Source organism: Mustela erminea, chromosome 7 (assembly GCF_009829155.1).
Source record: "Mustela erminea isolate mMusErm1 chromosome 7, mMusErm1.Pri, whole genome shotgun sequence".
Lineage (NCBI taxonomy): Eukaryota > Metazoa > Chordata > Mammalia > Carnivora > Mustelidae > Mustela > Mustela erminea.
The window spans coordinates 126,613,139-126,735,034 of NC_045620.1; the positions used below are offsets into that span (position 1 = coordinate 126,613,139).

At 54.5% G+C, this 121,896-nt stretch overlaps 2 protein-coding genes and 2 long non-coding RNA genes across 10 annotated transcripts; 3 read left to right on the forward strand and 1 right to left on the reverse strand.

Annotated features, from left to right (window-relative positions):
- The first annotated feature begins 6,325 nt into the window (after positions 1-6,325).
- SDC1 (syndecan 1) lies at positions 6,326-30,170 on the forward strand. Its single transcript, XM_032353221.1, has 5 exons — positions 6,326-6,720; positions 25,493-25,574; positions 26,488-26,960; positions 27,762-27,888; positions 28,026-30,170. The coding sequence occupies exons 1-5, from the start codon at positions 6,655-6,657 to the stop codon at positions 28,193-28,195; spliced, it is 918 nt and encodes a 305-aa protein (XP_032209112.1). The 5' UTR covers positions 6,326-6,654; the 3' UTR covers positions 28,196-30,170.
- A 6,702-nt stretch (positions 30,171-36,872) lies between these two features.
- Positions 36,873-43,952, reverse strand: LOC116596136. 4 transcript variants are annotated; one of them, XM_032353223.1, is made up of 4 exons: positions 42,738-43,952; positions 39,245-39,320; positions 39,003-39,101; positions 36,873-38,240 (listed from the first exon to the last, which is right to left on the reverse strand). In XM_032353223.1, the coding sequence occupies exons 1-4, from the start codon at positions 43,017-43,019 to the stop codon at positions 37,912-37,914; spliced, it is 786 nt and encodes a 261-aa protein (XP_032209114.1). In that variant the 5' UTR covers positions 43,020-43,952; the 3' UTR covers positions 36,873-37,911. The 4 variants fall into 4 exon arrangements, 2 of the variants coding, with proteins under 2 accessions (XP_032209114.1, XP_032209115.1); XM_032353224.1 differs by having other exon boundaries at positions 36,873-38,366; XR_004288012.1 differs by having other exon boundaries at positions 36,873-38,236; positions 39,003-39,320.
- LOC116596137 lies at positions 39,432-71,299 on the forward strand. Of its 4 annotated transcripts, none has more exons than XR_004288014.1 (5): positions 39,432-39,732; positions 66,182-66,303; positions 68,149-68,318; positions 68,824-68,922; positions 70,682-71,299. It is a non-coding gene; the product is annotated as an uncharacterized LOC116596137 (long non-coding RNA). The 4 variants fall into 4 exon arrangements; XR_004288015.1 differs by having other exon boundaries at positions 68,840-68,922; XR_004288013.1 differs by having other exon boundaries at positions 68,149-68,922.
- Positions 71,300-94,675: 23,376 nt separating this feature from the next.
- On the forward strand, positions 94,676-121,586 carry LOC116596138. Its single transcript, XR_004288017.1, has 3 exons — positions 94,676-94,740; positions 102,196-102,311; positions 121,519-121,586. It is a non-coding gene; the product is annotated as an uncharacterized LOC116596138 (long non-coding RNA).
- The last annotated feature ends 310 nt before the right edge of the window (positions 121,587-121,896 follow it).

Here is a 121,896-nt window from a genome sequence, read left to right on the forward strand (position 1 = left end):
CACGCGCCCGGGCTCCACGCTTGTACCCGCAGCCACAAGCCTTCTGCTGCCTGCCTGCCTGCCTTCCCCTTCAGAGCCCACCTGAGAGTCTCCCCGGGGGCCTTAGAATGCCTCACTTCTCTGCTAGCTCAGTTTACCAGGCCTGCCCCCAAGAGCTAAGTGCTGTGTGTGTGATCTCTCCTGTAACTGTCACAACAATCCGAGTTCGGGAGGCTTCAGCACATTGGTCCAGGTCACAGGGGAGAGGGCTGCGAAGCTGAGGCTCTACCTACCTCTCCCAGACCCCCGTCCTGTCCTCAGCATCACTGACATGCAGGCCTGCTGTGCCCAGGCTAAGCCCTTGACAGTGCTTATCTCATTTAGTCCTACTCCTCTGTGTAGGTACTGGTAGTTCCCCAGTTCTTAGAGGAGCAAATCAAAACACAGAGAGGCTAACTTACTGGCTCAAGGTCACACAGCTGAGGCCCAAGCTAAGAACGTGCTGGAGGAAATTGCATCTTGCTGCTAGCTGAGACGGCAGGGGTGTGTGAGACAGACACGGTGTGCCACTTCCCCACCCTGAGAACATCAGCCCCTGAGCCTCTTGCCAACAGTGGTCTGAGTCAGGGAAAACCCAGCGGCGTCTCAGATGCCCGGTCCCTGGGAAGTAGGGACAGGCTGCCATGGGCCAGAGACAAGCAGCCCCACCCCAGGAAGTAGCTCCAGATGAATCAGTCTGACGGCACCTGGCAGGGTGAGGCTGGCGTTGGCTCACCTGCCTGCCTGCCAAAGAGCTTCCTGTCCAAGCTTCCCACAAAGGCTGCTCCCGAGGTGGAGCTGGGCAGCCCTGCAGCTCTGGACACGTTTTATCAAATGAACGAACAACAGTTCATCTTCCTCCAAAAACAAAAAACAGAACCAAAAAATGCTCAGAGACAAGAGAGTCCTCAGGTCTCCTTAGGGTGGCGGGATAGGCAGCATCAGGTGATAAACACAATCCCCCCCCAGGGGAAGGCTTCAGGGAAGTAACTCTGATTTGGATGTGTGGATGGCAACAGAGAAGCAGCATGTGCAGTTCAGTGCACTTTCAGTGCCCCAGGCACTGGCAGCTTCAAACATCCCTGAGCCCAGGAGTGCAAACAGACCCATGTAAGTTACACAGCTCTGGCTCTCCACGAAAACAAACATGCAACAACCCCCCCCCCCCCCCCCCCCCGCCACGCCTTTCATTCTTCACGGATCCCCCTGGACTCCAGCAGAGCCACCTGCAGACCAGGATGAAGACCTCCTGTGGAGCCCCCGGTAGCATGTCTGCCACCCTGTGAGAGTGGCCCCAGCCATGTGAGCAGAGCAGAGGGACTGCATGGAAACACCCCATCCCTCCAACTTCCTTCTTGTCAAGATTTCTTTTGGGGAAAGAGGTTGTTAGGGGATGTGAATCAAATCCAGAATTTAATACAGTCCAGGACTGGGGAGCTAGTGGGGTCACCCCACCACCACCCTGGGGACTTATCAGCAGCACCTTCAGAAACATCCTTCTCCCACCTCCCCACACGCAACTGTCCTCCCCACACTCTTCTGGGGCAGGTGCAGAAGGCCAGGTTGACCAGTGTATTGTCAGGGTTAGAGTCCCTGGCGAGGGTAGAAAATCCGGATAACCATGTCTGAAGAAACGCAGAAGTCGATCCCTCCATCATGCACACAGCTGCGTGGGCAGTCCCAGGCTGGTGTGCTGCTTCGTTGCCTGGGGACCCAAGCTCCTTCTACCTGGTCCTCTGCCATGCGCGGTCTCTGTTCTCAAGTTTACTTCATGTCCAAGATGACTGCTCCAGCTGCATCCATCATATCTGCATCCCAGCCAGGAGGAAGGAAACACAGGGAAGAACCTGTTCTTCCCTTTGACACTTCCTCAGTGTATGGACACCATCTCTGCTCCTGTCCCACTGGCAAAATCCTCATGGTGCCAAAGATAGTCTTTATTTCTAATGGCCAAGAGGCCTGTTAAAATGTAGGGGTGCTGGGGCGCCTGGGTGGCTCAGTGGGGTAAGCCTCTGCCTTCAGCTCAGGTCATGATCTGAGGGTCCTGGGATCGAGACCCTCATCAGCTCTTTGCTCAGTGGGGACCCTGCCCCCTGCCTGCCTCTCTGCCAACTTGTGATCTCTGTTAAATAAATAAAATATTTTTTAAAAATGTAGGAGTGATTTTACTGAAAAAAAAGAAAGAAAAAAACAAATATGGGGAGCAACCAGGAGTGTCTGCCCAAGCAGCCATCAATAAAAGGCTTCAGTAAAACATTTCATAATAATAAGTGTCGGTCAAAATCAAATGACAATGAGATATTTTACTTGCATCAGACTGACAAAATATAAAATGTCCAATAAATGCCAAGTTATATAGAGGATGTGGAAAAACGGGAGCTCTCATAACTGCTGCTCAGTATAAATTGCTATGGACCCTTTTGGAGAATAATTTGGGCAAATTAGAGCAATTCCTAAAAAGCTGAATACAGTTGTATCTAAAACCCAGCTGTATCTACCTTTAGAGAAAGTCTCCCATGCACTCCTGGAGAAAGGTGCAAGAACTGACGGCAACATTGTATATAATACTGAAGAGCTGGAAACAACCAGATGTCCTTGGGTAAACAAACTGTGATATATGCATCCGATAAATACTAACACAGCAAAGAAGGCAAGCAACCCAGAGGCGCAGGGATTAACATGGGTAATCTCAAAAAGTAAATTGGGATGACTCAGTGGAATCGATAATGTTTCATTTCACACGAAAATAATAAAAAGAAAAGAAAAAAAGACTATGTTAAGATTTGATAAACTGAGTAGTCATTGCATAAGTTTTTATAATGTTATTATTTTGGGAGGTAGGTATTGCAAGTGAGGCGGAGTTTTTTTGCGTTCTTTTTATTGTAAAATATATGTAATGTAAATTTTACCATTTAAAAAAATATTTTATTTATTTGACAGAGACGGGGGCAGGGGGCAGCAGCACAATTGGGGGAGCGGCAGGCAGAGGGAGAAGCAAACTTCTTGCTGAGCAGGGAGCCTGACGCAGGACTCCACCCCAGGACCCTGGGATCATGACCCGAGCTGAAGGCACACACTTAATGGACTGAACCACCCAGCTCTCTCTCTATATAGATTGATATATCTGAAATTTAAAAACTGAATAATACTATAGACTTAAAAATTCTCCTACCCTGTCGCCATCCCATATTCCTCCCCTAGAAGAAACATTTTTCCATACATACATAGTCACTGTACATTACACAGGTTTTTTTGTTTTAAAAAAAAATTGTGGCCCTACCATATAAAGATCACTCCTTTACTTACTTTTTTCACCTAAAAATAAGCTTTGAAAAATTTTGCATGTCAGGACTTAAACACCTGCTTTATTTTCAAGACTGTTGTACAGGGATGCCTGGGTGGCTCAGTCCGGTCAGCCTGTGCACTGGGCTCAGGTCCTGATCCCGGAGTCCGCTTCTCCCTCTGCCCCTCCTCCTGCTTGTGCTCTCTCTCTCTCACTCTCTCCCTCTCTCTCAAATAAATAAATAAAATATTTTTTTAAAAAATAAAAAGTGTTGTATAGTTTTCCACAGGGTGGGAATACTCACATTTATGTCACCTTTCTTTCTTCTTTCTTTCTTTCTTTCTTTCTTTCAGATTTTATTTATTTGACAGGCAGAGATCATAAGTAGGCAGAGAGGCAGCCAGGGAGAGAAAGGAGGAAGCAGGCTCCCTGCTGAGCAGAGAGCCCGATGCGGGGCTCAATCCCAGGACCCTGAGATCATGACCCAAGCCGAAGGCAGAGGCTTTAACCCACTGAGCCACCCAGGCGCCCCTATATCACTTTTCTTTTACTGATGATTAAGACATGCCCGTTGGACCCTGGGGAAAACTCTTGGGGAGAGTAAGCTCACCGAGGCAGAGCTCCCGAGTGGAGAACTAAGAGCATTTTAAGTGTTGATAGATGCCGACTTGCTTGAGGACACCTGTGCCAGTTCAGGTGCCTACTCAGCAAAGGGCAGCCCTGCACCCAGGGTCCCACAGACACCACGCCCCACCTCTTGTGGTCTGGCCCCTCCCCACCGGCCGCCCCCTGGGGCAGCCGTGTGCATTGCCCCACAATGACACCCCGGGAAGAATGAGAGGAATGAGGTGCGGGAGACACTGGCCCTGCCTTCCTGGAACTTTCTTTCTCTTAGTGGGAAAGGGAAGAAACATTTAAGGCAGTTAGGGATTCACCAGCGATGCTACGGAACGTATTTCATAACCCATGTTAGGAACCCAGATCAGGATGAGGACCCTGCCTTGGCTCCTCCAGGCAGGAGGCTAGAGGCCCCGAGCCCAGTCAGATATTAACTCTTTAGTTGCTAGATTTACGAAGGTCTTGGAGGGTGTGGGGGTGGGTCCCAAGGTAGGGACCTGATGAGCACAGCGGGGGCGGATGGCTGTATCTGTGCATATGGGCTCATGTCAGCTGCTTTCAAAGAAAAGGCTAGTTTGTTGACATCGGGCTGGAGAAGAAGCAAGCAGGCCAGGGTGCAGCTGGGCCAAGAGCGAGCCCGGACCCTCTACTTCCCTTCTTTCCATCCATGCCCCATTGTGGCTTCTCTCTTGGGTCCCTCAGTCTGCCCAGAGAAATCCACCTTGATCTGGGGCAAATGTACTGTCAGAAAGAAACACTAAACTGGTGGTTTTTGAAAAGACTTCATCAACCTCCCACCCCTCCTTCTCTATTTTATGCAGAGGGAAAAGGGAGATTCCAAACTGACCTATTTTTTCCTCCACATTGGGTTAAAAGAACTAGAGAACTAACTTCAGACCATGGAGCCAGCTCCCAGGAGACACACAGTCTTTCTACTGAAAGGGCTTTTTAACCCACCGGGACTCCCAGAGCTCCCAGAGAGACCCTGCCTGTGTCATGCTATTGGGTGACCCGTGATACCAAGGCACTCAGGGACCACACATTAGGTCCCCCAAACCCTGATGAACATCTATCATCCCCATGGCAGACCTGGGGGATCAGACCCCAAAATGGGGAGTTGCCAGGATCACCCAAGGTCTGTCCCTCCAGAGCAGGGACAAAAATAGGGCTGAGTGCTGTTCGGAGGGCATCTATCTTTGAGTGCTCTGGTTGGGGAGTGCGGCTGCATGGGTCTGGACGGGCCTGCTGAGAGGGAGGAGAACCCAGCGGCCCACAGCAGATTGTCTCAGCCTACCTGTATAAGCAAGACTCAGGAATGTTTAAATGGTTTAAAGAGAAATACTGGGGACTGCTGAGAGGCCAAGACACTTCAGAAGACCTTGTTGGTTCCCAGTTCAGGCCAACGGAGGCCAGCCCTGCCAGCTGCGGGGAGAAGATGGGTGAGGACACGCCATCTTTGATCTGCTGGTCCAGGTACGAAGGTCATTTGGCACCATGTCCACCGCCTACTAGATGCCATGCAGGGCCGGCAGGTTCTTCCCCTTTTCTCTCAAGGCCCGTTGCACTACACCCACAGGCCTTCCATAACCTTTTTGCACAGAGGTTCCTGAAGGGTGTTGGACACACTGAGAGGGGCAGGGCCTCTCCCGGAATCACAAAGGATCACAACTCAAGCGGTTCTCCTCAGATCTGCAGGCCAGAGGAGGCCCGACCTGGGAAGAAAGCCCTTCAGTTTTCCATTTAGACTCAGAGCCTAAAGAGAGAAGGTAGTCTTCTACAGAAAGACACAGAAAACGTTTTTTTTTCTTCCCTTTTACAGCCAGTCCTGAGCATGTCCTGCTGTTCAAAGTAAGGCCCCAAGTTTTCAGCACTTTCTGGAGTGCTGGCAGAAGGCGAGGGCATGTGGAAACCTGTCCTTGGGGAAGTGGGGACGCTGGGACCCCTTCCGAAGCCGGACCAGAGGATGGGGGAGGGCTCCATCGGTTTAAGGCCCCTTCACCCCGAGGCGCCGCACAGCCCGAAAATGTTCCCGCCGTCGGGATCTGGGCAGTCTAACGCACCTGGAGAACGCTCGGTGCCCACGCCCAGAGGGCGCTGCAGACTGGCGCTCACGGTCGGAGACCGACGCCCGCCTCTCCCGCCCGTCTCCCGGACAGCGCCCCACTACACTGGGTTGGGGCGGAAGGGGGTGCGCCCCGGGCCCCGCCACCCCGGAGCAGCACAGCTGAAACGCCGGGCACAACAGCCTGTGGGGGACCACAGCTCCGCGGGAAGGCAAGGTTCTCCTGTATCGCGCAGCCAGAGGGGGCGGGGCCGGGGGCGGAGCCAGGGCACAGGGGGTGGGGCGTTGCGAGGAGGCCGGGCCGTGTGGCTCAGGGGGCGGGGCCCTAGGGGGTGGGGACTGGGGCTGGCCGGGAGACCTGGCGAGCTGGGGGTGGGGGGCTAGTTTTTGCAACGGCTAAGGGCCTGTGGGTTTATTATAAGGCGGAGCTCGGCGGGAGAGGTGCGGGCGGGAGGCGAGCGGAGTCGTGCGAAGAGGAATCCAGCGGCAGAGAGCGGACTGTAGCCGGCGGGTCCCGCAGTCCTCGCCGTAGACAGCTGTGCGCGGGGCAGCGCCCGAGGGTGCAGAGCGCAACGACCCGGCGGAGCCGGCCAGGAGCCCCGAGCAGTCCGTGCCGCGCGGCGCCGCCCCGATCCCCGCAGCCTGCCGCGCTCCCGCCGCCGGTCCGGGCAGCATGAGGCGCGCGGCGCTCTGGCTCTGGCTGTGCGCGCTGGCGCTGCGCCTGCAGCCGGTTCTCCCGGTGAGTGCGGCCCGGGGCCGGGCGGGGAGCGGCGGGAAGCCGGTGCTTGCAGACCCGCCGATGCCGCCGGCGGCACGTGGAGGGGGAGGGGAAGCGGGGACTTTCCTTCCCGCGCTAGCCGGGCGGGCCGGGGACCGTGACCGCGAAACCGGGGCTTCCGCCTCAATTGCCTCCGCCGTCGGTGGGCGCCGCGCGGGTTCCGCCGCCAAGAGCCGGGGGCTCGGGCGTCCCGCGGAGAGGAGCCTGCGCCGGTGCCCCGCGCTCAATTATGTGACCCCGCTCCACATGCGTCGGAGCCCGCCAGCCTGCGGCGGCGCCGGGGTCGCAGGCTCCCCTCCGCTCCGCCCGCGACCTGAGAAGATGCAGTGACCGCGGCCACGACGCCCCGCCCGCAGAGCCTAATTTAAAGCAGACTCGCGGAGCCCGGGCGCCCAGCCCCTTCGGCGGAGACGAGTTTGGGCGCAGCGGGGCCGGCTCGTTGGCCGAGGAGCCGGGGCCGGGGCTGCGCTGGGGTCGCGGTGGCGGCGGAGGTGGGGCCCTCGGCTTCCAGTCGGCTGCCCTGAGGGAGCGGGGCCGAGCTGGCAGCGGAAGGTTCCGGGAAGTTGGCCCCCGAACACCAGAGCCCCGCAGGAACCCAACTTCGGGGCTGCTGAAGTTGTGCTGCCCGCGGAGGGGCGCGAGCGGGGCCGGGCACGGCCGGCGCGGGCTGCGGCTTCCACGCGAGTGGACCCCGGAATGGCTCTTCCCCTCCCCCGGCCTGGCTTTGTGCTGGAGCCGCGCGGAGGGAAGGCGGGTCCCTTGGCCCGCCCAGTGGAGCCGAGGGGAAAGAGGGACAAATGTGGAGCCCGTGGCTGAGGGAGGAGGCCTTCGGGTAGGACTCCAACGTCCACCTTTGGCGAGGGGGTGGGTCCCCCTTTAAAGAGGGACCTGGCCGACCTAGAGCATCCCGAGGGCCCCCAGAAAGTGATCTCCCGCCCCCGCCGCCGTCCGCTAGCCCGCCTTCCCCAATGGGGGCGCTTTGTTCTCGGCCCCTGTAACCCTTTCCTGGGAACCGCCCCGCCGCGCCGGCCCTGCCGTGGGCCAGGACGCGGGCGGCCGCCAGGTGTCAGCGCTGGCCGCCGGGTGTCCACGTCCACTCCCAGCCCCCACGCCCGCTGCGGGGGTCCCGGGGCCCTCCCCGCGGGCTGGCTCGGCCATCCCCCGGGATGGAGAGGGGAGGTGCGGACGGAGCGGGGGGCTCTTCCCCTTCCGGAAGTGGCGGTCTCTCGCCACATCTGGACCGCTCGACTTCCCTAGCTCTTGGTTAGGGAGGCACGTGGGCAGAGAAGGATCGCGGCCGGGTTGGGGGTGGGGTGGAGGGAGGTGCCGGGTCTTCCCCTGGTAATGTGGCATCTGCGCAAGTCTCGGCAACGCCGACCGTCTGGAAGCGGGTCCCTCTACAATGATAGAAACTACCAGCTCCTGAGAGCTGGCGGGTGTTTTACAGGGTCTGGCTCAGGTGAGGTGTTTCCCAGGCTCATCTGGGAAGGCTCATCTGCTTTCCAGGCGATTGTTGTTTCTGGAAGTATTTTGAAGAGTAGGTAGGGTCCCCGATGCTTTTGGAATTGCTGATGAGTTGGAGGTGGGGGGCCGAGGGTGCCAAATCTGAGGGAGCCATGGGGGACTCATGGGATTTCTGAACTCCGTCTCCGGTGCCTTCCTGGCTTTCAGGTCCAGGAAGTTGGCATCTGGCTTCTTCTCTCTTCAGGACTGCAGTTTCTGTGGGATTCAGTTGGTGCCTTGAATCCTAGTTAATATTTGGGAGAAGAGAGTGGAGGTGTGTGGCTTACTCCCGTGGCCCCTCTGGCCTTACCTGGCTGCTGCACTCTCTCCAGGTCCAAGATGGGGCCTCAGCAAAGATTGCTGAGGTGGGGTTCTCCACCTATTTCCAGCAGAATCGGGGGGAGTGTGGGTGGTGGTTCTTTTGCCCCCCTTGATTGGGGCTGGCATTCTCCTGAGCTGGGATCCCAGGGTGTCTGTTGACATGGGGGAAGGCATGGGATCTGAGGCTCTCTGTGGAGCATGTTTCCCAGTCTCCTGTGCACTGGGTAAGGGCAGATGCTGCAGTAGGGGGCATTATGTCTTGCCTGGAAACTTTGACCCAATACAGAGGGAGACACAGGACTGGGAGGCAGTTGTGTCTCAAGGGGGAAAGGATGAAAGGAGGGAGTCTCCTTAGAATGTGGTGGTGGGAGGGCTTCCTGGAGCCGGTGGCTGAGTGGAGCCTGAAAGCACTAAGCTTTGGAGTCAGACCTTGGCTTGGAGTTCAGGTTTTCTTTTTTCTTTTATAAAGTGTAGCGTGTTTTCTCTTGCCCAGCCCTGCTTTTTCCTTTTATAATGGATGTCCATGTTGAGTTAAAAGTGGGGACATAGAGTGGCATAAAGATCCACCCCTACCCCCTTCCTAAAAGAAGTAAGGCAGTGGGGTTTGCCTAAAATAGGAGGCGGGGTCGACAGGTTGCAGACATCTGGTCTACTCCCAAGGTTCACTTTGGTCCCAGTGGGAAAGCAGGTCAGAGCCCCCCTGGGGACCAGTGAGGTAGGGTATGATCCTGGGCACCTGACTTTGAATGGGCAAAGGAAGGCTGCTAGGGCAGAAGGTTGCTTGAAACCACTCCCAAGAGACAAGAACAGGTTTGCCTAAAAAGGCTTCGGAGTGTGTGTTTCCCGTGGTCTTTTGTTTCTTCCATGCCAGGAAAGTTGCTTGTTCTGGAATAGTTACTTGTTGTTTTTCTCTCCTTCCCTTTTCTCTTTCTTGAAAGGCATAAAATCCCTTTTTGCCCTAATTATGGGGGCCAGTAGAGACATTTCCCAAAGGCCTGGCAGAGTGGGTGGGGGGTGGGGGAGGCCTTAGCTGCCTCCTCCTGGGCTCGGAGCCTTCTAGAGGTGATGTCACTCCTGGCTTCAGCTCTTCCAGGAGGGTGGAGCTGGTTTTCATCTCTACCTGTGGCTCATGGTGGGTTCCAATAAAACCTCATTAACCGAGGCTGGTGGGAGACGGATGAGAGAGAGGCCTGGAAAGAATTAGAAAGAAGTGAAAAGCTTGAATTTTGTAGTATTTTTTTTTTTTTTATAGAGGACTGTTTCCTATTGCCAAATTTTGGATCCTGAAATCCCTTGGGAATGAGGTATCCTTGGTATCCAGGTTTCCTTAGTGAGCTAAGAATTCACATTAGCCTCAGAAGTATTCTTACTTTGGGCAGGACTGTCTGCAGTGTATTTTCCTTCCTTTAGTAACAGAAGGATACAAAGCATAATCTAATCCAGGGAGTCAGGGGTCCTCATTTGTCACCGTGTTATGTGAGGCATTTAATCTCCTGGGTTGTTGAGCTCCCAAGACTACTTGGCCTCCTGTGCCGGGTGCCCCCGGTTGGTGCCTTTTGAATTCTGGCTTGTTCTTCTTCCTCCGTCTCTGATAGCAGCCTGAGGTGACAGTCATGGTCGTGCAAGTGCAGTCAGCAGCCTTTCTGTTCGTTTCTAACTTGCACTTTTCTCCAGCAGTGCTAAGACACTAATCAGAGTCGGGAGAACCATTTCTCAGAAGACCAGATTTCCGTGCTGAGAGTTTCGATTGTGAGCCACGTTCGTGATCCGTGACACGTGCACTTTGTGCCTTCACGGGCCCAGCTGGGACCTCTGCAGTACCCCCTGACGGTACCTAGAATAACAAAGGCTGTCAAGGGTGAACAGGTGTGGATGACCACTGGAAGGAGGCCCCTGGTGACCCCCATGTTTTGAGTTCCCCCATCTGGCTTGAGTTGTAAGCGACTCTCTAGTCACAGAGGTAGCCTGGACCAGGCGAGGCTAACTCCTTGTAACTCGTAATCGGAAGGGCCCTTGTTCTCAGCATGGGTCCTGTCTCTTCACCATGTTTTAATTGGATCGAAGGACATTTTCTTAGTGCCGGTACTGCCAGGCAGGCCACAAACAGCTTTGGATTAAGTAGAGCCCCAGGACCGAGTCTCAACCCTGCCACCGATTCACCGTGTAATCTTGGGTGAGTCACTTCACTTCCAAGTCTTGGTGTCCTCTGAAAAGCGGACATCATGCCTGTTCTCCCTGTCCTCTTTCTGTCATTTGCGTGTTCATTTCATAATGAGCACTTGAAAGTGTTTGGAAGTGAAAGTGCCAGAGGAGAAGGGAGCTGTGGATAGAATTACGGGGCCCTTTGATTGAATGCCTGCTGTCAAGCGCTCACTGCTTCCCTTACATTCTTTGTGTGTGTGTGTGTGTGTGTGTGTGTGTGTGTGTGTTTGTTTTAATTTTTAAATTTTTAAAAAAATTTTTATAGCCATATAATATATTTTTATCCCCAGGGGTACAGGTCTGTGAATCGCCAGGTTTACACAATTCACAGCACTCTCCATAGCACATACCCTCCCCAATGTCCATAACCCCACCCTCCTTCTCCCAACCCCCCTCCCCCCAACCCCCCTCCCCCCAGCAACCCTCAGTTGGTTTTGTGAGATTAAGAGTCACTTACGGTTTGTCACCTTATATTCTTACTTCATTTTTTCCCCAAACCTTTACAAGATATGTCATTGTCCTCATTTTGTGGGTGAGGCCTCTAGAAGTGAGCCCCTCCAAGGGACTGGTGTAGAAGAAGCAGGATTTGTACAGATGTTGGGCCATATGTGTATGGCACGAATGAGTTGCTGGACTCTGACGTCTCCCCAGTAAAGCCCAGTAGAGGAGGCTGCCTGACACTTGCAAGGCCCTATGGGTGATTGCTCTTCTGTCCCAGAGAACTGTGCACGGACATGCTTTGAATGGAGAGGGCATTGGGCTGGGCAGAGCTGTCCTGAACAGTGCCTTTAGGTGAACCCTGACCATTGGCAATGTCCTGGGCTTGGGTTGGGTTCAGCTCACGGCTTAGGGACAGGCAAGAGTTGCTCCCAGGAGCCTCAGTCAGAAAACAGTGGGACCCGGGAGAGCAGGGTAGGATGTGCTCCCAGGTCTGATGCCCATGGAGGGACCATATGTCCTTGGCTTGGTGCAGAGTGGCCTGATGGGGCGACTGTCCCCATGTTTGGATGGTGCCCGTGTGTTTGTCCCCAGGGCACCAGCCGGTCTCCATGGACTTTTATCTTAGGCACCGGGGAAATGTTTTTGGAATTAGTGGACCCATTTTTAAGCTTGGGAGGCAGGCACCATGGTACCAGCCAGGTGACCAGACACCCAGGACTCCTGGCTCCTGGGTTGGGCTCCCCTGCTGGCCCCCTCTAGCTCCCGCTCTGGCTGCAGGAGCAGCCCTGTGAAGAAATGGTCATTCAGTGCTTTCTAGTCCTGGAACCTTGCTAGTTTTAGGGAACAAACGATTTCCCGATTTCTTCCTTCTTTTCAACAACCAGTCTTGGAGTCGTGGGTTGAAAGCTACCCCCCACCCCCACCCCCCACCCTGAGGGCCTGCCTGAGTGTGTCTAGAGAGAAGGAGTGGGATTAAGGGAGTCTGTGGAAAGAAGGCTTTTGGCGCCAGGTCCCTGCGCCCTGGAACAGACTCAGCACGGTGTCATTTCCCTCTCAGCTGTTCCAGCAGACGTGGGGCTTTAGATGGGAGTGTGCCTTCTGGAACCTCCCTCTGAGCGGGCTGGGGAGTGCCGAGGGAGGGCAGGCAGTATCCCTCAACACAAGGAGGCCCATTTGAGGCCACAAAGGCAAGACCGTGTGCCCCACGGTCACCTCAGCAACTGTGACTTCAAGATATGGGCAGCATCCACACAGCCGCTGGGACGGCGAGTTCTGTCTGCGTGATGGCACGGCTTTGTCCTGGCCTCACGAAGCTTACGCTGGGTGGGGAGTAGGCTCTAGAAGTTCTCCGGTATTTCTGGGCCTGAGACGGGGGCATCTGGTCAGCTCAGTGCTCTGGGGCCCAGAGGAGTGAGCCGGTGATGGGGGGTGACCTGAGGGAAGGTTGGCTAAGCTTCCTCTGGAAAGTGTCCTGCTTCCTGTCCTGCTGTGCAGGTCTGGGGAGCCAGGGTGTCTGGAGGGGCGCAAGCTCGGGGAGGCAGGCTTATGGGGGAGGGGAGTGCAGTGGGCAACCTTGGGGCTTGGGACCACAGGCCAGGAGAGGGGAAGGCTGGTGGCTGGACCTGCTCCCCGACGCAGTCATCTGCCCACGAGTGTTTCCTTGACTTGTAAAGTTGGAAGCTTCCCGATGCACCCCCTTCTGGTCTCTTTGGGGGTCTCTCTCCTCCTGGCCTCTGTTTATGGCTCTAAGGGCTGCGTGGTCCTATGCGGAGGCTGCTTCTCCTCTGGCCTTTGGTGCTGGGAAAACTCCGTGACTCCCCCGCCCCCACCAGAGGCTGCGCGCGTGCATGCGTGTGTACGTGTACACACGGGGGTGGGGTACTGGACACGCAGCGTGGGTTGAAGCCAAACCTAAGCTTTGCTTGGGGCATCCTGACTCTGTTTCCCCAATGGGCCTTTGTACTGAGTAGGCCGCAGTCTGTTTCGGGGGGAACCTGGTTCCCACCCGTCTACAGCTTCCTCTCCAGAAGCTAGCAAGTGGTCTTCCTCTCTCTCCCCTTTTCTGGTGGGCTTTTCCCTCTTTAGCTACAACTCTTGATGCTCCTCTGTCACTGGCGTTATAAGTCTTTGGAAGTTCTTCCTAGAGAAAAGTGCAGCCAGGACACTTGTCCTTCCTAGTCCTGGTTTAGCCTTTGACTGGCCTGCGCAGGTCTTTCCGTCTCCGTGCCTCAGTTCTCCCATCTGCTCAAGGGGTTTCCTTCCCTGTCTTTAGCTCTGATGGTCACGTGGTTGCAGAGAGACCTTGTCCTGGGGACGGTGAAGGTGGCAGTGGGGAACTTGGCAGGGGTTTAAGGTCCTCTGCTCTTACTCTTCTGGGTCTTGAAGGGACTCTTGAAGGGACACTCACTGCCTGAGAGGTCCTCTGTGGAGGGCCGGGCAGGCTGCTTGGAGGAGGTAGACTTAGAGCTCAGAATGGGAACCAGAGGTGGACGGGGGACCCTGGGCAAGGTCAGACTTGGTGATGTTCTGTGCACACACCCAGGCATCCTGGCCCTGCGCCCCAGGTCCGTTCATCAGCAAGAGCGGAAGCCCCGTCGGGCAGGTTGGGGCAGTGGGGCAGGCGGGCGTGTTTATCGCTCCATTTGTCAGCTGAGTCATGGTGCCAGGCCCACAGATCCTCCCCTGACACTCACCCAACCAGTTTTGACCATGAGCCCACGATGTGCCAGATGGGATGGGGAACAGCCCAGTGTGGCTGACTAAGGCTCTGCTTGCCTGACTTCAACCCTGGCCCTCCTCTTTGCTGCGGAGTGACTTTGTGCAACGGCCTGTCTTGGCCTCAGTGAGCCCATCTGTGAAATGGAAGGAGGGGGCAAAGAAGCCGGTGACCATCATGCATTGGGGTGTTCATGATGTCCTGCTGGGTCACGGGACTGGGGGCGGGGCCTACCTCTGTTCCCGCTGCCTCGGTCCCTGAGGGTCCTGAGCCCTTCCTGGCTTGACCAGATCTAAAGCCCAGAGCCTGGGCACTTGCCATGTACGCAGCCCCATGTAGGTGGGGAGCGCTCTACAGCCAATCGGGGGGCCCACGCAAGAGAGGGTGGCCATGACGGACCAGACAGGAGGCTTGATCTGTGCAGATGGGCCAGAGGGGCCGTGACAGTAAAGGTCCTTCACTGGGACAGGGTTCCTCCCAGAATCCCTCAGCGGTACCTAGTCAGGAGCTCAGACCGCAGCTTGCAGGTCATTTTCTGGCCATGCGAAGTAAGAGCGGAGGTGGTGCCCCGCTGAGGGCAGTGGCGGTGGCCGAGGCTGCCAGTCCTGCTCCGGGACCATTCACGGGCACCGCGATCTCCAGCGGGGGTAAGAGTCCTGTCCCATCGCAACCACGTTGAATTCGTCTTTCCCACTTAGGGCTGCCCAGCACTTTCTGTGGCCACACCCGCTGTCCTTGGTGGCCCTCTGGCCCTGGGTGGGTGCAAGGTGTGGAGGTAAGGAGGGGCCTTCTGCAGGCCGGGGTGTGCTCATCCGCTCCAGACCCAGCAAGTAATGATCGCGGGCCGTCCTGGGGGACAAGGACTGCTGTTCCCGTGCCCCTTGCCCTACAGTGGCCGCTGATGTTCGGGGCCTCGCCAGCCTGCTTGGGGCCTGGACTGTGTCGGCAGCACCGGCTCTTCTCTCCGTGGCTTGTCAGCGTCCCTGCTGCCCAGGGGACTGTCCCAGGCCTTGGAGTCCCATCTCTGGCGAGTGTCCTTGACGGATGTGTGATCAGGTTTGGGCTCGCAGGGCCCCAGGCTGCAGGTGTTTTGGGAGGCCTCTGAGACTGGCAGAGGCTGACGTCACTCCACCTTCTCCCAGAGGGAACTGCAGGGGTGCGGCCCTGCTGTCTGTGGGGACCGCACCTGCTCCAGGGTGCCTTGTGGGGACTGTCAGGGCAGTGAGACCTCCAGGCTGGCCAGGGCCTGCGGGCTGTGGGCTGGGCTAGGAGAATGGGCCACCTATTCGGGGGAGCTCATCAGACTCTGCCCCCCCCCCGCTCCCCGCAGGCATGTGGGGGTAGGGGTGGGGGAGGTCTGGGGGAGGAGCATAGTTGCTGTGTTTTCCTGGGGTCATCCTGGATGTTGTAAGGTCCTGGGAAGGCCCTGAGGTCTGGGTCCTCATCCTGGGAATTGTGTGAGGAGCAGAGAACCTGTGACCTTAACACCCCCCCCCCCCCCCTGCTGAACAGGGCCATCCTTCGACCTAGGGGCTGGGCGTCCAAGGGACATCCTGGTCCACCTTTCCCCCAGGATGACAGCAGCAGCCTGAGCCTGATTGTTTGGGTCTGTCTACGTTTGGGGTGGGTTCTGGAGTCCTGATGCTCTGAAGGAGTCCTGATGCTCTGAAGGCTGGGCAGGCCAGGTGGGGTCTAGAGCTGGTGGGCATAGGTGAGCATCCCTGGGGACTGGACCAGGGAGAGGCGACCTGTGGAGGCTGGGACGAGCACTGGACATGGAGTTACCAGGTTCCGTCATTACCAGGCTCCCTGGGTACCTCCGGCCTGTTTCTTCACCTGCCCCTAAGCCTCAGTTAACACTTCTGTAAATTGGGGGTTTTCATCTGCCTCAGAGGGCTTGGGACAAGGTCCCAGGAAGTAATATATGTGGCATGAGTGAGAGCCCCTTCCTTGCCTGGGCTCAGAGGAGCAAGTCTAGCGGGGTTTGGGGGTGCCGTGCCCTGTGGAGACCCCCTGCTGGCTGTCTGACCTGTCCCGGCGTGCTGTCCCTTCATGTCAGTGGCTGTCAGGTTTTACTCCCGTGTGCTGATACTGTAGGGTCTGAAAACAGGGCTTTTGCCCCTTCTTGGAAACTGGATCCTTCCCTGGCAGGCCAGACTCTGCTCACCTGGGCCCGAGTCTCTGCCAAAGGCAGGCCCCTGACCCCAAGGAGGTGTGGGCTGGGCCGGTGGGTAGTGCGAGGAGGCCGGACACCAGGGCACCGGGGTAGGGGCGCAGGCCAGCTGAGCAGGGACCCCCAGACTGTGGGGGGACAGTGGCTTGTCCCTAGATCTGCAGACTTAAGGTCGCCCAGGAGAGGGAGCTGGGCTAGGCTGGGCCGCAGTATATGGGGGAAGGAGGGCCCCACTCCTACGGTCCTGCCTTCTGCACTTTCCCCTTTGCCAGCTCCCATGGAAATGATGGCTTCTTCTTCCTGAGGGCGGGGGAGCCACGTGGTCCTCACTGAAGGGTGTCTCACAGCATGCGTGCCGGCCGCCTGCCCGCAAACCCTCCCCCTGGCCCTTCGCTGGCTGTGTGCCCTGGGACTAAACGACTTGTCCCCTTTGCCTCCGTTTCTTTATCTGGAGGATGACTATGGTACTAGAATCTAAGGTTATTATGAAGATTAATTAATTCAGCTAAAGTGCTTAGATCAGTGCCAGGCACAGGGTACACAATAAATATTAGCTGTTATAACTGTTCTTTCCCCCTAAGGCCTAGTTCAGGTATTTCTGTTTGTCGAGTAACCCCCAGCCCAGGTTAAAGCCCAAGATTCTTACTGCCACCCCTGACTGTCCTTGAGCCCTGGGGATGGTGTTAGGGCTACTCCCCCTCCTGGGTGCCTCCTGGGTGCCTCCTAGGTGCCTCCGAGGTCCTAAGACTGGGGCTGCGTCCAGTCTCCCTTCAGATGCCTTAGGACCTACTGTGCGCCGGTGCTGCTAGTGCCTGGGAGGGCAGGGCTGGGCGTTTGAGGCTCGGTGGGCCTTCCAGCCATCAAGAAGCCCCTGGCGGATGGTATGCTGATGTCAGGGGACCCAGGTTACTCTGCTTCTGTGGAGGCGGGAGCCCACCAGTCACCTGGGGAGCAAGCTCAACCTATTCAGACCTGGTCTTCATGGAAGATTCTCTCACATCTTGCTTATGCCCAAACTCCCAGTTCCACTCTGCTACGGTACCCCCGTGGGACTCCTTCGAGGACGCTCTACTCTTCCTCTGTCTTTGTCTGGGCTTCTAGCAGCCTCAGTGCCTAATCAGTCTGAATTGTACTTTATTCCAGAGGTAGGTTCCCAGGCTAGCCCATTCTTCTGCTTGTGGGAGGAGAAGCCATGTCTGTAGCTCAAAGTGGGAACAAAGAGAATTTAGTCTTTCTTAGGTGTGGGGTTGGCTGGCAACCATATTCTGACACAGGTTAAAAAATTTGTTCTTGGCATCTCCCAGCCTCTCTTTTGTAACCTTTCCCATCCTCCATAGCTCCTACCCACCCACAGTGCCTCACTTCCAGAAGGAGCACATACCTCTTATAGAGCTGCTTTATACTCTAGTGTGAATGACTAGCACGGGCTAGCCTTCCCAGAGGCATTTTAATGGGGATACTCTGCAACAGCAGGGACACCAATGGGGTAAATGGGTGAAGAAGAGCTCCCCTTCCCTGCATACACAGCTGGAGCCCTGACTGGTTGCAGGTGTGTCCAAAGCTACAAGTTTCTGCCTCTGTGAAACTTGAGGATACTTTATTTAGAGCAGGGGGGGGGGGTTGTCTCTAGAGGCCGGTGTGCCAGAGGTGTCAGGCCCCCAAGCCTGGTGGAATCTGGGGGTTAATCAGCTAGAGAGGAGTGCAGGGGGTCCCTGTGAGGGCTGGTGGGGAACCCTACACCGAGCTTTTGGTTTTAGCTGTCTTGTTTGGATAGCCAGGGCTGGGGAGGGACAAGGCTCTGGAGGCCTTAGCTGCTCCCTCTGTCCTCATGGATTGCCAGTTGCCATCTCAGAGTCCCCTTGATTTGGGACATCCTGCCTGGTCCATAACCCTCCTCAGGAAACTGAGAGCAATGACCCCGAGTCCCTGTGACCAAGCGCCCTTATCCCCACTAGCCGCAGTGGGTCCTCTGCCCCCTAAGCACCGTGTTTGCGGTACACCCCTCGGTGGGCAGTCTGCTGCGGCTGCTGCACCTGCCTGCCCCTTGAGGGCGGGTCTCAACCTCCCAGCCGTAGACTGGGAACTCGGAGCCCCCTTGTCGTCACTCGTTGGACAGATGGGGAACTGGAAACAGTGTGTTTTCCAAGGTCATCCAGTAAGTTGGGAACAGAGCCCAGGCTATAACCAGGTTTTCCTGGTGTCGGGTTTGGTCACTTTCCCCTGGCCGTCCCTTGTCTGGCTCCCAGGGCAGCCCTGGCCACAAAGGCTGGCAGGGCCAGGCTGGGCAGCCTTGCTCAACGCCCAGCCTGGGGCGCTCGCGGGCGGGGTTGAGGGGGGCAGGAAGCTGAGGGACTGGTCTTCCAGCTCCGCGGCCCCACACCCAGCCCTCAGCTGGGCCTGTTCTGAGGCGAGTCCCAGCACGTGGGCTGTGAGGCGGGCTCCAGCTCTGGGGAGGGGTGGGTCTGGGGGTGCCGGTGGCAGCTCTCACCTGGCTTGGGCATCGGGCCTGGGGCTGGCTGCCAGGATCCTCCCTCCCTCCATGCAGCCTTGTTTTCTCTGGGTACTTGACATAGGCAGAATGCGCCAGGGCAAAGGGCTCTGCGACCTTGACCTCAGGTTTCCATCTGGAAAGCCCAGCATTAGTGTTGTGGGAAATGCTACCACAGGGCTGGCCGGGGAGGAGGGGGTTGTTTCCAAGGCCGGTATGGACAATGCCCTGCCTCGGAACCCCCCACGTGGTGAGGCCTGTGTCTGAGTGGCAGGCTGGGGACAGGTCAGGTGGGTTGTGTGTGTGAATGGGGGGAAGGGTACACGCGTGGGAGGTCCCCTGAAAGGCGCTCCTCCTGGTAGAAGTGCCGATGGGGGCTGGGGCCTGGGTGCCCTTGTGGCTGCTCAGGCTGAGGGCAGAGTAAGTCCCCTGTCACCCAGCTGCTGCTGCCTGGGCCCCTGCCGCCCTAGGCCAGGCCCGTCATGCCCTCTGCAAGTCCCGGCTTGACCTGGTTCTGGTAGAAAGACACTGAGCTGATAAATCAGGGTGCCTGTCAGGCCGGAAATGCTGGGGAGGCTCTGAGGCTCTGGGGGGGCCCCCACCTCCTGGGAGTGTCTTCAGTGGCGGCAGGTTTCAGGGTCTTGAGGCCAAAGCTGGGAGACTGGTGCCTCTCACTCTCCTAAGTACGTCTCCCGGGCAGCTCCCGAGGTAGGAAAGGAGCCTCTGGAGAGAAAGTGATTTATGTGCCACCACTGGGATAGCCAGGGGCAAGAGGGAGCCCGGTGTCTTCCCTGGGCCCTGACCTGTTGTCCTGCCCCTCCTACAAACCCTGGTGTGGCAGTCTGGGGCCACTGTGTCACCCGCTGACAAGGAGCTGGGACCCTTGCTCCCATGTCCCAGCCTCGCCTGTCCGAGCCCTAAGGGAGCTTGGGGGACTCTAGCCTGGCCCCTTCTGTTGTCTGGAGAGAGGCAGAGAGCTGCCCAGGTCACCCAGCAGGGGACCAGTAGGGCTAGATGCGCCCCGGGGCAGCCACCCTGGTCAGGCTCCCTACCCCCACAACCCTGGCTCTGGTGATTTCCCTGCGACCCCGGATCCAAGGTGCTTTGGGTGTGACCTGCCTGGCTCTTTGGGTCCGTGCTCAGGCCATGTTGCCCAGGTGCTAAGGGAGGGGGTACAGATGGTGTCCCGGACGAGGAAAGTAGGGCCCCAGGGTGTTGGGTGAGCCATAGGAGTGGGGCTGCGTGTTCCACAACATTCTCTCTCCCCCCCACCGTCTCTCGCCCCATCCTCCCCCCCAACCCCGGGAAAGCAGGTGCCCCTGAAAGATTGCAGGGGGGCTCAGCGGCCCCTGCTCCCCGCCCCGGTGGGACCGCCCCGAGAAACCCCGCTCCTCCTGCCAGGTCAGTGCCGAGGCCTGAGATCCCACGGAGAGCCGGCAGCCCCAGGCCGGCAGGGCGGGCTGGAGGGAGGCTCCGCTGTGTCCCCTGCAGCTCGTGCTGTGAGCAGCCAGAGGGCCCAGGCCTCCGAAGCTCAGGGTTTCCTCAACTCCTCGGTGAGGCTCTTTCACAGACCAGGCCGGCACTACGGTGCACTGTTTGTAGAGAGTGGCGGCATCAGAAATACAGAGATTGTTCCAGAGTCATCTTGGATCCCTTTGCCGCTAGGGCTTGTTTATGGGTCCCTGTTGCCGTTTGGGACCTCCTTCTTGAACATGACCAGAGTGAGGGTCTTGGGACCTTCTAGGGGTTTGCCTTTCCCGGCGCCCAGGCCCTGGGCAACTCCAGGCTAGAAGTTTTCCCGTTCAGATGAGTGTTCTGCAAGAATAGGCTGCATCCCTACTCGAGTGGGGACTTTGTTCGCTGTCAGAGTCCTGGGCCTTTGCCCTAGACCCACTGAGTCAGCTTCAGGGATGGCGCTCAGAGGATTTCATCTGGTGATTCTCGGGATCCTGAGAAAGAGAACCCTGGGCTCCGCCAAAGGCGATGGTTTGGATGTCCCCTTGGGTCAGTTCTGCATCTTGATGCATAGGTGGGGGTTGAAGGCTGGGGTTCTTTAGCTCTGAGATCTCGGGACCCAAGAGTTAGGAACTGTGGGGGTGTGGGGGGGTGGGAATCTTAGTTCCATAGATCTGACCAGGAAACTGAGGGAGTAACAATTCCTAAAGAAAATATGAATCTCTTAATCCTCCCAAGAGTGTCTGCTGCCCCGTGGAATCTCAGTGGGTGGGAACAGTGGGTGTTTGTCCTGGCAGGTCTGTGGGGCCCGTGTTGCATTTGGCCCCACAGCTGGGCTCCTGGAGCAAGTTGGGGGCCCCTCCAGTCAATAGTCCCAGAGCCAGCACCAAGGCTGGCTGCCTAGGAAGCGCTGCCGCCAGCCCCTTTAGCTCTGAAGGAGACCAGGACGGCTGTGGACTCCGTGACTTGGTCCTACCACAGCAGCCCGGGCTTCATCGTCCCACTGGGACAAATAACGGTTAGCGGATACCTGAGCCTCCTTCCCTGCGGCCGTGTATGCCTGCCACACTCCTGAGGTTCCCATGTCGCCGAGCTTAGTGACTTGGGCTGAGTGTTGTCTCCAGGTCTGCCTGGGGGGTTTCAAGGCCTAGCTTCAGTGTCCCCTGGAGGGTCACCCTCTGTGCCCCAGCCACTTGTTTGGAAGCCCGAAGTGGGGCTCCTGGCTGTGTGCCTTGGGAGCTTGCCAGGACCAGACCATGTCTTTTCTCTCCAAAGCCCCTGGATGGTGATCCCCTGAGTGTTGGTGTCACGGGCCCTGTTTAATATCCATCTGTGACCTCCTTACACGATACTGTACTTTTAGCCACGTGTTGGTTGAAGAGCAGCAGCTCAGTGATGCTTTCTAAAGGCTTCGTGCTTTCTCCATCACTAAGTCAGGCAGCCGGTGACACACGGTTAGTGTGCTGCCCCACGGCCGCACTCTCGGCCTGCCAGGATGGAGGTTGCACAGGTTGCTGTCTATGGCCAGTGCGGGGTGAGAGCGGGCTGGGCTTGGCTTGAGGCTCTGCCTTCTTGAGGCTCTTCTGCTGGCCTCCGCCCACAGACCCTCCGATCTATTCTCGGGAATGGCAGGCAGCAGCCCGATGCAGACTCCCAGCCCTTGGCAGCTGTGACTCGTGGGCTGGCACCTTGGTCCCCTTGGCTGCTGGGGTAGGGGTCAGGCATTGTTACTCTGTGACACTCTCATCCTGTAGCTCCGGCGGTGTGGTGGTGGGGAGCTGTGTTGACGGGATTGACATCTTCATGTATGTGTTGCATAAATGTAGATGGGCTCCTTAAACCGGATGGGCCTGCCAGGGGGTCTTTTGAGGGCTGGAGGGGGAGGGACAGAGCTGGGTAGGTGAGGGGAGCACGTGCAGCCACAGCCCATGGCCTCGGGCAAGTCCCTGCCCTTGTCTGTTTCAGTTCCTTATCTGTGCAAGATGCTAATCTCAGGCCTGCCTGCCTCAAATAGAAGGGTAAAGGTGGAAAGGGGTAGAAAGTGTTTCTAGTGTGCGAGAATGCCTCAGTTTCTCATACCATCTCTTTTATGCTGTGCTGGAGCCCTGACCCTGGGTCGCCGCTCTCAGTCCTTCCGCGCAGCTCGGGTGTGGCCAGCAGCTCTGAGATGGAGATGGGCTAAGCTCCTTTCCTGCTCCCTGTCCCATGTGTGTCTCCGTGTGTCTGCCCCATGACCTGTGCCCTCCACTGCAGCCAAACCTGGCTTTGGCCTCTTGGGCCGGTGGGCTTAAAGGTCTGGAGCAGATTGGCCCTTCCTCTGGGCAAACTGAATGTGCAGATGTTTAGATCTTCCTACAAGGATTTTGGTGTGTTAGAGGAAAAGCTGAGCTGCTTAGGATTCTGCAGAGGTTAAAGAGCCCCATTCAAGGTGTGAGCTGGCCTGCCTTAACTTTCCCAGGCTACTTGAGGTGGGTTCCAAGCTGGGCTATTCACCTGTCCCCCAGCAGCCCTGACCACGTGGTGGTCTCTGAGGGGCCCTAAGCAGAGGTTAGGAGAGGTTGTGGAGAGCCCCCCAGGAGGCCTTGGGGGCAGCTGGCCACAGACTCTTAGCACAGCTGCCTAAGTGAAACTGGAAGTCTCACCCAAAAATGCCAGTCATCTGGCACCTAGTGATCCAAGTTCAAACTCAGCAGTTTCTGCTCATTTCCTCCCCAGGGAGTGGAGGCCCTCACTAAGGTTCACTAAGGGGATCAGGAGGTCACTGCCGCCCTTCCCCTGCTGGAGACCAGGCCCTGAGAGGGGAGGGGCTGCCCCCCGAGGTCAGGGAGCTGGTTTCAGCAGAGAAAGCGTTTGCTTAAGAGCTTGTTGTGTAAACAAGATCGCACAGGGATAAGCTGAGCCGAGTTGAGGGAACAAATTGTTTTTAGGGACTGGGCAGATTCACAGTCTTATCTGGTGGTGAAAGAGGCCCTGTGCTTGGGAAACGGGCTAACCTGTTGGGGCTTCTCTGGGTAGGTGAGAGGTTGGGCCTCCTCAGCGTCTGCCTGCCCTCACTTGGGCCCGAGACTCCGGCTTCTGCTAGAAGATTTGGCCCTAGTTTCATTGCGGCGCGGCTGCTCTGGCTGGCACCCTGACCCACCCCCGAATGCTTGTGTCTCCCCCTGCACCCACGCCAGCTGCCCTGTGGGTGGCAGTCTGCTGTGGGCCTGGGGTGGAGGCGTGCTGGGGTGGGGGAACCTGCTCGATGCCTGCCTGGGGAGCAGTATTCTTTGCTCCCTTCGGGTGCAGGTATAGACCTGGCGGAGGTGAGCTCCGGGGAGACAGGCCCCATGTGGGAAGCACCACCTGGGGACAGCCTAGGCAGGAAGTGGCCTGAGGGGCGGGTAGAGGACAGGGACCAAGCCAGTTGGTGTAGGTGGGCCACGAGGGCCCAGATGGGCTCTTCTCGGGCCAGAGCCTTTTTCTGGGGGGGTGGGAGGAGAGGTGGAATTTGGGTTTTGTACTTTCAGAGGAAGCTCAGTGATATTTCTAGCCTGGTGGTTTCTACACGTGTCTGAAGTGTCCCTCTGACCCAAGGGTCTGATGGGGAGCCTCCACCTGGCCCAGCGGTGCCCCAGGCGGCCTCAGGGAGGCCAAAGGTCTTATCTGTCTCTTCTTGCTCTGCTCCACTCAAGAGCGAAACCCCATGGCCTGTGGCGGGGACCCAGGGAGGCCTCCGGGGCTGAGGAGGCCTCATTCCCTGGAGCCCAGCCTTGGGTCTCCTGTGACCTGGCTCTGTCCTGCCTCTCTTCTGACACCCCACCACCTCCATCCCAGCTCTCCCCCAGAAGGCTCCAGAATCCTTTTATCCATGCTAAGCAGCTCTCACTCCCCGAGTTAGAGCAGCGGCTGCTGTCGGTGCATAACCTCAGTGAGTTTCTGTAGCAGTCCTGGAATGTAGATATTACTACTGTCCCCATTTTACAGATGGAGAAACTGAGGCCCTAAGAGGTTTAGTGATGTCCCCAGGGCCACTCATCTAGTAAGTGGCTAAGGTCAGGGAGTAGCCTACCCCATGTGCTCTGAACTGTACTGCTCTGCCTATTTTTTTTTTTTTTTTTTTTTTAAAGATTTTATTTATTTATTTAGTTGACAGAGAGATAGATCACAAGTAGGCAGAGAGGCAGGCAGAGAGAGAGGAAGGGAAGCAGGCTCCCTGTTGAGCGGAGAGCCCCATGTGGGGCTCGATCCCAGGACCCTGAGATCATGACCTGAGCCGAAGGCAGAGGCTTTAACCCACTGAGCCACCGAGGCGCCCCATGCTCTGCCTCTTTATTCATGTTTTGGTGGGGCCCCTGACATCGGGGCCCTCTAGAGATGGAGATGTCCCGAACTCCTCTGGGTCAAAGGCTTGTTGCTGAACAGGACACTCATAGCTATCCTTCCTGCCACCTGGCTGTTGGGTCTCCCTTCTCCGACTGACGTTCTGGAACTAGTGTTGGGGAGCCCTCCACACCCCCACATCGCCGGGCTCCAGGCTTGTCTGCAGCCTGCTGGGCTGTCTGTGGTGTGTCTTGCCTCCTCCTGGCCTGCTCACTAGTCCTGCAGCGGCAGCCCCTGCCTCGAGAGTCACCCTCTGGCCCCCGCAGCCGCTTTGAGCTGCCCTGGGCAGGCAGTGTCCTGGGATTGCTGTTTGCACACAGGGTCCCTACCAGGCCCATAGCCCGTGTGTCGGTGCCTCCTGAGTGCCGGGCCTCTTCTAGATCAGTCTCATCTGTCCCTAGCCTAATGGGCACCCTGTCTTTGCTTCCCCAAGGGGGCGTGGACCCAGTCCTTCCCGTTGGTGAGAAGACAGGCTGTGTGGGAGGAAGCACGGCCAGGCCTGGGGCTGTCTTGTGTGGCTATGTCCCATACCCATCCCTGATCTTTTCCCCTGTGAGACCCTTGATGTCCATACCCTGGTGCCCAGCATGCCTCTCTGGAATCAGGTTACTGGGGGATTATTCCTGGGGCTCTAGAAAACCCCAGTCTTGGACCCTGAAGCTCCCTGGCCAATGGCCCCATTTTCAGTGTAGGCTGAGCTGATGGGGTCCATTGGGGCCACAGTCTCTCTTCCCAGCAATGATACCTTCTGTGACTTTTCTAAGAGGTCCAGGACCCCCTTACCAGCTGAGTTTCTTGGGGCAAGGCCTGCCCCCTCTGGTGTGTGTTTGTACCCCCAGCACCTGGTGCAGGGCTGGGTCATCATAGCATTCGGGGGGGTGTGGGGGACAAGAGGGCTGCCCCGAGCTGAGGGTCCTGGTACCACATACGAAGGCTTCTTTCCTGTGTTGTGTGTGTGTATGTGTATGTGTGTGTGGGTGTGGTACAGGAGTTCAGCTGTCTAGAACAGGGACCTCAGAGCAGCAGGGCCTTGGCCAAGCTTCCACTCATACCCTTTTATATCCTTTTCCAGCAAACTGTGGCCATAAACGTGCCCCCTGAAGATCAGGACGGCTCTGGGGATGACTCTGACAACTTCTCTGGCTCTGGTGCAGGTGAGCTGACACGAGGGACCCCCAAGGTGGCCATCAAGCAGCAGGGTCTGGGGGGTGATGTTAGGGAAGAGAATGAGGTCCATGCTGCAAGGAGAAGGCATGTGTGGGTTGGCGGGGAGTGAGTATTAGGGTTCTAGAAAGACCCGGGGGCTGTCCGCTGCAGACAGACTTGGGCTCATAGTGTCCTAACTCTCTGGGCAACCTTTGGAAAGGGGGACTTCTCCAGGCCTCTCTTTCTTCATCTGTAAAATGGGAATATATCTTGACTTCATAAGATTATTGGGGGCTGTAAGGTAACACAGAGCCTGGTGGGCTGTAGATCCTCCATGAATGTCCCCTTATCTTCTCCTATTTCTCCTTTTTCTGGGGGAGTGAAGTCCTTGAGTGGGAGGTGACCAGGGAAGCCTCCCAGAGGAGGTGCTCTTGAGCAGGATTTTGGAAGAGGGTTGAGGCCATCTGTGGGGAAAGTGGCCGAAGTAAGGGCCTGAGAGCTGGAAGTGGGACACAGGCCTCTGTTCTTGGTGGGGATGTGCTAGGCCTTTCTGGGGAGAGGGCAGGTGAACAGGGAGGGGGCCAGGGAGGTGTGTGTGCAGGGGACAAGGCAGTCAGGCTCCTGAGAATGCCTCCACCCAGGTAGCAGGCTTCTGTGGCTGCAGGAAAGCTTCCTTCCCAGATGGCCTGGTGTGTCGTGCCTCGAGACACCACGCTGTCCCCAGGCACGTGCAGCAGAAAAGGGCAGCTTTCCTCTTCCATTTTCCAAAGCAGAGTTTCTCCCCTGGGGAAACCGCTTCTCAGGGAGGGGTTTGCTCTGCCGGCCGGGGAGTCTTGGGGCGGCCCTTCCTCCCTGCAGGAGCTTGGCCGGTCTGATGTCCTGGGCCTTGCCTGCTCCAACAAGCTGCTTCTGGGCCTCCAGGTGCTCTGCCAGATACCACCTTGTCGCAGCAGAGCCCGTCCACGTGGAAGGACGTGGGGCTCCTGACAGCCGTGCCCACGGCTCCAGAGCCCACTGGTGCAGATAACCCCACCGTCTCCACCTCCGTCCTGCCCACGGGAGAGGCGCCCGAGGAGAGGGAGGCCGTGCTCCTGGCCAAGGTGGAGCCTGGCTTTGCCGACCGGGAGGAGGAGACCACGCACCCACCCGGTGAGACCACGCTGCACCCGACCACTCACCGGGCCTCGACCGTGAGAGCCACCACGGCCGCGGGGCCCGCCACCTCCCATCCGCACAGGGACATGCAGCCTGAGCACCATGAGCCCTCGGCGGGACCCAGACAGCTCGACCCTCACACTCCCCATGTGGAGGACAAAGGTCCTTCTGCCACCGAGAGGGCCGCGGAGGATGGAGTGTCCACTCAGCTCCCAGTAGGCGAGGGCTCTGGGGAGCAGGTGAGTGCCCCCCGCCGTAGTCCTCTGTTTCCACAGTGCATGGTGCCGACGGACTCTGGCTCAGTCATCGGGCGCCCCTCGCACCCTGTGTCCTGTAAGCATGTCCCATCCCCCGCCATGAACAGAAGGTCACAAGGTCCTACTTTCCCCCTGCCTCCAGGGCCAGGCCCAGGGCAGGGCAGACTAAATAGGAGACCAGAGAAAGGAGTCCTTCAAGATTGCCTGTGAGAAGTCTTCCCAAACTTAAGCAAGAGAGTATAAAAATTCTACTCGATCTGACTGTCTGTCTTGCAGTCATGGTAACTTTACACTTGACATTAAAATGACGGTATTTCTTTTCTTTTTAAAGATTTTTATTTGTTTATCAGAGAGAGGGACAGAGAGAGAGGGTACGCCCGTGCATGTGCACACACGTTGGGGGCAGGGGCAGAGAGAGGGAGAAGCAGACCCAGCGCTGAGCAGAAAGCCCGATGCGGGGCTCCATCCAAAGACCCCGAGATCGTGACCTGAGCCAAAGGTGGACACTTAACTGACTGAACCACCCAGGGGTCGCCCTGTCTATTTTCATATAAATACATGTGCCTTGTCTCACTTGCTGTGATGTCTCTGCCACAGTCCAGCCGGGTGTGGTATGATAGGATGAGAAGCTTTGGGGGTCCAGGAGGTCTGGGTTGGGTGCATCTGAGCTGGTGGCAGTGGTGACCAGGGAGGCCTGAGCTGCTTCTGGGTTGGGAAAGAAAACTGGATGCTGCTGCCAGAGGTGGGCCCACCCCAGCCTGAGGTTGTCCCTGCCTCCCGTAGGACTTCACCTTTGACCTGTCCGGGGAGAACGTGGCCGGGACGGCGGTGGAGCCCGACAAGCGGAATCAACCCCCAGTGGACCGTGAGGCCTCACAGGGCCTCCTGGACAGGAAGGAAGTGCTGGGAGGTGCGTTTCTCTCAGGTGGGGGGGTGGGCTCTATTTGTCCCTGGAGCGGGGCTGACCCAGGCCGCCTTGGGGGCCCCTCCTGGTGTGGGGGGCACTGCTGCTTAACCCACGCTGAGCCGGCCTGCCTGCCCTCACAGGGGTCATCGCTGGAGGCCTCGTGGGGCTCGTCTTGGCCGTGTGCCTGGTGGGTTTCATGCTCTACCGGATGAAGAAGAAGGACGAGGGCAGCTACTCCTTGGAGGAGCCCAAACAAGCCAATGGCGGAGCCTACCAGAAGCCCAGCAAGCAGGAGGAGTTCTACGCCTGACGGGGACTGTGCCCCTCCCCCCCCCCGCCACTCGCTAGGCCCCCACTTGCCTCGTCCGTGAAGAACTGCAGGCCCCGCCACCACGCCCCCCTCCCAGCGCCCTGCCCGCGGACGCCCGGGGCACGCTGGGGGCTCTCGACTCTGCTTCTCTGACTTCTGCCTGGAGACTTGGGCGCTGGGGCTTTCTCGCACATGACCTTTCCACCACAGCCAGCACCTGGCATCTCCTCCTCCTGACTCGGTTTCTCCAACCTGGAGCAGCCCCTCCCCAGGTCCATCTCTGGAGGGAAAGGGGACCCTGCCGCTTTGGCCCTGGATGGGTCTGCTGGCCGGCGGCGGGTACATCTGTAGCACTTGCCGGCGAGACCCCTGATCTGGGGGCGTTTCCTCCCCCGAGGGGCGAGGGGTGGGGGAGAGGAGTTTGGAGCTCCGGCAGATTCCCATTGTTTTGTTGGGGGGGCTCTCCTTTAGATACAACTTTGTTTTTGCACATGTTTCCTCTAGTTTCTCTGTTCATAGCCCAGTAGACTTTGTTACTCCTGAGGTAAGTTAAGTAAGTTCATTCAGTTACCCCCGTCTTGCTTCCTCATCTATGGCAAGGAGACAGCATCAGGGTTCAGACTTTTCTGTTTTGTCTTTTTTTTTTTTTTTTTTTTTAACTAGGAGAACCAAATTGGGAAAACAACATAATAGGCCTAGTTTGACGGTTATCTCTGAGTTGTCACTCATGTGTACAACAGGGTATGGAATGTCTGCCCAGTGGCCCTTGGGCTGGGCTGGCTGATCGTGGGGGCCCATGGGCAGACGCCGCTGGAGCAGCCGTGCCCGAGGCCGTGGGGCCGCCGCCGTGGCCAGGCTGCTGTGAAGCAGAGGAGCCAGGGGAGAATGGAATCCTGGCACCTCTGGCTGGGGACCGAGGAGAGAGGACTGTGGGCCGGGAGACGGGGCAGTGGGCCCAGAGAGTCTCCCGCAGACTGAGCCCTGCCTTGGGTGCCCCAGAAAATGTCTCTGGGGGACATCTGCTTCTGGAAGGTGGTGTGAGGGGCCTGGGCACACCTGGCACAGAGCTGTTCCACGCAGGACCAGGTTCCCCTTCAATGTGCTTCTGTGGCCCTGCCCTGGGCTGGAATCAGGAATGTTCCAAAGAGTGATAGTCTTTTGCTTTTGGCAAAACTCTACTTAATCCAATGGGTTTTTTCCCTGTACAGTAGATTTTCCAAATGTAATAAACTTTAATATAAAGTAGTCACGTGAACTCTTCTACCTTTGCTGCTTCTCTCTGTGTTGGTCGTGTGGACGTGACCAGCCTTTTCTTTAAACACAGATGGTACTGAGAAACTTGGCCAAAAACTCTGTGCCTTTGTCTTTCCCGTGAGGAGGGATTCTGGGACCAGAGTCCCTCTGGTTGCTTTGCTTCTCATTTTTTTGTCTTTGCTCAAGTTCTTCTGGAGGTCAGTAAGTCCAGCCAAGGTTATAGAAGGCCTGATGTAAATTTCTGTTGCCAAGCTCGAAGCATGGTCACTTCAACGGCTGGAGAAGCTGTGGCGCCTCCAGCCCAGCCTTCGGCGGAGGCCACTGGCTCCACAGCGCCCCGGAGCCAAGGCCTGCCTCTCAGACACCTTGGAAGGACCTCCTCTCACACCTTCGCCAGGACCCGAGGCCCCCAGCGCAACCCTCTTGGGAGCCCCTGTGCTTGCCTATTTAATTTGACACCGTTCCAGCTGCTCTGTTGGCTGTTCCAGGAGGGGGGCCTTCTGTGACCCAGAGAGGTGCGCCGCCAGGAGAAGGGAACCTGTGCTCCGTACTGGGACTTTCTGTCCGGAGTGTGTGACCGGACACGACTTGGGGGGAGGGGTGTGGGGAGAAGGGTGGGGAAGGGTCTGTTACTGCTCATCTCTGCTCATCCTTGGGATGAGGCCGAGCCTGTGGCTGGGCCCGTTCGTGTAACTATAATAAACAGCACTTGTCATTTTGGGCTGTGGTAGTGGTTGAGTCTCTTCTTGGCCTGGCCGTGCCCTCACCTGTCCTCTTCTTGGAGGGATCCCGGCTCTGGGCCGTGCTGCCGGTTGGTGAGGAACACGGGACCAGTGCCGGGCCCTCTGCAGTAAGGGAGGGCTGTGTCCCTGCTGCCCCGGATCTCGCCTTTGTCATCTCCCCTCCTTCCAGGACTCTTGGTCTTACTGTCTCCTGCCCAACCCGCCCTCTTGCTCTTCTTCTAGATCATTCCCTACCTTGTGGATGTGAGGGCTCTCTACCGACCCGAAGTTTAAAAATGCGCAGTACATTGTGGGAGCCGTGGTGTTGTAAGGGCATCTGGCTGCCCTCCCCTTACTCGGTCCCATCCAAGCTGATGCCCCCCAGCTGTCCCTCTGTGGCAGATCTCTCTGCCTATAGCCCTTGTCATCTGCCCCTCTAGTCCTGGGTGCTGGCGGGCACCCCTGGTGTGTTCTCAGAGCGCAGGGCAGGAGGGACCATTCCCTCCAGGGCCCTGTCATCGGTGGGTGGGTTGGGGAGAGCAGGCTCCGGGCTGCCTTGCAGAGTGAACTGGACTTTCCTTGACAATGCACTTGAAGGGTTTGGAGGCGGAGACAAAACACTTAGCTCACTCGCTGGTTCAGCATCGAAAACCCTGAACGCCCATTGGTCTGGACGTTGAGGGCTCGGTTGCAGAACAGGCAACTTCCTACTCTGACTGAGCTCACTGTGGGCCAGACGCTGCTGGACACTGCCCCCACCCCACCATTATCTCCTATTTCCTCCACTACGGACTTCTAACCCGTCTCAGAGACGGTGCCACTGTTGCTATAACCACTTCACAGACAAAAACTGGCCCAGAGAGGAAGCCGCTTGCCCACAGTCGCGTGCCCGTGGGCAGGGGAGCTGGGTTTTGGAAGCAGGCCGCTTGGCCCCTGAGCCCACCCTGGCCGTGTACCCCCAGAGGGCGGCACTAGGACCCAGGAGGGTTGATGGCCCTTCCACATGGGACCTGCAAAGTTCCAAGACCCAGTGTCCAGGCCACCTGCTCCCTTCCTCTCCAAAGGGCGAAGCTGTGCCACTACCCACAGCTTCTCTTGCTCTGCTAAGTGCCCCTCCTGATCTGAGCCCCCGCTGGAGTTCTGCACCCCCCCCCAACGGGGGGCACTACCCCTACAGGAAGGGGCCATAAAACTGGCTTCACTGAGGAGCCTAGCAGGGAGAAAGCTGCAGTGTGAGGGGTTACACAGCATCTCCACGTGCCTCAGGCCCCCGAACTTCAAGGAATTTCTCTGCCTCCCCCTTCTCAGGCCTCCGCTTGCTGCCCTACTCCCCACGACCTTGACCTGCTTCTCCCCATCTTCTGCTTTCCCGTGACTCTCCCTCCCCACTCCTGGGAATGGAGCAATGGAGCACTCTTTCCTTTTCTCCTCACCTTTTCATCACGTGCCCGTCTGCACCTGGTCACGTGTCCCTGCGTTGTGTGGGGGTGGGGCACTCGTGGAATTTTTTGCCGAGAGTGCTTTCGAGCTTTTTCTAAACTAATGAGCTGTCTTCTCTTATACTGGTGGTGTTGCCTTCTTGGTTTAAGCCAGTTTCTGCTTTAAATGGCACTTTCTGCCTAGTTTGCCTCTCAGGTTTGGTTCCGGCTCCCAGGCTCATCCTGTGCTTTCATTTCCAGAACAAAGATGCACAGCATTGCTCTCAGGGGTGTCACGGTCCAGGGGCGCGGTGTGGGCTGCTGGGGGGGGCACCCAACCCAGCATGGCATCAGGGTCAGGGTAGGTGCCCTGGAACGGGGTCTTGAAGACAGTGGGTTGAGGGGAGGCATTCCAGGCAGAAGGCAAGGCTTTGGCAAAAGTAGGGACTCGGGAGACTCGGGAGAGGTGTGGGGAGAGTCACCTGCAGCTTCTCTGAGCATCTCTGAGGAGCAGCTCTGGGAATTGCACAGGGATGTGGGGCCGAGGCCCAGGCCAGTAGAGAGATGGGGAGGAGGGGCTGACTTTGAAACCTGGTTTGGAGTAGAACTGGCAGAACCTGTGAGGCCTGTCCCCACTTCACTGGGCCTCGCCTTGCCCTCCCCCAGGTGCACTTCTCCAGTGGAGCCCGAGGTTGTCCTCTGGGCTGGCCCAGCATGGGATGGGGGCAGGGTAATGGGCAGCAGAAGGGACAGTAGTCCCACTGGTCTCATGCCCCCTCCTAGGCTAGGCTTGTTGGTAGGGGGACCCCAAGCAGCATCTGGGGGAAAAGCCTTCTTTTAAATGGGTCTGCAGAGGGCTCCCGTGCAGAGAGGAGTGTGGGGCTGTGCTCCCACCTCTGAGGGATCCCTGTCTTCTCTCCCCATCAATCCTACCCCATCCCCCATCTCTCCAGCCTGGAGGGCAAGACAGAGGAGCAAGGCGGGTGGGCTGCCCTGGAAGAGGCAAGTGCTGGTTCCTGGAGTTGCAGGAGCTGGAGGAGAGGGCCCTGAGCCAAGGGACCCTAAAGGGACTTGGGATCCTGCCGACTCTGCCCATGGGCACAGCCCTTACCTGGCTTTCGCGCTTCCTCCCACTCCCGAACACCATTGCACCCTGTCCTGTCACCCAGTGCTGTCTTTGAGCCTTGCCAGCTCTACACCCACTCGCAGAATGTGCGTATGAGTGTGAACACACCCCTAAACGGGGCCCTTGGCTGGGCTATCACCCGCTTCACTTCAAGGCTGGGCTCACAGCTCAAGGGAGGGGCCCCGTGTCCTCTATGGCCCTTCACTTCTGGCACCTCTCCCCGTGTCCCTGAGGTGTTTGCTTCCACAGTGGCTTTCTGCTACCCTGGGTGGCTCTCGAGGGCAGGCGCTTTGCTAAGACCCAGCGTGACGCATGCGCTCGGCGCACATCGAGAGTCTTGGCCTTTGGGATGCTCACTGCCGCCTGGTGCTGCTGTCTTGCTCTGAAAGTTGGGCGCCACCACCCCCCCCCCCCCACAAAGGCTGGCATTAGAGATGGACGATAGTTTGCAGGGGGCGTGGGGAGGAGTGTGTCGATGGATGCGGGCACGCTGGAGCCGTATCTATTGAAGACACACATATGCTTTCCAAATAATCCAAGCGGAATGAGAGCGTGTGTGTGCTGGAATCTTCATTCAGCACAGCCCAGGCCTGGAAACAACCCCCGAACAGGACAATGGGGGAAGCAACAGATTCATTCCTATCACGGAGTGCTACTCAGCAGTCAAAAAGGACACACTACAGTTTCACATACAACAGAGATGAATATCACAGGCAATGTATAAAGCTCCAGGAACCAGACGCCAAAGAGCACCTACCACATGACTCCATTGGGAGAAAGTTCAGGAACAGGCAAAGCTGATCGATTTTTTTTTTTAAGGATTTAATTTATTTATTTGACAGAGAGAGAGATTACAAGTAGGCAGAGAGTGGGGTGGTGGGAAGCAGGTTCCCTGCTGAGCAGAGAGCCCGATGCCGGCTGGATCCCAGAACCCTGAGACCATGACGCCAGTGGAGGGAAGAGGCTTAACCCACTGAGCCACCCAGGCGCCCCAGAGCTGATTGATGTTGACAGAAGCTAGGGGTGCCCCTGCTGGGGCTGTGCAGTTGGCAAGGCGGGGACATGAAGGAACCTTCTCTGGCAGTTTCTTTGGCTTGATGTAGGTGGTGATTACAAGGGTGTCTGCGTCTGCACGGAAACCGTCAGGCTCTACACCAGACCAGTGCACTCTGTATGTTATTCTACAATAAGAGAGTTAAAGCGGGTGGCGGGGGGAGGGGGGAGCTTCTGAGATTCTAATTAGTTCCTTTAAACCCCACTGTAGCTTTTTCAGCAAAAACGAGGGAGGCCCACATGGCCTACGTTTTCTTCAGGATCCCAGAGGATTCTAATTTATGGGCAGAGAGGCCCAGGGCAAAAGCCTTCCCCAGTCCTGAGCGGCACAGAGCAAGTAGGCTGCTACCCGGGGGGTGAGGAGGGACGGGGGTGGGGGGAGCGGGGGGGGGGGGGCGCGACAGGCTGGTGGAGTGACCTGTCCACGCCGGCCTGGAGGGCGGGCACCAGGCACAGAGGGCCGCCCCGAGGACCCTCCCCTCCCCTAGCTGCGGCCAGACCCCACTCCTCCTTGGGTTCCTGGAAGCTGCCCGACCCAGCGGGGTTTCCAGCACTCAGGGCTGGGAGCTAAGCCGCTCCTCCACTCCAGGAAAATATTTGTTCAGGGCCTTGGCACCCGCCGGAGAGGAAATAGAAGCCAGCGTGGAGCGGGCGGGCGGCGCTGCTGCGGGTGGCTCCGTCTGCCCCTGCAGACTGCATCAGGGGACCCCGAGGCCCCGGGACCCCACCCCGCAGCCAGGCCGGCCGGGGGTGGGGGTGGATGAGCCTGGGGGCCGTCAGTGTTGTGTGTTCCTTCCTCTCCAGCGGTCACCTGTCCGATCCGCCCGCAACAGTTCCTGAAGTGTCCTGTGTGCCAGGCACAGTGCTGGGCCCTGGTCGCTGTCGGTGACACGGGCCCTGTCCCCACCTTCCAGGTCAGGGTGAGGAAATGCGGCCAGCAGAAAGGCCTTACCTCCTGATGGGAGCGCTGGGTTGACAGCGCTGAGGCCAGGGTGCTGGGGAGCGGGCCAGGCCAGGCCAGGCAGGGCCACGCTGCCAGTGGGGGAAGGGTGGGCAGGAGCCTGGCGCCAGGCTGGAGGAGGAGGAAGGCTAGAGGAAGAGGCAATCAGAGGGGCCGAGCGTTCCAGGTAGAGGGAACAGCACGGCCAAAGGCCCGGCGTTAAGAGAGAGCAAGGGGCTCTGGGGTGTGGAGAGCAGTTGGGGTTGGCCGTGGCAGGGACCCAGGAGTCGGGAGACTGGAGAGGAAGCAGCCGCTGACGCCGAAGGACCTCCCAGGGCGAGCTCAGGAGCATGGACTTTATCCCCAGGGCAGCGAAAGTTTTTGTTTGTTTTGCAACATTTAAACACATTGATTTTGATTCTTTTTGATATAGAAAAGTACAAAGAAGAAAACCAATTGGCCTCACATCCCACCCCGCAGATACTTCCCGATGACATTTTTAAAAAATCAAAGTGCTCTGTGCCCACGATTAGAAATCCAGGCAGAACAGCAAAGCACCCTAGGAGAAGGGAAAGCCTCCTTCTCCCCACCTGTCTCCCTCGCCAAAGGCAATTTCATTTCACAGGGTTTTTGGTGCGTGCCTCCAGACGTTTTTCCATGCATAGCCTTGTGAGGATAAGCCCACGCTTTCAAGAGTTGCAAGCGACGGAAAGGCTCTCACTGGGGAGATGGGCAGCTCCTTTCCCTGACCAGAGTCATCTGGGCCCTACTTCTTTCTTGTTCACGTCTGGGGAGCATTTTGTTGTCTGGACAGAACATGACCGACTCGACTCTCCCCTCTTGGTGGGCATCTTATTTGCGGGCTCTGCTCTGGCTGACGGAGGGGGAAGCCGCCCCGGCAGGCACCCCCCCCCCACACGGCAGGGGACATAGACCGAGGACACCGTCTCAAGTACACACCATGGGCCTCTTTAGAGCACCGGTTTCTGGATGGAAGGAGGTGTCCCTCACGGTGACCCTCCAAAATGTCACCACTGGGCCACGGCTGTCGCCACACCCAGACGGCATGTGAGAGATGCCGGACACCCCCTCACGGGTCACCACGCACACCCCCTCACGGGTCACCACACACACCAGCCATGGGGCATCTTCCTTTCCCCAGGAGCTGGGGGACGTAGACCGTGTCGCAGGGTGGTTTTGATTTCATTTCTTTAATTCTTTGAATAGGTTTTTGCTGTTCACCTTTCTTTTTTCATAGGGCAACTGCTTCTTCATGTGTTTTGGCCTGTTTTTCTAATGGGCCTTTTGTCTTTTCCTAGTGGATTGGCGTGGGCTCCTGGCGATTTCGAGGAAGCAGCCTGTCAGGTTCTGGGGTCCCTCTGGCTGCAGGAAAAGGGGGATGAGGGTGTGGTCAGCTGGGAGGCCGGCGCAGGGGTCCCTGTGAGAGGTACACGGCCTGGAGTGAGCGGTGCTCTTGGGGAGGGGAGGTGTGAAGACATTCAGACAGGAAGATCCACAGGACGAGCCAGTGGATTGATTTTTTTTTTTTTTTTTTTTTTTGCACAACAATCCAGGGCACTTTGGGGTCAGTAAAAAAAACCCCAACATTGCCAACTGCCCTCCTCCAAAGTTGTGACATAGGTAGGATTCATACCGATAAGCCACCATGTAGGCCTGAGCGCCCTGCCCGCTAGTTTGTGCCCCTCCTTCCCTGACTGTGTGGGCCATGGGAGGGATGGGGTGACAAGGAGAAGGGACGTGTCAAGGATGATTCCCAGGTTCCCACTTCAAATATTGTGGTCCCATAAACCATGGAAATGTCTCGGAAATTCCAGTATTTCAGCACAGTCACCGACTAACCCATCAGTCAGCATGAGGCTGAAGCCATCCAGAGTTCCCTAAGAGGGAAATAGGGGTGCACTGGGCCTCAACACGCATGTTGGGAGGTGTGGGAGGAGACACGAGCTGAGGAGGAGCAGGGGTGGGGAGGTCCCCAAGTGAGTGCAGGCTTCTGGGTGCGGCTCCCTTCTGTGGGCAGAGCAGAGGGCCTGCCCCGCAGGAGGCACATTGGAAATATCCACTAATTCAAATTCGTTGTTACTCAAATTTATGTGGAGGTCAAAATGAATGGAAAGGGACAGAAAAGGAAATGTAATTTTCTTCCTGTTTTTTTTTTTTTTTTAAATTGAGATCTATTTTACATACAGGAAAACCTGTTCTGATTGTCGTACAATTCTTTGACAAACGCGGACTGCCATGTACTGCCCTCCCCAGTACAGCACAGAACAGCTTCAGCACCCTGAAAAATCCCCGGTACCCCTCTGTCGCCCAGACCCTCCTTGGCGCCTGGCCCCTTGGCGACCACTGATCTGTTTTCTGTCCCGGGAATTTTGCCTTTCCCAGATGTCTTAGGAACGGAATCATATAGCATGAAGCTTTTTGAGCCAGCTTCTTTCATTTCGGAGACTGCCTTTGAGCCCCAGCCAAGCTGCTGGTGTATCAGGAGTGCGCTGCTTTTTATTGCTGAGTTGTATTCCGTGGTACGGATATGGTGACTTTACTCAGAATCGCCCCAAACTAGAATGAACCATGCTCTCCAACCGTGAGGATTTCCTTATTTCTAGATTCATACATCAATACTGCCTTTGTCCGAGTTCAAGTCCTGATTTCAGACCAGAAGGCATGGTCCCTGTTGCCAGAAGGAGAGATCAGTGAGAGCCTGCGGAAACTTGCAGGCCCCTGGGGAGGAGAGAGACCTGGGCCAGAGAGCCAGACAGGAGGCCTGCTCCAGGGCTCTTGGAGGAACTGTACCCCCTCCTTTGAGGCAGGCTCACACTGAGCCCATGCAGCACCTCTGGTGAATTAAAAAAGACTGTCCATTTGGGGCTTGGCTCAGCAGATTATAGGAGCAAGAGCCTTTTCCTCCAGGCCCATGAACCTTGAACTTGGAAATCAGGATATTGGCCCCTCCTGGTCCGTTGACCCAGGCTAAGGCTGCACAACCACAGGGGCAAGCCAGATTGGGGCCTCTCACCCTTATAAACAGCAAAATGCTATATTCTGCAGATCCGGGAGGCAAGCAAGCATGAGGGCCTGTGTAAGCCTCAGAGGAAGCCTGCGCGGTGTCCTTGGGCTGCCTCAGGGCCTCCCCCTCACCCGGAATGGGAGGTCTGGACCCCAGAGACCTTGGCAGGGGAACATCTTCAATCCTGGGTCTGTCGAACCCTTCTAGGCCAGACCGGCCAGGACCCACACCAGCTGGCACGCCTGGTGTGAGGGCTTCTCAGGATGGGGACTCCCAGGGCTCCTGTTAACACCCGAAGTGAAGGTGCTGTGGGGGCACAGGAGAGGCGGTCATCCCTCCACAGCTCAGGAAGAAGGCAGAAGAGCGTGGTGGTTGAGGGGAAGACTGGAACCAGAGGCTTGGCCTTAGAATCCTGGTGGTTCCGTCTGCCAGTCACGTGATCTCCTCCATGGGGCGTCCTGAGGACTCCGTGAGGTACTAGGTAAACGGCATTTGGTCTGCTGCTGCCTTGTGGTAAGTAACAGATGCTGTGGTTAAACCCGGGCAGCACCACGGACTAGCAGGGCATCCGGGGCCCCAGCGTGGACATCCCCAGCCAGTGTTCTCTCCCTCTGGACACCGTCTCCCCATCTCCTAGGACATAGACAGGGTGAGATCACCCCTCACACCTTCCAGAACCCTTGCAGAGTAGGGTGACCAGACCTGGTGCTAACCAGGCCCAGGGGCTTTGATGAGGCAGACCCTGGGAGTTACCTTCCTAGGAGGGGGGTGTCCCTGCGGCCTAAGGGTCAGGGGCAGAAGGTCTACACCAGGCCCCAGGGGTCCCCAGTGCAGAAGCTGCCGCGCCCCTGGGGTGGGTCCAGCCGGGCTATTGCCAAACTAGAGCAGAAGCTGAGGCTTTGCTCCAGGCCCACTACTGGCTGGCTGTCCATAGTCTGCAGAAGGAGGAAGAATTTTATCAACTGCTTTTCTCTGTACAATGGGTCCTCAAGGCTATATGAAATGTTTATATACTTTTCTCTCTCTCCTTTTTAAAAAGTATTTTATTTGTTTATTTGACAGAGAGAGCCACAGCAAGAGAGAGGGAACCCAAGCAGGGGGAGCTGGGGAGGGAGAAGCAGGCTTCCTGCTGAGCAGGGAGCCCAATGTGGGGCTCAATCACAGGACCCCAGGATCATGACCTGAGCCGAAGGCAGACACTTAAACACACTGAGCCACACAGGTGCCCCCTTTTTCTCCTTTTAAATTAGGATGTTTTGCCATACGTACCCAATGTGCTACCACTGGAACCCATTAGGGAAGTCTCTTCTGGTGGGACAGACAAGCCGCTGTCAGGCTCCAGAATGCAGACGCCGAGCGTGTGTGTCGCTGTGGGCAAGGTGGGCTGAGCCATCCCGGAGATGTGCCCTGCCCCTGCGGCTCAGTGCAGGCTCTCAGCCCCGCCCCAGCCCCCTCCCGGAGCTGGGCTCCCACCCACGGGGCCAGGCCAGGCACCACCATCAGCCTCTCACGTTCTCCGGACGTCCTGGGACTGGACGCTGGTGCTGGTGTTATCATCATTCCCATTACCCAGGTGGGGACGCAGGTCTGGAAAGAGAGACACGCACAAGGTCCCAGGGCTGGAGTTTCAGGTGCCCCATGCCTCCCCGCCCCCAACCCAACTCAGTTATATGGCCCAAGATAGGGGCAGAAGAGAGGGTGGTGGAGGAGTGGGGAGCCGGCCTGTCTGCCCGCTCTCCGTCCCGGCCCAACAGCCAGCCCTCTTCAGCCCTGTCTTTCCAGCCTTCCTCCCAGCCAGCACCCGCGGACACACCAGGCTTCTCCCAGGATCCGCTCGCCAGCCCTTCCCCTGCAGAGCACAGGCCCAGAGCCTTGGACCTGGTGCTCCGCCCAGGTCTTCGGGAACTAGCCATGGGACTGCGGAGAAGCCCACACAGCCTTGGGTCTCTGTTTTCCTCATCTGAAGCCCAGGAGCACAAGTGCTTACCTTCAGGTTCAGGTAAAACTTTGAGAGAGATTTTTAAGAAATTCCATCTCTGGACAGTAGGATTTGGGGTAACTATTAATAAGAGCTACCACCTATCATGGGCCTAGAAGGTGCCAGGCCCCACACCCACAGGCCCTCAAATGTGTTAGGGACACAGGGTAGCATAGCGGTGGGAGCAGAAGCTTTGGTGTTATACCTCACTTGCTTTGTGACTATAAACTCCTCGGAATCTGTTTTCTCATCTGTGAAATGGGGCTAACAGGTCTGCTGCTGTAGGGCTCTGGGGGGATCACACAGATAATGTGAGTAATGTGAGTGGGTTTTGCTGTGGATACTTTGCAACGACTCCATACACAGTGGATGTTACTCTGACGTTCACAAAAGCCCTGAAAGGCAGGCATAACTACATTTCACAGATGAGGAAATCAAGGCTCCACATCGGGGCTTTGTAGAGCTACGGAGCGTCCACGCTGACCTGCAAATTCAGGTCTTTTTCCCTTGGAAGCCCAGAGCCCTCCCCGTTCCACTGCTGCTTCCAATCTCTCCCATTCTGCTCACAAAGGACCACCTGGGCAGCACTGGGTAGGCGGGGCTCTTCCAGGCCCCGGGCTGCCCCAGCCACCCCCGAGGCTATTCCCAGGCACGGGAAAGGGTGGCCTCCCCAAAATGCCTGGATGCTGGTGCCAAAGTCAATAATGATAGCCCGCCCTGCAGGAAACCATGGTCACCAGGATACAAACAACTGGGAGGGACGGCAGGTCACTTGGGCCCCGGCACCCGCCAGCTCTGTGTCCCTCTGTGCCGGAGGAGGGCAGGCTGGGGCTGGCACCTGGTGACTCTCAGACCCAAGAGTGGGGAGGGCGCCCCTTCCTCCAATATGGGCTGTGTCCCCTGTCCCTCTCCGGCGGCTCTCCTAGAAAGCTGGCCAAGAAGGCGGCAGTGGGCTCAGCTAGGAAGGATCCCAGGGAGGACCTTGGGTCCCCGGGTAGCTCCTCCCATGGAACCCTGGGCCCCAAGCTTGCTACTCCGTGCCTCTCACTGCCTCAGCTCCGTCTTGAGGCCTCCTCTGGATTAGGGGCTGAGACCCAGAGACCCCAGAACATGGCACTGGCCTCTGCAGAGCCATCAGTTCTGTGACAAGGACGGGCATGCTTTATTAAATACTATAGATGTCCAAGGGCAGTTGTTCTAGGGTCACAGAGGAAGGACACTAATCGGGCTTGGGGAGTTAGAGAAGATAGCCTAGAGGAGGGAACATCTGCTTTGGGTATTAACAAAGCAGCTGACCAGGCCACACAGGAGATGGTGTTTCTGGCGAGTGCAGGGCGCACTCGGGGACCTACAGGTGCCCTCCCGCGTCAGTGTCTTCGTGGGATGTGGGAAAGCAGTGAGAGATGAGCCGGAGGGAAACAGGGGCTGGGAGAGGAGGACTTTGCACCCTGGGTCAAGGGGAAAGGGGTAGAGATGACGGTGTACTGAGGTTAACAACTCCTGGCTTGTGTGAGCGCTGATGGGGCACGAGTTCGGCGACCTTATGCTGTTACTTTGAAATCAGCTGGGGTGGGAATATTTACACCAGGGGACCTGGTCAGTGCTACAGACCAGAGCCAGTTGTTAATACACACACACACACACACACACACGGCTGCCTTTGGTGGGTGCAGGGGATAATTAGCTCTGGCTGCTGTGATGTGCAGGACGGATGGGAGGAATGGGCCCGGAGCCTGGAGCTGGGCCCTGGGTGACCCCCCGGGGAGGGTGAGAGGCTGCCCCCAAAGGGCTAGGTGGTGGGAGACGGGCCCTGCTCTGTTGGTGCAGCCTGGGGTGGGGGGCGTGGCGGAGTGGGGAGCTCCTTCAGTCTGCTTCAGCCAGAGCCTGAGAACCCGGAATAAAAGCCTTAATGGGAAACACCTGGGCTCTGCCCGCCCTGCTGAGAGCGGGGGAGGGGGGGTGAGGGACGGAGGCTGAGCCTGGAGGACTGGCTCCCCACCCCTTCCTTCGCTTGCGCTCGCTTGCGTTGGACGGGGGCCCCTGGGCCTGCGCTGGCGAGCTTGGCGAGGTGCGTAAGGAGGCGCGGCAGGGGTCATGGGCACGGGCCCCTGGTGATCGCTTGAGCCAAAGGGCTGGTTGCATGGGTGTCTGTTCTATGGAGGCTTCTAGCGAAGGTCCTATGTGTCAGAGCCACAACCAGCCTAGGTCCTGGCTCTCCCCTGGCTTCCCCCCAGAGGCCTGCCTGGAGGTGGGCGGGGTGGGGGCTCCGCTGGAGAGAGTGCAGGGAGGAAAAGACTGAAATGCGGGGAAAGATGTTCTGGCCCCGAGAGGACGCCACTTTGTTAACTGCGCTCCCACCTGTTATGTGCCTTCCAAACCCTGCTCCTCGCTCAAATTCCCACCCAGGGACTGGTGACTCCCAGCCCAGGTTCAGGGCATCAGGGACAGAGTATCTCTGCGCACTTTAGAAACAGCGCCCCCTCTGGACAGGTCCAGCTCTGTGGGAAGGAGCGGGGGGGGGGGGGGGGGGGGGGCTTTGGTGAGTGGACATGGCCTTGATTGTCCTTAGAAAGGAAGACACTCGCTTCAAGCCTGTCCCAGAGGAGTGGACTTCCCTTACACACACGCAGCTCTGCCTTCTCTGCCCTTCCCCCACCCGTGGGCCACCCCAGCCCTCCCTAAGAATGACCCTGAAAAGGCGGGGAGGGAGCTGCAGGGCGGGGAGGAGGGCCTTGAAGGCAGAAATCCTCACACACTTCAAGGGCTGGGGGAGGTGTAGCCCACTCGAAACCCCACGGCTAACCGCCCACCCGCTAACCCCTGCTGACAGCCCGGCGGGCCGCCTCCAGGAGGGGAAGCTCCACGCTCCTGCTGACAGCCCAGCGGGCCGCCTCCAGGAGGGGAAGCTCCACGCTCCTTCTGGGCACCATGTGGGGAAGGAGGCCCGGCATTTGGAGATGAAAGGCACAGGGCGGCTGCAGGGTTTCCCTCTGGAGCCATGTGGTCCCACCCAGCGCCCACCCTACCTCCAGACCCACGGAGTCAGCCGTGCAGCCATAAACGCTCTTGGGTGGAGGAACTGGCCTTGCCTTGCCAGCCGGGCTGTGAGCAGCGCTGCTATCATCCCAGGCCTTGAACCCCGAACACCCCTGCACATCCTGGCCCTCTTTAGGATGCTGACCCTTCGGGGTGAGTCTGTCCTCTGGGGAAGACGGGGAAGGAGCCCAGAGCTGTGGGCCAGCAGGCTCAGGGACAGGCTCACGATCTTGGGGACATTCCTTCCCTCCTGGGGCCTCAGGTCTCCTCATCTGTGAAACATGGTCAGAGAGTTGGGTCGTGGGCCAGTGACAGGCAGAGCTAGGGTTGGAACCCCACAGCCAGGGCTGCAAGCTTCCTTGCGGCCAGAGGGACAGGCCGTGCTGAGTGGGACACCCCTCGTGGATCCTTTAGGACGTGGCCACCCCTCAGCGCTTCTCCACACAGAGGAATTTCTGGAAATCACAACATGGAGGATTCTTAGGGTTCTTGAGGCCATAGTCTTGAAACTGAGGCTCAGAGGTTCAGAGAGACTGGCTCATCAAAGGGGGAGCCAGTTGCTCCCAGTACAGTGTCTCTCCACTGTTCAGGTGGTCGTCTTGGTCCCCGGCCAGGGACACTGCGTCCATGTGGCACCTGGATTGTGACTGGGGCCTCCTTCCCGCCGGAGGAGACAGTCTCTCTGGAGAAACAGAAGCAGATGCGCCTTCCCGCATGACTGTAGCTGTCACATGAGGCCACCCTTTCCCTTTGTCCCCAGTTACTGACTCACAGAATGGCTGTCAGTTCCTTGAAGAGAAAGGAGCCTTGGCTGGTGACCGGTGCGAAGTTGCTGAGAGTTCCCTGGGCAGGTCGTTTGCTGAGACCAGGCCCCGAGTTTGCGCAGCCTGGAAGGAGCCGGGCTCCTGCCTGCAGAGCCTGGGGCAGGGCTGCCCCCACAGGCAGGAATTCCTGAGGCCGGCAGGTGTGGGGACCGGGGAGAGGGAGGGGGCCAAGGGGCTACCGCTGAGGATTCAGTCCATTGCTGAGTTCCCACGGGCACCTACAGGAAACCCAGCCCTAGGCTCCCCAGTGGAATAGGCCATTAGGGACCCCAAGGTCCTGCTGGGAAGACACCCACCAGACTTGAGCACTTGGCACCATGAGTTGCCTCCAGGCCCTGTAGGAGCAAGGGGAGGAGGGAGAAGCCTGCTGAGGGCTGTGGGTGCCAGGGGTGGGGTGGGGGTGGCTCTCAGGCTGGTCTAGAGGATGGGCAGGATTTCTGACTGGGAGAGGTCTAGAGATAAGAAAAAATAAGGAGCTAAGAAACCATGTCCAGCAGGGGAAGTGGGGCACTCCAGTCTTTCTGGGTGTTGCTGAAGTGGGTGCTGGTTCTCCAAGAATGGTTTCCCTGTAGCAGGCGCCACAGTGGCCAAAGCAGACCACCCCCCCCCCGGCCCCCCAGACATGACGATGCAGGGATGGTGATGACATGAGCTCCCGTGAGTCGGGGTTCAGGAGTGGCCCCTGATTCCCAGCATGCCCTCCTTGTTCAGGGAAGACTTCCTGTAGGGTTCGGGATGAAGGGGTCAGCTCTGTGGGTTCCCCCAGGTGGGGAGCTCAGACACCAGAGTTAGTGTGACCCCTGCCCACTCAACACCACCCCCTCTGGGGAGGCAGTGTCTCTCTGTGGCCTTCTGGATGCTTTTTTTTCCCTGTCCAGGAAAGTCTTCCCTCTTACATGCTGTCTCTCCTCACAGTGCCACCTGTGCCACAGGCAGCCACTTGGGAGAAAGATCCTCGGGAGCTGGGGCCACACAGCCCTGGAGCCAGCCTCCTGCAGACCAAGAGCCCCGGGATGGACCTTGTGGCTTCTCCTCCCTCTCCTTCCTCCTCGTCCCACGTACTTTTTTGGCCTCTGCTTCCCTCCATTACATTCTCAGCAGCTGCCCACTGATTCGAAGACTGCCCACATTCACAGGGCAGGCTTCCAGGAGGAGGTGTCACTGAGCTGGATCCTGGAGTGCTAGGAGGATCCTTCTGTAACTCTAGAACCTTCCAGCAGTTTCTAGGAGCCTTCCAGGACAAGGCTGAGGCTGTGAGTCAAAGCAGCTCTGTCTTCCATTACCCACCCTTACACTGACCCACAGATTCTCCTCAAGCCCCGTGGCAGTGGGGTGCAGGTTTGAGGAGTTCTCAGTCCATGGGACAAAGAATTTTGTCTGCCTCGTGGGATGTGCAGAGCTGGGGCAGCTGACTGGGGACAGAACGGGAGGATTTAGAACCCAGAGTGGGGGGAGAGAGCAGGAATGGGCACAGAGAGAGAGAAGGCGGTGAGACCATCTCTCCTCAGTGTCTCCACCCTCCTGAACGCAGGAGTGTCCGACGCTCTCACACCAGTGTCTTGGGGTGTCTTTGCCAGACTCCCTGTTTTCAGCTTCTTGCTGCAGCTCCTGGCAGTCTTAGTTCAGGGGTCTTGTCCCTGTGCTGTGCTGTGCTGTCGTGGATGCTGTGTGGAGAGCCGGCCCTGCAGCCAGGTGCACAGACAGGAGGGACAGCTAGATACTACCTACTCGTGACAGTTATGCTACCCCTCCCCTCCCCCACCCTGCCACCCAGACTGATGACTTCCTGAAAAGGGGTTCAATGGGGGATTTGTGACATGGAACATTTGATGTGACCTGAGAACTTCCTGTTCAAGTGACCCCTGGGGCTCCTGACCTCTGAACGTGTCCGTGCGGTCAGAAAGTCAGAATGAGGCCGGGGGGGGTGGGGTGGTGTCACAATTTCCTAAACAGAGCTGTTGGCAGGCCCCACTTGCCCTGGGCCCCAGAATCCAGACTCCCCTGCTCTGTAGGCTCATCTGACTTTTTGCCACAGAAGCTGCTTGGTGACCTTGAGGCTCAGGAAACCAACCGGGGAATCCCAACAGGAAGCAGATCTTCCATCTGAAGGTGTTTCCCACACCCACCCCCTCCCCAGAGCACTTAGGAAAATGGATCCTGAACTGAGCCTTGGGAGCTGGTACCGAACCCCGGGCCTTCAAGGCTCCCAAGTGTGAAAGCGACCCAGGCTGCTCCTCAGGGCCCCTCGGATTTCCTGATTGCCCGTGGGTTTCCTGAGAATGCCTGATGAAGCCCTCAGTCCACAGGGACTCCTGTGGCACCACCGCTTACACGGAAGGGACTGGGAGGGATGTTTACCTTCACACCGAGGAGTCCTCGAGAAGCCTTAATCCAGGTGGCTGATTCTTGTCAGAAATGTCCTTGTTCGACACCGTCTTGTGCGACCTGGGATGTGTGTTAAGAAAACGTCTCTGTCCGCTGATTTCTCTGGAGATTTGCGTCCCTTCAATTCTGTGACGCTCGGGCTGTTCTGCAATGGGATCTGGAGGCCCTCGTTTTAATCTGAGCCCGGGAACTGCAGTCTGTGGGGCACCTCTCAGTGTTTCTGGGGAATTTTGTGGTGGGAAACCTGCTTCTTGCATGAAGTCTGAGCCAAAAATGGTTTGGCCAAAACAAAGATGCACGAACTTGTATAACGTCTTTTTTTTTTTTTTTTTTTTTTAATTTATTTGACACACAGAGAGAGAGAGATCACAAGTAGACAGAGAGGCAGGCAGAGAGAGGAGGAAATAGGCTCCCAGGACCCTGGGATCATGGCCTGAGCCGAAGGCAAAGGCTTAACCCACTGAGCCCCCCAGGTGCCCCTGCATAACGTCTTTTTCATTCTGTCCTCCCCCCTGACCCGCTGGACTGAACTATAGGTTAATTGCCTCATGCCCACTAAGGTGTAGGTTCAGTAGCTAAATGGAGCTAAGCCTAGTGGAGCTTCTGGGGAACTCAAGTCCTCCGCTGTCTCCAGCATGTCATAGAACAATCCAGAAAACAGTGCTCAGCCAATTAACACCCTGTGGTCTGAGCAGACCAGGCAGGAGCGTCCGCTGGGTGCCCACCCTAAGGAGGGGTCCCGGGCCTGATGGCAGAGCCAGGAAGCCTCTCTGGGCAAAAAGGCCTTCCTATGTGTTTCAAGGTTTCAGCATCACCTGGTGAGTCAGAAGAAAGGGCTGTTCTACAGGCCCTGTCTTAGCCTCCTCCGGCTGAGGTCCACAGAGCTGTTCCCCTGCGCTCTAGGACCATCCAACTTGACCAACCCCTTGGCCAGACCTGGGTTGCCTAAAGCATGAGCTGTCTGCCTGCTAGGGCTGCCTGGGGAGCGATGGGTCTGAATCAGACCTCGACTAGACACTAATGAATGCCAGACCTGGGGACTGGGGCTTAGGTTGTGGGGGTGGGGGAGCTTGGAGGCAGGCCAGCCTCACGGGAGAAGGAGATGGGGTAATTCGTCGTGGGCACATGGAGAGAAGCATTGGGCAAACTACTGTGCTCTCAAAGGGGGAATCTGAGATGAGACTGCAACTGCCCAGCATTCTGTGGGTGAGAGAGAGCAGAGAAGCCTGAATGCCCATCCCAGGAGAAGGTCAGGCATGGCCTTGGTCAGAATGATGAAGAGGCAAAGCCAGCATATGTTTGATTTGCTGGGAGAAGGAAAACTGAACAGTGACTCAGCTGAGAATTAGTCAATCAAGTGTTTGCGGAAGGACAGCGTAATCAGAAGGCAGTGTGTTGATGAAGGACATGGAACCCTGGAGAGGTCTGAAGGCAGTGCCCTGCCCCTTGCCCCTCACGTGCACCAACACCAGGACCCCCTCTGGAGGAAAGCCTGGATCAGACCTCCTGCCCCCAATAAGTCACAATGAATGGGGGTTAAAAGGAAGATTTAAAACCAAATATATCTGGGGTGCCTAGGTGGCTCAGTCATTAAGTGTCTGCCTTCGGCCAGATCAGGGTCCTGGGAACGAGCCCCGCATTGGGCTCCCTGCTCGGCAGGAAGCCTATTTCCCCCTCTTCCACTTTCCCTGCTTGTGTTCCTTCTCTCGCTGTGTCTCTCTCTGTCAAATAAATAAATAAATAAAATCTTAAAAAAAAAACCCAAACCCAATATATCTCAAATCGAGGTGCCTCCTCGTGTTCAGCATCCTTGGCTGATGGGCGGAAGCATCCCTTGTCAATATCACGGGTTGGGTGGCTCCAGCTTTAATTCACCCATGGCCCCTTGGGGATGCAGTTCTCCTGGGCCTCTCCTGAGAGCCCCAGCATGCCCTGTCACTCCTCCCTGCTAAGTTCATGGATCCGAGACCTTCTTCCTACATCTAAAGGGCCAGCAACCATTTACGCATTGATCCCTCTCCAAGGCTCCCAGGCTAATCCCTACATGGTGGTGGTTAATGGTTGGGTAGAAAATCGGGACTGTAGGAGGGCTGGGGTACACCTGTCATCCAGCCACCTGGGCGTGCTGCGGGCACTACTTCAAACTCATCATTTCCATTGCAAATACCTGCCTCTCTCCCTGGGTATCCTCTCCTCCTGGGTACCTCCTGGGTGTCCTGAGCATCTCCGTCTTCCCAGTCCCAACTCTTCTTCTCCCTTACAGTCCCATTGCTTCACCTTCCTTCATCAAAATGACAGTGGTTTCCTAACTGGTAGCTCTTTCCAGTCTCAGTCTCTTTGAGTCAAGCAGCCAGGTTGCCCTCAAGTTCAGATAAACAGAAAAATTTGCGAACAAGTGAGCAAGGGGCAGGAAGACATTGAGAACTAGTGAGGTCAGCCACGCCTAGTGCTTTGGCTTTCCCTCCCCTGCTTGCAGACACCCTGCAGAGACCTAATGCCAGGAGCTGGGTCTCTGTCTTTCCCCCACCTCCTGCTGGGGCTCCCTGTTGGCTGAGTCTGTCTAGCGGTGGGAGCGTGGAGGAGCGGGCTGACGCTGTCCTCACAGGCTGGTCTCCCCAGCCCAGGGCAGCAGGTGGAGCAGGGGCCTGGAGGGGAAATGGAAGGTGTTCACGCATAGGCTGACCCATTCTTCACGTGGCCACCAGGGAGATGTGTCCCAAACCTGTATCTGAATGAAGTTCCTGCCTAAAATCTTGAAAATAAACAAAATAATGGTATGAATTAATAAGGGCTACTCCTCCAATGCCTCCCCCGCCCCTGCCAGCTGGCCCCGTTCATAGGATTTTCAAGGTCAATGGCATGTTCCATTTTATAGCGGAAGTGACTGAAGCTCAGAGAAGCAAACACTTGGGTCTCCATAGCCAGGGCCTGGAGACGTGAGAACCTGAGCTCACGCTGCTGTGACAATCCCTCCTGTCAGGAGGTGCCCCGGGGGTAGCTCCGGCTCTCCCCGGTCTTGGCCCAGACTCCTTCCCCACTCCCGAGGCTCCCGGGCTCTAGCTGATCTGTGTAACTAGCTCTCTGAGGCCTCCATTTGCTCTCACCTCTGTGAGCGTTTAGGGCAGAGGCTGGCCAACAGAGGGCTCATGGCTCCCCACCGGCCTGTCATTGTACAGCCTGGGAGCTAAAAACACTTTTTACCTTTTAAGCAATCGAAACATTTAAAAGGATCCCATTTTGAGATGTGAAAATCATGCGACATTTCCGTGTCCATAAATAAAGTTTTATTGACACAGGGCCGTGCTCGTTTGTTCACATCCTGTCCGTAGCTGCCTTGGGGCTCCCATGGCAGAACGGAGTCATTGTGACAGAAAAAATAGGGCCTGCGAAGTCTCAAATACTTGCCATCTGGCCCTTTACAAGAGAAGTTTCCCAGTTCCTGCCTCAGGGGGCTGCTTTTTGACACTCGATCAGTCTCTATTGTGCTCCCATGCGTTTCAGTTTTACCTCCAACTTGAAAATTGGTGCTCACTATAGGAGACTCAGACCAGACGGGGGGTTGGGGGGCCGTGGAGCCCTGTCCCCATCCCCTGCCTGGCGTTGCTGGTACGATTTCTTCCGTCCTGGTTGCCCCAGGCTTCTCTGACAGACTCCCATTCATACCTCGGGCCCAGCTCCGCCGCCACCTGGTTTAGGAACCACTGGGCCACCCTTTTCTACGTTGCTTCAGAGGCAGCCTACCTGGCGGCTAAGAGCACAGGTGCCCGGTTGGAATCCTGGCCCTGCCGCTTACCTCCTTGGGCGACTTACTCAATTTCCCTGCTCTTCTCTCATGAGCTACAGTGGGGGCCATACCTTGCTGTGAACCTCATGGGATAAAACCCAGCACCTACGTGGGACCCTCTCAGAACAGGGCCTGGTATCCAGAAGGTGCTGTGTAGAAGGCAGGCAGGGCCTCTTTCGTGGAAATTCTGGCCCGTTCTCTGCCATCTGCTCACGTGGCCTGTCTCCCCCACGAGGTCCTGTGCTCTTGGGGGCAGTGAGCGGCTTCTGTTTTCTTCATGTCAGGAGTGGGTGCCGAGTAAAGAAACAGATTTACTGTAAGGAGGCCGGAGGGAGGGGTCCGGGCAGGGGTCTCACAGGGCCCGGAGAGGATGAGACCCAGGCTCGGGCATGGGATGGCGCTGTGGGGGAATAAACAGGATGCCTCAAAACTTGAGTTCCCAGAGGCTGGGCAGGTGAATCTGGGCCCCAAACAGTCAGTCAGGAGGAGCCCACCTTTGTTTATGGCTGAGAAGTTTGCAGAAAGCCTAGGGTCACGGTGTCCCCAGATTAGTGCCCCCCGTCGCTGGGGACTGTGGGGAGGTGGGGGACAGTCCTCTGAGGGGCACGTGCAGGTCAGCTAAGACACCTCATTGGCCCAGCAGACCCGGCCTTCCTGGAATATTGAAGAAGGGGAGAGGGGCTGGGAAGAGGGTCAGCCCTGTCTGCGGCACCCGCTCCCGCTCCAAGCTTCAGAGACATGAGCTTTTCCTCCCACACCCCATCTCCCACCCACACTGCTCAGCGCTCCCTGGACTTCTGAAACGTCTGAAACGTCTGAAGAGGGCACAGGACTTATGCAGGACAAAGGACATGCGCAGTTCATTCAGCGAAGGGAGAGGCCCAGCCTCCAGGGAGGCGGGCGCCAGGGTGTGGGCCCGGCAGCACATCTGGAGGCAGATTTGGCCCCGTCTGAACGGAGGTTCACTGCCACCACCACTCCAGGAACCAGGGTGCCCCTGTGGAGGGGGCCCCAGGGGTGGCGCGTGGGTGGGCGCACCAGGCTGGGAACATGCATGTGCCTGTGCGTCCCGGTGCAGCCGGGACAGGGGTGGAGGTGCCGAGGAGGGAGCTGTGTGACTCCACTAGCCGAGGGCCTGGAGCGGGGATATGGGGGTCCTCGTGGTGAGCTCCTGCCTCCTCCAGTCCGATCTGCGTATGCTGGTCTGTGGCTGGATGAGAGGGACAGGCTCAGGATTTGACAAACACCTCCAGCAAGGCCAATCCCCCCGAGCCCTGAGACCCGAGTCTGCTCCTGGGACCCACGGGAGCCTCCAGAAGTGGCCCCACAAGCTGGGGACCAGGGGCGCAGAATGTGGTGGTGATCACTGGCAGCCAGGCTGTCCCTTGTCCTTCCCGGGGTGTCTCCCCAGCTTCTTGGAGCCTGCCTGGCCCTGCCCTCCCTGGGTCACCCCTGAGCCCGGCAGGCGGGTGCGGCAGCCGTTGTGCAAGGGCTGAGCTCACCCGCGGAGCCCGTCCCGGCCTGCGCTGGCCTGCTCGCTGCAGTTAATCATTGTTCAAAGGCCCTGGCAGGCGAACAGGCTGCGGAGGAAGACGTGATGGGCAGGGCCACCCCTGCCAGGTCTCAGCAAAGCTCCCCCCGCAGGCCTGGGCTGGAGCTGTTCCCCAGGACCCCACAGTGAATGCCAAAGACCGGCCTGAGACCACCTCCCCTAATTCTCCAGTAGGAACTGAGCAGTTGTGTCTGATCGCAGCAAAGAACGTCCCTTTGTGGATCTCCTCTTTTAGTCAGAGTGGCCTCAGAGCAGTGCGGTTGCTAAGTGCGGAGGGCAGGTACCAACACCAAATGCCTTGGTTCGAACCACAGCGATGCCACTTCCACTTCCCAGCTCTGGGACTTGGGCCAAGCATCACCATCTCTTGGGCTCTGAAAAGTTGGTGGTGGTGTTGATGATGCTGCTTTCCTCAAAGGACTGTTGTGAGGCTTAGGATCTATTTCAAGGGCTTTCTATGCCAGTAACACAGAAAGCCCAGGACCCCAAACCGAGACTAAAACACTCATCACTGGGCATGGCTAATCCCCAAGAGGAAGCCAAGAGGTCACCAGGCGCTGGACTGGACTGTTTGTGCACATTGTGTCATCGTCCCTCAATGCGGGCCCTTGTGAGTTAGGTACAACTGTCCCCATGTCCCGGAGGAGGACAGCCAGGCTTAGGGGAGTGAAGCGACCGCCCCAGGTCACACGGTGTAAGTGACAAAGCCGGGACGCAAGCCCAGGTCCGTCTGCCCCCAGATCCTGAGTTCTCTCCCCTACCCACACTGCCAGGTTTGCAGATCAAAGATGCGAATCCAAACTTGCCAGGCAATTAACTTCTGCCCACACTCATTGACATCCTCTGCGCGTGGGGGCAGGGGTGGGGACGGGGCGAGGGGGTTCAGGACTGAGTTGTCTTGTGGGAAAGATAGAGATCGACAACAGCCAGCCCCGGCCTCTGTCTGCGCTCAGAGAACCTCCGATGGGTGAGGCCAGAGCCAGCGCCATGCACAATCCCTGGAGAATCCCAGTGCAGCTGTGGGCTGGGATCTGGGGGAGCTTGGAACCCCCTGACGGCCAGGGCGTGGGTGGGAGCTGGTGGGAAAAGGGCCTGGAAGCAGCACACTGGTTTGGGTTTGTTGTTGTTGTTACAGTATATGTTTAGTTGTCATGGGTGGGGGAGGGGAGCTATGGGGATGTCAGGAGGCCCAGAACCCCTTCTCCCTCCCACCGGAAGCTTCCCCATGGTGTAACTCTTGGCCATAATGGCCTTGTGCCAGAGATCCCCACTAAACAGAAGAACACACGTCTCCAGGGAGGCTCTCGGCCTCCTGCAAGGACTCTTCTGTCTATTTCAGAGGTGCCCCTTGAGGGAGCTTGCCTTTGGGCCAACAGGAACATTTGGGGGTCTCGTGGGAGCTGGCACAGTACGGGATTAGTGGCTAGAAAAACTCCATGTCAGACGTGTAATCTGAGATCTTGGGAAAGAAAGGGCCATGAGGCTAACTAACACAGCCCAGGGACCTCTGGGTGTGCGTGTGTGTGTGCGTGTGTGTGTGTGTGTGTGCACAAGTGTTGGGGACGGGCTAGGGCAGCAGTGCTTCTCCTCAGAATGGTGGCTTTAGTGGAGTTCATCTCGTGACAGCTCTAGAAAGTTCTCTCTGGATCGTCCCGCCTCCCTCGGTGTACTTTCCCTGAGATGCCCACCCCCTTCCCCACCCAAACACTCCACACTCCCTGCCCTCTCCACTTCTCTCCAGACAAATAGGCTTTCAGAATATGCTCCGATAAGCGCACTTGCTCTGAGCTGTTGAAGGCTGAAAAGAAGGTTTCCTCTGTGGCCCTCCCAGCCGGTCTCACTCTTCACTGCCCATCGCCCTGCCCCTAGATGCATGGTCCTCTCTTATGTCGGGGGCAGGAAGCCCAGCGCTGAGCACCCAGGCCCCCCTGGCTTTCTAGGACACTGAGGCAGCCTGTTCCTGCCTGGTTGCTGCTGGAGGCAGACGAAAGGAAGCGAAAGCCCATCTTGGCCCCCGTGACGAACTCCAGCCCCAGAGGCCAATCTCAGGCCCCAGAGCTGTCCTGAGTGTTTACTGCCCTGCCTTGGAGGCCCTGGGCACAAAGAGACCATTTCTGGCCATGGCTGAGGCCACGGATGTGGGTGTTGGGAGACATGGCTGAGACCCCAGCAGATGGGAAAAGGTGTGGGACATAGCACTGGTGCCAGGAAGGGAAGCGATACTAGGAAGATGCGAGAAGATGCAGAAGGAAAGAAAAGGTCCAGTCTCCTCTGCCATCTGTCCCCTGCCGCCCACCACCAACATTATCGTCCTGACCTCGGTCATCATGGCTGTTCCACGATTCTCAGGTTTTTAAATAAACATTGGTGTCCCCAGGGACTAGGTGGGGGCTCTGAGACTTCAGGTGATGGGATGTTATAATGAAAGCAAATTTCAGACCAGACTCTGCCACCATGGCCTATTTTTAATAGCTAGTAGGCATAAAAACCAGCATCTGAGCCTCTCCACTAAGCCTAGGGCTCCCCCCTTCTTTGTCCTTATGTGTGTCAGCAAGCATTGCATGAAAAGTTCAGTGCCCCAAAGATAAGCCTATGTCCTGTCGGCAGGACCAGCCCACCTTTCAGTCGGATCAGGAGACAGAAGCTTCTGTTGGAGTTGGGGGAGCGGTGTTTGGGGCTCAGAGAGAGACCCCAAACCAAATGGGAACAGACCTAGAGCTCCCGTCCATGGGTGTTGTTCAAGTCAAGACATGGGTGCCTATACCATCTTTCTAGCCAAACACATTTCTTGAATATCACTTCACCCATGACACATTATCTAGAACACCTCTCATGCTAACTAGTGAATTTTAGGGATCAGATTCAGATTACTGTGTTTGAAGCTCTTGCTAGCTGCTCCTATGGTGTGAATTCCTTTCAGTGTTAACTAATCATCCCTAGAGCATAAATTACAATGACTCCTACACAAACATACCATTCCTCCTGTTCATGGATTGGTGCTTTAAAGTAAATTATAGACAGTGTCACTAGCCCAGGTCCCCCAGCCACAGTCAGGACCACTGACACTTCGGGCTGAATAATGCTTTGTTGGGGGAGCTGTGCTGTGCATAGTAGCACAGAGTCCTTGGCCTGTCCCCCCGAGATGCAGTAACACACACCCCCACGTTATGACAACTCAAGATGTTGCTAGATGCTGCCAACTGTTGGGGAAAAAAATCCCTCCTGGTGATTAAGCTAGAGCGACCATATATATTGTCCAGTCTGGGATGCTTTCTTTTTAAAAAAAATTTTTTTTTAGAGTTTTATTTGTTTGTTTTATTTGTTTGAGAGAGACAGAGAGATCGAGAGAGAAAGAGCATGAGTGGGTTGGGTGGGAGCGGCAGAGGGAAAGGGAGAAGCAGATTCCCCGCTAAGCAGGGAGCCTGATGTGGGGCTCAAACTCGGGACCCAGAGACCACAACCTGTGCAAAAAGGCAGATGCTTAACCGACTGAGCCACCCAGGTGCCCCGTTTTTAGATTTTTTTTTTAAAAGATTTTATTTATTTATTTGACAGAGAGAGATCGCAGGTAGGCAGAGAGAGAGAGAGGAGGAAGCAGGCTCCCTGAGGAGCAGAGAGCCAGATGTGGTGCTCGATCCCAGGACCCTGGGATCATGACCTGAGCAGAGGGCAGAGACTTTAACCCACTGAGCCACCCAGGTGCCCCTTTAGATTTTTTATAGTAGACGATTTCAAACGAACTGCTGTAATAGAGTGGTATAACACAGTGGTATAATGAAGCTCCATGTATCCGCAGTAAACCTCGACAATTATGCACTCTGCCAGTCTTGTGTCTTCTCCACTCCTGCCTACTCTCTGCTGCCGCCCCACCCCTCAGCTTATGTGGAAGCAAATGTCAGACAACATTCAGCTATGAATATTGAAATATATATCTCTAAGTGATAAGATCTCTTTTTTAAACCTACCTGCAGTGTTCCTATCATACCTCAACAATTTAAAAAATAATTCCATAATATCATAAACTATCCAGTAAACAAAACCAAGATACTTTTGAGAGAGTAACAGGGAGTTCATGGAGATAGCAGGCATAAATAGGGACTGTCCCGGAAAACCAGGACGGAGCCAGGCACACGGGAACATTCGGTTTCCCTAAATAGAGCACTTCTAATGCACATGTCTAAAAAGTCATTCTCCTGCTCGATAGCCTCCAAAGGCTCCCTGGTGCTGAAGCACAAAGTGCTGACTCAAGCAGACCCCCAGGGCCCCGTGACAGGTGCCCACGTGCTCTGCCTTATCCTCCCAGAGTCCTTCTGTGGCTGCTGCCAAGGTTGTGTCTGCTGAGCAATGCTCCTGGGAATGCCAACCCCTGCTCCCTGCTGCCCAGACGCCTTACTGGCGTATGGGACGGGGGGCTGTGCAGGGAGGCCCTGGGACTGATCAGAGTGTGCTCTTTGCTCCCTTAAATTCTAGCTGTCCCTTCCAGGCACCTGGATTTGAATGTTGGCAGAAGTAGGATGTTTGATGTTTTCTGTTTAAAAAAGTGCTGGGCTAGAGGTTAGAGGTGCCCGAACTGCTTTTTTGACTCTTTCCCCCCTTCTTTCTTTTTAAAAACACAATATCCAGGGTCTGTTTTGCTCTTGTGGGACCAAAATGACTCCCTCCAGATGCCAGGGCCCCTGTCTGTGCTCAGCCATGCCCAGGGAAGGAGCTGTGGCTCCGCTGGGCGGGCAGAGGGAGCTGCTGAGACAGGTGGTGCCATCCCCCCCCCAGTGCAGACGGACAGACAGAAAAGCAGAGTTCAGCTTGCTTGACCAGAGTCAGCCCTGCTGCTTTCTGGGAGGAGCTCCCAGGGAAGGAGTCTTGCCCTCTCTGGCTAGAAGAAGCAGAATCTCTTTCCTCTCTGGCAACCCGAGCTCCCGAGCCAGACTGGCCGGGTGTGACCCCCCCCACCCCCCATCGCCGTGTGCCTCTACCAATCTCCCGAAGGTTGAATTTGGGGGTTTCTGGAAGAATGGAACTCCGAAGAATGACAGCAAGCCATGCTCCTTGAGAGGAAACGAAAGCATGACCAGAAAAGTCTTCCAGATCCTGCAAAGGCTTGATCCTCAGTTCTGGCTCACCCCACGTGCCCAGGCCAGGCCAGAGGCCAGCCCTGCAGGTCCCAGCCACTCGTCACCAAGATGCCTTCAAGATCGGCCTGACCCTGGTGCTTCCCATTCCTTGGCTTCACCCCAATGAGTTGAGTCTCTCTCTGTCTACCTCTCTGTCTCAATCCCCAGCTAGTGCCTGGCCCAGGCCTTGTGTTGACCTGTGGCCCAGGTCCCGTTTGCCTGGTCCTCCTGGTGGGTGCCCTTCCTTTCCTATAGTCCTTTCCTGCAAACATGTCTTTGCTCATTTATTCACGGCACAAAGATTTATTGAGGATTCGCTATGTGCCAGGCCCAGGAGCCGGTGCTGGGACACGGGTAAGCAGTATACACCAACCCACCCCTGGCCCCGTGGGCTCACATTCAGCCACTGAGATGACTTTTCACACAGGCTTTAGGGACTCCTTCTCTTCTCAAAAGCCCTGGGATTCTCATGAACACAATTCCCCTCTTCCCAAGGGACCAGGTTTACAGACCAAAGGACCTGAAAATAGATGTCTGCCCTAGTCGAGCTACAGAAAGTTGTGTTATCCCCTTACCCTGGAGGGTGGGTGTCTCCAGCCCCTATGATGATACAGGAGAGAAACGTGCCCCATGGCTTTTCTCTGAGGAAAAGAGGCCCGTTCAAGGTGACTCATTCTTTCTATTGGTGGGAACAGGATTGTGTGTGCGTGTGTGTGTGTGTGTGTGTGTGTGTGTGTGTGTGTGTGTGTGGCAGTGGGGATTTAGGCTTCCAGGAGCAGTCTGGTGAATTCTATGAGGATTTTATATGACTTCTGAAAGGGTTCTCTGAAGCTTCAGCATGGATTTCATTAAGATCTCGTAAGGATTTTATGTTCATCCACGAGAAGTAGACACGGCTTCCAGAAAGACTCTGAGAGACTTTAACGTGTCAAGTGCCTTCGCCCTGCAGGGTGAGGCTGCTGAGCCGTCCTTTGCTCTCAGCTGTGCCCCACTTGCCGCACACAGATGGGCTTTCACCTCCCCTTCCCCTATAAACTGTAGCATTTTTCTTTTCCGCTGGGTTCCTTCTTTTGCTCTTTACATAACCAATTTAACGAGATGAATTTAAAAAACGAATAAAAGGAAAACCCCAGAGCAAACAGCACATGGGGAGCTTAGCCAAGGACATCTTCTGACATCAAAGGCTCTGAGGCCATTGAGGAGGCTGTGAAGCAAACACACAGTGCTCTCCCCACCCCCACCCACCGCCTCCCTCCTGGGGCCAGCGGGTACCGAAGGCCAGCGGCTTCTGGATGGCAGACAGAACCCAATTGCCTGCAACGCCCGCCAGCTCCCTTTCCTTAAAACTCTCTAGGATGAGGAAGGAAGGTGGGCAGTCCTCCTGCTGGCCCCACCCCAGCTGGGCCACAGTCCCCAGCTGCCGCTCCTTGCAGGTCCCTGTCCCCTGCAAGCCCCATTGTTCACCCCAGGGGATGGGGACAGCTGCAGACAGGCCTCAGGCCAGGTCAGCCCTGGTGCTGGGGCTGAGGCTGGGCAGGAGGAGCAGGAGGAAGGGCCTGGGCCTGGGGGTGGGCCCTGCTCTGCTTCGCTGGTCCTTCAAGGCCTCCTCCGAGACCCACTCCTCCGCCTGTGGCTCAGTTCCAGCGGGCTGAGCGCTGCTTTTCCTTTCATCTGACTTTGTTCCTTCCAGGGCCACTGCTGGAGCAGGGTTTTCTGTGATGATGGAAGTGTTCTCAGCCCGCACTACCCAACCCATCACCCCCGACCAAAGGTGGCTTGTTGAGGGCTGGCAATGTGGCTAGTGTGGAATGGAATGGAATTTTATGTTTTGCTTAATTTTAATTAGTGTAAATACAAATTGTCCAATGTGGCTAGTGGGCAACTGAATGGACAGTGTGACTCTTTTTTTTTTTTTTTTTAAGATTTATTTATTTGAACAAGAGAGAGCATCTACACATGCGCCAGTGGGGGGAGGGGCAGAAGGAGAGAATCCTCAGGCTGACTCCCTGCCAATCCTAGAGTCCCAGTGGGGCTCCATCCTATGACTTGTGAGATCATGACCTGAGCCAAAACCAAGAGTCCCACGCCCCAGTGAACTGAGCCCCCCGGGAGCCCCCTCACATGGACAGTGTTGCTAGAGGGCCGTGCCTTCTTGGGTCCGTTGACATTGTCCTTCTCACAATGTCCCCCACGGGTCTGTGATAGCCCCTTAGCAGGGCCAAGGCTGACTCCCATGCTGCCCTCCTAAGCGTCTCTGGGCTACTGTTGGGCCCGAGGACCAACTACCCCATCTCTGAAACCAGCAATAAAGTCATATTTCAGAGCATGTCCATGCCAGCCTTTGGGGAGATTTCCTACCCTCAGCAGAAGGCCAGCAGGAATCCAGCATCTCCACCCCACTGTGAGGTCACAGGGACCTCATTGAAGCCCTGTAAAATCCCCTGTTAGAGACCTGCAACATTTCTGTAGGAACTTAGCAAGGACCCCACTCGGAATGGAGCATTTTCGTGTATCCCTGGATACTCCACCTGGAACGAGCTGGCTTCTGTCTGTGTGTCTCAGCCCTTGTAGTGGTCATTCAAGGCCAAGTTCAAGGTCACTTTCCCAACTGATTGTGAGGTTTTACTCTCTTGTTCTTTGCAACTTCACTCGCCCGCTGCATATCCCTTTCTTAAAACTTCTGTCGGTGTCCCCGGTGGGATGGAATTTCTCGGCTCCCGCCACCGTGGGGGCACAGACCAGGCCTTCCACCACCCCTGTACACCGTGGCAGGACTTCCGGGCAGCAGCACAGTCACCCTGCCTCCACGGGGTGAGGTGTGCTCAAGAATGAGCTGCCCCTGCTGGGCCCTGCTGCCTTCTCTCCCTGCAGGCCCAGGGGCATCTGTCCCACCTTTGTCACCTTTGTCACCTGCTCCTTCCGCACAGGCGCCGATGCATCCCAAAGCAGCAGAACCCTTGTGGCATCACCTCAGGGCTGGGCCGCCCATGTAGGTCCTCTCTCCTTCAGTCTGCTTCATGCTTTGTCACCTGGGCCTTAAGGTAGTTAACTGCTAGGCTAACTATAACTGGGCTTTCATAAAGTTCTTTATTTCAGGAAAATAAAATGAAACAAAACTCTTTCCAGTTTGTGTCTCTAACCCTTATGTCCACACAGCTTTAAATGTCACACAGCCCCGGGGACCGACAAGGTCACATCCCCCATGGCACTGTGTTCTCTCCGCCCCTTAGCCAAAACCCCCAGGCCCCGGAGCCTTCCCTTTTTTCACAATATCACCTCCCCCAATAAATTAAAGGGGAAAAGAAAACCTTTGGGCAAACCTACTCACTGAAAAGGATACCCATAGGACTGCCAAAGAAACTCACTGTCAGACTTGCCCAGAGAATCTGTTTGGGGGGGCCCTTCCCATTCCACCCTGTATATTTGGGATCCCACCAAGCAGGGATCCCAATGCAGGGCTTGATCCCCGGACCCTGGGATCATGGCCCAAGCCGAAGGCAGATGCCTAACGACTGAGCTAACCAGGTGCTCCTTTTTTCATGTTTTAAATTGAAATAGAGTTGTTTTGCACAATGTGACATTAGTTTCAGGTGTACAACATAGTGATCTGACACGTCTGTGCGGTAAGCAGTGTTCACCACTAGGGTAGCTTCCGTCTGTCACCACGCCGTGCTACAGTAATACCACCGGCTACAGTCCCTGTGCTGTACAGAGTTTCCTCAGTGCTGTCTAGTCTACTAACAAACCCATCAAAGGCATTCCTCATTTCTGCTTGTGTTTTTGATCTTCAGCATTTCTTTTGGTTCTTAGAATTTCCATATCTCTGTACATTGCCCATCTGTTTTTGCCTGGTGTCTACTTTATTCATTAGCGTCGTCAACATCTTAATTATAGTTGTTTTAAATTGCTGTTCGGAGAATTCCAACATTCTAGCGACGTCTGTTCTGATGCTTGCTCTGTCTCTTCAAAGTGTGTTTTGTTTTGTTGCCTTTTAGTATGCCTTGTAACTTTTTCTTGCTAGCTGTACGTGATGTATTAGATAAAAGAAACGGCTTTAAGTAGGTCTCTAGTGATGTGGTTGTGAGGTATGGAGTGACGGGAACGTTCTATGGTCCTGGGATTAAGTCTCGGTCTTTCGGTGAGCCTGTGCTTCTGGGCTGTGAGCTTCACAAGTGTTTCTCCATTTTTCCTCCCCACTTAGGTGGGACAAGATGACTAGACTGGGTTAAGCTGGGTATTTCGCTTCCTCTAGGTCAGTTAGGCTCTGACAAAACCCCAGCAGGTTATGTTCTACTTAACTAGTTTCCCCCAGGGTAGGACTTGTTATGGAGAACTTTCAAAATGGTTCCTTTCCCCTCTCCCTGTGGGAAGCAAGGGGATTTCTCTCTGCTTTTCACTATGGGAACCTGGGAGCCCTTGGAGATGAAACTCACAAAAGTGCCCCTGCCCCCGGGACTGGGTCCCCTGTTGTTCCCCCCTCTCGACCTTGTCTTCACTGAGCCTCCAGCCATCTGCCCATCCCCATTCCGGTTGCCTTGCCCAGCATTGGCTCCGGTGGAGGTCTCTGCCCCCGCCACCTGCAACGCATTCACCCATCACTTTGCTGGCTCTGGGAGCAGCGGTTTGCTCAGTGCCCCACCTTGCTGAACGGTCTAAGAAGAGGTGTTGTGTTCTCAGTTTGTCCAGTTTCTGACTTGCTGTTAGGAATGGCGACTTGTAACTTTGTACATGTTGGACGGGAAAGAGGAAGTGCCCTCACCAGTTTATAGACACACATTTTCATATATGTACATTTCCCCCCCCTGAGAAAATTGTCTGTAGGTTTCATCAGATGCGCCAATAACTCTGAGTCCTGTGTCATCAGGCCAGGTGGTGGGTAGAAGGGAGGCTTGGTTTGGGAGCCATGGCTTAGAGTTCTCACCTGATTCCAAATTACTCTGTGAACTGGAAAAGCCACTTTACTCAAAGCCCCTCTCTAAAACAGGACCATAGCCCCTGTCTTGTGTGGTGAGTTAAAAAACATGTTCACAGTCATGGTCACCCATTTTTTTGACATGCTTCCCATCCAAAGGCGGAATCTAATCATCCTCCCTTCATTACTGGGGGGGATTTGATGACATGCTTGCAATGCAGAGAGGCAGAAATGATACTGTGTATCATTCTAGACTCTAGACTCTAGATTCTAGATTCTAGTTGAGAAAAGGGGATATGGTGTCTGCCTAGCTTTCTCTTGCCTGAGCCCATGTAGAGTCTGGCTACCCGGCAGCTGCTGCGGAGAGAGGTGCGTGTGAGGAGTCCCAGCTGTTCCCGTCCCCAGCTGCCGGCTCTTCCCAGGCCAGAACCAGGCATGTGAGTGGCCTCAGACGATGAGTGGACGCAGTCTTCCAGCTGATGCCAAGTGGAGCACAGATAAGCAGGCAGAATTAGATGATAACCAACACCCTGCCTATCTCCGAGGGACGTTGTAAACACCGCTTAGCACAATCCCTTCCACGTGGTAGGCACTCAATGAAGCTAAATACGGGTGATCTGGAAACCGGGTGGGTGTGAGCCGTTGTTGGTCACGTGACAGGATGATCTGCTTCCTCCTGCTGGGAGTTCGGTTTAGCTAAGTTGCTCTGGGTTTTCTGGAGGCGCAAAGTGTCCATCGCCCCAGCCCAGCCAATCAGCTGGTTCGTTGAAGGGTGGGGGGAGGCATGCATCCCCAGGACAGAATTAGGGCCGTGGGATAAGTGGAGAGGGAGGGTGTTCTCTGTCCTGTTGGCCTGACTCACGACACGCTGCCCAGGAAAGGGTGGGGAGCGTGAGGTGGGCCTGGGAGCAGTGGGCTGAGGCTGGGTTGGGTGATGGGCGTCCCCTCAGAATCCACAGTCTGCCCTTTGGCCCTTTGGGGTCTGTCCCCAGCCCCTGAGGCCGGGGCCTCCCCTCTGTGCCTCCTAGACCCGCTCTGCATTCCATTAGCCTTGCTCCCCTGCAGATCTGTTTGCTGCTTCTAATCCCCACAACCTGGAGGGCACCGTGTTTCATTTACGTTGTAACCGAGAACTGAGTACACAGCTGGCAAGAGTGTGACATCGTCAGAACGTCTCACCACATAGCAGGGTCTAAGGCATGGGCTGGCTATGAAATGAAAAGGCCCCACGAAGAAGGCTCACCGGGCTGGTGGCAGAAGGTCCAGAGCGGGAATCCTCAAGCTGGCCCCGTCCCCCACCTTCCCAGTGGGGAGAGGAGACCCTGAGGGCAGCATTTGACCTCAGGCCAGGTTTGAGGTCCCTGCCTGCTCTGAGCCCTGCATTCCATGATCCGATCCCTTGGCAGTAAACTGCCCAGCACCACGAGTCCTGTAGGACGGGGATCCCGTGGCTGGGCTCCCCACAGGCTCCCCACGCACTGATGGGCCGGTCTTCTGGATCCCTCGCTCAGTCACAACTGTCTCCCCGCCCGTCTCATCCCACACGCCACAGTCTGATATCAGTTCTGACTGCTGTTTCCCCGGAAAGGGTTTTTCCCAGACCCAGAACTCAGAATCCACGTCAAGAGCTCCCCAAGAACAGGCGGAATCGTCTGGGGGCAATGAACCTTAAAGGAAGTGGCCTGGCTGCTCCCTGCCCCTCCGCCAGCCTGCACTTCCTAGTAGACCCAAAGCTCTACAGCGGGAAGGCCTGCCCACCAGGCCTCTGGGCCCTGGGCCCTGGCTGCTCCCTCTGCCTGCCCGCCCTGTGCCTGGATATCTGCCCCGAGCAGATGTGACTTAACCTGCTGCCGGAGAAATAGCTGTGAACATTAACCATCAACAGAAAAGCAGCCCCTCCGGCCCAGGACCGGGCTGTTGGCCGAGCACCCTGCAGCTGGGGCGGTCCCCAAGCCGAGGCGGGGGCTCTCCCATGCGCACAGCTCTCTCCATCCCCCCAGAGCCCCTGACACGAGATGTCCTGGCCTGAGATCATGGAGCTACTCTGACAGAGAAACAGGCCACCCTTGTGCCGTGTGACCCCGCTGTGCCTCAGCGTTGCTCCCAGGCCAGGAGGGCCCGGAAGCCGCACGTTCCAGAGGCAGGGGTGGCATCTTTCTGAGCGCCGGTGCGGGCCGGAGCTGGAGCAGCAGGAGGGCAAGTGGATGGTCTGGAATGAGAGGGAAGCCAGGAGCACGGGGGGCGACGTTCCTCTGGCCGTGGTGTGCCCAGAGATTGTGAGGACACCCTAACCCTAACCCTGGCTCTCAGGAGCACGGACTTGACAGTGCGGATGGTGGGCGCGGTCCCTCGCCTCTGGAGAACAGCTGCTGGGCCGGTGGGGGGCTCTCCTGGGTCCTCTGGTTCTTCCACTCCTGGCCCACCTCCTGCCTGGAGCTACCACACAGTTTCCGGGGGGGGGCGGTGCAGAGTTGGGGGTACCTGATAAGCTGGGCAGGGTTTGCTGGTCACAAGTCCCAGGGCTCCTGTCTGCCCGCTTGCTCTGCTGTGCTGGGGACAGAGGCTCTCAGAGCCTACTGCCCTTAGTTGGAAAGGGGACTCATGCCCCGACTCAGGAGACCAGGAACATGAGCTGGGCAGGCCGGTGGGGCCCCCTGTGTTCCTGTGTCCCCAAGTTGTGGGCTGGATTTTTTTCTTTCTTCCCATGTTGCGCACACTCCCCTTGCTGGGGCTCAACAAACACCTTATCCCTGGCACACACCAAGGCTGGGGTAGTAAATGGGTCATTGAACTCACGGTGAAGACAGAGGCTCTGAGCGTAGTTTCACACCGACTCCCTGTGGTAGGTGGCCTGTCGCGGGAACACGCAGGAACTACTGACCCGGGAGAACCGTAGTGGTGGGATCTGAAGCCAGACTCCCGCTCTCGGGGCATCTTTAAAGTGAGACCAGATGGAGTGCAAGAGCTGGCCACACAAGCCAGCGGTCAGGGGACAAGGGGCCAGTGTCCTGCCACAAGGGAGAAGGGCAAAGAGCCTGAGGGCCACGCCAGGGAACAGAAGAGAGAGGCCCAAAGGGGTGGGGGCTGCGATCTGCAAGAGGAGGTGCTTGAGAAGAAAGGGGTGAGTGGAAAGGGGCCACAGCAAACCCCCTTTTCCAACCAGGCCTCCTTATGGGCTGGTAGACATCACGCAGACATAGGGGTCTACATTTGCTTGAGGGCTCCCTGGAAGGGCCCGATGGACACGATAACGATTAAGACCATTAACAGCTGATGGGGGGGCTGGACCCGGGGAGTTGGTGTGCACGTCACACACACACACACACACACGCGCACACACACACACACCCTGCTGGGGTGACATACGCTGCAGACAGAAGCCCTGAGCAGAGCGGGCAGTCATCGTTGTGTACTGACTATGTCTCCGTGGAGCCACCTAGGAAGAAGAGGAGCTTTCTGCCATGGGGGGCTTCAGTCTGTCTGGGGAGGACACACCCCCACACCCCCACCCACAGGCCAGACACCCCGGGGAGCAGCAGTGCATGAGTAAGCCCGGGGCGGTAGCTGTGTCACCCTTGTCTGTGGTGTGAGTAATGGGGCCGAGCAACGCCGTGGGACCCAGAGAAGGCACTCTGGGCTCAGGAATCTCTCTCTTCTTGGCCTGGCGTGAATCACAGCCACCATTTTCCAGATAAGAGGATGCACAGAATTTCAAGGTCATTCTCCCTAGAGACTGTGATTCTCCTGTCGTCTGGAGGGAATCCCATGGAAATCCATCTTTCCTACAGTCTAAGTGGCAGGCAGCCTCAGTCCCCAGGAGCTCTGGGGGGTTGAAGTGTGTGTGGGGGGTCTGCCGTAGAGTACAGAGGTGCTGAAGGAGAGGGGAGCCGGGAGTCCAGGCCCGTGTACTCACAACACTGTCCTCCGGTCCGGCTGCTGGGGGTAGTTGTGGGAACGACCAACGAGCTGGCCTGTCATCCCGGAGACTGACTGTCTGAAACTCTTGGCTTGACGTGTCCCCCACGCCCTCAAAGAGCTGGGTCAGCAAATGGAAGTGATGAGGCATGTTTTGCTGTAGTTGGCACTGTGTGTGTGTGTGTGTGTGTGTGTGTGTGCGCGCGCACCCGCACACACGCACGTGTACTGGGGGGATCAGATCTTGCTCTGCATGGCCAGGTAGGGTGGTGAACATACAAGTTTCATATCCGGAGATCCTGGGGCTTTGGGAGCACACGGGCCAGGCTTGTGCCCTTCTATGGACAGAAGAGCTTCCCTGGCTTGGCTCGGTGTAGACAGGGAGGGGGAGGAGGTGAGGGAAGGATGCGTCCAGCCCAACACTCATAAAACCTCTTTGTCTGAGTGTTTACGGGCCCAGGTCCCCGCGGTAAGCCTTTCAAGTCGCACAGGAGACTCCTGTGTGTTCATAAGATCCTCGTTGTCTCTAGCATGCTGCTCCAGCAACACCTCCCTCCCAGGCCACCTGGTCCCTCCCACGTCACGGCCGCTGGGAGGTGGGGAAGCAGGGGACTGGAGAGTCCATCCCAGGGTTGGGGGGAAGTGGAGCCCAGGGGTGCAGTGTCCGGGTTGAGAGCTGCTTCTGGCCGGCGAGGGTTCTCCAGCCTGGCAAGGAGCCTCCCCGTTCCCTCATCTTCTGCCCGACTCCCTGGTGGAGGGCCGGCTGGTGACATCCGGCTCCTCCTCATTCCAGGGAAAGCGGCTGAAAGGGGGTTGCCAGACAAAGCAAAGATTGCTCAGTTAGATTTGAATTTTAGGTGAACAACAGGTAATTTTTTTTTTTAGCACAAGTAGGTCCCAAACACTGCATGGGATGTGCTTATACTAAAAAAGTAATTCTTTGTTTATCAGGAATTCAAATTTAATTCAGTGTCCTCTGATTTTATTTGTGGAATCTGGGAACTTGAACTTGAACTTGAAGGGAACCACAGTCTCTGTCCCAAGTTGTTGAGGGCGCCCCTTCTTAGCAACAGGTGAGACTTTGCATACATTATTTCCTTTAAACCTCACCATTATCCCACAACCCAAATTTGGATGATGTTTGCCATATCTTTTGCATACCACTTGTATTGTTTTTTTTTTAATCTTATTATGTCAGCCAGCCAACATATAGTACTTATAGTATTCTTTACTTCTTTATTTAGATCAATTTTTTTTTAATTTTATTTATTTTTAAACATTTTATTTATTTACTTGACATAGAGAGAGAGCGAGCACAAGCATGGGAACAGCAGAGAGAGAGGAAGGGTCCCTACTGAGCAGGGAGCCTGACGTGGGGCTCGATCCCAGGACCCTGGGATCATGACCTGAGCTGAAGGCAGATACTTACCTGACTGACACACCCGGGCATCTCCAATTTCCTTAAAAAAAAAAAAAAAAAAAAAAAGTCACTTACTTTTAAATTTTTAAACTTTTACTTAAATCCACTTACTTTTTAAAACAAATTATATCCAGTAGCACTTGTTATAAATAGCTGCACAATTAAGTGCAATGTTACTGTTATGTTGTCTGCTGGATACCATCGTGTAAGGGGGGAGACTGGAGGCAGGGGTATTCCAATGTATTTTAATCACTGTCTGAGAAGTTCCAGGCTCACTGTGACTGACCCTGGTGATCTACAGCCTTCTCACCCCTTCTTTCTCGCTGGAAGAACCCTCCTCCTCTGAGGGGGATAAACATGCTATACTTTTCCCAGCCTCCCTTCAGCCAGTGTGGCATTATGGCCCAGCTATGGTCCCTGAAATCTGAGTGAAATCTCCCGGGAGCTTCTTGGAGAGATTTATTTCTCTGTTTAAAAAATAAACAAACCCTGGAAATAACCTTAATGCCCATGAAAGAATGAATGGATAAAGAAATGCAGTCTATACATACAACATACAATGGAATATTATGTAGCCTTAAAAAAGGAAGGGAATCCTGTTTGGCTATAACGTGGGTGAATGTTAAGGGCATTACGATAAGTGAGATAAGCCAGGCACCAAAAGACAAATACTGTGAGATTCCAGTTATATTTTTATGAAATATCTAAAGTAGTCAAATCCTTAGAAACAGAAAATAGAACAGTGGCTGGGAGTCGTTAATTCAGTATAGTGTTTCAGTTCTGCAAGATGATAAAGCTCTGAGAGTTGTTGAACAACAATGCATTCACTAGTGTACTATACACCTAAGAAGGGTTAAGATGATAAATTTTGTTATAGATATTTATTACCATAATAAAAAAAAATTTGAATTAGATGGTGGTGATGGTTGTATAACCTTGTGACCCACTGAACAGTTTGTCTTGAAATGGTTATTTTATGGGAATTTCACTTCAATAAAACATTGTGTGTGTGTACGTGTGTATGCCTCAAAATAAACAAACAAAGGGCGCCTGGATGGTGCCATTGTTTAAGTATCTGACTCTTGGTTTTGGTTCAGGTTATGTTCCCAGGATTGCGGGATCAAGCCCTGCATCAGGCTCCATGCTCAGCCCGAGTCTGCTTGAGAGTCTCTCTCTTCCTCTCCCTCTGCCCTCCACTTGCTCCTGCTCTTTCTCTCTCTCAAATAAATAAGTAAATCTTTAAAAATAAATATGTCACACAAACTGAGGGTTTTGCAGGTGAGGGGGGTGGGGGGTTGGGTGAGCCTGGTGGTGGGTATTAAGGAGGGCATGGAGCACTGGGTGTGGTGCATAAACAATGAATTTTGAAACACTGAAAAGAAATTGAATTAAAAAAACAAAAACAAATAAATTGCAACTTAAGCTACTCTTAATGTCTTTAAATAACATTGAATTATATGTCTTAAAGTATAAAGACCTAACGCACAAGTCTTTGTAGATACATACTAATCCTGACGCAGGGGCAGCCATTTTGTAGCTGCAAAGGGACATGCCAAAGAACCAAGCCAATGAGAAGATGAAGAAAGATGAGAAGAACGTGGGCCTTCGATGACTTCACTGCGCTGCTGAACTTCTCTGGAATTGCGTTTCCCTGTAAGGTTACATGAGGTAATGCCTTTTCCTCATTGTTTTATTTACTTTTAATCTGAGTGTTTGATTATTGCAACAAAAGCATCCCAACTTAAACAAGTACTAGAGACTTTCTTTTTACATAATCAGAACTGAAGGAGGAAAAAAATGAAAAAGGAATACATTTATCAGCAGGTAATTCATCATTATTTAAGGGCATATCCACACAGTATGTAAAATAACCTATTATACCACCCAATATCTCCCATAAAATAGGCATTCTACGACTTGGGGCACTCTGTAGAATTATTATCTCTATTTTTTGGATGAGAAAAATAACAATGGTCACAAAGTTAAATTGCTGAATAACCTTCATTTACTAAAGAAACCTGAATTTGTATGGTACAGTTGAAACTAGTATTTCAGGTGAGGAAGAGCCGGGCAGTTTCTAGCCCAAGGCTTCGTTCCCTCTAGGGGCTCTCTGCCTACTTCCCTCTGACACCTCCACACTGGCCTCCGGGATAGTCATTCTCTACTCTCTTAGATGCTCCTTCCCTCAGGCTCCTGACTCAGCCAAGATGGGCTGGGGCTCTTCCCAAGAGCATGATGAATCCTGAATGAGACAAACACAGGAACAATGCAGGTGAGTGTCGCACACACCATCAAGCCCCTCCAGCACACTTCTGATTCAGAGAAGTAGACTCACAGCATTCTTGCTTCCCGGGCCATCCCTCCCCGCATGCTGCCTTATATGGCGGCTGCTCTAGGAGTCATTGACCAGGTCCCTCAATTCCTGCTGTAGGCCTGCCTTCCCAGAGAGGGTGTCACCCTGCACTCTAGGGCTTGAGGGCTGGTCTCCTTCATCCCTGGACCCTTTTGCTACCTAGCCTAGGGATTTGATTCAAATCAGGTTTTCCCACACTCACCTCTCACCTCGTCTTCCAGAGTGGTCAGTCAGGGGTCTGGTCCCCACCATCAATGCCATGGTATAATCATCCTTTAACCTTTTAGTGATCATGGCATCCACTTAGCAGGTTGGACCCTAGGGCCTACGTATAGTAGGTCTTGGTCACAGAGATGGGTAGACGTGCAGGCCTGGCTTGGGAGAGACAAGCTGTAAAGCAAATGGAACCCAGCGGGGCAGGGGAGAGGAAGGGAGGGGAGGAGGGTGTGGGGTGCTGTAGTTGAGTCTTCTTAGAGCCTCACTGAGGGAGGCCAAGTTAAATAAAGCCATCAGCTGGGTCTCCACTCATCAAGTGGAAGAGAGACCCTTCAGCTTTGCTGCCCTTCCCACCCTCCATTCCAGAGCCTTCCAGGCTGTTCCAGGCACTTGAGGGGACAGAGGACCTGCATGTGGCCCTGGGCTTCACTCTCTGAACTCTAGTCCTTCCCAAAAATGTTCCTACATGTATCCTATGGGAACATACACATGGAAAGATTTTGTTCCTACATGATTATGACCAATTTGAAAATATTACGCGAGAAAAGATCCTCTTCACAGCACAGTGAAAACTCACGACATATTTAGGACTAGTCCTAAGAAAAAACTGAGATAGGTGCTTGGGTGGCTCAGGGGATTAAGCCTCTGCCTTCAGCTCAGGTCATGATCTTCGGATCCTGGGATCGAGCCCTGCATCTGTCTCTCTGCTCCGCAGGGAGCCTGCTTCCTCCTCTCTCTCTGCCTGCCTCTCTGCCTACTTGTGATTTCCGGCTGTTAAATAAATAAATAAAATCTTAAAAAAAAAAAAAAAGGAAAAGAAAAACAATGAGAGACTTATGGGGAGAAATCCATAAAACTTAATAACAGACAAAAAGAAGATTCAAATAAAGGGAGATATATACTATAAATGGAAATCTCTATATTATGAAAATATCCACTGTAGAAATTATCTATAAATTCAGTACAATTCCAATAGCCATCTCACTGGGATTTCTAGTTAAAATGGACAGTTTTATTATTATTCACATGGAAGAAAAGATGCAGAAGAAAAGGAAGAATAGGGAAGGGAAAAGTATCCTGCCAGGTATCAAAACATCCTATAGTTATAGAATTAAAAACAGCATAACAATAAATAGACAAATAGACCAGTGGAATAGAACAGTGAGTGCAGAAACAGACCCATGAACATAGGGACTTAGTATATGATAAAGTTGGTATTTTAAATGAGTGAAAAAATACTCAATTAAAAACGTTGAGAGAAATGAGTAAAAAAAAAAATGGAAATCAAGTTTGCATCCTACTCCACACCATTCAACATTAAAAAAAAAAGAAGAAGAACTCTAGAGTACTTAAGGAATGAAACATTTTTTGAAAACTACAAAAGAACAGAAAAAATATAGGAGATTATTTTTATGGTTCTGTGGTCAGGAAAGCTTGTGAAACAACTATGATTTTTTTGTAGATGGAGACGAATTATTCTAAAATTTATACGGAAATGCAAAGGAACTGGAGTAGCTAAAAGAGTTTTGCAAAAGAAAAGATGAAGTAAGTGTTAGTCTACCTAACTTTGCAGGTGTTATATAGCCACAGTAATGAACACTTTGGGTTGTTGGTGTGAAGGACACAGATTGGTGGGACAGAGCAGAGAACCCGGAAGGAGACCCACACCTATGCCCAACTCCGTTTCGATAAAGAAGCAAAAGTAACCCACTAGAGGAAGGACAACCCTTGAAACAAAAGGTGTGGAACATTCAGACAATCCAAACACACAAAAACGTGACCCTCGATCTAGACCCCATAGCCTGTATAAAAATTAACTCAAAATGGATCATAAACTTAAATGTGAGACATAAAACTATAAAACTTTTTAGAAAAACAAACGAACATGGGAGAAGAATCTTTGGAATTTGGGGCTCAGCAGAGTTCTTGGCCTTGACACCAAAAGCACTCTCCGTAAGAGGAAACATTGATAAACTGGACTTCATCAAAATCTAAAACTTTTGCTTTGTGAAAGGCCTAGGAAAGAGGATAAAACAATAAACTGTAGGGGTGCTCGGGTGGCTCAGTGGGTTAAGCCAGCTGCCTTCATCTCAGGTCATGATCTCGGGGTCCTGGATTTGAGCCCCCTGCTCAGCAGGGAGTCTGCATCTCCTTCTCCCCCCGCCCCCCGTCGCTCATGCTCTCTCCACAAATAAATAAAATCTTGAAAAAAAAAAGACCAATCTTGCAGATTGGTGGTGGTGGTGGTATTTGCAAAACACTTATCTCATAAAGGACTATCACCTAGGGGTGGCTCAGTGGATTAAAAGCTCTGCCTTCAGCTCAGGTTATGATCTCAGGGTCCTGGGATTGAGACCCATATCGGGCTCTCTGCTCAGCAGGGAGCCTGCTTCCCCCCACCCCCCTGCCTGTCTCTCTGCCTGCTTCTGATCTCTGTCCAATAAATAAACAAAATCTTTAAAAAAAAAAAAAGGTCTATCACCTAGAATACATAAAGCCCTTTCAAAATTGAGCACTAAAAAAACCCAACCCATTAAATTAATACGTGGGCACAAGACATGAACTGATATTTTACTGAAGAGAATATTCTTGTGGCAAATGAGCATATGAAGAAAATCTTCAACATTCTGAGCCATACAGAAATGCGAGTTAAAACCCCAGGAGATAGCATCACGCACCTATCAAAATAGCTTTAAGGAAACACAGTGACGACCTCAACTTCCGACAGGGATGAGAAGAACTTGGATCGCCTCTATTTTGCAGTGGGGATGTAACATGGTCTAGCCACTGGGAGACAGTTTGGTGGTTTCTTCAAAAACTAAACCTGGAACTGTCATTCAACCTAACAATTTTGTATTTCTGAATGATCTGTACACAAACGTCCCTAATAATTTTATGTGGAATAGCCCCAAACTGGAGATGACCCAGATGTTCTTCCACAGATGAAGGGTAAGCAAAGCAGATGCCTTCCACCCTGGAATGACTGCGTCTCAGCAATAACAAGGAGCAGACTACTGCTACCCAAAACAACTGGAATGATTCTCCGGGGAATTATGCTGAGTGAAGAAAGCCAATTTCCAGAGGGGAATTGGAATATTGGGTGATTCCTTTTATAGAACATTCTTGAAATGACAAAATTGGAGAAATGGAGAACAGATTAGTGGCTTCCAGAGTTCAAAATAGGGCAGCGGGGGGGGCGGGTAAGGGGTGGGGGTAGGAGATCGAGAATTCCATGTGGCTCTAAAGGGAGAATAAGGGGGCTCCTTGCATGGAGGGACTTGTCTGGATCTTGACTGCCCCAGTGTCAATGTCTAGGCTGTGGTACTACACTACAGTTTTGCAAGAGGCTACCACTGCGGGAGAGTGGGTAAGGGAGGCACAAGATCCTCCCGTATTATTTCTTTCAACCACATGTGAATCTACAATTCCCTCAAGATCAAAAGTTGAATTAAAACAACTACAAAAGAGGAACGCTTGGCTGGCTCAGTCAGCGGAGGGTACAACTCTTGATGTCGGGGCTGTGAGTTCAAGCCCGGTGCTGGGTGGAGAGACTACTTAAGAAAAAAATAAAATATTTAAAAACAACAACGGTTACAAAAGAATTCGAGAAAAACACAAGATACTGTTTTTATGGATTTGTGACAGGGAAAGCTTGTGAGACAAGACACTCCACACAGAAGCCATTGAGGAAGGGATATCCGTAAACTCAACCACATCGGAAAACACCATCACTGAGACTGAAAACCAGCAACCAACGGGGGTGGGGGATGGGGGGGGAATACTTGCAACGGTTACAATGTGTGCACAATTAATATTCAAAAATATACGTATATCATAAATCAGTATGAAAAAGCCAAATGCCACACAGCCTGGTAATCCTAAAAAAAAGCAAAGTGCACAAGGAAACAGTGCAAGGGATACGAAAAGACAGAGTCACAGAAGGAGAAATCCAAATGGTGAAGAAACATAGGGCAGGGTGGAATAGCTCAGAAATGAAGGAAACAGAAAGAAAAAGAGCGAGAGACCACTTTTTATTTAACAGATAAGCAAAACAAAGTTTGATTGGTGTAGGGCTGACGAAGATGTGGGCTGTTCTCATATTCTGTTGGTGGGAATATAAATTAGGAGAATTACTTTGGAGGGCAATCGAAAGAATCTGTTAAACTTTGAGAGGCACTTACCTTGCAATCCAGTAAATCTGCTTCCTGGTACATTCTTAGGGCAACAGTCCTGTGTACCCAAGGCAGCAGGTAAAGGGCTTTCCTGTGGAAACTGGAAATGGCCTCAGGGTCCATCCCTGGGGGAATGGTTACACAAGGTCTGGCGCCTCAGTTATATGAAATACTGTACACATAGCCCATCAGAAGTAGTAAAAGCAAAGCTGCCGAATCACAGAGAATGAGAGATAACGATTCACGTAAACCCACACACGGTTCCTGGACGTTATTTTCATTTTAAGTTCATGACCACAAACCTCAAATGATCATGCCACACAGCCTGGTAATCCTAAAGTGTTTCCCTCCTAAGTTTATTTTTTCTTTCTAAAATCATTATTTTGTATCTTCTCCATCCTCACCTCTCCCACAACCCCTACCCACTTTACATCCAGCTGGTGACCTTGGTTAACACTTCAACTGAAAAAAAAATTAAAAATAGAATTACCATATGATTCAGAAACCCCACTTCTGGGTAGATGTCCAAAAGAACAGACAGTAGGATCTTCAAAGGTTATTAGCATGTCCATGTTCATAGTGGCATTATTATTATTATTTTTAAAGATTTTATTTATTTATTTGACAGACAGAGAACACAAGTAGGCAGAGAGGCAGGCAGAGAGAGAGAGGGGGAAGCAGGCTCCCTGCGGAGCAGAGAGCCCGATGCGGGGCTTGATTCCAGGACCCTAAGATCATGACCTGAGCCAAAGGCAGAGGCTTTAACCCAATGAGCCACCCAGGCGCCCCCAGAGCAGCATGATTGACAGCAGCCCAAAGGTGGGAACAACCTAACTGTCCACCAGCAGATGAATGTGTAAGAAAAAAGTGGCATATACATATCATGACATACTATTCAGCCTTAAAAAGGAAGGAAATTATGACACATGATCCAAAGTGGCTGAAGGAACTTTGAAAGCGTGCTGCCAGGTGAAACAAGCCAGACACAAAAGGGCCGATCGTGTGTGATCTCACGTACCCGAGGTACTTATCGTAGAGAGTAGAATAGAGCTTACCGGGGACTGAGGAGAGGGAAGAATGGGAAGTTCTCGTTTAATGGGGACAGAGGTTCTGTTTGGAATGATTCAAAAGTTCTAGAAATGGATGGTGGTAAAGGACGTCCAACACCATGCATGCATGTAATCCCACTGAACTGGAAAACTAGAAAAGGTTAAAACGGTAAATGCTACATTTTGTATATATTTTATCCCCTCAGACCTGCATAGAGAGGGAAGGGGATTTATTATTCATTTTTCTTCCTGGCAGCCAGACCCACCAGACTACAGACTAGTAGAGAAGGTTAAAAAAAAAATCTATCTTGTTTTCAAAGCTATTCCCAGCTCCCGTGGGCACCAACACGGAAGTGAAAAAGAAGGCATCTGGGTTGGATGGTTGACGTCTGGGTCCTGGCAGCACCAGCCACGAGCCCCTGCTCCCGGGGTACGGCTGCTCGCTGCTCTAACGAGTCCTGCCCATTCCCCGGAGCTCTGCAAGTTTTGGGAGTCACGGAGGACCCGGGTCTGTGCCCGTCTGCAACCCGCCAACCAAGACAGTCCCTGGGTGGGCACCACTGACCAAACTTTTGCCAGCAAATGGGAAGTGGTAAATAATTAAAAAAATAGGAGGGTCTGAGGGGAGCTTGTTCATAAATTGATGGCTTGTTCCAGCTCAGTCTCTGGCCTCCACATGTCCAGGTTTTGAGCCTGCTCCGTGCAGCTGAGGTTTGCATCAGAATCTGCCAAGCGGAGCCTGCAAACGAAACCAGGCAAATGAAATGGCCTTTGGCTCCTCAGATTTTATACATCCTTCCAGACTCCCACAGCCCACAGCTTCTGCCCGCCACCATGTGCTTCAGGAAACGCAGGAGCAATAAATCAGATTAATCCCGGGAAGGTCCCTTGCTTCATGGAGCACGCGGACTCCGTCAAAGTAGCCACAAGGCGATGGGCTTTTAAGTGAACCTCATTTTCCCACTGATTCTCATTCTGAAATCAGGAATATGCTCTTCTGGAGAAAAATAATTGGTCATTTAGTTTTTCAGCTTTATTGAGGTATAATTAACACATGAAATTGTATATATTTAAAGTGTCCAACACGATGATTTGATATAAATATACATTATGAAATGATTCCTACAATCAAGTTAATGAACACATTCATCATCTCATGGTTACTTTTGTGTGTGTGTTAAGATCTATTCTTAACAAGTTTTAAGTATATACCACAGTATCATTAACTATATTCCCCAAGCTGTACACTAGGTCCCCAGAACTTCTTCATCTTATAACTGAAAGGTTGTGGCCTTGGACCAAAATGTCTCCATTTCCCCTGACATCCCCAGCCCTGACTACCACTACTCTATTCTCTGAGTTTGTGAGTTCTGTTTTTTTTTGTTTTTGTTTTGTTTTTGGCTTTTTCTTTAGATTCCACATATAAAGTAGACAGTATTTGTCTTTCTGTGTCTGACTTATTTCACTTAGCAAAATGTATTCTGGGTTTATCCCTGTTGTTGCAAATGACAGGGTTTCTAATTTTTAATGGTTGCATGATACGTCATGCTATTCCATCACATTTTCTTTACTTACTCCTCGGTCAACAGACACCAGGGTTGTTTCCGTAGCTTCATTCTTCTGAACATTGCTTCCGTGAACAGTTCTTCTTTTTAGGAGCTGAATAATATTGCATTATACATATAATAAAAATAAAAGTACATTTGTTGATTGCATGTATAATGCTGGGGGTACAGATCTTTCTCTGAGACGCCGATTTCATTTCCTTTGGGTATAGACCAGAAGTGGAATTGCTGGATCATATGGTCGTTCTATTTTTAATTTTTTGAGGAACTTCTGTACTGTTTTCCGTAATAGCTATACCAATTTGCATTCCCAGGGTTCCTTTTTCCCATATCTTTAGGAACATTCATTTTTTTTAAAACAATAGCCATCCTAATAGGTGTGAAATGAGATCTCCTGGCAGTTTTGGTTTGCATTTCCCCGATGATTAGTGATGCTGGGCACCTTTGCATACACTTATTGGCCATTTGCATGTCTTCTTGAAAAAATATATATTCAAGTTGTTTGCCCATTTTTATTTTTTTAAAGATTTTATTTATTTGACAGAGATACAAGTAGGCAGAGAGGCAGGCAGAGAGAGAGGAAGGGAAGAAGGCTCCCCGCTGAGCAGAGAGCCAGTTGCAGGGCTAGATCCCAGAACCCTGGGATCATGACCTGAGCTGAAAGCAGAAGCTTTAACCCACTGAGTCACCCAGGTGCCCCATGTTTGCCCATTTTAAAATCAGATTATTGTCTTTTTTATCTGTTGATTTCTGGTACATTTTTTGTCAGTTCCTCTGAGTACTATATTATGAAAATTAGCAGCTCAGAAAGACTTGACCTCTCTAAGCCTTGCTTGGCTATTTACACCTCCATCCCAGATTCATTAAATACCTTAATACAACTGTCACTAATAATATCATGGTATTCTTGTCCTCATAGAACTTACAGCCTTGTGGGACAGTCAGGCATTAGGCAAATAAATATATACATATATATACAGATGTGTGTGTGTGTGTGTGTACACACAGACATATGTACATATATGCACATTATAATGAAGAAAAAGGTCAGAAATCAGAGCACTTAATAAGAGGGTTATAACCCAGAGAAAATTAAACTGAGGAAGTAAGGTGTGAACTGAGATCTGATAGATTATTACTTACTTACTTAATTAATTCTCTCTCTAGATATTTATTGAATGTTGACTGTGTTCCAGGCACCATTCTAAGCTATGGGGATGTAGTGATAAGCCATCCAAAGTCCCTGTCTTCACGGAGCTTGCCTCTGGTCACAGTTCACCAATGACCTTGGGGTCATGAGAAGGGCAGTGAGAGGGAGAGCAGGAACCAAGGGCCTGGGGCAGACAGGAATATGGCGCTCTCAAGGGACAGCCATGTGCTGTTTGGCTGGGCCCCAGAAAGGGAGAGGTAGCTACAAAAGAGGCTGGGCGGGTAGAGAGGGGCCCGGACCAGAGCCTAGGGACTACAGGTGCCAGTAACGCAGCCGCTAGATGTGCTCCATTCCCAAGCTCGACCCACTGGCTTTGCAGCCACTGATGACGGGGGCCCGCCGGACCCGGCAATGCGCTGAGCGCTTCAGACGCTACCTGACCAGCTTCCCCACGTCTGTGTAGAGCAGATGACAGCAGCCTCAGCAAGCCGGCCACCACAGGACAGGGTGGACTCACGGGACACTCACAGCCCCTAGAACGTGTGTGTGTGTGCGTGTGTGTGCGTCGGGGGCTGGGTTCCTTTGAGGAGATCTTTTACTTGCATTTACGAGTCACTTACTAACCTGTGACCGCGACAGGATTGCCCAGCCCCTCGGGGCCTCAGACTGTCTGCGGTCCTATGGAAGGTTCTAGCCCCTCCATGGCAGCGTTGCGCCACGATGGCTCCTCGGGTGACACGGGGAAATGCGAACACGCGTGCGGAACCGCGCGGCCCGGGGCCCGGAACGCGGCGCTCGGGAGACGCGCGAGAGCGAGTCCCGCTCATTGACCCCGGGCAGCTCGAGGTTTGCTCCGCGACTCTGTGCGGCGCAAGTGCTGTCTGCTCTCAGATTACAGCTAACTGCCCTCTTCCGGGCCAGGCGGTGATTAGCCCGGCTTCCTCTGGCGGTGGTGCAGGACCGGCGGGCGGAGACGCCGCCGGGGAGGGGACCCTGGCGCTCCCGGGGTGAGACTTCATCCCCTACCAAAGCCGGAGCGAGGATCAAACCCGGGCCTTTGTCTTCCCTCTTTCGCGGGGACCAGCGTCCCGGGGTTCGCGGGTTGCACGGGTCCGCGTGTGAGAGCGGCCACGTGACCACGTCCGCGCTGTGGAGCCAGTGCCTCTGAACGCTGGTCTCCAAACAAAGTAATTGCATGCAGACATTCCTTTTGATCACATCCTAATACCGATTTACAACTCTGCTTCCTCGTAACCCCAAAGAAAGCCCTAATCATGGCGCGCATACCCGAAATGCGAATTGGGGTTGGGTAGGAGGGGGGAGTCTGTACGGCTGTGTTTGTGTAGGGGCAGCAAGCGGAGATTGACTAATGCTTAGTTCTCCTTCCCCAAATTAAGCTCTCCATGTGGCTAGGGGGATATTTTCATTTGAGTGGCTCAGTTGAGCACTGGAGGCAGAAGACAATTTTTTTGTGGTTTGCTGGAGGCCAGGCAGTTTTTCCATTCTGTTCTTTTATTATGATCATGATTACTTCATTACCTACCCCTGATGGGGTTTCTTTGGGTCCCAGTCTGTTTTTAATAAGAAGCAGACTAAAAACAAAGTTTTGGTTGTGTTTGAAATCTTCAGCTCTTTTTCTGAAATAATAGGTTAAAGAATTTTTTTTTTTTGTCTTCTGAAGTTCTGAGTTTGGCTCAGAAATGCTCTGACCCAAGTCCTTTGGGGAACAGAGTGATGGCACATAGAATACCACCATCAAATGCAGATTCCTGGGCTCTGTCCCCATCCACCAAATCTAAAGCTCCAAGGGGAGGCCCAGGAAACTGCACTTTTACAAATATTCCAGGTGATTCTAGCACACATTAATGTTTGAGAACAGAGTGAAGGAAGAAAAACCCATCAGCAGTATTTCTCTCTCTTTTTTAAGCCATATTTCTTTTTAATTGTGATATAATCCAAATGCCATAAAATTCATCAATTTAAAATGTACAAGTCAGTGGTTTTTAGTATATTCACAAGATTGTGTGACCATCACTATCCGATTTTGAAGCAGTTCTAACCATCCCCTTCCCCCAAAGAAACCTTGTAAGTTTTAGCAGCTAGTCCCAATTTCCCCCTCCTCTAGCCTCTGGCAACCACTAATCTCTTTTCTGTTTCTATGGATTTGCCTATCCTGGATATTTCTTTTCTTTTTTTTTTTATCCTAGATATTTCATATAAATGATATAACTTATGGCTTTTGTGTCTGGCTTCTTTCACTGAGCATAATGTTTTCAAGGTTTATCTATATTGTAGCATGTTAGAATTTATTCCTTTCTGTTGCTGAGTAATATTCCCTCACATGGATGATTTACGTTTTCTTTATTCATTCATCAGTTGATTGTTAATCAGTATTTGCCGTGTGCCATTTATGTGCAAGATGGTCTGCGGGGCTCCCCACAGGATGGAAATGGATTTGCTCCAGTAGTGCAGGGAATCAAAAAGAGGAGGGGATAGCATCTGGCATGGAGAAGAAAGAAAGAAAGAATGAATGAACCAAAGAATGAACGAACCAGATGCCACACACATCAGAAAAGGAAGTTAGCTGGAGAGGCAGCATGGTGCGAAGCCAGGTCGGTGGGTGACACTGCCCACGTTTAGGACCCACAGTGAAGGGGACCCATTCAGGACCCACGTGGCTTTTACTGGAGGTTGGGTCTTGTCCCCGAAGTCCCAGAGAGGAATCAGATGGGATCTACCCCATGGAGCTTACAGACTACGAAGGAGGCAAAACATGGGCCCAAATTAGTACAATACAGGGTAGCCATGGAGGGTAGGGCAGAGGGGGTAGAGGGGGAAACCCCTTCCAGCTCAGGGACTGGAAAACATGAAGGGAGAAGCAGCCTTAGAAGTGAGCTTGGCAGCTTGGGTAGGACTTAAACGGGTGACTGACAGTGAGAGCAAGTTACCAAAAAGTCAGGGACAGAAATGTCTGACATGAGCTCAGGGACAGAGTTCTGGGACACCTGTCTTACTTAGGTCTGTTGTCGTGAACGCTGGCTGCACATCAGAGTTGCCTGGGGACTAAAAAACCCCCAAAGTCCTGCCCCTCGAGATTTTGTTTTAATAGGATTGCCTGAGGATGACCCAGGCAGCTCCCCAAGTGATTCTAATGAGGATCCAGAGTCAGGAGCCACTGACTTGGAGGGTCCGAGGAGAGATTGTTGAACATTAACCTGGAACACTAGGTTGAGTGGACTGGAGACAGGTTGGTCACAGCACCTATTGTCCCTGAGAGGAGGTGCGGTTAGTAATCATGTCAGGGCAGCAGGCATGAACCAGACTGCCCCAGACCAACTGGACCTCATGGTCACCTTAACCGTGGAAGACCCTGAACGTGGGCTGTGGGATTTGTGCTTCACCTCATCCCAAGTGGGAGCCATTGGAGGTTCTGGAGCAGAATATCGATACCTACTGAAACTGGTGCTTTAAGAAGATTAAGGAAACAGCAGGCTTGGGCAGATTGGAAGAGAGAAGCCGGAGGCAGGAAGGCAGAGGAATCTGGACAGGATTGACTTGGGACCATGGAAAGTAGATAACGTGCTAGGATGAGAGGTACACCCCAAGACCACTCCAAATGCACTTGCCATTCAAATAAAAATGGCGCACTTGCTGCAGTCTTCACTTCAACACAAGTCCATTCCCCAAGTCATTGCCTCTTTCTTCTACAAAAGGTAAGAAGTGAGGGGCCAGTCAGGCTCCCCCAGTGCCCGAGGCATCCTCTCGTAGGGAGGTCCTCTGAGGGCTGTTTGCACAGTTGCCCCTGCTCATTTATGAACTGTGAGAAGCCCAGGAAGCCTGCCTTGGTGCCCTGGCCCAGGCCTGCTATGTCCAGGCCACTCCCTGGAGAGTTTCACCCCTTGGGTAGACCCCAGTCCCTCTTTTCTCCAGCTTCTGGACCAATCCATCTCTCTTCCTTTGTCTCCTGTCTTGTAGAGCTTGTTAGGTGAGATATACACCTGTCCCACCCAGCCGGAGGCCCCAAAACTGGGTGTGTTTGTGAACTTGAGGGTTTGGGCCAGCCTCTATGCCTGAGTGCTCCCCTTCTCAGAGGCTGGTGCCCCATCGAATGGCACCAAATCAGGCCTTTGCCCTCCATGTCCCCTGATCCCCAAAGTAGATTGTGGTAGCCCATGGGCTGGAGTAGGGGAAGGAAGACGCAGAACCCCCGTACCTCCCCACCCCAGGGCTGTGCTCCCTAGCGGAGTTCGGTGGGGCACAGAGGGATGCTGAACACATGGTCCATAGCGGGGGTCTGAGGTTGGGAAAGGGAGAGTGATCGGCTCCCAAGCACTCTACCTCTTCATTTCTCCTTTCCAGTCTGGGGGAAATATGTTGGATTATCTCAGATAACCTCAGAACATCAGCACATAAAATGCACACCAAACTGTTCCTCCCTTGCTCTCGTCCTTGTGGTGGTCAAGGAGGGTGCCAGCAGCGGGGACAGTCCCAGGCCGGCTTCTAGCATGTCTGGGAGCTGACAACAAGATGCCTCCTCAGCCAAGACAGCAGGGGACAAAGTGTGGCTGCCTCTAGCCTGGAAACCAAATTCTCCCTGCCCTTGGACCGGAGGGGTGACCACAGACCTTCCTGCTCCTGGGAGCCAGGAAGCTGGTAAATTCAGCCCTGGGTTCCGTGGCCTGGGGGCTGAGGCTAGAGGGCAGCTCGGCTCCTGCCCTCAGGAGAGCAATTCTCCATGCGTCAGTGTGAGGGCCGTGCTCTGTGACCCAGTCTTCAGTGTTGGAGGATCAAGAAGTAAGTGGATACTTACTTCTTGAGTAAGTGGGATAGTCTCCATGTCCTTATCTGGACAATGGGCATATTGCAAGTTCGCGGGTTCCAGGTAGTTTTCCAGGCCACAGCAGACTGCAAGACTGTTCTCCATAGAGACGCCACGGGGCTCTTCCAGAAGCCTCGGGAATCAGGACCTCTTGATTTTCCCTCGCCTCTCTGATCACCATTTGCAGTCAGAATTACTCTCAGGGCTGAGTAGGCCCCCAGTTTCTGTGGGGGGTGGGTGTGGAAGACTGGGTGTGGGATGAGGTTTCCTGTTCATATGGGAGCTCAAGTGATTGTTGAATAAGTAGAAGTGACTGAATTTAAGCCCCAAACTAGTGAAGTGTGTTTGCTTAGGAAAAAGTCCAGAAAGTTATACAACAAAAAGTCATTAGTCATTGCCATTTGCTGGTCAGGTAGCAGGTGATACTAGTCTTTTTTTCTTTTCATTTATCTGTATTTTCCACCTTTTTTTCCCTACAGCACAAACTCATGTAATTACTTGAGTTATTAAAAAACATCTTTATAGTGGCTCAAAAAGAATTATTATTATCTAGCCGTCCCCACTGGGAAGGCTACATTATGTCTGCTCTCAGCTACCTGCTCCAGGAGGTGGAGAATACTCTGTGTTTTGGAAAGGTATTTTTTCTTTTTCCTTTTTAAATAAATATTTATTTTTTTGAGAGAGTGTGTGCATGGGGTAGGCAGCAGGAAGGGGCAGAGGGAGAGGGAGAAGCAGACTCCCCACTGAGCAGGGAGCCCAGTGATGAGGGGCTTCATCTCAGGACCCCGCGATCATGACCTGAGCTGATGCTTAACCATTGAGCCACCCAAGTGCTCCTGGAAAGACTTTTCTTTCTTTTAAAAAATTTGTTTAAATGCAGGGCGCCTGGGTGGCTCAGTGGGTTCAAGCCTCTGCCTTTGGCTCAGGTCATGATTCCAGGGTCCTGGGATCGAGCCCCCAGGGTCCTGGGATCGAGCCCCGAGTCGGGCTCTCTGCTCGGCGGGGGGCCTCCCCCTCCCTCTCTGCCTGCCTCTCTGCCTACCTGTGATTTCTGTCAAGTAAATGGATAAAATCTTTAAAAAAATTTGCAATTAATTGACATATACTGTATTGTTAGTTTCAGAGCTAGAGTTCAGTTCATCAGTCTTATATAACACCCAGTGCGCATTACATCACACGCCCTCCTTAATGCCCATCACCCAGTGACCCCAGCCCCCCCTCCACCTCCCCTCCAGCAACCCTCCCTTTGTTTCCTATGATTAAGAGTTTCAAGAGTTTCTTACGGTTTGTCTCCCTCTTTGATTTTGTCTTGTTTTGTTTTTCCCGCCCTTCCCCATGGTTCTCTGTTTTGTTTCTCAAATTCCACATATGAGTGAAGTCATATTTACCCCAAAGATACAAATATAGTGATCCGAAGGGGCACCTGCTCCCCAGTGTTTAGAGCAGCAATGTCCACAATAGCCAAACTATGGAAAGAGCCCGGATGTCCACCGACAGATGAATGGATAAAAAAGAGATGGTATATGTATATACAGTGGAAATATTTTTCTTAATCACAAATGGTTAAAATAGAGAAGTTAGGTGCCTGCTTGTGTGTGTTCAGTTGTCTGGAGAAAATCAATTACCAGACTCAACAGAGCAGAGCTTGACCCACAGCGATGAGGGAGACCAAGCCACAGGGGGGAGGGGGGCTAGTTAAAGGGATGGAAGACAGAAGATGCAGATGGGGCCAGGTGTGGGGCGTGATTTCCAAGTCTCTGAGGACTGAGGACCGCTATGGAGACTGGGCGCCAGGGGCCCTACCTCGTGGGACTTAGGAGGGATGACACGTCAGGCAGGCCATATACGGAAACCTTTCCAGTCCAACTATGAATGGGATGTCTTAGGAATTGCTGTAACGAAATGACTTCAAACTCCCAACTGACAAAGATGTTTTGTCTGGATCTGATGACATCATCTTAAACATGACAGGGAGTCAGGGAGGATGGGCAGTGAGGAAAGAAAAGGTAGGACAGCTAGTCCAGCCAAGAGGCTCCAAAGAGAGAAGTCAGTTGGGGCACCTGTGACACCAACAGTCATGGCCAGCTTGGGAAGGCTGGGTTCTCGCTGATGTGGACATATGGAGACAGTGCAGGTCCAGCTGGTAGAGCTGTGAAAGAGGCAAGGGAAGGTCTAGCTCAGAACAAAGGTACTTTGGGGAAGGGAGGTGTGAAGCTCAAACACTAGCCCATATCATGCATTTGTGCAAATTAGGAAATGGTGTCCCAACTGGGCAGATACCTCCTTACACTAGGGGACATGAGTGAGTGGAATGTGGGATGGATTTTCTCTCTCCGTTCACTCCTTCAGACAGCTGCCCTTGGTCAGTAAACAGCCTGTGCATTTGTACGTGGAGGCCTTGGACAGTCACAGGACAGTACTGGGTGGCTGCCTGTCCACAAATGACCTCAGCCAGCACTGGGGAAACAGGAGTAGGATATGGTACCCATAAGGAGAGCTACCCCATGTAGCTTGGTGTATGTATGGCATGGTGGCGAGCCCAGTTGTAAAACCAGTCGTGAGCCGGAGTTTGAGTCAGGGAAACTGAGGCAGCATCCTTTTTGTATGGACAGTGGCAAAGATGCAGGCAAATGCCTGGAGGGTGTGCCTGGAGGGTGCCTATCCATGTCTTCAGGGCATCTCTCTGACCATGAGACCCGCCTGCAGAAGTCCTGCCTGATTTAGAGGGAGGGAATCCCAGCAAGACCCAGCAAAGTGGGCTTGTGGAAGTATCGGTGAGCCCCACCGGGGACCAGGACTGGCAGGTACAGACCAGGAACCATACCTACTAATGCCTTTTATTATTCTTTATGGCAGGAAGAAGAACCACACTTGACCATGTGCCCGAACCATCTGGAAGGCTTGCTGGGCCCACGCCTAGGTTTGGGGTAGAGCCGGAGGATTTGCATTTTGTATTTCTAACAAGTTCCCACACGTTGCTGATGTTGTCGGACCAGCGACCACACTCCGAACAGCCCTGTCCGTGAGCTGTTCTTACCTCCTGACGCACCAGGCATTCCCTGGGAGGGGGCAGACACCTGGCTCCTGTCTGCTTCTCCTTGTCAGCTCTGGGTCCCCGGAGGGTCCCTCTACACCATCCCTCCAGGCCTCTGTGAGGCCTACTTAGTCTCTTCTTCCTGGGAGGATCTTAACACCTGTTCTCTCCTCTGCAACAGGTGATCTCTCTGAGGAAGAAGGATTGGCCTCTCCTCGCTTTAGGCAGTGGTCGGGGCTGGGGGGATCCTTTGATTGCCTCCTGCTCCCGGCACCTCTGTGCTCAAGGTACAGCCACAGGCCCCGGGGAGTCTGGACCCCAATTCTGGGCCCTCCTGGCAGGTGTAAGGGCTAAGAGCTTAGTTACTGGCCGAGCCGTGACTCTTTCCCCTGACATCCTGATGCAGCCCTAAATCTGTCCCGTTCAGTGGAAGAGCCAGGTTCGAAGCACTTCACAGCCTGTGAGCTGGAAAAAGCTCCCGGCCCTGCCAGGACCCCAGGCCCCCAGCTCTAAAGGGAAGCTGCCCCAGATACTCCTGCGGACCGATCCCGGTTCTAGCATTTCTTGACTCCGAGGAGAAGATGGATCAGAGGAGAGGGTTTGCTGGCAAGGGGTGGGGTGAAGGTGATGTCAGCCGTGGTGAGCTGGGCCTGGGCAGGCAGCGTGAGTCACTGGGCATGACAAGGAGGGGCTGCGGAGCCAGGGAAGGCTTTCGGGAGGAATCATGTGGTCAAACGGCTGGTGAGAAGGCTGGGGCCGGCAGGGGAGCCGGGCATCGGGGCCGTTTAGCCTCCGGCGCGAGGAGCTGGGTCTTTAAGACAGTGATGGCTGCTGGAGCCCTGACCTGGGACTGTGTGGGCAACGTGTGGGAGGCCTCTGTGGAGCCAGGCCCTGCTGCCAAGTCTCACCGGCAAGGGGCCTGCCCCATTCTTTCTTGAAACTCCAGTCCCGGGGTCACCTCACACCGGTTCCTGTCCCTCTGCCGGTCCCTTAGTGCCTCAAAGGCAGAAACCAGGAGCCCCCCCCCCCCTTTTTACATGGTCCTGCCAGCTTAGCTTAGCACAATGCAGGACACACTCTGGGGACCGACAGCAAAGCAGCTCTCCAGCCCAAAGGCGACCAGGAGAGGGCTGGAGCCCGAGGCTCTGACGGACCTTTCTCGCTCCCATCCCTCTTGCCCTTGTCCCTTCTCTGCCCGTTGTGGCTTTTGCCGAGACCCCTGGCGCTTGGCTGCGCTGGCCACCTTGTGGAGGGGGCGGACCACACCCAGGTGAAAGCACCTTCGCCTCTCGGGCCCACGGACCGGGTGGAGACGCACCCAGGCTCCCGCAGCTCCAAGACCAGGCAGCCCCGGGGCCTGTGGCTGGTGCTTCCCGCCCCGTGGGCCCCTGGTTCAGGGCTCTCCAACCTTGTTCGTGGCTCCAGCTCTGCCACACACGCGTGCTCCTGTGGTCCCTTTTCCTTTCTGGCATCGGTTTCCTCCTCTGTAAGTTCAGAGCCGTTACTCCTGAGTGACCGGGTTTCCCGTCGCAGGGTGGGTGCTACGCCAGTGGTCCGGTGCTGGGCCCAGAGCCCTGGGAGATGTTTGGGGGTGCGCAGGCATCTTGGGCCCTTGAGAAAAAAGGTCCTGGGAGGGAACCCAAGGTGGGGGTGGGGGGGGGGAGACCCTAAGTGGGTCATGGTTGGGGGAGACAGTGCCCCCTTAGGAGGGGCTTCTGGTCAGGTGGGTGCTGGCTCGGGAGGTTATCTGAGGGCACAGGAAAAATCTGGAATCTATGGGAATGGGAACTCAGGTCAAAGGTCACCTCAAATTAAAATTTAAAAAGCCCTCTGTATGAAGGGAATCAAAGGAGGTAAAGACATTTGCTCTTCCGGAGTCTCCTGCACCCAGATGTTTGCAGTTAAAATTCTTGTGGGGGCAGACAATGGGCGCTGAGCGGGCTCCTGAGGCCCCGTGGGGCAGCGCTGCCCAGGGATGAATTTGGTTCTCAAGAGCCCTCCAGGACACTCAGCCCAGGTCTGACGGAGCAAGCTGGTGCTGGGGGTGGATAGGTGCCCTGGGCTGGGGGTCAGAGGCCCTCTGTGTCCCCCCTTCCCGCGCCCCTCCCCGCCCCCACTCTAGGCTGGCTTCTCCTAGAATGAAACAGGATCCGGGATCCTGCTCTGGTCTGAGCCAGGGCGGCTTGTTAGCTGGAGGCCCAGCTCCTTCAGATTTATGGTCTGGAGCCCCGCATCTGAGGGCCGAGGTCTTTTGATCTGAGTTCAGGGTTAGGGGCAGGGGACGCCTGGGTCTTAATTGGCATCAGCCTGGCTGATGCTGACCAGGACTCCGTTCCAGCCCCAGCCGCTATGGCGAACGCTGATGGGCCCGGACGAGGTCTGGAAGGATGACAGGGGTTCGGTCCTGCTCTGGGGCCACAAGTGCAGAAAGTTAGTTCTCAAGAGGGAGAACTAAGAGCTCCAAAGGATCCTTTTCCTACAGCAGCCCCAGCCTTGACCCATCCTGACCCTGACCTCTTTCCCTCCCCGCTCTGTGCTCACCCTGACCCGGAAAGTGTTCGTCCTTCCTTGAGGGGTCGCCCTGCACCTAGCCCAGGGCCGGGCACCGGGCGGCTACGAGGCCTGTCCAGCAGACAGGCGAGGTGCACGTCCAGCTGGAACTAACATGAAATAATAAGCCGTGCTTTGAAGTCCCAGACTCCCTCAGCCCAGGGTGTCCATTGGCATGAAGGTTTTATGATGTGCTGTTTGTTTTCCGGCTGGAGGAGGAGGAGGGAGGTATATACATGGGAAACTTGGAGACAGACTCTGGGGAGAGGAGGGGCAGAAGGAAGCGTGGGGAGGGACTCCAGCTATTCCGAAACTTAGCTTAAAAGGCCAACTCTTTTCACATCTCTGCCCCCCTAAATTCTCTCTGGGCGTAAGTTAGACGGAGCTGGTCTTCTGTCCTGAACAAGGGGAGTAGCGAACGAACGAAGGAATGACCGTGTTGGTGAACGTGGACTTTCTTTCTCAAGCCTCAGTAGGGCGTCCCACTCCTGTCCCACGCTGGGCCCTCGCGGGAGGGCAGCCACTAAGGGAGGGTCCCGCACCCGAGTCGACCTTGGTTTTGAGAAGCCAACCCTTCCAAGTGAAAGTTGCCGCAAGATGCTGTCGTTCTGGGCCAGAAAGGCAGAGAGAAGAGACCAGGGCCCGCGACGCCCTGTCGGTCTGGAGACGCCTCGGGAGCAGGCTGAGGAGAGAGAGGCTGTTGCGTCCCGGGCTGGTGATCCAGGCGAGACGCGCTGGCCTTGGGGAGACAGAAGAGTTCCTCACTCCTGAAAAGATGGCTCCTTCTCACTCGTGCAGGTTGCATGAGGGTCCTCGGGCAGAACAGGGAGGAGCGAGGGCATCAGATACGGGCTCAAGTTTCGGATTCAGGCAGAAAAGCAGGGTCTACATGCACCAAGGGATAGAATCCATCTATCCCTAGGGCCTCTGCAAGGCCAGTTGTTCTGGGATGCTCTGGTACTGGTCGCTCAGTTGCGTGTTTCTGGGAAGTGCTGGATACTTCCTCAGGGTTGTCTAGGTGGAGAAACCATTCCTCATATATACAGCCTGGACCGCATTTTCCACGCTGGAAGAGCTCGTCCCCACCAGCTTCCCTGAAGTGTAGCTCGCATGTAGTAAAATTCACCCCTTCTAAGCATATTGTTTGATAAGCTCCCCCAGATGGAAAGCACCACATACCTACCACCGAACAAGATATTGAGTATCTTTACCGAAAACCCCCTCATGCCCTGTTCCAGCCAGTCCCCAACTTCCCCTTCCCACCTCAGGCTTGCCCGAAAGAGCTTTCCATCCAGGTTTGCATCGTCCACACTTCACGGACACGGAACCACACGTGTAGTCTTTGGTGTTCGTCTCCTTCTATTTAGCTGCGAAACTTTTGGCTAAAACTCTGGCAAAGCACCTGTGGGTTTGGGGTACGTTACTGCTTTGTTCCTGGTTATTACAGACAGGATTGGCCCTTCCCCAGCTGATGAATGTTTACTTTTCCCGTTGTTGGATATGCTGGCTGAGGCGGCCCGAAAGGCGGGGTGACTGTCTGTCACACCGAGGGGCCCTCTTCACTCTCTGTCACCTTGCCCAAGTTGGGTGGGCGGGAGGGAGGCCAGAGCCTGACCCCATATCACCACGGGAACCCTGGGAAGGGCAGGGCCCGGGAACTCGAGGGCCGGGGTGTTGAAGGGACTTCCTAATGATAACAACCACTGTGGTCTAAGACCCCACTCTCTGTGAGCCTCTCCAGTCCTCAGTGAAGCCATGCCGGGCCGGTTGGGGTGGGGGGTCTATGTCCCGCTTGACGGCTTGAGCACGGTCACTCACAAAGGCCAGGCAGGTTGGAGTCGTAGAGCTATCGGCGGCTGGTTAAGATCCAGGCCTCCTCAGTTTGTGGGCCTCCAAAGCCCCTTCTTCCCCACGCTGTTTTCCTGAAGGACGTGGGATTATCCTGGAAGTTTGGGAGGTAAAAGGCCGTGAGACCAGCCGGGTTGGGGAGGCAGGTAGAGGGCTTCTGAGGCTGGTAAGGACCCTTCTCAGAGTCCCCCGTACCTGGTGGTAGGTAGGCTGTCTGCCTCCAGGGCCTGCAGAGGAGGACAGGAAGCTCTCCTGTCTCCTGAGGGCGAGGGGAATGTTCTCCCACTGCCCTGGGGTGTCTGAGGTGAGCTCTGAAGTGGGGTGGGGGGCAGCTTTGGAGGAACTGAGCAGCAAGGACTGGGCAGGGATGGTCCCTGTTGCCCCAGACCAGGGGAGACGTGGGCCTTCCCGCTTTGCCACCAGGTTCCTGCTGTTCCTGGGCAGTCTTAGGAGCAAGGCCTTTTCATGTGGGTCTGGGAGCCTCATCTAAGGCTTCCCACAAGCAGAATCCCTTCTGTTCAGTCTCAGCGGCCCGGGAGCACCTCCTAAAGTCTCTGCTCAGGTTATTTATTTATTTTTTTTTAAAAGCCTTTCTGTATTTATTTGTCAGAGAGCGAGCACAAGCTGGGAGAGCAGCAGGCAGCAGGAGAAGCAGGTTCCCCGCTGGGCAGGGAGCCTGATGCGGGACTCGATCTCAGGACGCTGGACTCATGACCTGAGCAGAAGGCGGACGCTCAACCAGCTGAGCCACCCAGGCGTCCTGTCAGCTTATGATTCTTTTCGTGCTGCTCCGTGGGGGCGGGAGGGACAGGAATGGGGCTGGAAGTTCGGAAATCTGCGCAGTCTCAGCTCGGCCACTACCTTACTGCGACTGCTCCTTTCCCCTTTCTGGGCCTCAGTTGCCCCAACTATAAAAGGAAGCAGTGAGTCCTGCCGCATCTGATTCTAGATCTTTGTGGAGTCATCAGTGAGTCAGAGAGACTGAAAGCAAGAGGCCCCTCGAGGGAGGTGCAAGGTGCTGTCCGTCCCTCTCTGCACACTCTGGGCCTCTCCTGGTGGAGCCTCTCTAAGGAAGGGGCTTTTCCAGGCCCCTGGAGAACATCCCCTTTGCTCTCCTGCCAGGGCTCCCTGGGGCTGCAGTGAAGACCCCGTCTCTCCCCCGCTGCAGAAAGCAGGTGGAGAGGGGGAGAGGAGGGGGGCGGAGAGAAGCAGCCGCAGAACCACGCTGTACCAGAGCAAGAGCCGTTCCGTCGAAACCAGGTCAGCCTCTCGAAGCTCCTGACTATTATCCCAGCGAAACTGGGAAAGCGCACACCTGGGGCCATTTGCTCAGCGTCCTGGTTTTATGATCACGGTGCCTGAGCCCAGGAAAAAATGAGTTCATTCCCGTTGCCTCCGCCTCTCTGAAGGGCTGGCTCTGTGTGGCCCACGCGGGGCCCTCGGCCTCCGCAGCCTGGCCCCAGGCGCCCCGTCTGTGGAATGTGGGAGGAGGCTGCCAGCATCCCGTCCCGTCCTAGGGTTCTAGAGTGGGCTGCAGATGCCTGCGGCAGTAGGGACGCACAGGACAGGCCTGGCTCCCTCCTTCCGTGTCCCCCAGCACCTATCTCAGACCTGGGGACATGCAGACGCTGGAGTTAGACACAGCCCAGATGACTCTTACTCTTAACCTCTCCAGATTCTGGGATGTTTCTCTGGAAGTCTTTGAACGCTTGTGCATCCAGGAAGGTAGCCTCCCCTCCCCCACCCGCTCATTACCAAGCCTCTCTCTCCCGCTCTGGTCCCCGACTCCCTGTGGTTACACTAAAGGCCCCAGACTGAAGGACATTGACGCCACCGAACAGGCAGACTTTAGGGAAGGCGTCCACTTCCTGAAAGCTTTGTGCACGTCCTGGCCCAGCAAAAGGCCCTTCGGTTGTCATTTAGGGTAGTCCCCTGCCTGATCAGGCTACAGATGTTCCCGAAGCTCTGGCTACCTTGCCCCCAGGCTCCCTCCTGGGGACCAGCTCTGCCAGATGTCTCAGAGACTTGCCCTCAGACCCCAAATGTTCTGCAACCAACAGAAAACCATTCTCCTAATCTGCACCACGGCCTCCATCAGCTGCTCTGTGACTGCCCTCGGCCTCTGGTCCCTCGGTCAGGTGTTAGCAGGGGCTTTCTGGGCCCAAGGACAGAGGTAGTGGGGGTGTGGGCAGCAAGGTGAGTTGGAAGATGGTAGGACCAAGGCCGTGGTCCTGGTTCCCGGGGTAGAGGGGAGCCAGTGGAATGGAGGGCCGGCAGGGCAGCAGGCCCACGGAGCAGAGAGGGCGGTCTCGGAGGTGTGGTCCCAGGATAGGAGCTTGAATCCAGGCAGGACCTGAGGATGGGGAGCCCGGAGTCTGTGGGCGGTCCAGCTCCCTTCGTTTCTGCTTTCCTGCTTTGCCTTGGGCTCGAAAATAACCTCCTCCACCCAGCAGCATGGCTCTACCCGTCTAGTAGCCTTTGTCATGTCTGTGGCTTTCCCATATCTTTTGAATTTGCGTCCTACGTCTGGAGAATTTTCCACGTTATGAGTCTCCCCAGTTAAGGCAGAAGTCAGAACTTGTTCCTCTGCCTGCGGAGGGGCAGTTACTGCGACAAGGCTCTGCTGTTTCCACACCCCTACATGTGACTTGTAGGGGTCCTCTGTGGGCAAGCACAGTGGTGGGGGCATCTGGCCCTTCTGGGCAGCAGTGGCAATTTCTGGACCCATGCCTAGAGCAGGGTTTACGTGTGGGTGGTGGTGCCATTTTGTTTTCTCTGGGCAGTTCCCGCCGTGAGGCTCCACTGTATTGTTCTTGGCTTCATGGCATCCAAGTCTGGCTCTTTGACCTCCTGGGGGTTCCATGGGCCTTATAATATCTTTTAATGACCTACTTTTTGCAAAATCCAGCTAGAGTAGATTGTGTTGTTCGCAACTTGGATTCCTGACTGGCTTATCTTTTCTCCCCCAAAGACCCTAGCCCTCTTAGAAAACTCACCCCAGAAAGGGATGGAGAAGGAATCCTAGCCAATATTAACAGTTATTAGCCCTTTAAACTAGCTGGTGCTCATAAAACATGTCTACATCCGCCATCTTACTTGCTCCTGTGTGACCCATCTCTGAGTGGTTAGCACAGCTCCAAATTCTCCAAGATTATGGGATTACCCTTTTCTGTAATATATAAATGCATTGGCTTGAGTCTCTATCACAGATAGGGCAAAAACCCCAAGATACAGCCCCCCACCCCGAGTATCTTGGGGAAGTCTTGGGGACAATGAGGTTTACTCCAGTCGGTCTCTAGTGTTCTGCTTCTGCTTAAAGTTCTCTCCTCCTTTTCTGCATCGGGTCACCCCTGCCTAGACTCCCCATTCCCTCCCTCTGTTTCTCAGAGGACCCCCACAACAAGGCTGTGACCTCCAACACAGGCTGTGGAGCAGAATTTAATGAAATTTAGGAATAGTAAAGGGGAGATGATATCACATAACAGCATGGTAGATAATCTTTTTTTTTTCTTAAAAAAATTTTTTAAAAAAGATTTTATTTATTTATTTGACAGAGATCACAAGTAGGCAGAGAGGCAGGCTGAGAGAGAGGAGGAAGCAGGCTCCCTGCTGAGCAGAGAGCCTGATGCGGGGCTGGATCCCAGGACCCTGAGATCATGACCCGAGCGAAGACAGAGGCCCAACCCACTGAGCCACCCAGGTGCCCCTTTCTTAAAAATTTTTTATCGTGAACTCTATCACACACAAATAAAAGCACATAAAACATCAATATATATTTTAACAAGTTATTTTAAAGTGAACACTTACATAACCATCACCCAAGGCAAGACATAAGACATTGCCTCCGGAAGCCCCGCATGTGCCCCTGGTAAATAATCTGTACTGTGAAGTATTTCTCACATCCCGAAGAGTGTGTGGAATGGGTAGATGTGATCTGAAGGACATAAGACGAGCACCCGTGTGCGTGTTACGTGTAGTGTTGCTAGTAGCTTAGAATACTTTTGTGCACCACGCCCCTATGGAATTACCCCCCAACCCCAATCCTTTCGTTCAATTTTCTGTGTGTCTACGTCCCAGAGAGTGGAGTGTCCAGTGGGTGTGTCCATCAGCAGCCTGGCAGGAAATAGCACACAACCAGGGCAGCTGTGGGAAAGATCAATGAAGAGACTGTCTACAAGGTGTGAGCAGAGTTAAGGGAAGCCAGAGCTGGTAACAGTGGGGAGCCATTGCTACTCTTAGACCTGAGGAATCAAGAGGAGGAAGCAGTTCCCAGAACCCAGAGGGAGAGCCATGGTCCTAGGACAGGGCCCCATACCGGGGCCTTAAAAAGATGGCGGAGCCGCCGTCTGTGATGGGAGCAGCAGGGCCAGGGCAAGCTTGCTTGGCCTTGCTCTCCTTTTCCTTCCACGTCCTGCTACTACTTCCACAAGGGAGCCATAAGGGAGCCCATCCGGGTGACTGTAAAGGTCAGCTCCTGGGTTTGGAGTGGGACGGAGAAGGGTGAGGAATGGATCTGGATTAGCTGTGGGAGAGACGGGCAGACAGAGCCGGAACTGAGAACCAGAATGGCAAACACAAACCTGGCATCTAAGGGAAAGTCTGCTGGTGTTGGTTGAAGATAGAGAAGATGAGCTGGAGGACTCCGTGGGCCACCGTGCGGCTTCTGAATCACCAAGAATTTACCGCAAAACCCTGTCTGGGGACATCTCCAGACAAGGCCACGAGTGAGCCAAGGGCATCCGGGAGGGCTGGGGTATGGGTCCCATGGAGGACACCTGGTAGGAGAGTGAGCTGCTTTACACTTTCCATTCATTATAAGCTCCCTAGAGCCTAGTCCTGTTTCGGGAGCAGGTAAACCAGAAAGTCCTGTCCGGTGGCCACAGGCCAGGACGGGAAGGCATGTGCTTCGCCAGCACATGGTCAAGGCAAGCCCAGGGCAGAGCAGATCTGCGCCAGGCTCACCCAGGCCTCTGTCCTCAGGATGGCGAGACAGCCCTGTGCCAGTGGGCTTGCTGGTGGTGGGACAGCCTTCCTGGGGCGGGCTCTCTGCTTCCTCTCTGGGTGGGCCCTGCTGTGTCCTTTCTTCTTCCCTCTGCTTACTCTAAGTTTGGGGAACACATTGTCCAGCAGTTTCCTGGAAATTATTGCCCAGGAGAGATTGTGATGTCACACATCTCAGGTCATCTTCATCCTCATACATGATTGGTCATTTGGCCTGATGGAGGGTTCTAGATTAGAGAGCATTTCCTCTACCATCTCAGATATTCCTTCATTGTCTTCTTGTGTCTCAGTACTGCTGACGAGACAGTCAAATCCATTCTGATTCCTTGGCAGGTGACTTGTTTTCTGTCACCCCTTAATGCTCAGAGAAGTCCGTCTATGGTTTTTGGTGTGTGCAACATTGCACAGATGTGCCTAGCATGGGTCTGTTTTCACCTTTCCTCCAGGCTCTTCTCTCTGTGATTTCTGTCCCGTGAATATCAGATCTCCTGGGCCAATTCTTCAATTACTGAGATCTTTTCTCTCCTACTTTCCATTTCTGTGTCTTTTTTTTTTTGCTTCTGATTTCTAGAATTCCTCAACTTTTCCTTCCAACTTTATCTTCCAAACCTCCTACTGCTGCTATCATGTTTTCAATGTCCAACAGTGTTTTGCTTTTGTTCTCAGAGTATTAATTTTTTTAAGTCACTCTAGGGTGGGGCTGGCCAGACTTTGCTGGAGAGACTTCTGGGTGTGGCATCTGTCAGGACAGCCCAACGCACCAGTACTAAGGTTTTCCTCTTGAGCAGACCAGGCTTTTCCAAGAAGACTCTTCCACCCTCCTGCCCAGAGAGGGAAGCTGTATTAACCAGCGCTTTGGGTTCTTGGGGCAGAGGGAGTGCTGGGAGTGGGGTCCCCCAGTTTCCCTGCCTTCTCTTTAGCACCCCCACAGCAGGATGGGGAAGGGGAAAGCGGTCCAGCCATCCAACTGGTCCTTGAACACCCTCCGACCAATCCCCCCTTGTAACTCCCTCTTCCCCCCTCCTTCTCCCCCCTGCAGAGATTCCTGCTACCCCAGTTTCTAAGCTTTTTGAGCATCCTGCTTGCCCTTGGGGTTGGTGCCACCCCCTCCCCCCCCTGCCCCCTGCTGGCTTTCTCTGTTGGTTCCTGCTCATCTGCCAGCTTCCCAGGTTGGGCTGTGGTTATTCCCTCTTTGGTTTTCCTCATGCTTCCCCTCTAGTGTTTTCGTGAGATCTGGAGGAAAAGTGGCACTAGATGCATATGTTGAAGCTGATACTTTAACCCGAAACCCTCACGTATTTGTCTTCCATGAGCCCCAGGCCCATCCTGAGAGCAAGAACTCGCAGCCCTCTCCCTCCCACTCCTCAGCCTCCCCAGTGCTGCTTGGATGCTCTCCCCGCACCCCCCTCCAAGGCCCTCACCCCACCATGAGGTCCAGGCCACACCCCAGATTCTTCTCAATGTCCTACTCCAAGCCGTCCAGCCCTCCTGCTCTCCACCCCCTTCATCCAGACCGGATCCCTGTTGTCTGCTGAAAGTGGCCATCCCTGGGCTCCTCTGTCCCAGACCACAGAGCCCCCCACACACCAGGCAGGCCCATGGCGTAAGGCAGTGGGGAGCCCCCGGCCAGGTGGCTCCTTCAGAGGGGAAGTGGCTGTGGACTGATACTTCTGGGGTTCGGGGCCACAGGCTCTCAGTCAGCCTGAGTCTGGCACAGCCACCATGGACCCTGCCAGGCGTGTGTTTGGGTCCCACCTCAGCATTGGCCTCAGCAGCTCTCTGCTGTCTTTTTTCCTGGAGGGTTTCCTGTGAAGCTGCAAAAACTGGGCATCCCCCACAAGTGAAGGGTGGCTAATGTGCCCAGGGGCCACCCTCAACAGGGGGCAGGGGGGTGAGGAGGTTAGGAGAGATGCCCAGACTTTCCTCCTCCATACATTCCCCTGGAGCCAATTCCCAGGTGCCTGTGGCAGGAACCAGCCCTCCCGAGCCACCCCTACTTCTTCCTGGGGTCCCAGTCCCAAAAAACCAGTCGAGCCCAAGTCCTGTCCTAGGCTCTGCTAATGGGGTGTCCCAAACTAAGACAGCTGTGAATGGGGACATGGCGGGTAGAACTTTATGTTCATGTTCTTCCTGGGAACCTTCCCTTAGCGCCCCAATCTGCGTCCTGCCCCCCCACCCCCCTGCCTTATGCTTTGCCTTCACCAGGTGTCCCTCCAGGGGCCAAGCTCAGCCAGCTCCCTCCTGCCAGCCCCGCCCCCTGAGGCTGGGCCTGCCTCCTTATCCACCTCCTGCTGACTGGTCCCCTTCAGCATCTCTGCCCCAAATGGGTCAAGTGGCTCTGTGAACCTCTCCAGATTTGGGGAGGTTTGTGGCAGTAGAAAACAGCCCTGGATTTTTATAATGCAAAGGTCTTTCTGCCTCCAAACCCTTCCCACGGTCCAGGCAGGGAGTGGGCTTGGCTTCAAGTGCTAACAGCTCTTGGGTGTGGGGTTCAAGGAGATGGGGCGTGGCCACGAAGAAGGAGTTATTTCTGTTTCTAGTCCTGGGGTCTCAGTTCCCTCCCCACCTCCATCTCTGTCAGGGACAGCTGCCCTCCCTCTGCACCCCTCCCCCCAGTTTTGGTACAAATCCGAGCTCTGGGAGGGGTTTGTGGGTTTTGAGACCTGTCCAGTGAATCTACTCAAATTCATCTGGAACTTTGCCTCTAGCAAAGATGGACGGTCAGTGATGGACGGTCAAGAAGAGAAACAGACTGACAAGGCAAAAACAAAAATGGAAAGACAGGGGGACATGGGAAGTGGGATAAGGGGAGGGGAGAGGAACCGGGAAGGTTTGGAGCCCGGGAGAAGGGCTCCAGTGGAGCCCTTGGGAGAAGAGTGAGGTACCATGCTCTGTGTGGAAGCGGAGGAGGGTTCCCAAGGAGGGGGAGTCAAGCTGTGCCGGCAGGCGCTGAGGAGGGTCGGAGGAGGAAGGAGCAAGGGTGGTCTCTGGCCCGGTGTGGGGCTGGGAGCTAGAACACCAGGGCTCCAGTCCTGCTCTGCTGGAGGCTTACTGGGCTCCCTTCTCTGCGCCTCTGTGGAAGGAAGGGGCTGGGAAAGCTCCTCTTTCATTTAGTCGGCATCCCTGTCCGTCCTTCTCTGCTCCTTCCTCTCCTCTTCCTGGAGATTGCCTCCTCCATGCAGCCTCCCTGATTTTTCTCACCTCTCTGGCTAATGTCCCTTCAGCCACAGCCTGGGCTCCTGGGGGAGCAGGACCTCAGCCTGCTCACAGTCCAGGTACAGGCCTCAGTATAGCAGGTGGGCTCCCCTGGGGCTGGGAGCACTTCTGAGACAAGGACGGCCTCCGCTTTCTTTCCACGTTCCTCATGGGGACTCGATAGTCCCATCTGAGGCCTGTACCACGGAAGATGAAGAAGGCAGGAGCTGGAAGACCCTGAAAGGGGCACCTGCCCTGGAAATAAGGACGACAGGGCCTGGGGAATAGCGAGGCACCAGGAGAAGCTTCTGGGCCCCAGGCTGATCTTGTCCAGGCAGAATTACAGAGAGACACTCCCCGTGCCCTGTGGTCAGTGCCAGGATATGGAAAGTCTGGGGTAGAGTGGAAGCGCGGGGAAGGTGTGACCAGCCCAGCTGAGAGTGTGGGGGCATCACAGGGTAAAGGTAGGGAAATGTTCTGCGCTGAGCTGAGTTGTGAAGAATGCGTAGATTTTGGTCAGGCGGAGGAAGGGAGGGAAGAGAGTGGGCGTTGCAGGAAGGGCCTCTGCTGGTCCATAACTTTGTGGGAATTAGATAAAAGTGTCCCCTCCGGGCGGATGCAGCCCCACGCCTGTGTGCATGGGGTGGCCTCTACCTGAGCCCCAGAGGGAGCTGGCCATTAGCCATTATTCTGCGTATCACTGTAATGAGCAGCTTGTAGGGGCCACGGCTCAGGGCGATCTCTGGCGGGCACAGTGACGCCGGAACACCTCCTTGTCCCAATCCCCGCAGTCTGGGAATCAGCTGCTTCCTGTGGTACAGGGGACTGCGTAGTTGGAATTAAATTAAGAAGATGATCCTCAATGATCTGGGCCAGCCCTCAAGGCAATCACAAAGGTCCTTACAAGAGGGAAGCAGGAGTGTCAGCCTCCGAGAGAGAAGGTGTGACCCCGACACAGCGGTCAGGGAGGGAGAGTCTGGAAAAGGGCACCCTGTTAGCCTTGCCGGTGGAGGAAGGGGCTCGGAGCCAAGAGAGGAGGTGGCATTCTGCAGCTGGAAAAGGTAAAGAAATCGATTCCTTCCCAGAGCCTCCAGAAGGAACATCCTGATTTTTGCCCCTTAAGCCCCATTTTTGGACTTGCGTCTTCTGGAACTGGAAGGTAATCCATCCTGCTGTTTTGAGCCACGGAGTCTGCAGGGGTTTGTGCCGTAGGAGCTCAGGCTTGAGCCATGGTGCTTTCAGAGAGCACTGTGTCTGGAGCCCAGGGAGGCCGAGAAGGGGGGTGGGGGAGGTACTCTGGGATTGCCAAGGGCCTCCTCAGTCCCAGGAGAGAGAGACACCACACAGGGCAGAGTCCTCTCCTGCCAGCCTTGGGCTCTCATTCCTTGCCTCGCCCAGCTGTGGGGGCGAAGCTCCAAAAGGCCGCTTGAGATAAGGTATTGACTTTGGAGGAAAAGCAAATACTGGAGAATGTTCCTGAGGGTCCAGTGGGGAAGCTGTTATTGGCCCCTGTGTATGCCCAGCGTGCGCACACCCGTACGCACATATACTCCAGGAGGGGCTCTAGCACACCCGCGGCCCGTCTCCTTGGCAGCCGCCTCCTGCACAGAGCCGGGGAGAGGCAGCTCACTGTCCGCGGTGACAGGCGCCCTAGGTGCAGCCCCGCGGAGCCTATCTGATGCCTGGTCTCCAAAGGTGACTGCCCTTCGGGGCAACCAGGTCACGGAGCCAGGGGTGGGTCTCACAGATCCGAACCCTGGGCGGGGATGCTCAGGGATTGCGGGAAACTGAAACCAATTTTTCGTTGACGTCTGTGATCACTGCTTGGGTGAAAGTCTGGTCGCTTCATCTGAAAGATTGGGATGAATCAGATTAATCACAAAACCCCACCCGGGATGTCCCCTCCGCTTGGAGCCGCGTCAGTGCTGGGAATGCCTCCTGCTTCACCTCTGCTCTCTGGCTCTCTCTGTCTGAGCACCTTTCCCACTCCCGATCTGCCTGCTTCACCCCTCCTGAGCTCCCGGCGGGCACCCCTGAACATCCACGCCCCCAGGAGGCCCCTCCACCTGCAGCCTCACGCGGTCTCTCCTGGGGACCGGGGCAAACTCAACCCAAACTGATGGGAGCAAAAATGCCGCATGCTGGCCTATGAGCCTCGACAACCCACGGCTGGACTTGCGGCAGGCGAGACTTCGCCCGGGGCTCGCCCCAGGGAGCTGTCCGCCCTTCTCAGATGGCCCAGGTCTGTGTCCCAAGGCAGCTACAAGTTGTTCCAGAGCACACGCTCCCCTGTCAAATTGTCTCTGTATGTTTACATTCTATAAATACATTATTTGCATTATTAAATGTGATTTTTATTTATACCTTGAATATGAATTTCATATGCAATATGAAATTTACATAGAACATTTGTATATGAAATTTATAAGATAAAGGAGGAAAAAGGAGAGAATTTTAAAGGAAATGGTGTTCCCTTTCCCCCTCTTTCTCCTCTGCTGGCCTTTGCTGGGTCTCTGGGCCATGGCAGAAGGGAGTTGTAGTAGGAGATTAGAGAAAAAGCTTTGTAAAGCTTAGTGGTGTGTCTCTAAGAACAAAATGTCAGATGGAGAGCTGTTAGAGTTTTAATGGTACTTACCCTTGACCCAACAATTCTACTTCTATGAATGTCTACTGTAAATTTATGACCCTTGTTCAAAATAACATATTCACAGGGTTATCCAGCGTAGCATTATTTGAAATAGTGAACAGTTTGAAAAAAGCATTAATTGCCATTAATAGATGACTGGTTAAACAGATTGTCATATAATGGAATACTACGGCAATGTGTTGTCCTTAGCCAAGAATGAGGTATCCCTACGGTAGTATGAAAGGAGCTCTAGGATACGTTAAATACATTTAAAAAAAAAAACCCATGCAGAGTATTGTGCAACCATCTACACAAAGACTGCGTGTGTGTGGTGAGTGTGCTTGAGAACGTGTACATGCAGACTTAGATTCATAAAGTACAGGATGTCTGGAAGGCACAAAACACGGGCAGGGGTGCGCTCCTCTGGGAAGCCTCTTTGGGTGACATTAGTGCCTTCTGAATTTTGTACAGTTTGTTTACATTTACCTATTGTCTCTACATCTGCCTATAATAAGAGCTTACTCTTTTAAGCACTTCAAATAATGAAAACATAAATAAAAACAAGTGACGTGCTTTGAACAGAGCCTGGCATGCAATAACCACAGGGAATTTTATCTGTTAGCCCGCTTCCCCCAAGGCTGACCTGGGTACTTCTCAGGGTCCCCGCTGTGTTGTGCACACACCTTCGTTCTAGGATTATATTGGTGTGTAATAATCGTGCACATTCACGCTTGTCCATCCAGCTGGACCAAACCCACCTCCCGGTCAAGGACAATACTTTTTCACCTTCTGTACCAAACAGAGACACTGGCAGATAGTAGATTGTTGAGTGAAGGAATGTATTAGAGGGCAAAATGGAGCCACAGGCCCTGCCTTCTAGAAGCTCAAGGCCTAGCAGTGGGATAAGAGTCGTACACGACACGTTCAAGCCACATATGACAATGACCCTGTGAACCTGGAGATCTGGAGGAAAGAGAAGGAAAGTGTCCCAAGCACAGGGAAGTGATCAAGGTTGCGGGTGGTGTTCAGGGCTCCAAGATGGGAGTCAGCAAAGAGCTGGTCCGGGGCCATTGAGGCATGGGGGTTGCAGCAGAAGCACGGGGTCTGGGGTGCTGGGACAATATTGGAGGGACCTGGTCCTGAGCAAGCCAGTGGGGCTCTGCTCAGGTGGCCCACTTCTCTGTCACCCAGGCTGGGAGGTGGCTTAACCATCCTACCCCTCCCCTAGGGCCTTCCACCTCAAGCCATGCAAGGGTATCTGAGGGGTACCTGAGCTCTGCCATCTGCTTCTCTGGGCCACCGCCCAGAGATAGAGCTGGGTGGCCATCCAGTCCCCTTGTCTTGGTCTCTGACCCTGTGGGAACTGTGATTTCTAGAAGTTCAGCCCTAGAGTCTGATAGCACGTATGCGTCCATTTCTAGACTTGTCCTAAAAACTGGCTGGCTTGCTTGGAATGGTTATCAATATGATAATTCACTTGGTTATTAACCAAGACCTGACTTAACCATCTTAGGTTTTGGGGGGCAGGGAAGAAGGGGGCACAAGATTCAGGAATACCAGTCAGTCTCCTCAAAGGGAGAATGTTCTTGTTAATCTGTCACGGTTTAACAGGCCGCTCCAAAACTCAGTGCTTTACAACAACCACTATTTAATTCTCTCTCATGGTTCTGTGGATTCCTGGGTTCAGCTGGCTGGTTCTGCAGGCCTTGCTTCGGGGTGTCCCCAGCAGGGGCGCTCAGATCGAGGCTGGGGCTGGAGTCATCCTCAGGCTGGACAGCTGAAACTCTCTTCCTCTCTGTATGGGCTCTCCACATGGTCCCTTCAACAGGGTAGCCAGATGTCTTACGTGGCGACTCCAGGATCTCAAAAGCAAACCTTCCAAGAGACAGGATGTAGACGTTGCTGTTTCTCCTAAAGGCTAAGGCTGGCATTGACACTGAACACCTCTGCCACGTTCTGTTGAACAGTGTGCGTTCCCGGCCAACCTGGATTCAGTGCAGAAGGGGGACTCCCTCATGGCCTGAGTGTGCCTCACTGGGGACCATCGTTGGAAACCAGCTTACGCAGCCCTGCAGAGTGACAGGTAAGAGCTGAGGCCTCGAGGAGGGACATGAGGGGTGGCCTGTGAGGTCGGTGATGATCCTGTCCTTTCCACCCCGTGCCGGTCTCCACTCTCTGACACGTAAGAGCAGACACCAGCCCAATCTCCTTTATACAACCCCCTCCCCACTCCAGCCACACATCCTGCCTATGCTCATGGCCTTGACCTTGCTGTCCTCTGACTGGGTGCCCACTGACTGGCCACTTTAATGCATAGGCTGAAAGCAGCCTTGAGCTTGGCGGTGAGCGACTGGCCATCATGGGAGAAGTCCCAGGTTCATATACCCAGCTGCCTCCTGGGCTGTTCCATCCAGATGTCCCAACGGCACCTCAAGCTCAGTGTCAAGAGCTAATCCCCCACCCCCCGCTTCTGAGAGAAGCTTCAACCGGGTGCTCCAAGGTCGCTTGTCCTTACAGAGGAGATGACTCAAGGGACTCCAAGTTGATTCTCTATCATAGTAGAAAAGAAAAATCAAGTTCAATCAAATCTGCAACTGCTCTTGACCTAGGGTAAAGTGTGTGTGTGGGGGATTGTCTGGTTCACGATTGTCTCCTGATGCTCATACTGGACAAGTTATATGGAAAAGTTTAAAAGTGTAAAATGCTATAGCAGAGGGAGGGACTGATATTTAAGGAAGGGGTATTGGATTTCTGTCCACTCACCTGTCTAGTGGCCATTCCTTGCTTCTGAAAACAGGGCCCCTCCTCCCCTTAAGAAACCTACTCCACGTGCTTTGGATGAGGCAGGGCTGCTTGAGAAGTCGATCCGTGCCTCAGGCTTAGCCAGTCAGAGAACTCCAGATAGATGAACCAATCCTTCAGGATTGGTTCGCAAGTGGGCATGGGACCTCAGACAAGACCAGTCAGAGTCCTCCACGCTTTTTCTGCGGGAGTTCTTTTTTTTTTTTTTTTTTTAAAGATTTTAAAGATTTTATTTATTTATTTGACAGACAGAGATCACAAGTAGGCAGAGAGGCAGACAGAGAGAGGGGGAAGCAGGCTCCCCGCCGAGCAGAGAGCCTGATGCAGGGCTCGATCCCAGGACCCTGGGACTATGACCTGAGCCGAAGGCAGAGGCTTTAACCCACTGAGCTACCTAGGCGCCCCTTCTGCGGGAGTTCTTGGCAAAAATAGTTTCTAGTCACTTAAGTTGCTAAAATCAGCCTGGTATCCCATAAGGGGAGAATCCAGTTGGGAAATACAGAAAGACATCCTTCTGTCCTTCCTCCAACACTGCCTAAAGCCAGAACAACCCTGACTTTTCAGTTCCATGCGTCCATCAATACAATCTTTTTTTGTAGCCTGATTCAGTGTGTCTAAATCCAAAATCAGCCCCAAACCCTCTTTTCTGTTCATTTTCACGTTTCCATGACTGACTTCAAGACCTGACTCGAATTCTCTTTTCCCAAGAGGCCTGCTTCAGTAACCTTGTCATGCAGTATACATGTGGTTCCGATTTCAATACCTTGTACTACTTTGTCTATAATATTATAAATGTTTTGGGAAGTGAATGTTTCTGGAACCCACGTGGTCCTTCTAAGAAGCCTGGGAGTTTCTGGAAGGCTCAAGCGGGTTACGTGAGCTGTGGATTTCTGCACACTGGGTTCCCTGCTTGGGGCGAGGTGGGTGAGTGTGTGAGGGCATAGGCACCTGTGTGGGTGTGTGCGTGTGACCAGAGCAAAGGTGATGTGCACACCTGCATGTGTGATCATGGAAACAGAAAGAGAGGCAGTGAGACTGGTTCCGGGACAAGTCCCTGCAGGGCTGGCAGGAGTGTCCCTGGTTCAGCCTTGAAGCCCAGGCACATGTGTGGCAGAGGAACCCAGAAGTGCCCTCTGCAGAGTGGCTGCGGGGTCATGGTGTGGCCTTTGGCTGAGACTTCATAGCTCCGCTCAGGTTCTCCAACCACAGAGGCCTCAGCCCTCTCCTTTCTGACTCCCCAGGAGCTAGCGCAGGTCCCGGCACGTTGTCAGAGCCCAGTGGGTCATGTGGAAGGGACCGATGGAGGAGGAGTGCCCTGTGGCATCAGATGATGGCCTCCCCCCCTTCAAGCAGCCCAGGGAGGCAGTAGCACCCCTTCTCCAGTCAAGCAGGTCGGATGGTCTGCGGGGGGCGATCCTCTGACCCCCTCACTGTACTCTCCTCTCCTCTGGCCTTGCATGGTCAGGTGTCCCTGCCGAGATGCGCTCCTCTACCTCCCTCTCCCCTGCACAGCCTGCCCTCCGGGAGATCTCAGCTCGGACACAGCTTCCCCAGGAAACCGCTCCGCACAGACTCCCACACACTCTGGGTAGGTGTTTTTTTGAGGGGCCCCCCAGCACAGGTCCTGGAATTTATGGAAGCCCTTATCACATCGCATTATAAATGCCAGTTGTCTCCGTTGGGCCTCCACGTTTGAGTGCTTGGGGGCAGGGATCACGACACGTTCTGCTCCCATCTCCCTTCCCCTGCCTGGTTTCCGTGTGTTCATTTGAGGGACAGTTCTTTACTGAACACCTGCTAGTGTACCAGGCACCGTTCTGGACCCAGGCGATGTGGAAATGAACATGATGGAGAAGCTCCCTGCTCTTGTGGAGCTTCCCCCTTAGTGCGGGTGGGCCGGGGGGAGATAACCAACAAGCAGACTAATAGTTGAATCAGAAACAAACAGATCATTTCAAAGAGGCTGAGTGCTGTAGAGGACAGAAATTGTGGTGACACCGCTGAGAGCCTTGAGAGCCAGGAGGGGTCAGAGAATGCCTTTTTAAGGAGCCAGTGTTGGTGTGGAGACAGGCAGCAATCTGGTGGAGAATATTCCAAGCAGAGGGAAGAACTCCCCAAGAAGGACATGAGGCCCAGCCCCCCAAGTTCGCACAGCAGGATGAAGGCTGAGGCAGAGAAGGATAAGGAAGAGTCGAGGCCAGAGAGGCAGGCAGCGCCTCTATTTTTATATAATTGAGTGCCCCCAAGCACTCAAACGTGGAGGCCCAACGGAGACAACTGGCATTTATAATGCGATGTGATAAGGGCTTCCATAAATTCCAGGACCTGTGCTGGGGGGCCCCTCAAAAAAACACCTACCCTTACCATGGTAAGGAATCTGGGTTTTATTCAAATTACAATAGGGAAGGGCGATGCTCCTATCTGAAATCTTCCAAGATCGTTCTGGCTGTTGTGGTAGGATGGATTGTAGGGAACAAGAGGAGGCTAGCAGTCCCATGGGGGAGACAGGCCGTCACGGACATGGAAAAGAAAGGACAAAACAGGATACACTGAGTTGAATTTACACGACCTATTGATGAAAATCACATGGCTCAAAAGAGAAAAGGGGGGACCCAGGAGGCCTGCTAGTCTTGGGACACTGAGAGCGTGCTGGTACCAGTTATGAAGACGGGGCAGATCAGTTTGGGGTGGGGACAGAAAGCAAAAGTTTTGTTTTGCCTGTGTCAGTTTTGAAACGCCTGGTAGATATCCAGAAGAGATGACAAGGAGATACCAGCCTGTAGCAGAGCGGAGAGGTGAGGGTTGAAGATGCAAGTGTAGGAGGCATCAACTTACAGATGGTTTGAAAGCCTTGATGAGATCATCTAGGTAGTGCACATTTAGAGACTACTAGAATGGTGACCAGGCCCTGACACATGCCAACATTTAGAGGTTGACTGAAACCAACAGAGGGGCCTGAGATGGTCAGAGAGAGAGAGACAGAGAGAGAAGTAAAGTAGGGAGGTAGTTTTCCCCGAAACCAAGAGAAGAGAAATTTCAAGGAGGAGACCAGGCGACCGTTCTGACGCTGATGAGGGATCCCACATGCCGGCAGAGAAGCGACACGGGCTTCAGCAATGTGAAGGTTGCTAGAGACCTTGACACAGGAGTGTTAGCAGACTGCTGGTGATGGAAGCCAGTAGGGGTGGGTCCATGGAGAGAATGGGGCTGAAGAAGTGAGAGTACCAGGGAGGGAGATCTTCCTACAGGAATTTCACTGTGATGGAGAACAAGCCATCAGGGCAGACACTGCTGGAGGAGATGGGGCATCCAGAGATTTTAAAATTTCTTTTGTTTTTGTTTGGATTTTTGCTTTTATTTTGTTATTTTTTTAAAAGATTTTATTTATTTATTTGATAGAGATCACAAGTAGGTAGAGAGGCAGGCAGAGAGAGAGGGAGAAGCAGGATTCTTGCAGAGCTGAGAGCCCGATGTGGGGCTCGATCCCAGGACCCTGGGACCATGACCTGAGCTGAAGGCAGAGGCTTTAACCCACTGAGCCACCCAGGCGTCCCGAATTTTTGCTTTTAAAGAGATGGGAGCTCCTAGAGCATTTATGTATGTTGGTGGGAAAGATCCTGTGGAGAGGGAAAATCATGACGGAGAAGGGAAGATAATAAGAGAATGTCATGAGCAAACATCTTGGCAGAGCAAGAAAGATGGGAGCCAGAGCTCAAGACTCAGCTGGATTTAGATAGGAATTGGGTTGAGTTGACAGCTACAGATCCAAGTAAGCTTAGAGTTGTAGTGGGGGGACAATGAAGCATTTCTATTTTCCCAGTGTCATACAGGACAAAGTGGGGAACATGTGGCCTTTGGGGACAGAGACGGTAGAGTGGAAATGCCAGCGTTGTGTAGGGAGTAACACCATGTTGGGTGCCCACGCGAGAATTCTGTCAGATAAGTGCGACCTGTTTCTCTCCAGCCACGTTCCCCGACATGGGCCTTTGGACAGCCCAGAGTTCGGGCCTGATCTAGAGGATGGTCTCATTTGAGAAGCGTCTCAAATATTCCTGCGGACCTCAGCCGCACCAGCGGAGAGTCCTGTCCCGCCCCTGCCAGCCCCCACTATGTTCCGAGGTCAAAACAACAGCAGCCCTTTCAGCGGCTGGGGGAGCTACCTGGGGGCCGGATAGAAGGATGAGCTCACTGCGTGGAACGCCCGCTCCTGCTCGCCCAGCCTCCTCGCCCCCGCTCCAGCGCGACGTACAGCGATCGCTCCCCTGTGGTGGACCCAGGCACACAAAGATAGCACAGTGTGGGGCTGGGTCCCGGCCCCTGACAAACAGGCTGTCCCGGGAGCCAGCCCAGCCACAAAGAGCTTCTCAGAGGAGTTTTATTGGGGTGCGTGTGTGTGTCTCTCTCCTTCACTGTCAGGCACCCACTTGCCTCTGGAGAAAGGGCTCCTTCATCCCTGGGGTTAGTCATCCACTCCTGCACAAACAACGGGCCCTTTCCACAGCTTTCTCACCCACCGTGGGCCAGGGCCGAGCACAGTAGCTGCCACAGAAAGATGCTTCATAAATTCTTATTGAACGAATGAATGAGTGGACACATCAAAGCAACCATCCATCCAAGGCGGGGAAACCCTTGCCTGTCGCCCTCCCTTATCGCGTCCCTGCAGTGCAGCCGGGATAAAGGAGACCAGCTCAGGCAGAGCAGGAAGGTCTCCAGGTTCAGAGGAAGCTCCCCCGGAGACGGGGAGGGCAGAGACAGTCCTTAAGGGCTGAGGAGAGAAAGAGTCTTTCCCTGCCTTGAGGCCCGTACAATAGGGCCGGGTGTCAGTTCAGCTCCGGACACCGTGCTGGGCCTCAGCTTGACTGTCTTCTCTCGTGGCCTCCTGGTCATCAGGCTTTGGGGGCCAGAGCAGCCTCAGGTCCACAGGCCCCGGCTGCTCACGTGGTGTGGTGAGGCTCCTGACCTCAGGCTGAGGGCCCTCGGAGAGAACGGCCACCTCGGAGCCTGCAGGGCCAAGAGGTCGTCCAGTCGGGGATCACAGCAAGAAGCAGCTGTCATGTCCAGTAGGGCTCCCAGTTCTGGTTCAAGCCGACAGTGTTGCTGAAGAAGATGTGCCCTCCCCGGGGACCAGGCCTGAGGGGAGATGGGCCGTCATGCCCAGTCTCCTGCTCCTCCATCAGTTCCCGCCTCTCCTTTGGCTCCAGGGTTGTCCTGAGTACCCTGGTCAGCTAGGGGAGAACCGGAAACCCCAGCTGGCGTTCCGGAGGAGCTCTGAGCCCCAGCCTCAGGAAATACTTGCTGAGCCCTCCTGGAGGGGTTTTCAAGCTGGCTGGGAGCCAGGTGAGAGAATAAGTGGGTTGAGGCCCCAGAAGTGGCACAGGTGAGAGGTGCCCACACCTAGCCCCAGACGCCCGTGGAGGGGCTAACCGTGCCCTACTGGATGGAAGCAGGCCTCACCTCAGCCGCGAGGCTGCGAGCCGGGGACAGGCCCTGAGCGCCAGGGAGGCTTGAGAGGGCTGATGGTCTGGCCGTGGCTGGTGAGAAAGGGCGACGGCTGAGAGAGGAGCCTGTCCTGCCCAGCAGCGCCCAGGTCCAGGGAAATACTGCCTGGGAGAAGGCCTTAGAGGAGCTTTTGGGACAAGCAAGGAGGCCCCTTGGGGGATCCCTTCTGTTACTGTATTTGTGTCCTGGGGCCTCCAGAGCGAGGCACCACAGGTTGGGGGCTTAAACAACAGAAATTTATTTTCTCACAGCTTCCAGTCTCACAGGTAGGCTGGAAGTCCAAGATCAAGGTGTTGGTGGGTGGTTTTCTCCTGAGGCCTCTCTCCTGGGCTCGCAGATGGTCACCTTTTCCCTGTGTCCTCACGTGGCCTTTCCTGGTGTCTCTGTCTTCTTATAAGACCACCAGCCAGATTGGATTCAGACCCGGCTTAGCCTTGGTCACCTCCTTGAAGGCCCGCTCTCCACATGCAGTCACTTTCTGAGGTAGTGGGGGCCAGTGCCTCCACATAGGAATTTGGGGGGACATGGTGACTCTGGGAAGCTTATCCTCATTGTGACTGTGCGTGTCATAGAACAATTGACTGCTGGGCCCAAACAACACCAACACCGACAAGAGCAGGAGTTCCGTGTGAGTGTGTGTGTGTGTGTGTGTGTGTGTGTGTGCGCACAGGCATAGCGCCTTCTCTTTACCCAACAGGCCCACTTCCTTTGGCTCAACTGATTGGTCCCAGAGCATTGGAGGACACCATTACTGGCCCGTTTTATAGATGAGCTGAAGGAAGTTGCCCAAGTTACACGGCAGACAAGTGGCAGCCTTGGTACGATGTCCCAGGCTGCCTTGGTGTCCCACGTGCTCCTGGTCCACTGCCTCACACTCCCCAGCGAGGTCACGTGTGATGGTCTCACACCACGTGCTGGAGGAGCCCCCCGCTGTCATCGGCGCGCTCTCTACCTGTGCGACGTAGGAGGAACAGCAGAGACAGAATGCTCCCTGGAGGTGAAGGGATTCGGGAGGCCCGAAAGATTCCTGGCTGATGCACTGTCTTATCTCCTTGACTCACTTTGTTTTCAGGCTCTGACAAGCTCATGATTTGCCCAGGGTCAGACAGGTCCTGGCACCCAGAGGGCAGGGCTTGTTTCCAGGCCCCCCGAGGCCCTGTGCTGGCTTCTGGAGACCTCCCCTGCGTGCATCCCTCTGGGGTGGGCTCTCCTGCTACAGTGCCCCCCAACAGCCTCTGCCCCTGCTCTTTGGGGGTGTCTATCCTTCCCATACCCGAGAACCCTGTACCCCCAGGTCTCACCCTGGTCTCTCCATGTGGGTGTGAAGGGGCTCAGCTCACCAGTCATCTTCCGTGGAGGGATGAGGGCTGTGACAGGCAAGGTCGGGTGCGAAAGGCAGCCGGGATGCCGGAATGCCCAGTCTCCAGGACACTGGCCAGTTTGTCATGGAAGCCATAAGAGGCGTTTCTTTGAATTAGCCCTGCTTGGTCCCATCGAGTAGGGAAGTCTTGTTCACAGGCTGAGCCCTCTACTCTGGTTTCCTACTGGAAAGCTTCATCTAGAAACTTCCAGGGAGCTCAAGCTCTCGGGTGCCTTCCTCTGTGGCCATGGCAGATGAAAAGTCAGAGGGCAGGTCCTTCCCTGACCTGGCCGTGGCCAGTGAGGGGTCCCTGGGAGGACCACCGTGACCTGGAGATCTGCTCATTGACTGTCAATGTCTTCTAGCCAAGCGAGCACTGAAGGGACCCAGAGGGTCCCATCTGCAACTTCGGGTTTATCCGTGGCTGCTGGGGCCTCCCCGCCTGACCACGGGAGCCCGTGAGGGCGTCCACAACCCCTAGCCGGCTTGGGCCACTTAGGATCTCTTCTCATCTGCCCCAGCATTAAGGCGCAGCCTCGCCAAGGCCTGCACACAGTAACCAACCGCTGCCGGCCGGGTGGCCCCCTAAAGGCCCTCTCACTGACAGCGCGGACATGGGGCCAGAGAACCCACTTGCTCAGGTCAGGTCCGTGGGCTGCCACTCGCTTTGCCTTAATCGTGCTGCATGACCCCAGCGCCTGGAAGGTGGTAGACATTCAAGCATCCTTGTATCTGTTGAGGGAATAAACGGATTCAGGTCCCCAGGTAGTTCAAGTCCCCTTCTGCGGGGCCCCTCCCAGCAGGGGGCATGGGCGAGGACTCGAGATCCGGCTCGCCCATTGGTGCAGGCGCCAGGGACGTCTCCATTTTCACCAGGACCCCACAGGGGGTTGCCTGCACGGGAAGAGACTGCGGGTCTGACCAGAGCCGTTGGTGGAGCATGGGGCGGTTCAGGAAATAAAGAGGCATTGATTGTGTGGGACCTCTTGGCAGGTAATTGAGACTGCCTGATTCCCCTCAGACCAAGCCCTGAGGTGCTCAGGGCTGTGAGCTGGCACGGCGGTGAGAGGCGCTGCCTGGGGCCTGGCCGGACTCCAGCAGGAGCGGCGTGGGAACGTGGCCTTCAGCCCCCCCTGGGCCGCATGTAGGGGAAGTTGGCCATGGGGGTGGAATCCATCCAGGGCCCAGTAGCAGGGCGACCTCTGATGGACGCTGCTGTGCGAACCAGGCTTCCAAGGGCCCCGCGGCAGCTGCTTCTCCATGCCGTCTGTCCTGCGTGGGTTCCCAGGACTGCCTTTCCTGGGCTGAAGGGGCTCAAGGGAGCTCCCCCTCCCCATGAGAGGACGTGGCTGTGGCCGCAGGGTTGACCATCATGTCCTTCTGCCGCCCCTCACAAGGAGGGCACCTGGCCCACTGGGAGGAGGGGAAAGGGTGCCCAGGGGACCCTCGCTGCGCCAACCCTGTGCTCCCTTTCCTCCATACGATCGGTAAAGGTAGTTTCCTAAGTTTTGCCACTCCAGAGGCTATCACGGGGGACCGGGGCTGGGGTAAGGGGGTGCTTGCGTCTAGGGGTTGTGAGCGGCTGGCCTGGTGGGCAGTGGTGGCCGCCAAGGGGCCTGTTCTGCCAGATCTTCTTGGTCTGGCCCGGCTGCCCCAGAGCCCGAGGCCAAGGCCTCAGGAAACCTGCCTTTCCTGTCCAGCCCTCTCGGGCCCTTTCAGGCTCCCTGGTGAGGGCAGGGCCCTCACACCAGCTCTCCCACAAAGCTCTCTGGGGTTGGGTTCCCAACAAACAAGATCTCACCCTCTGGGGCCCACTTGCTTTTTCCTTCTCCGTCTGGTTCAAAAGAAAGTGATCGACAGACCTGGGTTCACAGTCTGGCTCGGGTTCTTCCCAACTGGGACCTGACGCAAAGCCTATTAACTTTCTCTGCGCCTGATGTTTTCGTCTGTAAAAACCAAGTGGTGATCATGAGGATAATTTGAGAAGATAGAGACAAAAAGGCCAGGCACACTGGGGGCTGTTCCTGTTTGGTAGTTCTTTCCCTCAGACTCCTGAGCCCTTAGTTCGCCCGCGCCCCCGGCCGGTCCCTGCTGGCTGCTCAGCGCCCCCAGAGTCAGGCCATGTTCTGGAAGCTCTTGCTCTTGTCCCCTTGAGCTCCCAGCCAGTGGCTCCTGAGAAGTCCTCGGAATCCGATGGGCTAAGTCCCACCTGCCAACCTCGTGCAGGCGTGGACCCTGCTGCCCAGCCCCCTGCCCCTCCGCTGGCCCTTTTTTCTTGCTTCTGCAGGCCCCCTCCTGCCCCTGGCTGAATGAGTGGCATCGGGGCACCCCCTGAGACAGCGACTGCTCCCTGCTGGCTGCGGGATGTCTGTCCTGTGCACCAGCCAGCCCCTGGGACTTATCAGAGAGCCCCATCCACGCCTGCACTGGAAAATTTGCTGACCACTCTGGGTCTTCATGGAGGAGCCCCTCCACACTCTGAACTGGCTTTGATCAACCCCGCTGCAGCACCCTGCCCTCTGAGGGGGCCGGGACCATCATGCCGACGTGGTCATGCCTCCCACCTGCTGGGCTCTGAGGGCTTCAGGCTCGGGATCGCCAATCCTCCCAACAACAGTCAGATGAGTGATATTGTCCTCATTCGCAGAGGTGGAAACTGAGGCTCAGAGAGGTTAAGTGACTTTCCCGAGGTCACACATCTAGGAAGGACCAATCACAGACTTGACCCTAAAGTCCATGCACTTCCCACTGAAGGGAGTGCTTCCTGGCAGGGGAAGGCAAGAGCGAGGAGCTTTCTCAGGGGCAGCCTTGGGGTGGGGCTTTTCCCCTTGGGTCTAGCTCAGTTGTCCACAATTGACAGCAGTACCTCTGGCCTTTGAGATTCATCTTCAGGGGTCCCCTCATCTCTGCGCCTTTAGTGTCTGAGGCAGAATTCTCTCCAACTTCCCATGGTGAGGAGCCCCTCCTCTCACCCGCCAAAGCCCGCCAGCCTGCCTGCCACTCTGCCTGTCCCCTCTCACTCCAGCCGCCTGGTTCTGCCCCGTGCAAAGGGACTGAAGACGGGATGGGAAGCTCCCACGTCAGGTCATTTTATGGGCTCAGGAGCTGCCTCCTAAGGCCCAGGGTATGTCAGAAACACTTCACGGAGAATTGCAGACAGATCTGGACTCCTAGAGCAGCTCCCACACTTATCAGCATGACACAGTGAGAAGTGTATTTTGCTTCTGAGAGCCTCAGTTTTCCCACCTGTAAAATGGGTTATTGTGAGGATTAAATAATGAGGGAAGAAGAAGGCATTGGGCATTGTGCTTGTCATATAATAAATGCTCAATAAATGGCCATAGTCATTACTAACCTTCCTCTGGATCTGGGTATTCTGGGTGAAGTCAAGCCACCCAGCTCTTTAGGAAACTTCTGGATTTCCCTGCTGCTCTCTACTGAGAGTTCACAGGTGCGGAGCTGAGATCAAGGGCAATTCACTAGACAGGGGAACCTCCTGTGGGATCAGAAGAGCCCATGGGGGGAAGAGCCTCTGCTGGGGTTAAAAGAGGCAGTGAGATCAAAGTCAAGGGCAGCAGCCCATCTCCTCCAGGGGCCTGAGCCCTGCCTCTCCTCAGTTCCTCTGCTCACCTGCAGCCTCACTCCACGGTTCCAGTAAGCAGGATGGTCCCACAGGAGCCTGAGCTTCGAGGATGGGATGAAGGCACTCTCTGCTCTGTGGTCTTTGTGGAAGGCCATCCCTGCCTCTCATTGCTCAGACCAGAGGGGGCAGGGCCCAGAGCAACACCAAGTCTGGGAGAGAGGAGGTGCCCAGGAGGGCCTCGGATGCTAGGGTCAGGAAGAGGCTGTGCTTTATGCAACAGGGTTTGGGAATTGAAGTGAGAGAACCCAGAAGGAAGCCAGCAGCTGGCTGGGTCAGGGAGCCGTGGGGAAACCGATGGTGCCAGGTGGGGTCGGTGGTCTTTTCCCAAACCTGTAACTTGTGCTCTGCCTCTCAGGGGCCACCGTGTAACAGGGCTGTCGGACTGGATCATGGCTGGTTACCAAGCCTGCCTGGAGGCTGGACATCGGTCCCCTGAGAGCCAGGCCCCAGCACAATTGTGCTCTCCAGCAGGAAAGCTCTCAACTGGTTTGACTTGATTTCCAGAGCTCCCTGGCTTAGGACTGGGACCTCAGAGAGGGGGGCTGGGGAAAGCAGAGCTTTTGTCGGCATGAAAAAAGCTGGTAAGGGGAGGATTTAAGATCTGTCTCCTGGTGGACAAAGTCAAGGGCCCGCAAGATTCGCAGCAAATGAGCCCAGCCCAGAGGTGGCCAGGCATTCCCACTCACACGCCCTGGCAGCTTTGCTGGTCACAGCATGGCTGCAAATTACATGTTATTAGAACAGTCCGGATGATGAAGTCACTGCAGCTCTAATCCTATTTATTTCAATGACAGCTTTGGCAGCGCCGTAAATCTTGCTGCCAGTCCTGTCTCTTGTGGCCGGTTCCCCGAAGGAGCTACCGTCAGACGTGACTACAGGGAGGCGTCCTTGTCAGAGCCGTAATTCATGTTACCTTTTTCCTTCAAATAGAAAATTCTTCCAGAAAAGCCTGCCGTGAGGCTTTTATATTTTATAAAGATGGCCCCTGTGGCGTCTCCCATCTTGCACGCTCTTCTTGAATTCCTCCCCGCAGGTAGCGGTCTGTGTCCCCTTTCATTGAACTTGGATGAGATTTTGTGACTGCCTTGACAAGCGGAAGTCCCCGCAGAAATCACTATGTGACTTCCGAAGCTAGGTCAGAGAAATGCCATACACGCCCTCCCTTTTCTCTTGGAGCTCTTGCTCTCGGATTCCAGCAGTCATGTCGGGAGGAAGCCCAGGTCACCTGGAGAGGCCACATGTGAGAGATCTGACCAGCAGCTCCCGCTAGGTCCTGGCTGGCCACCAGCATCAGCCAGACCAGCCATGTGAGTGAGGAGACTGTCCAGATGACTGACCCAACCAGCATCTGACTGCAATTTCCAGAAGGGCCCTGAGTGAGAACCACCAGGCTGAGCCCAGCCTGTCCCCAGAACTGGGAAAAAGATAATAAAATGATCGTACAGTTGACTTTTGAACAACACAGGGGTTAGGGGCACTGACCCCCACCCCATGCAGTTGAAAATCCATGTATAGGTTGTGACTCCCCCAAAGCTTAACTACTAAAAGCCTATGGTTGCCCATAAGTCTTACTGATGACATAAACAGTTGATTAACATATATTGTACATGTTGTGTGTATTATACACTGCATTCTTATAATAAAGGAAGCTGGAGAAAAGGAAATGTTATTAAGAACTTCATAAGGAAGAGAAGATACACGTATGGTACTGTACTACATTTATTTTAAACATCTGCATATATGTGAACCTGTACAGTTCAAACCCGTGTTGTTCAAGGGTCAACTGTAGTTCTTTTAAGCCACTAAGATTTGAGGTGATTGGCAGAGCAAGAGGTCACCAGAGCACTCACAAATGATGATAATGGACAACCTTTGCCTCTCAGTCTTCCCTACTATGGAAAATGTAAGTGCACTCCTTCCTCCCAAGCTTTCCTTCTTAGGTTCTGGAACATGGTAATATCTGGGTGATTCAATCTTGCAAAGCAGGATTTGAGAGCAGGCACATTCTGATTTTCAGAAGTGGGAAGACTACCCTGTTACTCACTTTCCCAAGGAAGTTATTCTCTCGGGCATTTTGCCTGAGACAGGCAGTTACGATGTTCCAGAAAGATCATGACTCAAATATCAGGTAGACCCAATGTCTTAGTCTGTTCAGGATGATATAACAAAATACCAGAGACTGCTGGTTAGAAACAATGAACGTATTTCTCACAGTTCTGGAGGCTGGAAGTTCAAAGTCATGATTGCAGGTAGATTTGGTGTCTGGTAAGAGCCCACCTTCTGGTTCATGGCCAGTGCCTCTGGCTGGACTCTCATGGGGAAGCAGAGATAGGTTAGCTCTCTGGGGTCCCTTGCACAAGGGTAACTCCAATCATGTGGGCTCTGCCCTCCTGACCTAAGAAAGTACCCCCCAAGGCCCTACCTCCTAAGACCCTATGTTGGTGGGGAATGCAAACATTCAGACCATAGCCCCCAGGTACAAATCCCGATTCTGCCACCTCCTGGCACTCTGTCCTCAAGTCGATCGCTTGACTTTATGCTTCAGGAGCCTCAGTTGCAAAATGGGAAAGCTGATACCTACCTTATGGGACAGGTATGACAACTAGAGATTCTTTATAACGAGTCTTGTTCTAAAAAAGGATTTGAAACAGGTTATGGAGATGATGTATGTAAATCATCTTGGATTATCAATAACAGCTCATGTGTGTGAAATGCTTGCACGGTTTTAAGCACTTGGAGCATATCAACGTATTTGACAGTTACAATAATCCAGTGAGTGAAGTATTATTATTACATGTATTTTACAGGTGGGGAAACCAAGGCACAGAGAGATTAAGTAATTCTCCTAAGGCGACAAAGTTAGTAGGTAGCAGAGCAGGAATTTGAACTCGGGAAGTTTGACCTTGGAGCCCTCTCTGCCCTTCCGTCTCTTGGTAAATGGTTAACTCTGGGTTAGATGTGCCTCTGGCCTGAGTGTCCAGCACATTCCCAAAGAAGCAGTCTGAGGAGATCCAGGGCTAGAACCAAAGTGATACCCACGATGGGTTGCCTAGTGCTGAGCTGTGCGAATGTGGGAGATGCAGCAGGGGTGAAAGTCACACCCAGGGTCTCCCAGGTGCTGGGGGGTGGGCAATGACAGCCAGAGTGGAAAGAAACGCTAAGAGGACAGTTTGCAACATCGGGACAGTAACGTCCATCTGGAGCCCTCGGGGGCTGAGTCATCCCCAAGAGGGGCAGCCATGGGGAAGTGGAGCTGCTGGAAGTGCCCAGAACAGTTGACACTGAGACTTGCCTTTCTGCCTCGGCCATGGGATCCTCCAGTGAGTCACCCACCCTTGTCTCCCAAGAGCTGAGAAACCGTGCACCCTCCGAATGAAAGGAGGGGCACAAAGTGTTCAGACACCAGAGATGGAAGCTGCCACTTCATTTTCTCGCTAGCAGAGGACGTAGTCTTTTAAGCTTCCTTCAAACAATTTTAACTGTTTGATGGGGAAACGGACGTAAAACGAGCAAGATGCTTCCTTTACCTCTCAGTCAGCCACTTGAACGTCATTTAATTTTTCTTAGTGATTCAGGGTTAATCATTAGGAACATCACTTCCAAACTGAGCTGCAAAGTGACACCAGGTTAGAGGGCACTGCCTTGCCTAGGTGTGGCTCCGTGCCCTGAGCCTGCCGGATGGCCCCAGGCAGCTGGGCTGACGTCCTTAGGATAGCGAGGTCCCAAAAATGGGTCTTTTCGCTCGTGAAGGCTGCTGGCTCTCACCTGTGCATCAACCCAAAGCAGCTTCACGATGCTCTGATTTGTTCCTCCTAATCTGTTGTGAATTTACTAACCAGATGCCTGTGTTTGTTAGAGATGTTCATAAAAGCAGGGATTCCGGAGTATGAATCATGGAATCCAACAGCTCCACTTAAGAAAAGTGTGATTGTAGCTGGTGACCTGTCAGTGACCCTCTTTTGTTTAGTTATTTAGATTCTTGATGTTTTACATACTCTGCCTTCCTGCAACTGGTGTGTATTGTCATTCACAGTAACTTCAGGGCGGAGACTGCTTCTCTGATCCTGCCCCGACACAAGCTTGACCCGCCCACCTTGGGTTACACCTGCATTTTCTAAGTGCCCCTCTGTGCCCGGTGCCCGGCCAGGCACTCCGTGTGGGGCTGCTAGGACGGGCCGAGGCCACGGTGGGCCTTCCTCCGGCACACCTGGAGTTGGGGCCGGGGCAGGGAGCACACCAGGAAGCAGAAAGAGTGGACCCGGCTGCCGGGAGGTCAGAGTCCAGGCTGTGCGGCGGTGGCATGCGAGGTTAGGACGGGGGCAGATGGCACGGAGGGGTGCCCGAGCTCCCCCAGCATCCCTGGGAGTCTGCTCAGGCTGAGCTCAGACGGTTAGCTCAAGGCCCAAGCTTCTCCAGGTTGCGGCTGTGGTGCGTGGTCTCTGCAGCCTGCTGGAATCGCGATCTGGTTTCAAGCAATGTTAACTGAGCGTGCCCAAGATCTCCCTCACACACCTCTTGCACACACACACAAGAAAGCAGTTTTCAGATGTACCATGGGGGGAGCTCACTTGCACACAGGCAGCAGGGGCTGGGGGGCCATCGTTGTCCACCTCCTACCTACACCAGCAAGGCAGCTTGGTTTGAGGGCAGAGATGTCCCAGGAGATACGGTCCTGAAGGTCCCAAGGAAGGCCCTGGAAGGGCTTCAGAGGTGCCCTGTGGTCGCCTGACGTTGTTAGCGCTCAGATAATCATTGCATGATCCGTGCCCATCCTGAGACGGGCCTTGCCCCAACACGCCTGGCTCCCAGCCCACCGGGGCTCTGAGGGCCTCGGAGGCAGCGCTATCTCGCAGGAGCGTGGTCCTGGTAGGGCTCCGGGCCTTCGCTCCAGAGACCTCGGGAGTGGAGCCAGGGCGACTGCGTGGACATCGCAGCCCTCACCCCCTTCCCCTTCTATTGAATCCTCTGGGTAGACAGTTGCGTCTCGGCTCTGTCCAGATGAGGCCTCCCAGGCCCAGAATAGTGCAGGGTCATCTGGCAAAGTACAGACTGGCGGCGGCTTTCAGGCCTGATATGACACAGGAAGGCCACCAGCCTGGAGATGGGGGACACGAAACTCCACAGTGTGGAACCGACGGAGGCTCCTGGGTTCCACGGCGACAAGGTACAAGGGCCCCTGGTCATCCCACGCGTCCCCAGCCGGCCGCCATCCAGGCAGGGCCGCGCCTGCTGCAGGTACCCTGCTGGCCCTCCCCAGGGAGGCGCCCGGGCGGCGGGAAGCGCCCCGAAGCCGGAGCGGGAGCGCAGCCGGCCGGGCACCCACCCCCCCGCGCGGCCGGAGCCGGAACTGCCGCGCGTCCCTCGCCCGCCGCCCGGCCCGCGGCGACCCAGTCCACCAGCCTCCGCGGGATCATCCCCGGGTGCAGGGAATCCGGCGTCCTTCCCGTGGCCGCCCGGAGTCGGGTGACAGAATGGGCAGCAGAGTGACCGATGCCGTGTAGGAGCAGTGGCAGGAGAGGAGTGTTCGGAGGGGAATGCGACCGGAGATCCAGGAAGATCCATCCCGGTGGGACAGGAGGGTTCTGCAGGGAGAGAAGCACAAGAGTGGGGGACAAAGGTTGGAGGGGTGAGGCCCCAGGGTCTAAGGCGGGACGCCTGCTGAGGGGCCTCAGCACCCCACAGAGGAGCTGGGACTTCTGGGGTTTGTTTTTTGCAAAGGAGAGCGGGGAGCCCCCCACCCCCACCCCAGGCGTTTGATGACCTGCCAGGAAATCCAGAGGTCACAAAAGACATGTGACTTGCCTTTCTTGAGTTTGCCTGAGAGCACATAAATACATAAACTTACATTTGTAAAGATGGATGGCTTATGGAGCCTGTAATGCAAACCCCCCCCCCCCCCACACACTTCAAGCTAGAACGGGAGACTTGCACTCCGTGTGAGCCCGGCGGGCTGCGTCAGGATGTGTCCTCGGGTCTGGGGACACCATTCTGGCCACCACGCTCTGAGCACGTGTCTGTGCACAGGCAGGCGGAGCCCCGGGAAGTCCTTGGAGGGGAAGGCTTTATTGGGAAGTGAGAAGAGGTGAGGGAGCCTTTTAGGAAGATCCCTCCGGCCCGCTGGCCGCTCCAGTGGAAGGTAAGGAGTTGCGGGACTGCTGCAGGGGCCGGGGAAGAGGGCAGCAGCCATGAAGCCTGTTTTAAACTTGGGGCTCCCCAAAAGGGTCCTGGGGACCCTCAAAGAGCTCCAGACCACTTGGAGAACTGCTGAATGAAGAAGGTGGACACATGAATCGCAGGCCTGGGTCCAGGTCTAGCACCTACTTTTTTTTTTTTTAAACACCTCTCCTTTGGAGTTTGGATTCCTTTTCCTGTGCTCGCCCAAAGAACATACAGTGCACTGAGGCGGGCAGGGTTCGTGCTCCCGTGGTGTTCTGGAAGCTGAATCGGGGTACTGTAACGGGACCCTTGCTTGTGTGTTAAATAAGTCATTAAGTGCAGGCAAACAAACATATGTACAGATACTATTTCATTCTCACAAGTTTTTTTCCAACATAGGGGCATAAGCAGAATTATGGGAGATTAGAGCTAGTAGGACCCTGAGAATTCTAGCCCAACTCCCTCATTTTAAGGTTGGCGTTACAGTCCAGGAGATCATTTCAACTCAGTTCAGCAAATATTGAGCACCTATGCTGTGACGAGTAGAAGTAAGCAGAGTAAGAGGCCAGGGACTGACAGATGGGGTGTTAGATAGAATGTCCAGAGAAAGTCTCTCTGAAAGGTGACTTTTGAGTTAGGGCCTGAAAGAAATGAGGATCCAAATTCGTGGGATGTTTGGGGGAGAAGTTCCAGGTAGAGGGAATAGTTAAGTACAAAGTTCCTGAGGTCAGAGGATGCCTGGCATGGGCAGGAAACAGGAGACCCCAGGGGACCACTGTGCCTGGGCCATGGGACATGAAAGGCAGTGGTGAGAGGTAGGAGGTGAGCTCAGAGTGGGCCAGAGGCAGATCTTGTCGGCCCAGAAGGCCACTGAAAGAACTCGAGTTTTGTTCTGAGTCAGATAGGAAGCTAGTAGAGGATTTTAAGCAGAGCCATCACACAGTCTGACTTAGAACCATCAGTTCCCGTCGTGGCAGAGAGAGTAGAGCAGGGCTGGAGAGTTGGGGCAGAGGGAGCTAAGTCAGAGCTAAGTCACCCCTGACTTAGGAGGCTCCTGCACTAATTCAGACAAAAGATGATACTGGCTGCGAGCAAGGATGAACGCAGAATAGATGCGGAAAGTGGTCAGAATCTAGAAACATTTCAAAGTAGGGTCTTCCTAAAAGGAACTCACCCAGGTCACACACAATCAGGAAATGGTATGGCTGAAGCCTCAGGTCTACGGAACCCCTGGTCAGCATCTTTGAATCCTACCATGACTGGGAAAAGAGATTCCATTAATTTCAGTTTTATAGATGAAGACACTGAAGTTGAGAAGGACAAAGAGAACGTCTCCAGGTCACATAGGTAGTAAGTAAGTGGCTGGCTCAGAACCTCACCAGCCAGACTCCTCCAGAAACCCCTTTGCCCAGGCCCAAGGTATCATGAATGAACACCTCCTCCCTGGAAATCTCAGTCAATACTGTCATGGGGTCAGCCTCAATGGTGAACCCAGCCTCAAATCCCCTGCCCTAAAATGTTCCCTTCAATGGTTCTTTGAAATGTCTGAAGTCCCTACCAGCAGAGATTTCTCTGAGGGGTAAGGCCTTAGAGGCCACTGTCCCCTGTGTGGGAGATGATCATTAAACCTGGTGAGGCTTAGGGTTTGAAGAGATGCCCAGGGACCTCGAGGGAGGCAGAAAGTAGAGTGTGCAGGGCCAAGCCCTCTGAGCAGTACTCTTGGGTGGCACGTGTTGGCTCAGGGACAGGGCTGTTTCTTGGGACAAGCAAGAAATCTTTCTCAACTTTCTTGTTTTGAGGAAAGAGTGTCTCCTGCTTCTTTCTGCTCAGGGGTCCAGGAGTATCTGGAACAGATGGTTCGGCCGCCTGACGACGTTAGCCGCCCACACAGGCTACAGGGAGGGACCAGACAGGAGGATGGGTGAGAAACTCTCTGAAAAGTGCTCCCCCAGATGTTGGTGACTCCCTGGAAGGCTTGTCCTCCTGCCTGCGGTGGGCCTGCGGGTCAGGATCTCACGGGACACAGGGACCATTCGGGGACATTTCCTCCTCTCTGTCGTGTATAGAGCACTGTGGGAGCAGGCTCCCTGCCCATCTCAGGGCTATGTCTTCTTCGGTCGGCGAAGAAGGGAAATCGGAACGGCAAAGGTGGCCATTACGAAAAATACTGTGTTCTAGACCTGTACCCAGGCCTGTAGCTCACGTGTC

Excerpts from the sequence above, each read along its gene's own strand:
- SDC1 (XM_032353221.1), top strand. The coding sequence starts at position 6,655 with ATGAGGCGCGCGGCGCTCTGGCTCTGGCTGTGCGCGCTGGCGCTGCGC. Across the intron at positions 25,575-26,487 it reads CTTCTCTGGCTCTGGTGCAG|GTGCTCTGCCAGATACCACC; the intron begins GTGAGCTGACAC and ends CTGGGCCTCCAG. Across the intron at positions 27,889-28,025 it reads CAGGAAGGAAGTGCTGGGAG|GGGTCATCGCTGGAGGCCTC; the intron begins GTGCGTTTCTCT and ends CTGCCCTCACAG.
- LOC116596136 (XM_032353223.1), bottom strand. The coding sequence starts at position 43,019 with ATGAGGAGACCTGAGGCCCCAGGAGGGAAGGAATGTCCCCAAGATCGT. Across the intron at positions 39,321-42,737 it reads CTGACTCCGTGGGTCTGGAG|ACCTGCGTCCCCACCTGGGT; the intron begins GTAGGGTGGGCG and ends CTCTCTTTCCAG. Across the intron at positions 39,102-39,244 it reads TCCCAGGACGTCCGGAGAAC|CGACACACACGCTCGGCGTC; the intron begins GTGAGAGGCTGA and ends CCTTGCCCACAG.